The sequence below is a fragment of the Pygocentrus nattereri genome, chromosome 23 (assembly GCF_015220715.1).
Source record: "Pygocentrus nattereri isolate fPygNat1 chromosome 23, fPygNat1.pri, whole genome shotgun sequence".
Classification (NCBI taxonomy): Eukaryota; Metazoa; Chordata; class Actinopteri; order Characiformes; family Serrasalmidae; genus Pygocentrus; species Pygocentrus nattereri.
Genome location: NC_051233.1, coordinates 29016312 through 29129238, shown reverse-complemented (window position 1 = coordinate 29129238; position 112927 = coordinate 29016312). Strand labels below are relative to the sequence as shown.

Genomic DNA, 112927 nt, shown 5'->3' with positions numbered 1-112927 from the left:
CTCTCTCTCTCCCCCTTTAACTCTAACCCTCTTTCTCTCTCTCTCTCTCTCTCTCCCCCTTTAATTCTAACTCTCTCTCTCTCTCCCCCTTTAACTCTAACTCTCTCTCTCTCTCTCCCCCTTTAACTCTAACCCTCTTTCTCTCTCTCTCTCTCTCTCTCCCCCTTTAATTCTAACTCTCTCTCTCTCTCCCCCTTTAACTCTAACCCTCTCTCTCTCTCTCCATCTCTCTCTCTCACACACACACACACACTCTCTCTCTCTTTCTCTCTTTCTCTCTCTCTCTCTCTTTTGCTCACTCTCTGTAACTATAACTCTCTCTCTCTCTTTCTCTCTTTCTCTCTCTCTCTCTGTCTCACTCCCAAACTCTCTCTCTCTAACACACTCGTTCTCCCTCTAACTGACTCACTCTCTTTCTCTGACTCTCTCTAAAACACCTGTCTGAAATTTCCTTGTTCATTGTTCTTTATTTCTTTCTGTTTTTCTTTCTTGTTTTATCAAGGAGGCTGTTTTGGATTGGTTGAAGTGCCTGTGATGGAGGACACTGAACTCAGAAACGCTCTCTCTCTCAGTTATCAGTCACACACCAAGGCTTAATACACACATCCTTTGATGCTTATTAAGATTTTGGTACTGTTTTAAATTTGTTTGTATTTATTTAATATAAGTTCACAACAGTATGGTTTTATGACAAAAATTGTTGGTTTTCATTAAAATAAAATCTTACATGTTTCTCACTCAGTTAAGTTTAAAAGGGCAGAAAGAAAGACCATGATGAGGAGGTTCCTCAGGGCTCTGTTGTGGGACCTTTTTAGTTCGGGTGTTCTGTCCCTAAACCAGAGGCGATGCGTTGTTTTTCTGCCTCAGAATCAGTTGGTCTTAACATGTTGGGTTTCCTGACACCAGAATAACACAGTCTAATATTTATAAAGCATTATTTACCATTTGTTAACATCAATGATGTTTCAAAATGATTTATTCCCATTAATAGTCAATAATACATTCATCCCTCCACAATTTAGGACTCTCACTCTCTCTCAGTTTGGATGGTGTTGTTCCTGCATTCTTGCCAATTTAAACTCAATGCAATAATAAGCAAAGATATTGATCATATCATATCACATCTTCTAAGTCGCTTCTCCTTCTGGGTCGCAGGGGATGCTATCCCAGCTGTCATTGGGTGAAAGGTGCGATACACCCTGGACAGGTCACCAGTCCGTCGCAGGGCAACTGCAACCCAGTGTTTTTTTGTTTTGTTTTCCTTTTTTTGTTTTCTTGAGAACTATATTTTCAGCTTTACTTGTTTGCAACGTTTTTTAAGCTAACAATCTAATCTTCTTTTTTTGTGTGGACTAAATGCTGATAAAGTAAAATAATTCTATATTATTTAAATTAAACCCTAATGTTTTTATGGACCATTAAATGGACTAAATTAAGTCTAAATTAAAGAGATACTTCTAACACACTTACAGTGATCCGAAATTAATCACACACACACACACACACACACACACACACACACACACACACACACACACACACACACACAAACACACACACACAGCTAGGCTGATTTATCATAATGTGCTTTATCTGAAAAGTAAGTCTCTTAGTCCAGGATAAAGAGGGAAAAAAGTGATTTCTCATCAGAGCGAGAGAAACAGAGGAGAGGATGGACAGAACCAGGATGGACAGAACGAGCGATGGATAGGCTTGATGGACCAACCTGATGGACAGAAAACTGCTGGACACAGAGAAGAAGGAGAAAGGATGGATAAACCAGAGGGGCAGCAGCAGAGGAGGAGGTCCACACTGACGCTGGTCCACAACAATGAAGAGAGACCTTACAGAGGAAAGTGACGGGCGATGGGCAGATGGATGGATGGATAGATGAATAGATGGATACCTGACTGATGGGTGGGACAGTCATATGCAACAGTTTTGGCGCCCCTGGTCAAATGATGTCTTTTGCTGATTTTCTAAGTGAAAACAGGGTGCACAGATTTTTGCATATGACTGTATAAATATCAGTCTGAATGCTTAGACGTGTTTTTTGATTATTTAGATGGCAGCGTGGGTAATGGACACCTGCATGGGCTGGTATTGTTTCAGAAAAATCAAAAGTGGTATATTTTGTTTTACCAAAAAAAAAAAATAATAAAATGCAAAACCAACTTCTAAGACTGAATTTTAGAGGTGGACACTAAATAGTGAAAAAAATGACATGTGGTTTTTATGGGAGTGGAAAAAGAGTCACTGGGCTCGAAGACAACTGCACTCAGTGTCGTCTAATCCAGCCATCTAAGGGGCTTCATCAGGTCAAATACATGGACTGGACTTAATCACATCTAGTGTTATTAGAAACAGTCGCTTCCACTGCCTCTTAGCAACATTAGCACTGATTGGGATGTTCCTTTAAAGGGACCAGATCTTGTAAAACGGACTATTTTTCCAAATATACCCAGTTTAAATATGTACTATTCAAGTCCATGCAGCCCATATATGGGAAATTAGTTGCAAAAACAGCCTGTTTTGAGCTTATTGCTTTTTGTGATGTCACAAAACCAACTCTAATACATCCACCCGTTTAGCCCACAGCAGTTTAGCTCCACCAGTTCACACTGAAGTTGTAAAGTGTTTCAACCGCAATTGATTTTTGAGTGAGACACACTACAGGGCAGCCAATCAGAATACAGATCATTTACATACATCAGTCTTAGAGATACAGCCTGTTTCATTCCACAACACAGTGTTATAAGTGGATCTCAAGGTGGGGGACAAGAATAATGCAGGACTCTTTAATCAACTTTTTAATGCTTGATTCCTTTAATGTTTCAAATGCTTACCCGACTCACTTCACGGCTAACTAGGGAGCTCCTGATGAGCCTAATCAGGTGTGATATGGCACTGCTGTGTAGACCTACGGGACTGGAGGCTAGAATCCCCACCAGTGCAATAGAACATATTGCAATATGCTGTTGCTATATTCTAAAATGTAAATAGAAAAAACTGTATTAAATTTATATTATATTATTTTTAATTTATAAAAATATATTTTTGTTTGAGTGTTTTATAAGAAGCCGGTTACCAGCATGGTGAGAGCAAACGTCAGCGAAAGTCAGCGACCACCCATTTGTTATAGAAATTTCAACTTAAACAGGCCATTAAGTGCAATTTATTCATTCATCATCAGTGCAGGAAACATATATTTAATAGAGAATTACTCATAAGGATCGGCAAAACCAAAGAAAATGACAAGAAAACGAGCTCAATTTTATTGTAGTATATAGATAAAACAAGACTCTGAAGGACAAGGTGGACCACTCAAACTGTCCCCACCAGATAAACAGCACACTCCTAAAAACATACTTTCTTTAAAGAAAGTGGTTCCGTTCAGAACCATGAGTTCTGTATAAACTCTTTCATGTTTAAATGGTTCTTTGCATGGTGAATGTATTGTATATGGTTCTATACAGCGCCAAAATGGTTCTTCTATTGTTAGAAGCTTGATATCATAAAAAGTAGAACCCTTTTTGCTGCTATGTTGTAGCATCAAAAACGTCCTATATAGAACCAAATACAACATACACTCCATCAAAAACTAATCACCATGCAACGAACCATTTTAGCTGCAAATAGTTCTATGGTTCTACAGCCTCAACTCAAAAAACAGTTGGGATGCTGTGCAAAAAGTAAATAAAACAGATTGAAAGTCTGAAAATGTGCAAATCTTTCAAACCCAATATTTATTTTAAATAATATAAAGACAACACATCAAATGTTGAAAATGAAACTGTATTTTTGAAGATTTCTGCCCGTTTGGTCTGGACTGCAGGCAGGCCAGTTTAGCCCCCGGACTCTTTTACTACAGAGTCATGCCGTTGTAATATGTGCAGAATTTGGTTTAACATTGTCTTGCTGAAATAAACAAGGCCTACACTGAAAAAGACGGCGTCTGGATGGCAGCATATGTTGGTCTAAAACCTGTATATATCATTCAGCATTAATGGCGCAAGTCACCCATGCTATGTACCCCATACCATCATGAATGCTGGCTTTTGAACTGTGCGCTGATAACAGGCCAGCTGGTCCCACTCGTCTTTAGCCTGGAGGATGTGGCGCCCATGATTTATTAAAAAAAAAAAAATTCATTTTTTTATTCGGTTGATTTCTTGCCTTCAGTTGGGGCTGTAAATGTCAAAACTACCCCAAAAAACTGAAAAAAGCTCCACAATTACGTCGTTCTACATTAAACTTACATTAAAAGGTTTGTAAAGACGTTGCGTGTTTTGCTTGAGATTCTATTGGACTCCTTTAGAGCGCTTGTGTAAAGCTGCCGCAGCTGTTTTGTACTTCTAATATCTGGCTCAAATCTGAATGGACTACAGCTCAGAACAGTGAACACATTAATTACCGAAAGAACTGATATTACATTTTGCTGTGGAGGCTTCTGGGTCATTTTCTGTTAAATGTATTCGGCATAAACAAAAGGCACAGCGCTGTACATGCATCAGAAATGTGTCAAAAGCAACAGGGGAATAAAAAAACAACAAAAAAATCACACGGTTTAAAAGTGCGCTCGGATCGTTTAAGACGCCGGAGAGAGGCCATGTGGATGAGGGAGGGATTTAGGTTGCAGGTCAGCAGAGACCTTGAAAAGGACAGAGGACGTGAGCATGGGCAGGGGAGGGGGGGGGGGGGACGCTGGGAAAGGATATGACATACTGGAAAATGATGTCATCAAGGATGGACTTGAGTTGAAGCTTTTGTTCTGTGCCGTGTGTAACTGATGTAAAGCTTCTCTGATGGGTCTGTATGAACTACAGCTGGGTTTGCATGTTATTCTATCACACCACCAAGAACCGAAGCGAGTCATAGGGCCAGATCTTCATGTGCATATAAAGAACAGCCTACATCAGACACATAAAGCAGATAAGCAGGCACTAAGAACAGTGTCAGTAGTGTGATTCAGTAAGCAAGCGGCAGCGTCGTGTACAGAATCGTTTAGACGAGTTTAGACAAGTACATCTAATGCTGTATTCATGCTTCACCTGTAGTCCACAACCTAGATGCTCACCTGCCCCGCTTTGCGTCCAGTTTAAACTCCTCCTGCTAACATACAAATCTCTACACGGTCAAGCCCAGCCTGTTTAGCCGAGCTCCTGCACTCATACTGCCCTGCCTGTACGCTTAGGTCCTCTGACACAGGTTGTCTATCTGTGCCAAAATTTAGAATGACTGCTGGAGGTGAAGCGACCTAGAGTCTGAGACAGGAGCTCTATAAGTTATTATTATTATTATTATTATTATTATGAATACCAAATAGCTAGAACCGCTGTTGGACTTTTATTAAACATGCATTTATTGGTTTATTGTTGCTTCCATCTGGAAAAGTCTCACATTTTTTGCTCCATACATTCCATAGTAAGAACCTCGATCAAAGTTCTTCTTCTTAATTGTGCCTTAATTCATGATTATATACTTTTAATGTTTAACCAGACATTTTTCTAAGTCATTTTGGGCTGGTTTTTTTTTTTTCAAAAATAGAGATTAAACGTTTTGTTCCGACAGCAGCGATTCATACAGCATTGGTGAGGTCATGTACTGATGTTGGATGATGAGGTCTGGACCTCCAACTCATCCTAAAGTTACCCATCTCTCCAGAGAACACAGTTTCACTGCTCAATACCAGGGGGGCTTTATGCCCCTCTAGCCAAGGCTTGGCATTGTGGCATACGTGGTGACCTTCTGCTCATGTATGGCTGCTCCGGAGTGTCCCATTCTATTGTCTGTACTTGTAATGAATGTTATACAAGTCGTGTGTGCATTTGAACCCCTGTGTCAGCAGTGTGTGCACCTTAATGCTGAATTCACTAATATAAAGGGGTGTCCACAAACTTTTGGACATATAATGTGTGGGATATATTACTGATACCTATAATTACTTGTATGTACTTACTCAGGCATCTGATCAGGATGCCCCCTGGATGCCTCCCGGTGGTGGTTTACCAGGCCTGGGACTGGCTCGAGGTCCCCCGGAATGAGCTGGAGGACGTTGGGGGGTGGGGCAGGCTCATCTGGGATTCTTTACTCTCTCAACTGGAACCCTGTCTGGATTAAGCGGTTAAAGATGAAGTTGATGATGATATAATTATGTCATAGTTGTTGGAGAAAGATAGATATTAAACTTTACCCACACGGTCTATATACGAAAACTAAACTGCAAAAAACATCCTGTTTTGATTTCACCGTTTGTATGATGTCAGAACTCATTTACATACATCAAATTAAAGACAGTAATTAAATCAGCCCGTTAAAAATAAAGCTGTTACAAAGGCTTCCTTGGAGCAATGTCATAGTAGAACCACTTTTGGTTCTCTTAAGAACCTTTCAATCTGATGGTTCCTTAAAAGGTTCTTTAGGGAACCCAAAGGCAGTTATTTTATGGCACCAGGGATGGACAGACCAGGCCGTTAGGGCCAGTGCCAGTTGCTCATTAAGGAATGTTGCTTTTAAACAGTTGGATATATATTTTTTGGCAACCCTTCCTATTATTTAAAAGACTGCTTTGCTGGTTGTTCCTTTCCATTTCAGAATACTCCTAGCCTTAAATTGCCCCAGCTATTTTTGAACATGTTGCAGGCATCAATTTCAAAATGAGTGTATATTTACAAAGAAAACCCAATAAATTTCATAATATAAAAAATCAATTTTCTGTCATACTGATTTAGTTTAAATACACATTGTCTCAACTTTCTTAGGGCCAAGGTTTGTCTGTTTTTCCAGTTGCTGTTGTTTTCTCGTTTCAGGCACAGCATCGGGGCAGACTAGAGGCTGTTTTTGTGTTTTTTTTTAAGTGTGTGATGTTTGTGTGTTTATGTGTTTGTGTGTTTGGTCTGGTCTGTTGATGGAGAAGTTTTCTGGAGGATGATGTAGAGTGGGGGGAGGGGTCGTGTGGAGGGGTAAGGGGGGTGGGGGGGGGGGGTGTAGGTCCATCTGGCAACCACCAGCTATACAGGCACAAGAGCAATTATGGAAGTGGACTATCCTCTAATCCGCAGGCGCGCACACACACACACACACAACTACACACTCTTGCAAATGGGACCCCCCCACTCTGGTCAACATACTGACACACTCAATCTGCAATGCGCGGAGATGAAGAGATGAAATAAACGACAGCAGAACAGAACGGGATGGAAAGGAGAGGAAAAAGAGAGGCAGAAAAAATGAGGGGATGGATGGAGGGTGAGTGAGGTGAGAGAGAGAGAGAGAGAGAGAGAGAGAGAGAGAGAGAGAGGGCCGCGTCATTGCTGGCACACGCTGCCTCAGATAATCCAGATTAGGCGGTCTAAAAAGAACGGGTTTAATCTCCTGCCCAGCCAGTAATACACAGCCCACTGTCAGCACCAATCACTCACACACTCCTAATCCCTGAAGAAACGCACACGCGCCCCACACACACACACACACACACACACACACTGCACCACAACACCCCACTCAAAGACACACGCACACACAAACACTTGTTTTTTATGCTATCAGGGCATGAGGTCATAAATATGTCCCATATTTATATATATATATATATATATAGATAGATAGATATAAAATATCATTATATGCAATAATAATGTCCCGTATGTATAACGTGTCTATATGCAATAACAATTAATCCTATTTGTATCATATATAAATCATGTGTGTAAGTATGTATATGTAGTTATTACATGTCCTATGTTTATCATGTATAAGTATTTATATATAATAATAATGTCCTGTATGTATATAACATATGGGATATTATTATTACCTTATAATAACTACATTAATATTTACATAATTGTAATGTAATAATGATGTTCCATATGTATCATATACGTGTCTGTATGTCATCTCTGCTCATTTTACTCTGCACTGCCGCTTTGTCTATGTGAATTTCCCCGCTGTGGGACTAATAAAGGATTATCTTATCTTATACGTCCATAAATATTTCACATTACACAACTGTTAACATGGGCTGTCGTTTACGGGACGTAGTCACTCAGTTCACTCACTGGAGGGGATCTGCACCACTGCATCCTCAGTTGCAGAGCATTCATGTGATTGTACTACTTATTTTTCTGCTGCAAATCCTATTTTCATGTTGTTTTAGTGTATTTTATTATATATCTTCTATTTCTGTCTATCTATCTATCTATCTATCTATCTATCTATCTATCTATCTGTCTGTCTGTCTGTCTGTCTGTCTGTCTGTCTGTCTGTCTGTCTGCCTGCCTGCCTGTCTGTCTGTCTGTCTGTCTGTCTGTCTGTCTGTCTGTCTGTCTGTCTGTCTGTCTGTCTGTCTGTCTGTCTGTCTGTCTGTCTGTCTGTCTGTCTGTCTGTCTATCTATCTATCTATCTATCTATCTATCTATCTGTCTGTCTGTCTGTCTGTCTGTCTGTCTGTCTGTCTGTCTATCTATCTATCTATCTATCTATCTATCTATCTATCTATCTGTCTGTCTGTCTGTCTGTCTGTATATCTATCTATCTATCTATCTATCTATCTATCTATCTATCTATCTGTCTGTCTGTCTGTCTGTCTGTCTGTCTGTCTGCCTGTCTGTCTGTCTGTCTGTCTGTCTGTATATCTATCTATCTATCTATCTATCTATCTATCTATCTATCTATCTATCTATCTATCTGTCTGTCTGTCTGTCTGTCTGTCTGTATATCTATCTATCTATCTGTCTGTCTGTCTGCCTGCCTGCCTGTCTGTCTGTCTATCTATCTATCTATCTATCTATCTATCTATCTATCTATCTATCTATCTATCTATCTGTCTGTCTGTCTGTCTGTCTGTCTGTCTTCTCTCTGAGTCTGTGTGTGTGGCGTTGATATGTTAATCTGACACGACGCCTCTGACTTTTAAAATATAATTAAATCATTGTTTCCATGTTTTTACATGCTCTTTTCTTTGGGACTCAGTAATGCTACGTCTTTCAAATCTAACAAAAAATCGAACATAGTGCAGCTTCAAGATAAGTACTTAAGACGTTTTATGCCAGCTGTGAGTTTACAGACCCTCACAGGCCCTGCTGAGGGAGGCCTGCCTGCACAGGGCCAACACTGAGGGGCCGGTCATTCGCTGGTGGGTAAAGCTCTCGGGTCCTGTGCGCACAGCCCACTGTGGGCCATTAGTCGAGCTGTAAGATGCGGGAAGCCGGTGGTCCGGGGAATGATGATAAAAATCACACTTCTTCAGCCAATCAGACTGTTTTGTTGTACAAAGAGACAAAATATCCCTTTTGTGTTTAAAAGGAAAACGGAAACAGAGGAAAACTGTGCTAGTGCACAGAGCCGAAATGTGTCAGTGGCACGAGGCCTCTCAAATGGTCAAATGACAACATGACTGACCCCTAGTGGGGACATTTTAACTCTCACACAGGAGCTCCTGCACAAAGCAATTCATTTATTTATTATGGAAATTTGACTTTTTAGCTTTATCTCTAACCACATTACATTCTAGCAGTTGCATCTATTTCCACTGTAAAACGATTCTGTAGTTATTATATTCACTGTAGTTTATAGCAAGTCAGTGAAATTCTCTGTACCTTGAAAAAATCCAAACAGACAGAATAAACGCTGAAGATCTCACTAAATAATGCTGACACATTCTGAGAATTGGTGCTAGAGACCTTGCGAACAGTATGATTATTCCGCACCATGAGAGAAAAACGGACCCACATCACATTTAGTATTCATTTCCAGGTTACGCTGCGAGATTTCAGCTTCGCTCAACTTCTAATTATTGTTTTTTATTTGATTTCTCTCCTTTTTTTTTCTCATTATCACTTACGGCTAAAGCTGAAACTCTGATATTTAAAAATTCTGCATAATTAAATCAAGATAGAGTCAGAATTGTTTGAAGTGGTGGTGAGAGGAGCCAGACGTCTGAAGCATCCATTGGTGGAGAGATACATGCAGAAGCTGTCCCCAGTAAAAAGCTTGTGGTTTTGGATAGTAAATAAAATGGCTCTGTTTGTGTTGTAGACATGGTGACATCTGGTTCCCATCACCACCACTGTACGGAAATATGAGTCTGTACGTTTCTCTATAGTGAACCATTTCACGTCAGACCACTCCGAATGACGCTGTTTAAATCTTAGTAAAGATCATTTTTATTTAAACCCATTTTGGTCATAACTAGGCTGGACCAAGACGATCAGAGTGTAGAAGGCTAACAGCTTATTAACAACACCTTTATAATTCACTTTTCTTCATAAACTCAAAAAAAATTTAAATAAAAAAAGTTAAGTCCAAAGTTAAAACTTTTTTTTCCCATTCAATTTAAATACATAAATCCAATGTGTTATAATTTGTTTCTCCTGTATGTTTAATAGACCTGGATAAATTAAATAAGGTTTAAATTAGAAGTGCTTGTAGGACTCATGCACTTTTTAAAGTCACATTTATGTATTTCTAAAGAGTAAATAGTACATTCAGTATTCAGAGCACAGTTACTCAGACTGTGTAAATGTATTAAATGACAAAATGCGTTAGATTCATAATTTACTGTCGTCCAAACTGTATTAAACAGTATTTGCTGAGGCTCATTAGACCCAGGTAAGCTTTAAAGTCTAATGTGAAGGAAATAAACAGAACTTTATAGACTTCAGCTCAAATTCCCTGCTTTAGAAATTCTGTTCACTCCCAACTGAACTGCTAATGAAAGCAGATGTTTATGTGCACAATGTTCCTGCTGAGGTGCAGCTGTCATGCTAACATGCAGGTTAGCCAGGTAACGCTACCAGTCATTTCACGCCACACTAACATGTCAAAGCCACCTACAATTACAAAAACCAGGAACTGTTGATTTGAACATTAATGGAATACAACTTTATATTCTGGTTCACTTTAAATCACCGCCACCGTTCAAAATGATCCACAAGGAGACAGGAGTGAGTGGAGCTCTGGCACCAGTACAGAAACCCAGACCCCAAGGCATTGTGGCAGCCCCCTACAGTTAGCCCACTTTATCTATCTATCTATCTATCTATCTATCTATCTATCTATCTATCTATCTATCTATCTATCTATCTGTCTGTCTGTCTGTCTGTCTGTCTGTCTGTCTGTCTGTCTGTCTGACTTTTATCTCGAAATATTATGAATTTTCTCTAAATATTGCGATTTTTATTACAACTTTTTTTTCTCTAAATAGTACGACTTTTTTCTCAAAATATTAAGACTTTTTATCTCGAAATATTACGATTTTTTTCTTGAAATAGTGCAACTTTTCCTCGATATATTATGACTTTTATTACCACTTTTATAAAATTTTTTCTTATGACTTTTTTTTCAAAATATTACTTTTATCTCGAAACGTTTGACTTTTTTCTCGAAATATTACGACTTTTCTTAGGATTTATTTTTCGAAATATTACGAATTTTCTCGAAATATTACGAATTTTATTACCACTTTTTTCTCGAAATATTGCGACTTTTTTCTCGAAGTCTATTTTTTACTTTTTTTTTAATTTTATTAATTTTTTAACCGTGGCCCTAAAACGCCTCGTACAATAAACACAATGATGAGAGGACAATCTCTCAAAAGGCGCTGTGGCTTTTGCTCTGAACATTTGCGGCGGTGATGAACAGCGAGCGATTTAGAGGAACCCGAGTCCGCTTGATGCCCATACTGGGGTACTTCACTTCTGGGTTCCATTTGAGACACAGCCTCGCTGACGGTTTGGAACGCGTCCGCAGCACGCTGGCCAATCAGAACGCAGCGTTCTGACGCCGCGCTGTTCGGAACCTTCTGATTTGTCAGAAACACCGAGCGCCGCCGTTGATTGGTTTCCCGTTTAGAACCCGCCCCTGAAATCCGGATGTTTTGGTCGTCTGAGCGCCTCATGGCTCAACCGTCGGAGTGAGATATGCAGTGAAACAGTCGCTTTTCTCCTTCTTTCATATCGTCTACGTGTTTTTTTCATTTGTGTGGCGATGCTGCCCGATATGAAGGGCTCGTGTCCGTTTGCCGAGGACAGCTTTAGCCGCTTTCCCTCGCAGAGTAACATGTACGGGCTCTGCCAGGCCGGAGATCAGGAGCTGCTCGCCGCGACGCTCAAAGGCAAAGTGGTGTGCTTCAGATACCAGGACCTGCAGCAGAAGATCAGACCTGTGGCCAAAGAGGTGCAGTTCACCTACATACCAGGTAACCAAGAGCCAGTCGAGTCACCATCCTGCATAATTAAGCGTTTGGCGTGTAAACAAAGCCATTCAGGCTGGTCTGGTGTGAGATGCTCTGCTGTAGAGACACTGAGTCAGAACTGATCACAGTGGTGATGATAGGAACCAGACGTCTGACCAGTTTACTGCCTCTGAAAGCTGCCTCACTGCAAGCTGCACATCGAGTGGCTGGATGCGTGCTGCCTGATGTCTGTCTCATCGTTTTATTACAGTTTTGTGACAAAGTTTTGGCTTAAAATGTATTTTAATCCGTTCATGGCAGAAGGGCTGCATACAGGGCATTGTAAGGTAAAGTAGTCCCTCCAAGAAAGCTTCTTTTTTCAGACTTATGACTGATCAACATTACATATAAAACTCGGAAGACACGGTTAGGTTCACTGGTGGCTGTGGATAGTAAATAAAACGGCTGTATTTGTGTTGTAGACACGGTGGCCCCTGGTTCCCACCACCACTGTAAAGAAATCAGGCCCTGATTTTTTCTACAGTGACGCAATTCACGTCAAACCGCTTTGAATGACTCTGTTTACATCTCAAGGAGTGAAGTGTTCAGAAATTTCCCCCGGGCGCCATGCATACGGCTGCCCACTGCTCTGGGCAACTGTGCTCACTGCCCCCTAGTGTGTGTGTGTGTATTGACTAGTGTGTATGTGGTGTTTCACTTCACGGATGGGTTAAATGCGGAGGTGGAATTTCCCTGTTTGTGTGATTAACAAAGCATCACTTAACTTGATGCAGAAGTGATATAATTGGTACGTCCACTTTGACCATAAAACGTGGGAGAGAAAATAAATTGTGCTTTAAAACCAAAATATACTTTAGTATGTAGAGTATGTACTTCATGTTCTGGATTCTAGTATTCATGGTCTGGATCAGCGTCTTAGTGCCGGATCGAGTGTGTTGATCCGAACTGCTGCATTGTTATTATTGCATGGCTTCGTGAAAAAACTTGAGCCCTGTGATGTTCAGAGGAATGGGCCTCAGTCACCAACCAGTCTTAAAGGGGAACTCCGTCGATTTGGTGAATGAGGCCCAATACGTTTTTCCAAGAATATATGCTGGTTCTTATAACTGTTCCTTAGAGGGAAGTTGAGGAAGAAATGATGAAAATTCTTGAAGTATTTGGAAAAAAGTTTATTTATATATTTTTTCTTAAGTATGTCATTAAGAACAAAGGCACATTTAGCCTTGTATTCCAGGGTGTATTTGCATATATATGCATGAAATAAATGTCAATTTTGATTTATTGATTTATTTATTTTTGGTAAAAGCCCCTTCAAATGAACAGAACATGTATTTATGATCGTAAACACATCGCTATATGCTTACAATTTACTGCTGAGGGCCAAAAATCTTTGTGTTGTTTTATTAAAATCATTTTTACAGAGCAGGTCACTGAAGTGACGCCGTCTGTTTAAAGTTTATAGCCCAGATTTGTGGAGAAACGGGTCGACTTTCAGTAGAATAAACATTGAGTTCAGCTTCTTTTATTTAAAACGAATTCACCGTCTGTTTGACTGGAGAGAAGAGTTACAGCCTCATATGACGCCCAGCTTCTGAATGGAGCTTATGAAATATCTAAGTTATGAAGAACATGACGCAGTGTCTTTTGGAACCACTGGTGGTCTCTAAAGACATTTTGGTGAAACGCAGTTCTGCATTTTGGTGCAAAGGAGACAAAACGGCCGTTTGCTTTTTCCACACAGTTGATGCTGAGATTGTCTCCATTGATGCGTTCAACAAGTCTCCCCCTAACAGAGGTCTGGTGGTGGGCATCACTTTCATCAAGGTGAGCTTTGGAGGCGTCACGCTGAACATCTTGAGCAAGGAGTGGTTCAAATCAGGACTCTGGCCGAGTTTCTGTCTTTTCTTTAACCTTTACCACGCCCCCCCCCCCCATCTCTCTCTCTCTCTCTCTGTCTATCTCTCTTTCTCTCTCTCTCTCTTTCTCTTTGTCTTTTTCTCTCTCTCTCTCTCTCTCTCTCTCTCTCTCTCTCTCTCTCTCTCTCTCTCTCTATCTCACTCTCTGTCTGTCTCTCTCTGTCTGTATTTCTTTCTTTCTCTTTCTGTTCTCTCTCTCTCTGTCTCTCTCTCTCTCTCTGTCTCTCTCTCTCTCTCTGTCTCTCTCTCGCTCTGTCTATCTCTCTGTCTATCTCTCTCTCTGTCTGTCTCTCTCTCTGTCTGTATTTCTTTCTTTCTCTTTCTGTTCTCTCTCTCTCTCTCTCTCTCTCTCTCTCTCTCTCTCTCTCTCTCTCTCTCTCTCTCTCTCTCTCTCTCTCTCTCTCTCTCTCTGTCACTCTTTCTCTCTGTCTCTCTCTCAGGACTCAGGAGATAAGGCCACTCCGTTTCTGAACATCTACTGTGACTATGAGCCGGGGTCAGAGTTCAATCTGGAGTCCATTGCACGTGAGTCTTGCACATCAGAAATGCTCTGATATGTTGGAGGCAGGAACTGGAGGCTGGGTTTTTATATTTTCATGTTTTTTTTTCTAGTCCACTGATCATGTTAGTGCATTTTGTAGTTCTGTAATTACAGACCAGGTCCAGTGGTCACCAGCTGTCCTCCTGGAGATCTACCTTCCTGTAGGTTACACTCTCAACCCAAATCTAACACCTCCGTCAGCTAAACAAGACCTTCTAAAGACAGTCATTAGATGGATCCGGGGGTCTTTCACAAAGCAGGATATCTGGTTATCCAGGAAAGTTAAGCTCGGTGTTGAGGACTGTCCAGTAGGAATGCCCATCGACTGTTTTCTTATTGGACTTTTAAGTTTGGCTGAGCAGAGAAATCTTGCTTTGTGAAATGCCCCCATGGTGGGCTCGATTAGGGATGGGGATAAAGCCTGAAGGAGGGTAGATCTCTACACTCTTAAAGATGGTTCTTCCAGAGTTCTTTATTAAAGACTAGTTCTGAATAGAACCATGAACACTCAAAGCACCCTTTGCAGGATTAACAGGTTCTTTGCATCACAAAAGTGTTTTGTGGGCTGGAGGTTAGGGAACCGGCCCTGTGACCGGAAGGTTGCCAGTTCGATCCCCAGTGCCGACAGTACTTTGACTGAGGTGTCTTTGAGCAAGACACCTAACCCCCAATTGCTCCCCAGGCGCCGTGGATAGGGCTGCCCACCGCTCCGGGCAAGTGTGCTCACTGCCCCCTAGCGTGTGTGCTCAGTAGTGTGTATGTGTTGTTTCACTTCACGGCGGAGGTTTCACTTCCTCATTGTGGGATTAATAACTATCACTAATAAAAAAGGCTTCTGTATAGCACCAACAAGGGTTCTGCTGTTGTTACAATGTTAAGCTTGTAACGATAGAAGAACTCTTTTTGGTGCTAGTAGTTATGAGGCAAAATGTGTTTCGGCTCTCTAGCGCCCCCTTTTGGCCATTCAGGGTAATATTTGTTGCCTAAACACAAAGTACACCTACCCACATAAGCTTCAAGGTTCTAGCACTTGTGGTCTTTTCTCCACAACATATTTTTCAGGAGAAAAAGATTGATAATAAGAAAAATCTGAGCAGTTCCTGCGTGCTTGGATCCTAATAACATTACATAATACGTCCTAGGATGTAACAAGCGGCTACATTTGCAGAGAACTTTATTATAATCAGTTAGAATTGATTAGTTTATTTACACACTGCTGCTGACTGGGTTACACTTCTGACGCCCATCAAACGAGAGGAATGGTCCACAGCGTTAGGGGATTCAGGTGCTCCTGGTACAGGTGTGTTGTGGCCTGAATTAGAGCAAATACGTGGAGTGTCTCGTGGCCCCTAAGGACTGGTATGGAGTCACGGCAGAGCAGTGATTGAGTGGTTCGGAATAAGAGTAACTGCTGATGTTCTTCACAGAGAGCTGCCTCAACCTGGAGCTGCAGTTCACCCCCTTCCAGCTCTACCACACCGAGTGAGTAAACACTGTAAAATCAAATCTAGACTGTGGATATTTGCAGTTAGAGTATGTATGTAGATCATATACACAACGATGGGGACCTGCATTTTAATAAGTCTGTTCACTCACAAAGAATTACTACACAAATAATAACTCATCTTATAGAATGAAAGCATTTAGAAGTCTGTTTGTTTACATGGACTGCACACTTTATTAATCAAGCTCTGTCATACATTTTCCAGTTGTATGATAGACGTGTGGTGATGGGCATTGGTTTAGTTCGATGTTGAGTGTGATGGAATGGATTGTTGATTTTACTTGGCGCTGTCGGGTAGAGGTGAGCTATATGATGGTATTTTATTATTATCATGATAATATGCATTTCTGAGCGTACCGTATCAACACTGAACAACTGCAAGTTTCTTTATAAGGAAAGTGTAGTTAGACCTGTTTAGCTGGATATAGTGAAATATTGAGTAATAAGTGTTGTATTCATGTGTCACGGTATCATGGTAGAATCATGTATGGTAATGTTTTTGCCCCATGTCATCGACCATCAGCCATCAGTCATGACTAGAACTAGTGAAAGGGTTACTTGGTGCATTTTGCAGTTTAAATTCAAAGCCATATGAATAAATAATTGCATTGTGATATATATTCGCTGCTGTCGGAACCTTTTATCTCCATTTATGTCATTTTTCAGTATTTTCAACACAGCCTAAAACTGCTCCCTAAATAGTGTGCCAACTGTGAAAGTTCTAGCATCTGCAGCCAAATAGTGCGTCATTTATCAAGTGTGGATGTGTCTGAATCCCAAATGACTATTTCTTAGCTGTTTCTTTGCTCTGTTGGGCTGCAGGATCCAGTATTTAAAGTCCTATGCAGTGCACTATGTAGGGAGCAGGGTGCCGTTTGAGATTCAGCCCCAGTGTGAGAAGATGTCACCGCTGGATTGGTGCTAAATAAGACTTGCGGTGGTGATTTGGTGCCCAAAAGTACTTCTAAAGCAAAGGTTTCTGCTTTAAACAGTGCCGTTATCCTATGTTCGTTGTTATACGTCTAAAAGTTAAGAAGTTCATCAAATGACCACAATATTCAGCGATGGGCGACTGAACGTTCTCCTTATTCAGTGATCCATGGTTACTTGGCCGCGATAGGAAATATCCAGTGAGCGGTCAGTTGTGTGGACGGAAATGCCTTGTTGATGTGAGAGGTCAGAGGAGAATGGGCAGACTGGTTCCAGATGATAGAAAGGAAACAGGAACTCAAATAACCAACCAGAATCTCTGAGGAACATTTCCAACACCTTGTTGAATTCTGAAGGCAAAAGAGGGTCCAACCCTTTACTAGCAAGGTGTACCTAATAAAGTGGCGTGTGTGTGTGTGTGCATAAAATAATCTCACACACACTTTTTCCGTGTACTGTTTGTCTGCAGTGACTGTGTTGTGTATGTTTGGTGTGTTTTACAGGTTGCAGTTCGGAGAGGGTCAGAGAGAGACTGTGTTTCTGCTCAGTGGACACGACCAGCGCATTCACCTCTACAAAGAGGTACGAGCCCCATGTGTTCCTACTTTAAAGGAGCATTTTGGCTAAGAATCGAATGTGCACAGTTCTCCATTTGGCCCAGGTGTCATCGATCAACATGTTTAGTGTGTCCAAGTTTTGCTTCTTTACTTTAGCGTTAAAGCTTCTAGGATAACGTGGCTAACGAACACCAAGTCTATAGTAACCTCGTTTTTTGTGGTTCCTCATCGTGTTGATGTGGTTTAGGATTCTGTGATCTGTCATAATGAACTACACTTCACTGTGTAGCTGTGATTAGGGCTGAATTTTGAATCTGACTTTATTTCCAGTGCACCCACATTGCGCATATGGACACTACAGATTACGCCCCAGATTTCTGGATGCAGCTTCAGTGGGTTAAAGTTTTGTGGATTAATTCCTAGAAATTGTTTAGGTGACTATTGACTTCTAGCGTCTGTTAGCAGCGTTAGTGTCGTAGACCTAGTAAAGCCGGATTTGGAGACCGGACGTGGTCTGCCTGATCAGCTACATTTGGGGTCAGAGGAAAATTGTGTAAATTAGATTTTTTAGCCAAGCTTTTCCTGTAACCCATTTAGACTCCCAGCCTCATTACATACTGGGGCTAATTTTTCAGTAACTACCGTGACTCCCATCTCTCTCCCTCACTCTGATTGGTAGAATGCCTCCCTGCACCAGTTTGAGGAGCAGCCAGTGGAGAGGTTCTTCCCTGAACTAAAGGAGTTGCCAAGCAAGTGAGTAAACTGAAAGTGCTCATGAATTTGCTGAAGTCTGAAGGCAAAAGTGTGTGTGTGTGTGTGTGTGTGTGTGTGTGTGTGTGTGTGTGTGTATATAATATAGGGTGAGTCAAAAGTGACAGGACACTGTTTTGTTTCATTTTATTTTTTATTTTATTATTGAATTGTCTGGGGTCATCTCAAACAAATTGTGTATGCTGAGACAATCCGCAACAAACACCTCCTTCAGCACCGCATCGTGAAGGCTTGTGACCATTTCTCCAGAGATTCTCATGCGGGTTCATAACGATTGGATCCTGTGCCTTCAGCTCTGTGGTCAGCACCAGGGACAGCACACTGAACATGTCAGATAGCTGTGCATCACAGGCAACGTTCCCAGTTGTTGCTGCAACTTTCTGTTCTGGACATAACCTAAAAGATAGGCCCCCTCACCCGCTACTTACTGGGGTATTCAAATCTGTCATTTTAAAAGGGTGCCCTGTTTTTTTTGACTCTGTGTGTGTGTGTGTGTGTTTGTGTGTGTGTGTGTGTGTGTGTGTGTGTACATATATATATATATATATATATATATATATATATATATATATATATATATATATATATATATATATATATATATTAGTTTTTAAAGATAAAAATGGATTTTTTTAGTAGGTTAAACACCAGAGTCGTGTCCAAGAAGGTGAATCGGTCATCCTCAGAAAATAAAAGGCAATAAGGCTTTTAGATGAGACTCAGATAATTTGACAACAGCTAGTATTCCAGTTTGCATGACGGCTCATCACCATCATTATTGTGATCATCATTATTATTATTTGAGTGACGGTACTGTGTGCCTGTCTGTTGCAGTGTGCTGTGGCTGGATGTTTTAAGTATTGGTGATGGTCGTCGTCTCACCGCGTTTGGCTGTCAGAACGGTTGTGTTGGACTCGCTCTCGTCAACCAGAGAGGACCTGGTAACACACAACACACACCACATGCTGAATACAGTGGGGTCCAAATGTCTGAGACCACATTGAAAAACTGGGATGTTATTCATTTATTTATGTATTTATTTATTTAAACCTTGAAATAAACAGTTTTAGAATTTGCAGAAAATGTAAACAAAGGAAAAGTTAAGACGAGTAAAATGAAGAAAGAATATTCAAGGTTGTGCCTTATTTCTTGTTCACTATTCAGATGAAGCAAATCTCTGTTCATTTTCTGTTTAAAAAGGTCAGATTTTAGGTTTTTAGTCTCATCTCTTCTACTGAAGCTTGTGTTCAGACGACTCTCAGATGGAGTTGATCTGCACATCAGACTTTTGCACTAACCAGCTTGAGTGCCTGCTGTCGTTAAAGCAAAAGAAGGACAAACACGGCTCTGAGATTCTCGTTCATATTTGGTGAGATTCTCTTTTCCAGCCTAGCTGTTATTATTTCAGTGATGTATTTTGTATCGAAAACAATTAATTAATTTAGAAAGGAAAGTACAAAGAAGCATTTTCACTAGTGGTTTCAGACTTTTGGACCCCGCTGTACAAGCCGTTGATTACCGTTCACAGTGTTTTGTCCAAAATGACTTCAAATTAAATCTTGTTACTTTGATAGTTGAATTTTTTTTCTCTCTTTCCAATAAAGTTACATTTTATCGATTTGGGAATTTGTTCTTACCGTCACTGTATATAAAAACACAGTGACATGGTTCCTGAGAATTTGCAGGTTTATGCTTTCACGTGTTTGTCTCTCAGAGATTCTCCAGAGTTGGCGTTTACAGCAGGACAGTCCGATATCCACAGTGTCCCTCTTCCCTCTGAAGCTGCCGGCCCACAACAGTAACACAGAGGGTGCGAGTTGGTCTTTTGTAAATTTGCCGTGTTTGTTGCGCTTGTGCCACACCTGATCACTGTGTTTGGTCTGCAGGGCTTCATGCGCACGAGGTGTCCGAGGTAACCGAGTATAACCTCTTGGTGACCAGCACAATTGAGATGGCTGTTGTTTACAGGTGAGGGTCATTTTTCTGTTTCTGTGTACAAATAATTTTTTTTCCAGTGTCAGGAAAAAAGCAAAAAACAGGAACGAAAGTTTGCACAGAAGCGTCCAGCGCTAAGTATCACGTCTGTCCGTATTTAATCCATCCACACTTTACTTTTGTGCATCTACTGCCACCTCAATTCCTCCATTCTTCCAAACCTAAAACCAGTTTCAGAAGTTCCCCCAAGAGTCACTGACACTGGGCCTCATTCACCAATCGTTCTTAAGAAGAAATTTCTTCTTAAAACCCACTTAGAGTTTTCATGAAGATTCTGACATTCACCAGTGTTTTCTTATTTGGGATTAGTTCTTGGGTAAGAACAGAATCTACACACGCGACCAGAGGTGTGAAGAGTTATGTGGTTTAAGAACGCATCATGAATGTGACCTGGACTTTTTATTAGGATCTTTCCCAAAAACGAATTTAAGAAAAAAAAACTAAGGACGATATTAGAGGATGAGGCCAAATGTTCACAACACCAACATTCACATAAACAGCTACCCAGACTCACCTTAACTGCCTTCAAGCCGACTTTCTCTTGTGCATCTAAAACGGCCAAAGTAGATATTTCTGAAGAGATTAGACGAGTCTAAATTTAAGGTGGGCTAAGGTAGTTAGGACCCTTATGAGTAGTATGGTCCTTGTCCAGGTGGGGGGTCAAATCTGAGCCTACAGCACGGGGCGCAGGAGTGTTACCTGCTACACTAACCCAGCCACTGAAACAAAGAAGTTCCCCGAGCAGGAATCGAACCTGGGCCGCAGCAATGAGATCGCTGAATCCTGGCCAGTAGACCACCAGGGACAGAAGTTGTTTGGATTGTGAGAGGCGGAAGATGCTAAACCAACTTCTAAGACTGAACTTTGGAGGTGTGGTAAAATATCCCTGCAGATTTCTGTGAGTGGAAGCTGTAATAAAGGTGAAGAGTGGACACACCCAATACTGAAACATGATACTTGGGGCCCAATCCCATTTCTTACTTTTACCCCACTGCTTGTTTTCGAGTGTCTCCTTGCCCCTTGGAACTGAGTTAGTGGTTGAAATCTTCCCCACAAAATGAAACGGCCGTCAAATAGGGGGCAGTCGTGGGCTGGAGTTTAGGGAACCAGCCCTGTGACCAGAAAGGTTTCCGGTTTGATCCCCTCGGCTGACAGTCCATGACTCAAGAGCCCTTGAGCAAGGCACCTAACCACCACTTGCTCCTCGGGCGCCATGGATAGGGCTGCCCACTGCTCCGGGCTAGTGTGCATGTATGTGGGTGTTTCACTGCACGGATGTGTTAAATGCAGGGGTCTAATTCCACAGTGACAAATGGTTCTATATTCCATTCTATAAAAAGAGCATCACTTCATTAACAGCTACTAGCGCTGCTCTGTAGGCGACCCTGTCCGTCTGCAGAGACGGCAGCGGAGGGTGAAGTTCGGCTCCTCACTGCTGGGCTTTAGTTACATTTAGGGCATCATACGCCTTCAAGTGGGGGGGAGGTAATTATTTATTATCACCCACCCCTAATTCTTCAGTGATATGAAGCTGAAGTCAGATATTCAGCAGCTTCTTGTTCAGAATTTCCTGTTCCACCTTAAATGGAGAAGCAGTAACATTCTGGTGCTTCAGGCATCAGAACTGCTGCATCATTTAAGGTGGAACAGGAAATCTAGCTTACTACTGAGGTGTCAGCATAGTACTAGCTTTTTTTCTCAGTGTGTCTCTCCGTTTGGAGGGCCATGTAGCCCTAACACTTTGCCCCACCCCTCTCTCTCAACACAAATCACACCCCACCCCTAGACACGAACGAGCAGAACAGAGGGGTAAGGGCTGAGTGCTAGGGGTGAGGGGTGAAATGGGATTTGGCCTTAATTATTGTGGCTGGTGTGTAACTTCCTGTCAAGCGCTTTCTGCTTTTTTCTTAACGCTGAAAAATGATCAACTTTAATGACGACGAGGTGTTGTGGTCGTTGTGTCTGGACAAATGAAAGGTGGTCTCTTGACTTTTGTCCAGCATTTATAGGTACTTACCATTCACTGCTGTCGGAACAAAACCTTGTGTCTACGTTTTTGTCAGAATTTGAAAATGCCAGCTGACAATGTGTTAACGTGTCATAATTAACAGAACAACTGAAATGTTCCAAAAGTGCGTGGAAAAATATTTAGTTCCATTAACTTCAGTTCAAAGTTAAGAATTTTTTTTCTATAATATACTATAGAATATTAATACACACGCATGCTGTATGTATAAAACATGTTTGGTAACGTGAATATATTAATACATGCAGGTCCTTGTGGATGCACATGTATAATCCCACATCCTAAGCTTGTGTACACCTGTGTGTGTTGTCAGAGATGTGGAGCGGTGTGGTGTCAGCAGGCTGGTGTGTTTATCAGACAGTGACCAGTGTGACGCTGTTGTGTGCGCTTTACTCATTGATCTGGACTTTGATGGACAGCTGGAGGTGTTATTGGGAACGTATGGTCAGGTACACACAAACACCTCATCCCTGAAAAAAGCTTGTAGACTATAGGTTTTCTTTCTTTCCTTTATGAGGTAAAAGATATAAGTCCATATGCTGCTGTGCTCAGTGAGCGTTTTCACAAATGATTTTGTTTTATTCTCACATTTCACGTGACGTCACCCTGTATAGTCGTTGCCATTTTGAGGACCGAATCAGGGAGGGACTGCGCTATGCAGTGCCTTCAATTTGTGAACGATTCACCTGCAAGCTTCACCTTTTATTTCAGTGTTTTCACTCCAGGTTAGGAGCCCCTGCACTGTGTAGTTTAGTGTTTTTCTCTGCTGTTCACACCTCGTTCAGCTCAGGGATTAATTGGCTAATAATCTTGGGTATTTTAACCAGGGATACCACAGTTATGCACTGCAGGGGTTGCAGGACTGGAGCTGGAGCTCTGAACTAATTGCACTAGCAAACATACAAAATCACGTCTGTCAAAACATGACAGTTTTCTCACACACGACATTCAGTCTGATATTTAACGTTCATGTTTCTCCATTCAAATCTCCAGAAACGGAGAATAAAGTTATAGCGGCTGTTTGCAGCTCCTTTAGGGCGGCGACTGTTTATCTCTCGTCTGTTAATTAGCTGATGCCATTACCCTTCTGTGATGACCTCCTCTTTATGCAACAACATGGGATCCTTTATCCACCCTGAAGTGAAGAGCAGGTGGGCTTCTGTGCCTTAAAATGCTTCAGGAGACCCCAGAATAGGCAGAGGGGCTGTGTATGAGATAAATATGTCAGAAAAACCCAAATTTGATAGCTTTCCGCCAGGTTAAGTGGGACCAGGAGTTCAGGGGAAACTGTAGAAGGATCGCAGCCTAACTGGTGCACATGAGCTTCCATGACTTTTTGGTTATATTGGCCTTGATTCCCCCACAGGACCTTCTGTGCTACAAATTTCAGCAGCCAGTTGGAGCAGGAGAGGGACAGTTCTGGTTGATGTGGAGGCGGAGCTTCAGGAGCCCCCTGCTGTCAATCATTTACCTGGACCTCACAGGGGACGGGGTGAAGGAACTGGCCATTCTTACAATAAAAGGACTGCACATATTACAGGTCTGTTCATTCATTCCTTTGTAGAACATGTACACTCTAAAAAAGGATGTGTTAAAGCAAACACATCCTGTTATTTAAGTCGACACATCAGTAGCCACGTTTACATGCAGCCTAAAAATCTCAATCGGAATAGAATACGTCCACGTATACACCTTTATCGGAATAGTCTAGTCCGATTGAGGCCATTCGTAATGCAATTCATATCTGACTGAACAAAGTCTGCAATCCTGTAAATAAGCTGTTAAATAGAATAATATCCATGTAAACGCCTGTATCTGATTACATTCCCTATCGGAAAGTGTAAGTCCGTTCTGCATGTGCATCGCGTCATAGTGAAAATTTATACCGTTCAATACGGCGGAGCAGAAACTCGAAGTTCATGCTCTAAACTTTAAAAGATGTGAGCAGATAATGCTTCAGTATTAATCTATAATCTGAATGTATTCAGATTGTCAACAATCTTTGCACCTATATAGTTAGTGGAGCTGATAAAATGGACAATGACCATAAAAACAAGGAGGTGGTCATGTTATGCCTGATCGGTGTATGCCGCAGTTTTACAGACAACTGCCATCTCCTGCTATAGAGAACAGAAGGTCATCAGTTGTAGCTGGAGCGAGCTCATCAGTTTGGCGTCTGACCCCTAACACTCTCCATGAAAGTTCCACTTTTGGTTTTTGCCTTGTTTTATTTGTAAGTGAGATGTGTGACAGAGTCTTAACATCTCTACAGGGTGTATGGGGACTGTGATGCGCAGCGAGTGATTCCAGGGTTATTTATTCTTCATCTTCCTCCCCACTTTTTTGTTCATGTTCTCTTTCTGGTTCTCTCCACAGCACAGTCTCATGAGTACAGCCGACCTCGTCCTTCAGCGTCTAGCCGACAGAGTGGCCAAACTCTCTGATGCACCCAAAGACCAGCCAATCACAAAACAGGACTGTGAACGGACAACAGCTTCAACCAACGATGGGCAGAACGCTTCAACCTCATAGACTGCAAACAGCTACACTGTATATTTAAACGTATCCAGACTAATGAGCTGCTTCTACTACTTTGAGGTTCATCCATTGCTTTTAATACAGCTTCTATAAAGTGTAACTGCCGTAGAAAAGCACTGATGAATAGAAAGGGATGTTCCAGGGCGGCTGCAGGAGTCGACCACGTAGGTCTACCATACGATCTGTTAGCAAATGGAGACCTGATCTCTGCATGGTTGTGTCAGCTTGATGCTTCGTGCAAGTCAGCTGATTCCTACACTCTCCCTCTGCTGTTAGGAAATGCTAGATGGTACAGGGAATGGACAATATGACTATTTCATCAGTCTTGTAAAATTATATATGCTTTACTGACAGTGTCGTGGATATCAGTACTTAAAGAACACTGAACTACATATTTTATTACAACTGAAGCTTAATTAAACCTCTTTAATTGGACTTAATATCACTGGGCCTCATTAACCAAACATTAAGAAGAAACTTCTTAAAACCCTCTTATGCAGTTTTCACGAAGATGCCAACCTTCACCAGTGTTCTTATTTGGGATTTGTTCTTGGGTCAAAACCGACTCTACCCACACTCAAGAGCAGTTCTGTGGTTTAGGAACCCATCATGAATCTGATGACTTTTTCTTAGGACCTTACTTAAATTTAAGAAAAAATATAGGTAGACTGGTGAATGAGGCCCATTGTGTTCACTGTTTTTGATGGTATGTCTAAAATGTGTCCCTTTTGGTCCATGTTTTGTCTGTTTTCCAGATGTTTAAATTAAAACAAAATATCCTGACGCATATTATTGGTCATGGAAATACCTTTATATGTTCTGATATTTTAGCTATTTTGTCCACCACCTAGGTTCCTAATGCTTCCCATTTAAGAACAGTCTTTGCTCCAAGAACTGACCAACCTTCCTGTTTTTTCTTAAATTTGTCCTCGATAGGTTCTAAGAAAAAGTCTACCTCAGATTCGTGATGTGTTCTTGAACCACAGAACTGTTCTCACCTCGAGTGTGTGTAGAATCTGTTTTCACCCAAGAACAAATCCCAAATAAGAAAACACTTGAATGTCAGGATCTTTGTGAAAACTGTATAAGAAGAAATTTCCTAATAGCACCAGGCCTCATTCACTAAGTCCAATTAAAGAGGTTAAGCTCTATTTGTAATAAAAGAAAACTGAACTGGATATTTTGTTATCCACAATGAGTAAAGCATAGTGACAGTTCATCACAACACAAAACATCCCATTGCCCACTTCTAGTACCATCTAGCATTTATTAACAACAGAACTCAAACTAGTGGACTTATGAACCACTAGTGGTTATTTCACAGAAACTGAGCTGATGAGTCTGTTATTCATACAGAACCACACACGCTCACCTGGATCACACGGTGTTTATTTAAACAGAAACCTGATCACATTTCTTTTGTTCCAGATATTTCAACGTGATATAGAGGGCAGAACAAAACATCTTAAGATTGTAAATAAGAATAAAAAAAGAAACAAAAAAGACAAGTGTAAATTAAAAAGCCGAACACTGTACAAAAACACAGTTATCTTTCTTAAAGGGGGGGGGGTTTATCTGCTGTCCACCTCAGAGGACGCGCTGTGTGGTAGTGGGCTTAGTTGTGGGGGTCAAATGTCAGCCATTGTCAGTTTAGGTTGCTTGTTGGCTCAGTTAGCGTTCTGTGCAGTGGAGAAGCACAGTTTAAGGGTGTATGGGTACGGCCCACCTACAAGAGAAAGCGGGAAAAAATAATTACTAAAAGTAAGAAACAAACAAAACAGCATAAATTGAACATTAGGATTTAAAACCTATTTTATGTGCATTTTAGAAAAATCTGCCCCTAGAATTGTTCAGTGGTGGTGATGGGAACCAGACGTCTGTAGAGTTTAAACGCACCTAAAATCTCCCTCACACACACAGACCACATACATTGGTAAACGTCCTGTTGTCTCAGATATTGCTTTATGGTACTTTTTCTAAGCCAACATCTGACAAAATTGTTAGAGAGGTACAAACAATGCATCATAACAGAAAAAAGAAGTTTTACCATTTTCAATCAAAGAAAAATATTTTTTTTCAACATTCCACATTAAACCCAGAAGACATGCATGTTCACTGGTGGCTGTACTTGTGTTAGAAACATGGTGGGACCCCTGGTTCCCATGACCACCACAGTAAAGAAGCTCTATGTTTCTCTACAATGAAATGTTTCACATCAAACCACTCAATGACTTCTCAACCACTGAAATGTGTAGAAATTCTGAAAAAATGCCTTATGAATCACAATATGCATTTATTCATACAAATACATGCAAAACGTACTTGGGTTTTTCATCTGGTAGTGGTTCATCATCGAGAGAGCTTCCATAGCATCGTTCACCGTCTCCCATTCCAACAGTCCAGACGCACTCCTCTCACCTACAGACCCGCCAACATATGGACACATTGATTTATAACACCGTCCAGTTACCACCAGTTACAAATCTGTTACAGACGACAGGCGCTAAGAAAAGAAATCTAAAGAGCCATCAATAACAGTCTCAGTACTCAGTACATTTTCTGATTTCTGCCTGTTGGAGATCCTTGAAAAGTCAAATAACACTAAGGAAAAACAGAACCGGGTTACTGAGGCTCCATCTCACTGTAAAACACGTACAGGAGAACATGCATCATGCAAATCGACAGTTCATCAAGAAACAACCTAACACTCAGATACTTACTCTTCCCCGTGAAAAGCTTGACGTTGGTGGGGGGCTTTAGTCCAAGCTCGTCACAGATCTGCAGAGGAAGAAGGAAAAGTTGCAAGACAGACGTGAGCAATACTAATCCTGGCCCCTTAGTGAGCGCCTTGAGTGGTGTAGAAAAACTAAACTACAACAAAAAGGGCAAGTGTTTCGTGTGTACCTGGTTGAAAATCTCGGTAGAGCTGTCCGGCTGGCCGTTGAAGAAGTGCAGCACGTTGCTGGGCCGCTGGATGCGGTTCTTGGCCGCCTGCTCCGGGGAGGTGAAGCGGTTGTTCCGGCTGCCGTGGAAATCCTTGAAGCTGCTGCTGCCGTCCTCCAGCTGGTATGACTGGCCCGGTATGATGGCCTGCTGCTTTGACACACTACATGCAGAAGATTAATAAATAAACTGATAAGCAATAAAATGCTTGGTTCGTTATTGTGCTGTTTGGCGTATGATTCGTCCGTTTTCAAAATAATTACAGGGTAACTTGATTACTAATAAAACGGCAGCCCTAGTGTGTAATAACTGGCATGTACCAGATGTTGAGTTTCTGGTTGAACAGCATGGTGTGGTTGAGGTGAGAGATGGCTCTCTCTACCGCATAACAGTCTCCCATCTCCACCATCGCAGCACCGGGTTTGCTCTTCATGAACTTCACCTGCAGAAACAATCCCACAACTTCAGAGTTGACCTCAAAAGGTAAAACTACACATTAGGAAAAAGACGACAGGTCGCCCTTTATACTTTAAATAAATAAATAAATGAATGAATGAATGAACAAACTAGGCTGTCGATGAAAAGTCTTACCATTGAACAATGGACCATTTCTAATATAGGCGCCAACCAGTTTCTACTGAACTGTTAACTACATGTGGTTAAAGAACAGATTATCACAACATAAGTCAGTCAACACTCACCCTCTCTACGTTGCCATAGAGACAAAAAATATTGAAGATCCGGTCAGCGTTGATCTTGTAGGGGTCGAGGCCGTACACCATAATAACAGGAGAGTCTGCCTGAGAGGCATATTCTGGCGGAGGGCCGTGTCCGTACTGCGGACCCCCATAGCGGGGACCCCCACGGCCCCGGCCCATAGGTGGGCCCATGCGTCGTCCCTCATAATGAGGGGGAGGGGGGCCATATGTGTCATCATAGTGACCGTAGCCACTCTGAGGTCCACCTGGAAGTGCAAGACAGATTAATGTTGATGCAAATGCAAAGTAAGTGCCGACTAGGATTACAGAGATTCAACTACAGTTCTCTGGGAAACGATTCAGCCCATCATGAACGCGATGATTTCACCAACAGGGTAGGATTCAGAATGGTCTTTAAAAATGCCCTGAAGCACATGTGATTTTAGGAGGAACTAAATAGAAGAGAAAATACATAATTCTGGCCAAAAAATATATAAATAAATCAAAATAACAGGGCCATAAAATAAACAAGAGAATAAACACAGTGGGAAATTGGTAAAAACTGCACCACTGCCCCCTACTGGGAGCTTCATGAAGTGCTTCACTGGTTTAGTCAATTCAAACTCGTTTGCTCAAACCCCCAACAGCCTATTCACACCACGCATGACTTTCGTTTTTAACGCCTCTGTAGAACGCAGAAAAGTAACCTTGACTGGTTTTTGCCAGTAAAAATCTGAATCTCCAGTTCTTGTGGCATTGAATCATTAATAATAAATATCTAAAAATTCTGTAATTTTTTAAAACACCTAAAAGCCCCAAAAATCTACAAAAAGGACCACGTATGTGTGTGTGTGTGTGTGTGTGTGTGTATATTATATTATATATATATATAAAATGAAAAATGTGTCGTGCTTTGAAAATAAATGTGCATATTAAATCTCTTAGAGTCAGTACCTCTGAAGCTGCATACAATTTTTAAAATATGAAAAAAAAAGGCTATAACAGTCCGTGCGTGTTGTAACTTTCATGTTGAGCTTCTTGCTCGTCATAGTTTTGCTCTGCAGTGAGTAAGACGAGCCGTTCTGCCGTCATTTGTTTGCACTGCAACCAACACGAGCTTTGAGTAATTAGCCTGATTAACAGATCTGTACAAAGGAAACCGCACTGCTCCGATTGAAAACTTTACCCGGCCTCACAGTTTCTGACTCAATGAGCAAGACATTAATATGCATGTGTTCACTTTCAAAATCTGACAATTTCTTTAAAATTAGAATCAAATCTAATGTTTCAAAATGAATGGAGTCAAATTGTCCCCCTCAAACTGACCACACCAAGTACTACACAGAGAAGATCTTGCTATTTCAAAAGAGCCACATCATTTGCCTATTCAGTTAAAGTCAAGCTAAACAGATTCAGGTGGATTTTGTACATGCACAATTAAATATGACGATGCAGGGTAAAATTTCTCAGAAAATTTGGGCCTAAATGACACCATCCAACACGACAGCTGGCTGACAGCAGTGGCTAATGTGCAGTGACCATACGCTGCAGATTCAAGTTCACTGTAGGGGCTTGAGAGTCGTGCAAGTGTATGTGTGTGCGCGACTAACCATATTCTGGCGGGTGGTCCCCGAGCAGGGCTGGCTGCCTCTGGCGCTTGTTTGGGTTAGCATTGGGGTCTAACAGAGAAAACACAGAGGTCAACGCCACGTCGGCAGAGCCAATCGGCTTCAAGGGCAGCACACAGGAACCAATCAGATCCACAGTCTAAAGGCAGCGGTGTGGTGCAATTGTGACTGGCATGCAGGAGAGCCTACGACTTGCATTAGCTGGAAACACTACACAGTGATTGGGGCAACATATGTACACGGCATATAAACAGCACTTACAATGAGCAGACTGAGGCTAGAAAACTAGAGCAATGGATGAAGGTTTAAGCTAATTAACTGTAAACTCACATTCACTGAACCTGTCTCACATTTACATGATCTATTTGGGACACCTGAACACACACACGCCCACGCCCACACAAACACACCTTGAGAATTGTTCCAATTGCCGTCTGAATCAGCATCTGTACAGACACAGGTATACACACACACATCAGACACGCGGAAGAAAGCAAAAGCAACAGAGGGAACAACAAAAAAAAAAAAAGTCTAAATAAAAACTTTGCGCAAATGTTAATGTCTGTCTTAAGTCCAGAATGTAGCAATTAATAAATACCAGATAATAAATTCTAGATTTTTCTAATATAGCGTCTGTAATTTTAAGAACAAGGTGACAACTGTTTTAAGCTCTGCTTAATTAATCAACCATCAGCAAGCAATTATTAATGCCCAGGTAAACAAAAACAAGCTCAGAAATAGTGACGTGTTCATAAAGTCTCTGATCACATTTACAGAAGACATTACACACACGCTCAAAACTGCAAACTTGCGGTTTACATTTAAGTCAGTCAAATCCAAGCTTCTTTACAAACTATATATTCTTGTTTATTAGGGTATTATTAATTGCTTGCTAATGGTTTAGTAATCAATAAGAAGCAGACCTTAAAATGAACTGTCAGGGAAAAAAAAAATCCTTGGCTCCAGTCTATGTAGAGCCAAGTTGCCATCACCATTAATATTTTAAGAATAGGTAATCAATACAAAACACATCTGCAGTACTTTTGTTTAAAGAACAGTGCAAATATTCTCCAAGCCCAACCTGGGTTTGATGAACATTAATGGTAGGGTTTGTAAAACATGCCCAGCCAATAACATTTCAGAGTGGAGCAAACACTGAATTCAGGGCTGAGAAGAAGTTAACGAATGGTCCCAATACTGTTCTACACTTTTTAAATATGTGTTTGACAAGTCAACAACATTTGCATCCTGATCTGATTTTTTGTTGAAAAATCTATGTACTTCTATGCTAGTATAACTTGTCTAAACTATTCTAGTCTAAAAAGCCTGTATTTTCAGGGCAAACACTCTGCTGGTCTGATGAGGACAAGAAATTTACAGTTTTTCTGGACTTGCAATGAGATCATGGATCGATTTTCTACATTTCAGAAAATTCTTGTTGCAAGCCCAGCGCCCATTCAGTAAATTTCAAGCCAAAGTATCTTCAAGTGTACTGGTAATTCCACCAGTTACCATTTCTGTTGTAACCACTGAGTCAGAGAACTAATTAATCCGTCAGGTGAACCGGAACCTTTTTAAGGCTGCAGTCACACTGGCCTGGTATGTTCTTCGCTGGGTTAGAGCAAAGATAGATATTAAAAAAAAATTAATATTGAGAGTAGAGGTGGTCCCGATGCAATAAAATTTGAGGGATCGCATTGTTTGGTAAGTTAAATAATGCAACCGTGAAATTAACTGCTGCCACAAGCATGTTCATGTTCCCACATCCTTAGCAACTGTATTAAATTTCCTTTCTTGCCTTCAATGTGACTGCAGCCTAAGGGTCATGGGCTAGGTATCCCTGACATTTAGGCATCTGAATTATGGCTCCCCAATAAAATAAAGCAAAAATCCCAACGGTGCTTACCACAGACCCTTTTGAAGTGGACTAGCCACCCTCAGCTGGTCATAACTTGCTTTTTGTTAGCACTTTTACCCCAAAATCTTTCTTTGGAGAGGAAAATAAACGAGAATCAGAGTGCACCTTCTAGTAGGTAGAAACAAAATTTGTCTTTATTTAAGGTAATTAAGGCCAGAGCTGAAAGGCCTTATTAGCAGAAGGCAAGCACAGCTGACCAAGACAACCCAAAATGCCGGCCCGCGTTACATCGCAAGCCGAACCCACAAAAGGCTGAAAGGCTCACACTGGCCGAGCAGCTCGTACAAAAGTCAGCACAACTGAGACATTTGAACGGCGGCACTTACTTACAGTGGGTAGAATCGAGAGAATCCAAGGCGTAACCGCTTGACCGAGAGAGAGGCTTTGCCTGCAACCCTTTCCTTCCCAACCCCAAGGTTTGATTTCCAGCCAACAATCATTCTCCTTTGTCTTTTAGTTATTCATCCAAGTGCTTTGAGGCTGGGTGGGTTTCCAGGCACAAACGGAGCTTACCGTTCTGAAGAAGAGGGGCTGCAGACACAGCGCCGATTTTTGAGGACAGACGCCGCTGCAGCAGTCAAGCTAATCCAAACCTGCGTCACACGGAAGGCGTAACAGCAGTGAGAACACGAAACGTCGCGTTCAGAATGAAACAGAGTTAACAAACAGAGGAGGAGGAGGAGGGATGGAGGAAGGAAAGAAAGAGAGACAGAAGCACCTGAGTCCACAAAGTGAGAGAGGTCTTAGGGAGGGATGACGAGGTTCTAGCTACGTGTTTCGGTGCTTGTGTCTCCATGGTAAACCCCAGTGATCCTTTCCATGTGCTGTAATGTAGTGTTGGCCGCAGTGGTGTCCCCGTGATGGTCTGGTGAATTTCACTACTGTGATGGTGGACGTGAGGCTTGATATGTTCTTGTGTTCTCATGACGATGTTCGAGGTTCACGACGTGGCGACTGGACACTTGGTATGTCTGTGCTGTTAGTTCTACGTGAGAGGCCATGACCATAGAGCTACGGTGTGAAATCTCTGCTTCTATGTTGAAGTGACTGGGCAATCTTGGCAATGGTGAGCACTGAACCTCAACTTGTTGTCAAGGTATAATCTGCTTGATATGTAGTCGTGACGATGCCTGCTCGTGGTATTTAATCTGCAGCAATCTTGACGTGACGTGCAGTGACGACCGTGGCTTGGTGTGCTGTCCTGGAAGTATCTGTTCGGCATGTTGTGAAGAAACGTCTAGAAACATCTACTTGGTGTGTTGGCATGGTAATGTGACCTCGGCATGTCGCGGCAACCTCTGTTCATGGTGTTGAAGTCCTGCATGGCAATGTCTGCTCAGAAATGTTCTGTCATGTTCTCATCAGAGTGGAGCAGCGATAGCAAAAGGTAGCCCACGCACCCAAGAAACAAGACATTAGCAGAGAACAGGAAAAACAATGTATGATCCTCCCATATCCTCTGACAACCTGAGTGTCTTTGCATGTCATGCCTGACAGGCTGATTGGCTGGCTTGTGGTGAGGTGAAGGAAAAGTCTTCTGTGATTGGCTGTAATGTATTATCCAAAGAGATAAGACCATCCCCCAAAATATGATGCTAAATCAGTGAGACAGAGGGTAGTTGTCTTGAGGAAAAAGATGCTAGCGAAGAATGTCAGCTGTAGTGAGGTGTTTGTTCCACGTGATCTGACTTTGTATTTTTTGGAAACTGGACATCTTTGCAGCGTTTACGACGTGGGGTCGGTGTACCTCCTTTTGATCGCTCCATGTTGTCTGTGGAGTAGCATTTGACGAGAATGTTCGGTGTATGTCTGTATGCTGAAGAACGTACACTTGCAAAAACTGCTTGGGAATGTGTCTGAGGAGTAAAATTGATGACCGCGTCCTTTCGGTGTATGTCTTTCTGAATAAAGAACAAACTATGTAAAAAAACACTAAAATACACTTGGTAGCTGGGATGTTCCATCTTCGGTACCGGTAATAGGGCTGCACAATTAGGACTAGATAACAATATAGATAGCGGTGACTGAGACCAAAGAATTTTAGAACATGGTCCCGACACATTTTGCAAAAACTGGTTAGCCAGAAGCATACTTCAAACCAAAGCCATGTTTTGAAGCAAAATAACATAATTCTGGCCAAAGCACAGTAATTTGCATTAGTACAGCGCAGTGTACACCACTTGCTGATTGATCCCCCCCCCCCCGTCCCCCATCGTACTCACCACATTATTTGTTCCAAGACGTTCCCCTGACCAAGATCGGTCTTAATCATTCCTCATCTTCCTAACTAAGACTGGTCCAAATCCCTCCATCATTTGTTCTCAGACCTCCACCTGGCTTTATATGCTGCTTTATTTTCTAAAACCTTCTCCTGACTGTGACTAGGCCTAATCTCTGCATTATTTGTTCTTAGAATAGTCCTAATAACCAGGCCATTTGTTCCAAGTCAGGGGAATGTCTGCAACTGGTCCAAATGACTTTATTTTCAAAGATATTCTCCTGATTGTGAATGGTCTTTAGAACTGCTGTATTTTTGAAGAGCGTCCCCTGACTTGTCCTACTCACTGCGCAGTTTGTTTCAACACCATATTCTGACTGCAAATGGTTCTAATCTCTGAATGTTCAATCTACAAAGTCCTAGGCACTACACCATTTGCTCCGAGACATCCCACTGTCTGAGATTGTGTAAAAATACAGCAGTCCGTAAAACCACTCATTTTCCCCACTGGCCTTTTGGTGTTTAGTGTGCGCATCTGCCCAGTTTGTCTACGGAGCACTCGAAGCGTTTAAGATGGATGCCAAAGATGGGAGTCCTGATGTTGAAAACCACAATTGCAGTTAGGTCATTCCTAACAGTGCAGCCCTAACTCAGACAAAGAGATACCTCACCAGATCAAACTGAGCTTAAAACAGTGGTTTTACCATCATCCTGGATGTAGTCCATCAGCCAAGACATGCTTTGTGTGAAGTCTGCTCATTTAGCTTTTGACTGAACCTACATGGTATGCAGTCCAAGTGCTAACAGTGATTATAAGCTTACATTATTACTAGCTAGCCTTGCAACTCCGGTACAAAACTAACAAAGCAAACTACAAACACTAAACATATCTCGGCGAAATGACTACATCTGGGCTACATTTGGCCAAACCCTTGAATTAGGCTGATGTCTGGAATAATGTATGATCTGTAGAAACGGGTACAGGAATTTTTGGTTAGAGAAGTAATGAATATCTATTAATTGGAAATGTAATGTTTATATGACTAGCATCTAACAACATCACCCTAAACCAATGGTCACCAACCTCCTCCTGAAGATCTGCTTTACTGCAGAGTTGAGATCCAACCTGCATCTAAAATGCAGCATCCTTTTTTGCCACTAATGTATCTGAGGCAGCCAATCAGGGTTGGGACGACATCCTGTACATAGGCAAATCTTCAGGACCAGGGTTGGTGACCGTGGTCCTAAACTAAAAACACTACTCTCCTCACCACCCCCAAGTCTCTTTAGAGAACGTTTTGCCCTATAATGGCCTGGAGGCGCCTTTCTACTATGAATGGATTACAAAAAATAGGTTTTGGGCCAAAACCTTCACAAAACTACTGTAAAATAACATCAGATAGTAAGCCTGTCACATATGTTACACCTGTGAGGTAACCTTTAGTCAGTTCCAACAAGTTTCTCTAGTACAGAACACATCCATCCACTCTGAACAACTTTAAGTCTTAACCATTTAATTATACAAAATTATGAAACACTGAATTTGTTTTTAAAACTAGGCCTAATCCTTACATTTGTGAAGACTTTCTCCAGTGCAGGTCTACCGAGTATCTTTATCTATAAAATGGTACCATTACAATGTAAAGAATACTGCACTGCAAAATGCCAAACCTGATAAAATTTACCAAGGACCAGCTAGCATTCCCATGATAGCATCAAGATATGTAGGCCCTGTTAGCTTTAACTTGTTCTGCATATTGGCATTTTAAGATCAAGTATTCCTAATAATCAAATTAACTATATATAGATATACACACACACACACACACACACACACACACACACACACACACACACACACACACACACCACCATGTGCGCTGTAGGTGCAGGGCCATGCTGAGTGACCGTGACAGTGTGCAGGTCAACGCTGAACTCTGCGCTGCTTCACGAGTGAGCCGAGTGCACGAGTGCGACACATGCTTGTGTGTTTTGGCACGAAAAAGGTGACATGCGACTCGGTGGTGAAAAACACCTATAAGAGGGGAAGATGTAGGTGTGCGTATGTATGTGTACCATTTGAACCTCACCACTCTGTGTCTTGTGAGAAGGTCTGTCACGGCCTGCTTTAAAACGAATGTGTGTGCATACATGTTTTAATATGAGGAAAAAAGTTGCGTCGCTGAAGTGACAAGCCTATGGATCTTCACTGCAAAGGAAGCTCAAGAATTCCACAGGATTCCCACTGCAGGAGGCAAGTCCAGGTAAAAATCCCCAAAACCTGATCAGGAAGAAAGGATGTTTGTATGTGTGTGTTTCTGTGGAAGTGAATCGGAGTTACCTTGGCCACTGAGACCAGGATTAGTGTAGTCCCAAGTGTCCTGGTCATTCTTGAACACATTGAGACGAGTTGGCTGGGGGGAGCACAAAAACATGGAGTTAACATTTCAGACAGGACGTGTCGGTGCATATTCCAACATTCCTTTCCCTCAAAGAAGAAAAAAAAAAAAAAAAGTCTAAAAGAGAGGCCTTGTGGGTACAGCAGTTACTGCCTCATTTAAGGTGGAGCAGCATTTGAATAAAAAGCTCATTTCAGCTTCATTTAACGTCTCCTGTGCATCCCACACACCCACCATACACACTGGTGGAATTTGGAAAACATTCCTGTCATTCATGCTGTGGTACCAAGCTGGTCCATGGCTTGTTATAGTCAGCAGTAGCGTTCTTCACACCGTGTGTGCCACATTACACAGTGGCATTACCAAAATCAGGAATACAGACACAGTCTTTAGCACTGACTGCCAAGACTTTGCAGACTTTAGCTCTTAATATAGCTCTAAATTATGTCCACCATTTCCTACTTATTTTCAGGCCCTTTGCATTTATTTATGTAAAGCCCTTGAAACAGTGTTTGTATTTAAAATGTGTTACATAAATAAAAATTGTAACATTTGTAAAAAAATAAATAAATAATTACAAGGTTTTAGTATGACGTTCTGTGAAAACTCTGCTTTGTACAATTTAGCATATTCCTGCTCTCTTATCTTTAACCACCAGAAGTTGACAGTGCTACAACTCTAAGCTGTTCAGGACGGGGCACTCGAGAACTAGGCTGAAATAAGTAGTTACATCTTTTCCACACCATGAAAGCTGCTTACTAACCTTAGCATACTCGATTTTGAGGGTGCAGCAACCAGAGTAGATGTCGGCTCCATTTAGAGATGCTTTAGCTCTTTGAGCACTCTGGACGGAGTCAAACGTGAGCAGGAGTCAAGGACTTTACAGACCAAAAGACAGAAAAATAACAGCCACTCACACACACAATGTCACCGGAGAGCTCAACACACTTAGAGGAGAAAGGCAACTGCTAAATATGTTTCATCAGGAGCCCTAAATACAGACTGCAGGCTGCTCCTTATTGCGACATGTCAAATCATTATTTCTAGTTTGAAGGCTGATTTTTGCTCCCGAGTCATCATTTGCCCTTTTAAACCATCCTTTATGGTCAGAACATGATAAACACTCAGCAAACAGTGGAACATTTCACAGATCTGTTATGGGACTATTCTGCCATCACTTCTACCACATCCACGTCAGAGCATATCACAGTATTCAAACTCCATCCAGCAGACGACTGGATTCCTCCACTCTATCGTAGTCGTTTAAAGGGACCAACTGCAATAGATCTTTGTTTCAGACGTCGCTAAAGTTAATTTGGTGACTCACTTCCCTCCTTGATCGCCACCTCCCTCTGTAATCATGTCGAAAAAGCAGAGCGGTGTCACTTCCCTTACGGTAGAAAACGTCACCAGGGATGTCAATAAATGTGGAAGTATGAGAATCGTCCATTATATCAGATATTTATCAAACATTTCTTATACTTCTATAAATAATATTGCGATAATCTAACCTACGGCTGCCTCTCTCACAAGCTCCCATACATCCACTTATATCTGCCACAGGACCATCAGCAAAGCCCACATATCTCCTGACATTCTGGCGTTTTCAATTAGAAAAAAAAAGCTCATAACAGGCCGAGGCGTTTATATGAGCAGATGAAGCAGATTTAGTTTGTGAAGGATATTCAACCATGGCCTGCACTCCGTTCTTCCTGAAGATCACGATCCTCTGCACTGGGCCGCAGTTATTGCAGATGGTGTACAGCACATCCTGCAGAAAGGAAGTGACATGGCGGTTAGCTCTCAAAACCAAACACTCTTTGCACAACAGCTGGGAGAACTGCGTTACCACAGCGACCGACTGCACTTTCAGTCGAGGTGCAAGAAAAACAGGACAGTGACTAATACGCTGCTGTGATGATGGTGAGGAAACCATAAAAAGGATCATAAAGTGTGTTTATGTGATGTACAAGAGGGAAAATGACAGCCAAGAAAGAAACACTGCAAAAAATCATGAGCATTTGGGGGCTGTGTGTGTGTGTATTTATATATATCCGTTAATGTATCAGCAGAGCTTAGTTATTAAAATAACAGAGCGTATTTTAAATTCTTATATGGTAAGAAGCAGTTCAGGTGGTGCCTTCATTTATACGCGTTTCCTGCATAGCGTTTTTATTTTGTTAATGCAACAACTACTACAAAAGCAGCAGAAAGCCAGAAATGGTTTGCTCTAGATCATTTAACTTTAGGCCTTTTAAAGCTTGACTTTAAACTTTTTATTTGCTTTTTTTTTTTTAACTACTCAAATGAGGTTGAGTCTCGGTAGAGCCCCCCCATTACTGATCTGTTATTTATCCATATAATTACTGATTTGTTAATTCACCCTCGCTGACTGCTAGCAGAGAAATGCACCATGTCTGAATTAGTGTTACCGTGGTGATCGGGTAGATGGGGTTCATGATAGTGAACAGCAGGATGTTGTTGACGCTGGGCGCGTCGCTTGAGTCTCCAGGCCGTGAGATCTTCTGGCTGGTGGAGTAGTTGATGTAGCAGGGTCGCCCCGCGATGTACACCTGGTTATCATTAGCGTACGTCACCGCGTTACACGAGCCACTCATGTCCTCGTACTCCACCAGAGCCTGGCGCTTGTTCGGCATCAGCACCACGTAGCTACAACCGCAAACACACAGACATGTAGTCAACACTACTTTGGGTAGATATGGAGCTCCACCTCTGATATTTGGCCTTTGAACTACCCTGTTTTAGGAAATCGATGAGACCCAATAAATTAGTACAACCAGAAATGCTAGACACAAGAAAGGGAAAATCATACAGCGCTCACATACAAAGTAGCCTTAACTTGAAAGCAAAGACATTTTGAGGGGTTTTTCATGCAAAATCAAACCTGTACAGGTAAAATATCTTTGACAAACTGAAAAGAGCATGACCCAGAAACTTTGAGAATAAGAGAGCAGCTCAATGCTAACGATGAAAGAAAGCTTGTAACCACCAAGCAGAATGACAACTTTTCACATGCTGTGCATCACAAACTGGGAAATCCTCATTTTCTGACATGAACATTAGTATTTCTGACTGATCTATTCACTACAATGTGCTTTACCTGATGGTGCCAAACTCCCGCAGCGCCTCCACCAGGTCAGATTCTGTGATGCCGTCGATCAGCCCCCTCACGTGCACCACCAGAGAAGGCAGGGTCTTATGGGGGTCAACGTACCCCTCCTAAATACAGACACACACAGTCAAAACACACTGCATCCTTACAGCCTTAAAGCCCTACAGTATCTGCAGGGATGGCAGATGTTATGAGACCCATATTACTATCTGTAGACAATTAGATTAAAAAAAAGCGAGATGAGATCAGATGGATGTTAAGTTGTGAATTATGTTAAAATCTGATTATGTATATAGTAGATACTGGGCTGCTACACTAAATGCCCATACTTTATTCATTTGTAACCTACAGATATAAATATATTTCTCTAAAATACTAGTCCACATCTCAGAAAACTTTACGGCTGAAAAATATGGAACATCGATGTTGGCCAGCAACTCCAAGGAGTGTGTTTACAGCACCGTATAACACTATAATCTAAAATTGTCCCACCTGGTTAAAAACACTGCAATCATGTTCTGAAATAATACGACAATCCAGCTATCTAGAATACTTGAGTTCTGTCGTTAAGTACATTACAGAACCGGTAATCATTTACTTCAAGATTTACTTGAAGATTCTCAAACGGTCTTCCTTCGTCCGACTGTGCCGTCCGGTCTTCCTTCGTCCGACTGTGCCGTCCGGTCTTCCTTCGTCCGACTGTGCCGTCCGGTCTTCCTTCGTCCGACTGTGCCGCCCGGTCTTCCTTCGTCCGACTGTGCCGCCCGGTCTTCCTTCGTCCGACTGTGCCGCCCGGTCTTCCTTCGTCCGACTGTGCCGCCCGGTCTTCCTTCGTCCGACTGTGCCGCCCGGTCTTCCTTCGTCCGACTGTGCCGCCCGGTCTTCCTTCGTCCGACTGTGCCGCCCGGTCTTCCTTCGTCCGACTGTGCCGCCCGGTCTTCCTTCGTCCGACTGTGCCGCCCGGTCTTCCTTCGTCCGACTGTGCCGCCCGGTCTTCCTTCGTCCGACTGTGCCGCCCGGTCTTCCTTCGTCCGACTGTGCCGCCCGGTCTTCCTTCGTCCGACTGTGCCGCCCGGTCTTCCTTCGTCCGACTGTGCCGCCCGGTCTTCCTTCGTCCGACTGTGCCGCCCGGTCTTCCTTCGTCCGACTGTGCCGCCCGGTCTTCCTTCGTCCGACTGTGCCGCCCGGTCTTCCTTCGTCCGACTGTGCCGCCCGGTCTTCCTTCGTCCGACTGTGCCGCCCGGTCTTCCTTCGTCCGACTGTGCCGCCCGGTCTTCCTTCGTCCGACTGTGCCGCCCGGTCTTCCTTCGTCCGACTGTGCCGCCCGGTCTTCCTTCGTCCGACTGTGCCGTCCGGTCTTCCTTCGTCCGACTGTGCTGTCCCTTATACCACGAGGGTTTTTATGTATCGAGACCACTCATGATTAATTTTTAGACGACAATCTTCCAGACCGTCTTCACCCTCTAGAACTAAAACAGGCTGTTTCTGTTCAGATGCCTCTAAAACCGATATGTTAATGAGTTTCATTATGACTGGCTGATTGGTACCATGCCCCTTTAAAAAGCAGCTAAAGTGCTGTTGGCTAAACAGAAGGAAGTGTGTAAACGTGCTGGATCCTGTGGTTAAGCGTTAAAAGAGAAACTTTTGGCAGAATTAAAATATTTGGCTAATTATTATAATGTAATACACAGAATGTGAGAAATTTAAAATCACATTTTAACAGGTCCACTTATGTTAATGTAACCTGAACCTGAAAAAACTGATTTCCTCTAAATTCAAGAAACTAAAGAGGACAGACGCACCAATACGACCAACTTCCGTCCATCAAATACAGAAACTTAACACCTAAAGAAGCAAACAGGCTCTGGCGGTCACCAACACCACCGCCTCAGAACGAGCACAATCCGAACAGCTCTGCCTCGACACGAAGCCTCTCGGCGGCATTTTCCGTTCTACCTTAAAAGGGGAGGCAGTAGCTCACGTTCTGGCGCCTGCAGCTAGAGAAGACTGCAGCTGCACCATTTAAGGTGGAACGAAAACATTCTAACAGAAAGCTGGAGAACAGGAACGTTAAGCGCGCGTTTCACACACAGGACAAATAACTACATTTTAACCTGAATACAAACAAAAACGGGGCCGGTATTAAGCAAACGCGCAGCACGGCTGTCTGAGGACAGAACAACACGAAGCTCACCCCAGTTTCTAGTTTCTTACTCGATTTTTCCCCCGTTCCACCTTAAATGGCGCAACAGTACTGCTGAATTTTCTTAGTCGAGATCCCCGTTCCGCCTTAAAACGTGCAGCACTAACAGCCAAATTCTCTCACTCAGACTTTTCCCTCCCGTTCCTTAAACGGTGTAGTTAACAGTCACAACCGCCGCAACATTTAAGGTGGAACGGAAAAAGCTAAGCTAACAAAAATCTCAACGGCACGTCGTCTGAACGAACAATGGCCATTGATTAGCAGCGGACGGCGAAGCTAGCGAGGCTAACGAGCCGGCTGATGCTAATCAACGGACAAAAAAGCGCACCCTGGCTCAAAAACTCATCAAATAAAAGAATAAGAAAATTATAAAAACGACCAAAGAAAGAGGAGAGCGAAAGACAGAAGCTCCGCGTCCCTCACTGCCACACCGGGGGTGAAGAAACCGACAGCCGCGCCGACCGCGAGCCTTTGTTAGGGGGCAGAGCTCCGCCGCGGGCTTTTCGGGCTTAAAAGGCCGAAATGAAGGAGGTCGGGTGTGCGGTGCGTGGTGTAAGTGTACCGTGGCCATTCCGTCGCTGTCTGTTTTCTGTCTTTTGGTCGCTCTGCCGCCCTCGCTGTAGTAGCGCCCTGCTGCTGCAGCCATGTTGTCCCCAGGAAAGCGTTTAAAATGGAAATACGGCAACTCGGAGGAGCCGAACAGCGCGAGGGGAAAACGGGCCGAGGCGCCGGGCTGGGCGGGGCTTGTGCGCACAGACGCCGCCCACTCCAAGCCACGCCCCACCAACGCACAAAAGCCAATACTTTGATCGAGAGTTTCTTGGCATAACGTGCTAACCACATATACACAGGTCAGGCATTACATTATGACCAACTGTCCATTTTATCCGCTCCACTTACTGTACAGCTGCAGTTACGGACTGTAGTCCATCTGTTTCTCTGATACTCCGTTACCCTGTTCTTCAGCGGTCAGGACCCCCATGGACCCTCACAGAGCAGGTACTATTTGGGTGGTGGCTCATTCTCAGCACTGCAGTAACACTGACGTGGTGGTGGTGTGTTAGCGTGTGTGGATCAGACACAGCAGGGCTGCTGTTGGACTGAAAACCATAAATATCCAGCCAGCAGCGTCCTGTGGGCAGCGTCCTGTGGGCAGCGTCCTGTGGGCAGCGTCCTGTGACAATGAAGAAGGACTAGAGGATGACCAACACAAACTGTGCAGCAGCAGATGAGCTCTCGTCTCTGACTTGACATCTACAAGGTGGACAGACAAGGAGTGTCTAATAGAGTGGACAGGGAGTGGACACAGTGTTTAAATACTCCAGCAGCACTGCTGTGTCTGATCAACTCAGACCAGCACAACACACACTAAAACACCACCACCACGTCAGTGTTACTGCGGTGCTGAGAATGATCCACCACCCAAACAGTACCTGCTCTATGAGGGTCCATGGGGGTCCTGACCACTGAAGACCAGGGTAAAAGGGGGTAACAAAGTATCAGAGAAACAGATGGACTACAGTCTGTAACTGTAGAACTACAAAGTGCAGCTATACAGTAAGTGGAGCTGATAAAATGGACAATGAGCACAGAAACAAGCAGGTGGTCAGAATGTTACGCCTGATTGGTGTATTGTTTATAGTGTTAACCCGAACAGTTCGCTCCCATAAAACACCCATTTTTGTACATTTGAATGTATTTTGCATTTTGAAATCACTACACTGTGAAACCTGAAGAGTTGAGTCACCTCAGATGGTTTGAGGAAACCGATGGCCTAAAACGTTTGAAGTAGCTCAAGTAATTTGACCATAAATAATTCTCTGAATTGAAAATGAACAAAACACACGTTTATTGTTGTGTAAACTTAAGTAAAGTGTTAGTTTGAGACGTCATAGCTTTGAGATGATATCTCATTAGTTAGAGATTAGTTATTTTGACATACTGTCTCATTAGTTTGAGGCAAGTTATTCAGACATTATCTCAGTATTTTGAAAGTTGTCATTGAGATATCTCATTATTTTGAGGTGTTGTCACTTTGAGATCTCAGTATATTGAGATAAGTTGTCATTTTGAGATACTATCTCATTAGTTTGAGGCAAGTTATTCAGACATTCTCATTATTTTGAGATAAGTAGTCATCTTGAGATACTATTTCATTAGTTTGCGGTAAGTTATTCAGACACTCTCTCAAGATAAGTTGTCATTTTGAGATACTATCTCATTGGGTTGAGAAGTTATTTTAAGATATGATCACTATATTAGGAAATTTGCATATTTATACATATATATTTAAATGATGTCTTAGCATCTCAAAAATAACAGCACAGCCACCCACTTAAATGCAAAGAAACAGAGGCTGGACTTTTTAAAGTGGTATGAATGGGCTCCACAGCATAGTTACTGCAGTGTTATATTCATGTAGAAAGTCTGTGAGTAGAACTCGGTTACCTTACCAGCCTGTAAACAAGAGGCGAGAAGAGCAGTGACTCCGTATGAAGATGTGCATTTCACTGTGAAGCCAGAGTCCAGAGGCCTCTGACTGCTAGTGGTCTCAGACCCCAAAAGGGGTTCAAATCAGAAGCAGTTCATTTCTCTCACTATACAAAAAGCATGATGGAAAAAGATGAAAGACGACCCATGGGCAAGTCCGAAGGGAATGAGTGGAATAAATGGCCAAAAATATTTTTTAAATAAATGTTAACAATTTATGGAAGAATGTTCCAAGTTAGAAGAATGAAAGTTTACAGTAAACACCATTTAGAAGAAAAATGCTGTCACTACAAAATGGTCAGTTCATTTGCCTGTGCATTACAGTGTTCAATAAAATAGCAAAAAATTTTTAAAAGCTTTACTGGACTAAGAGAGAGGAAAGCGCTGGAAATAAAGACAAAATAAGCAAATAAACTCTTTTAAAACGCAAGTCTCAGACGCTGAAACCTGGGCCCTTCATAAAGACCGCAGGTGCTACAGATCCAGAACGCCAATGAGTTCGTACTCATTGTAATTCCATCTTCTACATGAGCTTTTCCTCTCCTTACATGATCCCAGCACCATTTTACAGATTTGAGGCTTCAACATGCACGTTATACGTACCTACTCGCCTTTTCTACAACTCTCAGGATTATAACGGTGAGTGCATTCACATGCACTTAATAATCCGACACCAGCAAAAAGTCTGATTTAGCCAGTAATCCAATCAACACGTTTACATGCACTTGAGTTATGAGATAACCCTGGATCCACAAGCCAGGCAGTAATTGGATTTTTGCTTTGCAGCCAGCCAATAAACACACAGTAAGCATTACGTAAATATAATGTAAACACAAATTTCATTCAGTTTTTGTTTGAAAAACATTGAACTTTCATAATTTCGAAAATGAAGAATATTCAAATCCTTTATTTCGTGTTTGGTTTCAGCATCTCTCCAGAAGTGTTTCACTGCAATCTTCCGACATCCGTCTATTAGTTTACATGCACTGAGAAATCTGATCACCAAGCCAAAAGCCAGCTATCTTTACTGGATTTCCTAATCAGATTTCTTGGTCGGAGTATAGAGTTTACATGACTATTTGAACAATCTGCTATCTGTAGAAATCCGGTTATGATCAGGCCGATAAAGAGCGCTGGACTTTAGTCGAGCAATCAGAATTCTAAGTGTATGTAAACTCAGTCTGATTTCCATTCGATTTCTTAGTCTGCGCATGCGTGAATCAGACGGCAGCAATGCGTTGAGACGCGCTGAAATCCAACACAAAATAAAGGAATATTCTTCTTCCAGATGATTCATGTTCATATTTTCAAGTCACGCAATATTTTTAAAAAATGAGTTTTACGTTACGTTTGTCACGTCTTCTGTGAGCTTATTGACAGGTTGCAAAGTTGAAATCTGATTACTGTCTGACTCTGTAAGCACAGTTTCCCATTATCTGATCATTCAAGGGCTTGTTCACGTGTTGGTCAGATTACTGACAAAATCAGATTTTCTGCAGTTGTCGTTAAGTGGACATGACTTCAGCGATAGGCTAATCAGACACGACAAGGTTCAAATTCACTACAGGAATTAAGGAGAATCGTAAGCGTCTTAATGCGAGAATCATCAGTTTGGATAAAGAAACAAACGAGTGTGTAAAGATTCACTTTATTAAAAAGATCATTGCCACTTTCATAGGAGGAGGAGAAAAAAAAAAAATACTTCAAGCCCAACTCTGACCAATCATGGCTCATTTTTCTTTTTTTTTTTTATATACGCACAAGACACGGATCCATCACAACACTGCTGACTGTCCCCGTTAGCCACATTCACAGCAGACCAGAAATTAAAAATAACACCTTAAAATTTTTAAGTATAAACTACACATCAGAGAAAACGTGAAACAAAAAGACAGGGGGAGGGGGGGGGGGGGGGGGGGGCAGGGGTCTCAGGAAGATGCACCAAGAAGACGCAGATGTAAAGATTTACATTTGAAACTGAAAACTGGGAAAACGCTGGTCTTTAAAATAGAACAAAAACTCATCATGAAACCAGCACTGGAGATGAACACGAGGCCAGCAGACGGGACTTTACCGTTCCAGAGCTGAGAGAGAAAACAAGCTGTAAAACGGCCTCAGAGGTCAGGAGGAGAGAAACAGAGGACGAAGCGGAGATGTGAAACGTCCACCCCTCGTCAGTCAGCGTCTGGTGTGGGGCTGGCTCTCGGGCTGGCAGACCTAGAACGGCTAAAACACAGAACACACACGGATTGGACTGCATTCTCACTGAAAGAGCAGCTTGACAGCCATGATCAATGCGCCACACTCGTATTATATAATTTAACACCAGCTGCTGTACATAAGCTTCACTACAACTGGGGCAAGATGAAAATGGTGTACATGTGATTTCATTTTTGGGGAGCATTGTGGCTCCGCCCTTCTTCTGTACAGGAAAACAATATCACCCAGAGATTACTAACACAGATTACTGTGTGTTTGGTAGAAAGATGCTGAATGTGCGTGTTTGTGTTTATGCATTTACATGTGTTTTTTTTATTTACTTTATTTATTCAGTAAACTGCCCGATTGACATCATCTTATATTTGCCTCCCTCGTCATGATTTTTGTCTGGCATGTCCTGCTTATTTGTTGACCTTGGATACTATATGGCCTATATACTATATTCTACTATATGGGGGGGTCGATGCAGCAATGTAGCCGTTTGCTGATTGGTTCTTTGTTTACATCACCACCCTGTCGCGCTGTCAAACCTGAAAGCACTCAAATCAAATTTCTAACAAAAGCGCTGCCTAACCAGCTAGAACAGAGTAGCTAGTTAGCGTTAGCTTAGCTAGCATGTTGCCAGCGTTGCTCACCACACAAGATTCAATTTAGACTAATAAAAGCTTTAATGACACAAATTTAGATGAAGATTAAGACCCTTATTAGTCCCACAACGGGGAAACTTCACCTCCACATTTAACCCATCCGTGAAGTGAAACACCACATACACTCTAGTGAGCACACACACACACACACACACTAGGGGGCAGTGAGCACACTTGCCCGGAACGGTGGGCAGCCAAATCCGCAGCGCCCAGGGAGCAGTTGGGGGTTAGGTGTCTTGCTCAAGGACCCCTCAGTCAGGTGCTGTCGGCTCTGGGGATCGAACCAGCGACCTTCCGGTGACGAGGCTGGTTCCCTAACCTCCAGCCCGTGACTGCCCCATGATGACGAGGAAGCGAAGTCGAGTGGCTGATGTCAGAGGGACAGAAAGCTGAAATGATCGCCTCTGGTCTCTCAAGCTTGAGCCTCCTAGCTAAGTTAACGCTAGCCGGCTCTTCAGTCCTGGCTAACTTGGCTAAAGACATCCAAACACCACAGCGCCCCTTCGATTTGACTAACTGAGCTGCTATCACAAGTATACATGATCAAAACGTATAATAGCGAGAGCAAAGTCGATCGTTCTGCGTTGGAGTGACAAAATCGGACCTGTTCTGTTAGAGCTTTAAGCCGTAGCCGGTTAGGCTAAGCTTACACGAGAGCGCGGTGCCTCCCACTGCAGTACAGGCTCAGATCCAGCGAACCGGTAATTAAAAAAAGACCTGTTCAGAGGACAAAGACTCAAATCTGAAAGCAAATTCGAATGACTGGTGTTGAAATATTAATGCAGTTATTCGGCTACAGCTGAACCCACTGCAGTACAGTTTGTTTCAGTACCATACGCTCAAACACCACCCGACTAGAGGATTCACATTTACGGCAATTGGCTGACGCTCTTATCCAGAGCGACTTACAATACAGGTAGGCCATGGTGGTGTTAGGAGTCTTGCCCAAGGACTCTTATTGGTATAGTGTTGGGGGATTGAACCCCAGTCTACAGCGTAGAAGGCAGAGGTGTTACCCACTACACTAACCAACCACCAGGATAAACAAGATGACCGCACGCTGAGAGCCCGAAGCTGGAGCGACAGACAGAATCAAGCGCGTTTGTGGTGGGTGGTGTGTATGTTGCTATTAGCCTGTTAGCACTTAGCCATTTGTTTGTGTAGCTCTCTTTGGTTCAGATTTAGTGGTACAACAGATGGAAACCGAAACCGATCTCAAGTCTGGACCAGCACGGAACAGCCCAGTACGGCCCTCAGAACCATTTGGCTCGATTGTGGAAAGGTGGCCCCCCCATGTCTGTCCAGCCAAACTTTAAGAGATTGCTCTCTATATGAGGGAACTCACCTGTCTCTTTTGCTGCTGGGGGAGCGGGAACGGGAGCGGGACCTGGACGCGCTGCGCGCACTCTGTCTGGAGCCGGAGCGGGAACGAGAGCGGGAACGACTGTTCACATCACAAAAACACAAAATATCAAAACACAGGTAGGTCAGCAGAAACAGTACAGATAGAGTACAAGCGAAAAATACTGACCTTAAGTGTTTAATATCTTTTCACAAAAGCAGCTAATATGGAAATTATTTGAAACTTAAGACAAATTCTCTAGATGAACACTGCTGCAAACGTCAATCAGACACAGTAGGGCTGCACAATATATCATTTGCTTAGTTATTGCAACATTGGCCTCATCAATATACGATTTAAATATAGCACCAAGCCACAGAACGCTTAAGAGCCTCTAATTTTAATCTTTTTTTTTTTTTTTTTTTTAATTATTAAATGTATGCAGTGAGCATTCTGACCAATCACAGTTCCGGTTTGGTTATAAAAAAAAAAACCCACACTTTGTTTTCATATGTGTGTATATGTGTGTATGTATATATAAAAACAATTACATTACCTGCTCCTGCGGACGGGCGTTCTGGACCTCCTAGCAGGGCTTCTGGACCTGCGCGCGGGGGAACGATCCCGCCGGACTGGCGACCTGGATCTGGACCGGCCCGCGGATGGTGACCTAACACAATACGGATGATTGTAAATGGACTATAAGCTTTTGAAATGTGCCGTATGGACTGAACACATAATTAGCTTCTACATCAAGATGCAGCTAAAGGGATCAGCTGGGACAGTGACCATCAGCTATGTCCAGTGCCTTATTGATCTACGAGATTAACCGACATTCAGCCCTCTGTAATCAGGTCCACTTTCAATTAGCATTTTCTCAGGACAACTCACCTGCTCCTTCGCCTGGAGTAGGATGGGGAACGGTATCTCCTACAAAGTGGACATGAAAGGTACATTAGCAATTTAACACCCTGAATCTGACCTGCATCATTCTATTCAAAATACATCACACACAGCATTAGTTTCAGGTTTTTGTTGGGCAGCAGAGTTTGTGTAATATGTATATGATGGGTTGATCTGTACTTACCGCTCATTGCTACGGCTGCGAGAGTAGCGGCGACCACGGGACCTGGACCGAGACCTGGAGATGGAAAGCATTACTTTAACAATATCGCCTGTTGCTGAATTTTACAAAAAGACCTTGAAAGATGGTAAGAGAGCTTTAACAGTGGCTACACCTTTTTTTTTTGCTTACCAATGGTTCAATTAGTCGCACTAGAATAATACATGAACACGTAACTAACACAGTTCAACTGTCAGTCTAACTAAGGTCTTAGTTGAGCTAGCCTTAAACCTGATTAGAAATTCAGTCCAGACTATTTCAGATTGGTTCAGAGATGTACATTTTTATAATCACGCTATTGTCAGGCACACAGAGCTTCTGCCACCTTTCCTGCATCATTACAAAAAAGATAAAGATCAAAAATCCTGAGTATAAAGCAGTGTCGTCATTTGACCCTGGACATCACTGAAATGTGGTTTTACCTGCTGCGCCGGCTGCCTCTCTTGTTGTAGCGGTAGCAGTCGTAGGCGTAGTGGCCACATTCTCCACACTGGTAGCAACGGTCATTTGGATCGAACTGTCTGCGGCTCGGCCGACCAAAGCGAGACTTCCGGGACATTCCGTTCGACATTTCAACGCGGATGCGGGTCCCGCAGAGCACCCTGGGAAACGGCAAAACAGGTTAACAGGGCTAAACTGGTTGTGCTTTGTTAAGGCCATATGTGTTAGCATGCTAAACTAAGTAGACTAGGGCCCAATAGCATTTCTTATTTTTACCCCATTTCTTATTTTTCTCCTATGAAACGGCACCGACAAATACTAAAAATAATAAAAAGAGCAGGACTTCATTAACGGCTACTAGCGCTGCTCTGTAGGCGGCTCCGTCCGTCTGCAATGACCGCAGCGGAGGGTGAAGTTCAGCTCCTCACTGCTGGGCTTCAAATGGGGGGCAATTATTCATCATCGCCCACCCCTAATTCTTCAGTGATATGAAGCTGAAGTCAGATATTCTCCAGCTTCTCGATCAAATTTTCTCGTTCAACCTTAAATGAAGCAGCAGTTACATTCTGGCGCCTCAGCCATCAGAACTGCAGCACCATTTAAGGTGGAACGGAACACTCAGCAAACTTTACTAGCAATTTTTATACCTGTTCTGAAGAAAAGCACCGAAACGCATTGAAACAACAGTAAACTAGAAAATATTTATTTGTGGGTTTCCTTGGTCAAGTAAACAGCCATCTCGCCATTTTTTCTTTTTATCACAACGCTCTGGTTGGAGCCTCTGAAAATCTGTCTGTTTGGAGGTCCATGTAGTCCTAACACTTTGTCCTACCTCTCTCTCGGAGGGGTAAGGGCTAAGTAACAGGGGAAGGGGCCTGAATGAACAAGGGGCCAATCCGGTCATGCCATACAGTACATATTCACAATCTCTGGACCTTCATTCAAGGCTGTACTTTTAAATCAACACAAACACCACAGGCTTTAACATCATTCAATAAACCAGCTTCATCATAAGTTTGTACCCTAGGGTTGTTCTCCACCCTTTATTTTATTTATTTTTAAACAAAATCTACTTCTGAGCGACAACGTATATGGCCTTCCAGCACTCACCCTTACAGAGCTGAGCTCCCTGAAGAGGTCAGGGGGGGTCAAATGTGCACCATGGCAAAGGTAGGCAGATAGAACTCAAGCTGACTCACTTTCCATCCATCCCCTTCACGGCGTCCTCGGCGTCTCTGGAATCCTCGAACTCCACAAAGGCGAAACCTGGCGGGTTGCGCGCCACCCAAACACTTCGCAGCGGCCCGTAGTAGCTGAACGCCCTCTCCAACTCACCCTTTGCTGCGCCATTTCCCAGGTCCCCCACGTAGACCTTGCAGTCGACCGTACTCCGTGACGAGTAAGACATCCCTAATCTGAAACCTGAAAGGGTATTAAATTATGGCAACCATACAGTGCAAACTCAAGATACTTTGACCAAGTTAAATGAAAGTTTCAGGTTAAGGCAAAGCACTACATTCAAACTATATCATTTTAAAATCCCCAAAAATTGCATTATTCCATAGGCTGGGTGCACATAGGCTACGTTAACACAGTGGGTTCAAGTAGCCCAAATCTGATTTTCTCACCAAATTAAATTTTTTTTATTGTCTGTTCACATTATCACTTAAATGTGGTCTATATGCAATATTGGTCTGAACAGTCCAGCTCCTAAACAGACCCAAATGCGCAAAAGAACGACGCTTCTCATGGCTCATCCAGAGGTAAACAATCATAACTGCCAACACCAGTTGCTCCCGGAGCTTTCAGTTTCATCTGATGTTCTGAAGTTCTGATGAAGTGCTGACAGCTCGGCTCATCGCCCAGAATGTGCTCGATTTGTCATAAGAGAGGCACGTTATTTGGCTAGGGTCACTTCTTTGGTTCAAGTCCTCGGATTCTTTAAACCTTCTTTGACGCCGCTACCCCGGCCTCCTTTGGCTGCGTTCGGCCACTTCTTTCGAAATCTCCGAACACGGAGCGACTGCGAAAGTCTTTTCTTTTTAGTACAGAAACATCAGCCTAAATGTTTTTCGGAGGATTTCACCTCAAACCACTCTGAATGGTTGTGTTTACATCTTAACAACTTAAAGAGGGGCTCCACCACCTCTTCAAAAATTCCCAAATAATTCAGTCCTTGAGATGTAGTCAGTCATTCTGAGTGGTCTGATGCGAAGAGGTTCCTTTCAGAAAAACTAAGGTCTGGAACGAGAACATGAACACAAATAACCCCGCTCGGGCAACGCAGAGCAAACGCCTGGCCCTTCCGTACAAACTCACCGCACGATCTTACATGGCTGTGGTGGTTAGAACACTCGGTACTGAAGGGGTGATGGAGTACAAACCGGAGAGGGATCTAACGTTATTCCAACAGCCTCAACAGCTAAACGTGGGCAGTAGAGGAGAGTGAGCTGCTTCTCCTCAACTCTTGGATTGGAAATACGATAATTAGTCAGATGTTAAGCCATCTTTGCGTGAGACTCAACTGCTCATCTGCTGTGGCAGTTGAGAAAACATGCTGGCAGCACAAGACCACTTGGTCAGGCTTGGCTGTGTCAGCGCGCCTTACTGTAATGCTCTGAATGCGGCTTGCGTTTGCGTCGCATTACAAAACGCGTAGTGACACATTTTTGAACGCAACTATGCGTGAAACCCCGTCTGTTTCTTGGGCTTGAGGCATCCACGTTCACAACCTTGCGTGAAGTAGATTTCAGGCCTTAGACACAAATGTCTTCACAGTGAAGGTGATGGAAACCAGGGGTCATCGTGCCTACAACACAAATATAAACATTTAATTTACCACCCCAAACCAGCAGTGAGACTGCAGGTGTCTGAGCCTGTAGTGTGTGATGTTGTTAAAACTGAGGTAAATCTGAAGAGAGACATTTTTCTTATTTTGTGGGCTATTTTGCCTTAAACGCCCTGCAAGTATCCCTTAGAACATCACAGGTTCACAACCCAAAGCCATCACCCTCACTAAAGCCATCATAAAATTAAGTTTCAGACATTAAGCAGCATAAATATAGCCATGTAACTGCCAACTACCTGGGAGGGAGCATTTAGAGCCACTACACTCATCAGACGCCTGGTTACCATCACCATTGTGAACATTTATGAATCCGTAGGTTTCTCTAGGGAGGAGTATTTCACACCCAACCACTGAACTAGTTTTAATATCTCATTGGAGAATTTAGAAAAGGCGGTGGACTTCCCCTTCGAGTCGATTCTACCAACGACTGGGCGAAATCAGCCCAGCTAGCTTAGCAAGCAAGCTAGGATACAAACAACTAGCATCACAGCGGCAGGGCGGCCTTTAGAAAGCGAACCTCTCAAACCAAAACCGAGCATAAGAAGGAAGATAAAACCTCAGAAGAGAAGAGAGACGATCTTTCACCAACAGCCCCTGCAGAACTGAGAACCGCGAGCTGCCCGTTGCTACGCAGTCAGCGCGGTATCGAGGCGAACAACGGAGCTAAAGCGAAGGCCGCAGGCTAACAGGCTAACAGGCGCTGGTTATCCGCCAGTTTCTGACTCGAAACAACCAACTTGTATGATCCACCTTAAAAGGCGCAGCAGGGCCCAGGAACTAACCCAGCTGTGTAACTTTTACATGTACCACAATGTAACGAACTACCGCACAATTTAAGGTGGGACGGAAAATCCGACTGCAAAGCTAACTTTAGCCTCATCGCGCGATCAGCTGCTTTGTTCCAACAAGTCGGTGGCGAAACTGAACAGAACCGGCCACGGTTAACGGTACAACCTTCAAACTAAACCCACAAACGCTGGAAGCGCAGATTAAATCCCCTCAGCCCGGCGGCTCTGCGTTTAAACCCCGCCCGAGCCTCCGACGCGCTCTCCCCGCTGCACACGACACCGACGCTGCACGGCCTCTGGAGCTCGGCGGCCAGCTTCGTGCTCGAATCTCCCCGTTCCACCTTAAATGGCGCAGCAGGTACACTCTGGCGCCCAAAGCGTTATGGTAAGCGCTGCACCATTTAAGGTGGAACGGGAAAATTTCGAGCACGAAGCGACTTTAGCCTCGCCGCTCTAACGCGATTAGGGAGCCACGGCGAGGCCGAGAAGCGCAGCGCGCTTACAAAAAACCCCGTCCGGCGCGAAACGGACCGGACAGTTAAACACCGAACAGCACCAACCGGCACCGAAGCGCCGCTGCCGCCGCACGCGACCCGGTTTTTTCGGTTTTCTCACCGTTTCTTCGCCTCGAATCGCCGCACGCGCTCTGCTCACGGAAATGCACGCGGAGAGAAGCGCGCTGCTGTCGGGTTCGGAAGGGGCGGGGCTTCGCCGACGGAGCGCTCTGATTGGTTGGCGCAGTCAGGAAGGCGCGATTTTTACTTTCTGTTTTCTTGGTTGTTGTCGACACTCTTCGATCCATCGATTATCGAACATCGATCTATCGATTATCGAACATCAAACTATCGATCAGCGATCTGTCGCAGCTGTTTGCTTGTAAACTTAAGGTTTTTTTATTTGGGCTTTTATCACAGCTGTTTTTTTTTAAATAATTATTTATTTATCTAGTTATTTTTTAATACAGACTTTTATCGCAGTTGTTTTGACTCTGCAATTGTCGTTATTTTAAGGTTGACGTTTCATTTCAGATTTTTTTTTAAACGCAGACTTTTACTGCAGTTGTTTAGTTGTAGACTTTCATTGTTCTGATTAATTATTTTGTCGATTTTTTTTCCCAGCATGAATTAATGTTTTTCGTTTTGAATTTTCAATTCATGGAAAAGGTTTCAGCAAAATGCAAACACTGAACAAAAAGAGGAAGCCAGAAAAGCCTATTTACAAAAAAAAAACCCAAAAAACATGTTATTAAAGGTGAATTCCAGTGCATTGTAAAGTTTTATGCCTTATTTTACTATCCAGACTTCTTTTCATAATTTTGGATATAAACAAAGTGAATCGGAGTGGTCTATTCTTTACTGATGGTTGTGCAATGTGTTTTGGCTTTTGAAATGAGTTGATATCACAGTGTAAAGGATACTAATGCTAATGGTGACCGATGGCTGATTCTAAATGCAGTAGATGGTTTCCTTACAGAAAACTAGGAGTTTCTATTAGAAAACATTACCATTACCATTACATTAACATTAACATTACCATTGTAAAAAAGCAAAACTATTAGGTTTTAATCCTAATGGTTTCTATTGGTCTTGTTTTCAGCAAAGGAGAAACTTAATACCCCAAAATACAAACACTTTTTTAAAATATCAAACAGCTGCATGCAGGTTGTTGTAAGACAATTTTGTACCCAAACAACACATTTTTTTTGGATGTAATACTATTTTACCATTATAACAATTACATATAAAACATGTAGGGAAAAGTAATAAATTAATATCATTTAAAACCCAAAAAAGGAGAGAGAATGACAAAACATCAACAACAAAACTCTAATAAAAGTCTACATTTAAAATATAAGTCCACATAAAACATTGTCTCAGGCATTAGACACTGAGTCTAGAACCTTTACTTTCTGTGTGGGAGATTTTACAGTCATTAAACTCTTCTGACGTCTGGTTCCTTTCAGCACCACTGTGAACTCAGCAGCAGAGCATTTCACACCAAACTACTCCGAATGACTTTTTACATGTCAAGCGACCGAAATAAAGATATATATTTTGAAAAATCAGTGAAAATTGTGGTATTTTATGGAGATTTTTTGATGCCACAAGCATGATTCACCTTTAGGCCTAACCCAGTTGTAAATGTGCAGATGGTACACAGGACTCACTCATTCACATCATGCATCACTGTCGTTTATGAATTTATTATGAAACATCTGTCAAGTCGTTCATTTTAAATGAAATGAAAAGTACAGTCAGGATTTTCATCTTGGCTGTCTGAATTACCTGAATATGCCTGTGGATATGACAGCTGTAAGAAGAGACAAGCTCACTTCTGTGAATGTTTTTACTCAGTAGATCCATTAATGTCGGCACATTTACAGTGATACATTCATTTAATCAAATAAATATTATAATTATACCACATCAGGAGTGTCAATAATGGAATAAATAATCATTTTTTGAGTCTTCGTGTCACGAGTCCTCAGTGACGGCAGCAGTGTCCAGATTTAAACGTCACATGAACGAAATGTCTGGTGGTTCCTGTGGAGACGCGTACGGCCAACCGTGTCCAGGTACAGCAGGCTATAAAACAGTGGGTGTGAGTGTCCGTATGGATGGGGTAAAGGATTAGAGTCAAAGTTCAGAACTGACAGTTCATCACCCCACAGTTTCACTGAGGAAAGCAGACACACTTTGCCTGAAAGCTCCTCCTTCTCTCTAATCACTGTGTGCTAAACTTCATGTCCATAATTTCCACCATAGAACCTTACAGACACACTGTCACATGCAAAAGTTTGAACAGGACTGGTCAAATAGCATGTTTTGTTGATTTAATGAGCATAAACAACTTAAATATGGCATTTTTTCAGCACACAATTCACATTTATTTTATATTTAGTTTTGCATATGGGAAAAAAAACATAATACATAATGTGCCATAACTTTTGCACAGGCCATGTTATGTTTTCTTTTTTTATTTGGCCAATAAAGAGTAATTGTGCAGTAAAGTGTGCACATGTATGTTCTCTGTAGAGGGTGTGTTAACTTATTTGCACTCAGAAAATCAACAAAACAATGAATAGGACTGGGGGCGCTTAAACTTTTACACACAATGTAGTGTAAAACGTTTCACAAACATTAACACTGATTATATTCTTCTTCTTTCGGTTTTTGTATTTATGTGTTAGTACACTGGGTTAGTGTGAGTGCAAGCATGACGTGACGATTCAAGAGGATGTACAGTATGTGTGAATATAATGTATATATAATACAGGTGCACTGGGGCTCTAATGTTAATTGTTTTGGCCTTTGCATTACTGATACTGCTGAAGGCTGCAATATGCAAATGAGCCCTCTAATCAGTCAGAGATAGTGTGCTAGAGTGTTGTGAGCATCCTGACCAATCACAGCGCCAGATGACTCAAACAATGCAGGCCATTGTTTAATCACAGCATGGGTTTGTTGATGTGTTTCTACTATATTGCAAGCCATATTGTGGTATGTAGCAATGTAATGATAATAATACTATATCATACTAAATAATACTACACCAAATTCAGAAAATGGGTGCGTGTTATGTGGCTTGGTATTTCCTCAATGTTATTTCTTAGGTTTATTTCGCGAATGACTCTTATTGTAAAGGTGGAACTAACCTTTCCAGGGGCTGATGGCTTAAAGGCAGGACGTTACACATAAGGAATGTGACGCTGAGGCTTAGAAAGCTCAGTTAGCATCACATTCCTTATGTAAGGTAAGCTGTGGCCACATACAGCAGTGAATAAAAAGCCCAAAGTTTATGCAGCAACAGCAGAAAACTTTACAATACTTTTCATTTCTATACTAGTAATTTACTAGTAATTATAAATATGCTCTGTCCATGTTGTTCAGGTCTGAATGTGTGCATATGATACACTGTTAGAAATAAAGGTACCATGCAGGCACCTGATTCGTTCATCAAGGTACAAATAGTGTAAAGGTTCCCTCAAAGGTACAACAGTGGTTTTAAGGTCCAATTGTGTACCTTAAATATTTCCCAGTGGAAAAGTAGACATTTGTATTTTTTTAAAACAGAGGCATTTAATAAAAAGCCTGGCGATGAGAAGGTGTGTGTGGAGTCAATACATCTTCGAAAATATCTTTTCAGTGGATTCTGGTTCAGACTAAAGGTACTGAGATGTACCCCTGAGGGTCCCACCACAGTGACAAGAAGGGTACTGCCCCAGTGACAGCGTCGTGTTGTCGTGATCATTCCGCCAGCGGAATGGAAAATGACTCACATATTTTCAATACAAGTAATCAGAAATACTTGTTATAACTCTGTTGATGGCTTAACTAAGATACTGTTGTCTCTCTGCTCTGTGTTGAGCTGCTAGCGAGCAATGGGGTGGGATAAGGGGAGGAGGAAGAAGCATAACTGTAGATTTCTTCATATGAATCAATTGTGTACAACAGCCGCAATAATAAATATCATTTAAACCCAATAAAAACACTTTTGTAAATGTTGCTTTCGTGCTCACAAAGAAGGAAACCCAGATCGAAATATATTCCATCAGTGTTACTGAGGAACGAATCTGAGAGGCCTTCATAACAGGTCTAATAAAAAAAAGGAGTTAATGTGGTCCATCAACCAAAAATCATTTTGGGTCAATATAAAGCAAGACAGTGTTTAAGCACATCAAGTATCCATCAGGGTGTTTGAATATGCTGTAAGATATAAAGGTATACAGTTTGCTAAGTGATACAACACAATTGCCGTGTAATCATACTATGGCGCTTCATCCAGATGTAGATACTGTAACTGTGATAACAGATTAAAACATACTGGTGAATCCTTGAGGTTATATAGGAAATGATTATCCTGCATTATTTTGAAAATTATTTACATGCGATGGATCACGTAAATGCCTTAATTCATAAAAACACCCAAAGCAAAACTGTGATTGGTCTAGATGTTCACAGTTTTTACAAAACACTGTTCTGACTGATTCCAGGGCTCAGCTTAATATGCAATATCAGCACTGCAGCCCTGAAATATCAGCACTGCCAATAGAACCACAACAATGAACACATGCCATACTGTGTAGCCCTAATATAAGTGTGTTTCCTCAGAAGCCTGTGATGTGACAGTACGCCTCCAGGCTGGAGAAGGTGATGTAGAGCAACCACAGGCCGAAGTAGAGCATGGTGGTCAGAATCTTCAGGGCTTTGGGCCCGCCCAGTTCTCCGCCCACTGAGGGCCGTCGTCGTAGCATCAGAATGCCCATGTTGAAGAAGGCACAGATGGTGAAGAGTGTGACTGAGAAGGCCAGCGAGCCGGGATCCACCTTAAACGCCTTACCTTTGAACTGCCAGTACACGGCTGAGATGGACCAGGCCACTCCGATCCCCAAGAAGACGTTAACGGCATTGCTACCGGTTACGTTCCCCACCGAAGCGTCTGCGTACTGATCCTGAACCGCAGCCACTTTACTCGCGAAGGTGTCTGAGAGAGAAAAGGAGGTGAAGAAGGAAAAGATTGTGGGAAAAGAGAGAGATGTAGGCCGAGGGAGGAATAAAGAGAGGGTATGGAAGCAAGGTGGATGACGTGAGAGAAGGACATAGGAAAAGAACAAAGGAAAGAAAGAAATAAAAAAGGAGAGAAATTAGTTTATAATTAGTTTTTTTTTCTCTCCAGCAAAGAGACAATTAAACAAAAAGTCACATTTATTTTCTCATTACCCCAAATATGCAGCTAACAATTAAAGAAAGATTTGGTTTCGCAACTCAGATGATCATCAACCAGAGAATCTGGAGGCGTTTCGCTGGTCAGTGTTTCCAAGAAGCACTTTGGCAGGAAGGGGCTGTTTGACCAACATGCAAAATAATCAACTGCAGATGTTTTTACATGATGTGTACAGGCAGGTGAGTGTCAACAATGTGCTAGAACAGAAATAAGATTTCCCCCCTAATTTAGTCATATATACCACCAGCGCCAGGAGGGCTAAATCCAGCACAGGCTTTCTCCGAGACCTGCGGTGAAGCGCCACCACGTTTTTTGAACTGCCGCTAACACAACATTATTGGACAGCTGAACACACTTGGAAAAAAATGCCATCCGCCGGTTCTGTTACGTCTGCTGACAGATGCCTGTGCGGGCTAGCATCATGCTGAGTGACGGGGGGGGTGGGGGGGGGGGGGGGGGGTGGGATCCCATGCTACCCACCAAGATGGCTGTAGCGTCACCAGAGATCCAATCTCCTGATAACAGGGCCAATGCTTGGATGGTTGCGCCACTCAAGACCCAGCTAGAACTTTTGAACAAGAACTTTTAACATATTGTCCGTTGTCCTTTCATTATTCCAAAATGGAAAGTGGCCTGTTTTTTAGTTGCACAGCAAAATTCCACAAAAAAGAAACACGTGTCATAAACACAAATGAAAAAATGGTGTCTAAGGCTTCGTTTACACAGCAGGTAGAAGTGGCCCAAATCCGATCTTTTTCCTCATATGTGACTAGATGTGTCATTTGTGTGGCTGTGTGAACGGCAAAAACCGCATTGAATCTGACATTTTCAATTCCGAATTGAGACGCTATAAAGCTGCACTTCTATATATTTTATTGTACTTCACTGTGTATTGTAGCTTATTGTATTGTATTGTACTGTATCTTATTGTTATTGTATTGCATTGAATGGCACAGAGTTCTGCGTTCAACTCTGTTTCCTTTTCTCTTGGTGTCTGCAGTGACATCTTGTTTCTAGCAGTATCTGAGCTCAGGACTGTCTTTCTCTCTAAGCTATTGGTAACTAGCAAAGATACTTTCTCTAGATTGACAAAGCACTTCTTGTAAGTTGCTCTGGATAAGAGCGTCTGCTAAAGGCTGTAAATGTAAATGTAAATGTAAATGCTTCCATATGCGGTACTGAAATCCGATCCGTATCCGATCTGCGGCAATGCGATTCAGTCTGAACAGCCAGATTGGAATTCATGCGACTTTTTTACGTCGGTCCAACTCCTCATTCCTCATAATTTCACACTGTTGAGACTCAGAAACATTTAGGCTGATGTTTCTGTACCAAAACATTAGAGGAGACTCATCGCAGCCGCTCCGCGTCTGAAGAGGTTTCGAACGAGCCGTGAACAGATCACATTTAAAAGACAATGTGAACAGCCGAACAGAAAAATCGGATTTGGTGAGAAAATCAGATTCGGGCCGCTTTTATCTGCTGTGTAAACGTAGCCTAATTATTTTTAAACCCCACCAATTAGCATCAACCTAACTGCATTCCTAATTCATCGAACACTTGTTTTGAAGTAGTTTAGTAATCTTATTGATTTGCTTATATGGTGGCAACACTGTATGACACACTGTTATTAATAAACATGGACTAAAGTACAAGTTTGAAGCAGGTCAGTATTGGTGGGGTATAAACGTCCCCCACCTTCTTTAAAACTAAAGAAACAAACTTCAAAAACCAAACATGTCTTAGTTCATTTTTGGCCAATCTATTGCTTTAATCCCCACCGTCACAGACTCAAACCCGCACCTGGTATAGAGGTTCCCAGAGCGACGAACACCACGGCTGTGACGGTGTCTTTGAGGCCGACGGTGCAGCCGAAGTGCGAAGCCAGGTCCCCGATGACGGCCGTGAGGAAACCGATGACCAGGATGGACACGACGAAACACGCCCAGCCGTTCCAGTACTCCGTCGGAGGAACGAACGCGAACAGCACCTTCCAGAACACCGTCATGACGTGCATGAAGTAATCACAGCAGGACGGCTGCCGGGGCTCCGCACCCTCCTCCTCATCCTCCTCTCCTGAGACAAAAAGTGCGTTTATATGATAAATGATCATTTAATTCACTTTGAGCTGCAACCAGTATGAAAACTGCTCTATAAATAGTTATAACTACTGTTTTTATTATTATTATTATTATTATTATGTATATAGTTTGTATGTAAACATAAGTATATATTTAAACTGAACACTGCCCACAGTAAACAACAAAATGACTGAAACAGCCACATAAACAAACATGCAAAACACATGTTTACCTGCACTGACAGTCACAGCTTCAATGAACTGCTCTTTCCACGAGTGTGTGCCAATCACTTCAGCCAGGTTTCTGTCCTTTATCAGCCGATCTACAGTGTTCTACTCACACACACACACACACACACACACACACACATTAGTGTTGAGTGTTCACTCTGATTTGATTGACTCACTTTGATAGATGCATCATTTATCACAAATTAAAGTGAATTTCATTCGACAAAGAAGATTCCGAGCACCGACAGATGACTGAAAGAAAACACACCCCCACAGCCTGAAGAGATCTGGAGAATTAACAGGTCAGGGAGAAACTGAATGGAGGGATGAATGAAAGACATCAGCAGTGCATCCTGTCATTAAAACCAGAAAGAATGAAAGAAGAGTGACAGGTCAATCAGCACTTCTCACACCACTACACTCTCAAAAACAATGTGTTCGTTAACAACACAGTTTCAGTGTTATTGTTTTATTTAGTGGTAGTGTTTTAGTTCTGGTCCAGCTTCTTTAGTTTTTCTGCTGCTAAATAATCACACCTGATACTAATTTGCTTTAACTACCAGACACTGTAGCTGGTTGTCCAACATTAAAGCAACACTATGTAAGATTTGGGGTTTTGGAGACCTCTCTGGTGGAAATGTGTAACTGCACGCAACTTGTGGAAGAACGTTTAGAGTTGTTGGCTGTACTTTGGGGCCCCACAAGCAGATGAATCTCACTCTTACTAGTACATTTAAAAAAGGATTTGAAGAGAACTCAGTCAGAACTTGGTAAAGGACGTGTCTTCTGGTAAAGGACGTGTGAGTAAATTATCTATGATTGTCATCATCATCTTCAATAGTACAATGTTGATTTATCAAACCCCCCCCGTTTATTTCGAGTTTCACAGCGAGTTGCACAGGCAAAACGTATTTCAGTGTGTTCTTTTTTCTCTATACTCAGATATGCTACTTATTTCAGTTTTCACCAGAAGTTTTACACAGTGGTGCTTTAACTCCTTAAAATCAGCTTTGACTGATTAGAACAATGTTAAAAGCAAAAGCAGAGCTCTGACTGTTGGAGGAAACATTCAAACAAAAACCTGATGCGGCACGTTGAGTGAGCATAACTGTAATTTTACTATGAAATAACTTTAATTATTATTTAATTTAATTTGACCGATAATCGGTCAAATCTGCCTTTGTGGATTCATTACAGGAACAGCAGTGACCTAGAATTAAGAAATGAATGAAATTATTAAACAAATCCATTAAAAACACAGATTTAACAGCTTTATCAGCACTGCATTTGCAGTTGCCTTCAGCAGGAAGGACCATGCTATCATAGTAAGAGTCCCAAATAGTTCTACACTTAAATGTAAATTTACTGTATTTCACTAAACACCACAATAATGTAAATAATGTAAACACTTTGCATATTAAACTATATTTTTATACTACTATTGCTATTAATACCATCTTACTACTACTACTACTACTATTAAAAATAATTACATGTATTATTATTATTATTATTATTATTATTATTATTATTGCTAACTGTAGTAGTAGTCCGTGGTAATAAGACTTCTATATTACCATTACTGTTAATGCTATACTAATACTACTCAATATTTTATTGAGTAGTATTAGTATATAATACTACTCTATTATTATTATTATTATTATTATTATTATTATTATTAGCTGTAATAATAATTTGTGGTACCAGAGAAACTGCTAATAAACACTGCACAAAATGCGCTTAAATGCGTGTATATGATGTTTAGTTGAGATTCATGATTGAAGAAACTTATGGGATACTCATTTCTCAGCATTTTTAACCAGTCCCCCTTGAAGAAGACCACCTGGCTGGAGGCCCCCAGATAATTGTAATAATAATAATGAGGTAAAAACCCCTATGTTAAAACATCAAACCTGACCAGAACAACACGGCATATCTCCGACAGGGACCCCATCACTAACATATATATGAGTTTATAGCAACAGAGAATGTTCTGTCTTTAAAGCGATAGTTCATGTGGTTCGCACTTTGTTTATCAGTGAAGTAAAAAAGCCTCCACCACTTGCGATCTACATTAGCCTTGTAATGGCTTTAAGTTCAAAACTAAAGTAGCAAAACTCGGACCCCAAACACGTCTTGGCTGACTGACTCTACCTGGGCTGAGGAAGAGTTTTGGCCAAACTATCACTTTAATCACCAGATCACATCTGTTTTGAGAGTGTATAAAGGACTCTGATTGGTTGGTGCTTTAATCTGACAGTCCAATCACAATGTGTTGCAGAAGCAGGCGTGACTTTAACGCATCCAATCAAACAGAGTGATATGAAGATCTGACCAATCCATGAACACTTCTCGTGCTGAGGGGCGGAGCCTCCTGTACCGTATCTAACGTGCCATTGGGTGCCATTCCCTGACGGATCTACAGGAGAGGATGACGAGGTTTTGTTAGCACAACAAACATTCAGATGACAATGATGCACTCGCACACACGCACACACACATACACACACACACACACACACACACACGCACACACATATACACCCACACCCACACACACACTACACACTCACACACGCACACATATACACACACACACACACACACACACACCCACACAACACACTCTCACACACACACTACACACTCTCACACACACACACACGCACACACACACACACACGCACACACATATACACCCACACACACACACACACACACTACACACTCACACACGCACACACATACACACACACACACACACACACACACACACACACACACTACACACACACACACACACTACACACTCACACACACACACGCACACACACACAAAACACACATACACACAATATCTCTCTCTCTCTACAGTGGTATTACAGGGTGGTTGCGACTCCAGACTTCACTATAAGACACGAGTCATATCTGTGTGTGTTTGTACCTTAAAGGCCATGCTCTCCTCTATAATGACCTCCAGCCTGCTGTTCTCGCCCAGTACAGGCTTCCCCATCTCAGCTATTCTCCTTGCCTCCTCTTGCTCAGGAGGAGAAGCACCTGAGAGAGAAAGAGATTGATTACAGCACTACAACATACCAAAGATATAACTCTGAAAACAACATGCAGTTCTTATTAATCTTGTCATTATTATTGTGTGTTATGTGGGGGCTAAAATAGGCACTAAAGGCTAAAATGAATAGTGTAGTCTGAGCGAGGAAGTGAGTGAAGTTAGTTCATCAGGACAAGTTAGTGATCGTCTTACCCTGATTCAACAGCAAATCTGCAGCAAAACACAAAGCAAGCAATAAAGCATTGAATCAATTAACCAATGAGTTGATTAATTAATCAGCCAATCATTAAGCACTTAGAGTCCAGATTATACATACATTACATACACAAACACAAGCACATACACAAATACACAAGCACACACAAACACAAACACACAAATACATAGAAACACACCTACGTGCACACACACACACACACACACACACACAAACACATATACACATAAGCACACGTGCAAACACGTCCACACCAAACACATACAAACACACACACACACAGACACAAACACACACACACACACACACACAGACACACACAAAATACAATTAAAAAAAACAAATACTAGCAGCATGAAAATGTACTTCACTGTCAAAAAATTATTTTATAATTATGTCATAAAAACAAAATCAAAACTCAAATTTCTGACACAACAAGAAAAAAACCAAAGTAGCATTAGAAGGAAAACTAGTATTAGAAAATGTTAAGATTCTTTAAGTAAAAAGAAGTAAACACAACACAAGCTTTCCTTCTGACGACTTTCTCATGTAGATCATGTTGTGTAAGCAGCACAACAGAACGGTCACCATTACTCCTGTAAAGTCCAGGTCAACCCTCCTGCAGCTCCTCTGCTGTCATACGGGGGCTTTGCTTTGCCTTTCTGCTCAGCATGTGAGCAGCTCTGCTTTGGCTTTGTTCCCCTTAACTGCCATTTCTTACTGACAGTCCAGAGAGTGGAAAGGGCTTTAATAGCTTTTTAGCATTTTTCAGATCCTCGACCAGCTCATGGTTGTTCAATGTTAGGACAGAATTTGAAGAGTCAGAGAATTTATTGACATCAGCTGATAATTCCGGATGAAAATTAAGGCTCAAAGAGTTAATTAAGTTCTAGGTTCTGCAACTGGAGGGGGGGGGTCTGTAATTGTTTTGCACATTGCCCAGTTACTGTTTGATTTTTATCTTTTTATTATTAATGAAATGTAAAGTAACTGTTCCATGGCCGGAGTCCAAGACAGTACAATTGGTCTGCGATGCTATCCAGCTCAGGCATCTGTTAGCTAATGTCTCGGCACATTCAGGTTTCCAATGACTTTGCGTGAGCAACAGTTCAAAAAGTTTTGGTGAGGAAGAGGCCTGTGTTCGCCTCTGCCGTCTTAGCACTGGTGGTTTTGTGTCATTGGAGTCGTAATTAGTGGGTGGAGCTGGATACGACGAAATTGGGGAGAAATTGGGGAAAAATTCCAAAAAGCAAAAAAGGAATTGTGCATTACCCACATGTAGTGGGTAACACCTCTGCTTTCTGCACTGTAGACTGGGGTTCAATCCCTCGCCTGGTTAAGCACCCTATGCTATACCAATAAGAGTCCTTGGGCAAGACTCCCAACACCACCTTCGCCTACCTGTATAAAAATGCTCAAATTGTAAGTCGCTCTGAATAAAAGTGTCTGCCAAATGCCATAAATGTAAATGCTGCAGATGTCGTGTTTGCTCCTTTTCACTTCAAAAAAGTACGTCATTTGGCCAGAGGGGTACAAACTTCGGCAGACCACAGAACCACAAACACACATGGATGTGCACGTGTGAAGCACGTTTGCAGTTCAGTTGTGCAGCGTTTTTTTCTGCTGAAACTCGAGACAGGAGGCAGATAAGTGTGTGAGCTGGCTGAGTGAAAGGTTGCAACATGAAACTCTCAACAAATTAAATCTCACTCACACACTCGTCCATCAGGAGATTTCAGTCTCTCTCCCTTACCACACACACACACACACACACACACACACACACAGACCTGAAATTCCTCTCTTGAGCCACCTTGGGTCTTCTAGAACTATGTAGAAGTTTTCCTTTTTCTCGTATTCCTGGATGTTGATGATGTGCACCTGTAACGTCTTACTGCACACACACACACAGACACACAGACACACACACACACACACACACACACACACACACACAAACAGAGGCAAGTGCTTATTTCCTTGGAGCGTAACCCCTGAAATATTAACTGAGACCCTGCCACTTAAATCACATCACAGCTGAACCTGCATCAATACTTAACAACACAGACAGTGAATAATTTAAACACACACAAACACACGTGCACACACACACACACACACACACACATGGGCATGCTAATACTGTAATTGTTCACATTGCCAATTAATATTAGTAAAGCTGTGGCGCAGAATGAGGCTAAAACATTTCCTTTAGAGCTTCTCCACAGAGCAGACGTATGCAATGCCAGACTGGCCAGTATTTGTCCAGAAACCCACCATGGCCTCACTGGGGTAAAGAACCTGCCAACCTGCTGCACCTGGAGCCTGCAAGAAGCTTGAGAGGTTTTGGATGGATGTTTTTACCTTATTTGGGTGTAATATAAATCCCTGCCCACTGCTAACAATATTTGGGGTCCCCTCTACTCCAGGCCTGAGGTGGCTGACGTAATTATCTTTGCTCTCCTCTTGGCCAAGAGGATTCTTTCCAGGTGGAAATCTGCCACCCAAACTCACATGCTCCTGAGATTTGAGCTCTCAGAAGATTATATTCACCCTGAGAGGAACTGAAGACATGTTTGACTGCGTCTGGCAACCATTTATGACCTATTTTAAGCAACACATCCAATTTAACCCTTAAAATCTCAGACTTATGAAATACTTAGGCTTATTATTCAGTAATTACAGGCACTCGCCTTGTCTTGGTGAGTCACACATGCATGACATGTACCATACTACACAGACCAGACAGCACATAGACTATTAACAAGTACTGAGCAAAGGAAAAAGTCAAATTAAATACATTAAATAGAATAAAGCATAATAGTAAAAAAAAAAACAGCCAATGTGAAAGGAGCTTAGGAAATATACATGTTAGATTTGTACATATGCAGATATGAATGTCTGTATGTATGCAGGTCAAATATACTGAATATTACAGAGAATATAAACATTTGTGAAAAACATTTAAGGGGTTAATTTGCTATATTGTTACTTTTTTTAAAACTTTTTTAAGCTGGGGAAAAGGCAGAAACTAGCATTGAAGGGGGGGCCTCAGGGATTGGGGAGGGAGGGGTAAATAGTAAAAAATAAAGCTATCAGGGCATTTAATGGTATTTAATTAAAGTTCAATAGTCTAACTTGCATCATGATTGAGTGCCATATACTGTTTACTGGGGTAGCCTAGTAGTTATATCAACATCTTATACAGTCAACAACTGAATATCTGATCAAATAAAGTCCAGTTCAGTAACATTTCAACAACATTTATTGTCAGTTTTGTCTTTTTGGAGCACGACGTGAAATAATCTGACTCACTTTCTTCACCGACTGCTGTGTCTCGCCTCGTCCCTCCCCGTAAAGCACAGATCTGATTGGGTGAGTAGCATCATGTGTGATATTTACAATCCATACGATTGGTCTGCGAGTCTCCTGGGCCACTAAATCAGTTCCCATTAAAATACTAGCAGCCTGTCGGTATTAAATAATTCTCCATAGTTTATCAGTTATAGGTCCAGGTCCACATAGGATAGCATCTAGGTGTGGACTCGGACCGCTTTCCGCCTACTAGTGACCTCTGTATTAGGGCAATGTTGAGAAAATTGCCACAAAATGGCCACAAATGATCTCACAAAGGACACCTCACACACTGGCCTAACTTTACCTTAGCAACCACATGGAATACTATAGCAATAGCCAAGCTACACCTTAGCAACGACCAGGAATACCCTAGCAATGGCCAAGCAATACATCAGCAACCACCTCGCATACCACAGCCAAGCAAAACCTTAGACCACACCTTAGCAAACACCGGGGATATTACAGCAATAAGCCAAGAAAAAGGTTTGCAACCACCTGGGAGACAATAGCAATAGCTAGCAACACCTTAGCATCCCCCTAGGATTCCATAGCAATAGCAAAGCAACACCTAAGCATCCATCAGGGATAACCTAGCAATGGCCAAGCAACGTGTTAACAACCACTACATGGGATACCAGAACAACAGCCAGAGCAACACATTAACAACCACCTGGGATACAACTGCAATAGCCAAGCAATACATCAGCAACTACCTGGGATACCACAGCAATAGCCAAGCAAAACCTTAGACCACCTGGGATACCACAGCAATAGCCAAGCAAAACCTTAGACCACCTGGGATACCACAGCAATAGCCAAGCAAACACCGTAGCTTCAAAATGTCATAGGATCAGCTTTGTCGAGCCAACTTAAAGCTCACCAATGAACTTTCACATTCTAGCTTATTTAAAGCCATTTTCTGACACAGATATGATTCTGATGTCATTGTACATCCCCAAAACACACCGTGTGCAGGTCTACCAGCTTAAACAGCATAACCATCTTCAACTGCTCAAGCTCTTTTTTTCAGCGGGGAAGTTCTGGCAGTCATACATGACTTAGTGAATCAAAGCTGAGCACATTATAAAAACAGTAAAGGGAACAGGATGTTATGGTTTCTAATGTATTGTAATGGCTCCATTACTGAGAGAAAGTTTATCAAGGCTGCTGCTTTCACTGCTTGCATCTTTAATGGGAAGAAGATCTGTCACACCCTAGACGCTACACCATCAATAAAACACACACACACTGAACAAACTCTCTCACTCACTTTCTTTCACTGTCCATTACACATACAGGATAGACCTCTACGCACTTACACAAATGTGTATTATATTATAATTGTTGTCATTTTAACTGAACCTGACAGATAAAATCTTAGACAATGTAGAAACATAAGCAGGTGATAGTCTTACATAAAGATAAATCACTAAATCAACCTAGAACACAAAGATAAATCACTAAATCAACCTAGAACACAAAGATAAGTCACTAAATCAGCCTAGAACACAAGGAGAAATCACTAAATCAGCCTAAAACACAAAGATATGTCACTATATCAATCTAAAAAGCAAGCTAAATTAATATATAAGCTTAAAATGCAAAAGGCAAATAACTAAGTTGGTCCAAAAGACAAAGATAACTCAATAAATTGGACTAAAATGCAAAGATGTATCACTAAATTGGCCCCAGAATGCAAAGATAAATCACTAAATCAGAATAGAACACAACCATAAATCACTAAATCAGCCTAAAACACAAAGAGAAATTATTAAAGCAGCCTAAATGTGAAGATATATCACTAAATAAATTTTAAAAAGCAAGATAAATCACAATATGAACCTAAAATGCAAAAGACAAGTCAATAAATCTGCCCAAAACACAAAGATAAATAACTAAACTAGCCTAAGCACAAATATATATCACCAAATCACTCTGAATAGCAACATAAATCATTGAATGAACCTAAAATGTAAAAGGTACATCACTAAATTGGTCCAAAACACAAAGATGACTCACAAAATTGGCCAAAAATGCCAAAAATGAGCCTAGTTCAATGTCTTGAAGAATGCAACAGCTGATTCCTTCAGTTTTCTCTGAAATGAAGAACGTATTTCTCATCCATGTTTGAAAAATCTTAATGTGACAGCTTTTATTGATGTGACAGCAGTGAAACGCAGGCCTTCTCAGCTGTATCTTTCGCTTTGAGACACAGCTACTATAAGAGAATGGCTAGACTTCTTCTCCCTCACCGTTCAGTGAGTAAAAGCAGCTCTACATAATTTACTGACGCAGCAACTGCACAAAGGTTTAGCTTTTACTGGATTCACAAACTGAACATGTGTGTGTTTGTGTTTGTTTACCAGGTCTGTTCGTTAGTGAACTCCAGTTCTCCTTGCGTGTGTTCATAGTCGACCCCCTGCCGCGCTGACCCGTCCTCAGTGTGGTACGGCACCGTGACGGTCCCGCGGACGCCCGAGTTCCGGTTCACAGGAATCTCCACTACACCTGAACTCTCGGCCACCCGCAGCTTCCGCTGTCCGAATGAGAAGATTCCTGCATGATCATCGTCCAGGATCGTGACTGTGGTAACCAGAGGATCTACCAATCGGGCGGAATCTGTGCTGGTCCCGCCTTCCTCTCGCAGGTTTGAAAGACGGACAAGGAAATGCTCGTCCTCTTCAAAAACCTCATCGTCTATTATTCCCACCTACAATAAATGCAGAGGTCATCAACATAAAGTATATGCCTGATTTAGTGTCCACAAATGCCCAGACGGGAATGCTTTCAGCTACTTTAATGTGCACATACTGGTGACACAGGTTTTCGGTTGATCCTACACAGCTTTTACAGTGGGGAAAAAAAAGTATTTAGTCAGTCCCCAATTGTGCAAGTTCTCCCACTTAAAAAGATGAGAGAGACCTGTAATTGACATCATAGGTAGACCTCAACTATGAGAGACAAAATGAGGAAAATCACATTGTCTGATTTTTAAAGAATTTATTTGCAAATAATGGTGGAAAATAATTATTTGGTCAATAACAAAAGTTAATCTCAATCTGGGTCAATATGGTCTTCACCATGGTCTTGTGACTGTTTAAGGCTGTGGGCAGGTGACTTTTATACAGATAACGAGGTCAAACAGGTGCCATTAATACAGGTAATGAACAAAGAAGCCTCTTAAAGAAGAAGTTACAGGTGTGTGGCAGCCAGAAGTCTTGCTTGTTTGTAGGTGACCAAATACTTATTTTCCACCATTATTTGCAAATAAATTCTTTAAAAATCAGACAATGTGATTTTCCTCATTTTGTCTCTCATAGTTGAGGTCTACCTATGATGTCAATTACAGGCCTCTCTCATCTTTTTAAGTGGGAGAACTTGCACAATTGGTGACTGACTAAATACTTTTTTCCCCACTGTATAATCACCATAGAGCGGTATTGACCAATAGAACGCGAAACAGCCGCATTAGAGCTTTAATCAGGCCTCATTAGAGCTTTAATTGGGCCAACAGAATTCTGTTCAAACAGGACCCAGCCCGAAGTACAACAATACTGTATCACTAGAGAAGGGACAAACACTTTTATTTTACACACAACAGTATAAAATAATATGCTACTGTAAAATAATCAGTTGTCCAAATGTTTTATTTTATCCAAAGTTATTTTTCATCCAAAAAATTTTGTGTCACTATTAGAAAAAATGATTGTTCTTTTATTCTCTTTCATGTGCTGTACAATCTATGATAAGTGCAAAAACAGAAATGATTGTAGGTAAAGGGTCTGCATCATGGAAAAACAAATTCCCCTCACTTTTTTGAAGTAAAGGATATTATTAACATTATATGCAAATATTCTTAAGTTTCAATGTCCACTCTCTCCATAATGTCTATAACTACTATTCTACCCAACAAGTTGTGGTACCACAGTAAGAAAAACAATTTAAAAACAATTTACTTTACATATATGTTTACAAGGATTATGCTATAGTCTATTTAAACCCATTAATTGCGATTGTAAACCTAAAAATAATATAATAATAATAAAATAGTCCTTTTTTTTACCATTTTACCATTTTTTGGGTATTATTTCAATTTTACTTCATGCTTGATTTTTTTTCCAAGTGAGGTTGAAATATTTTAAAATATTTTAGTAGTTTTTGTATTTAATTAGATTTTTTAAATAAGAATGCATTTTAAATTACAGAAGAATATTAGCTTTTAACGTTTATTTTAATTTTTAAATAAGAATTTTTAAGAGTTTTAGCCACACCCCTCCATTTTAGAGCATAAAAGTGAGACTGCGTCCCTGTCCCTCATGGCCACATGATGAGCAGGTGAGCAGGTGAGCACTGTTTTGAAGTAAATGTGTACCAAAGTCTGAAAATCAGTGAAAAAGTGTTTTGTGTTTTAATGAAAAGTATTATGATTTTATGTATGTGTATTATGCACAGCTGTTCAGAGCTGCATTCACTAGCCACGTTCCGGCTACCATTTTTTAAAATTCTGTTCAAAATTAGCTAAAATTGTCACCACCGAAACAGTCACTACTGAAACATTTGGCAAAGTTTAGGTAGTGTAATTATTTTTTGATAGTGACAAAATTAAAAAAAAAATGAAATATTTTAATAAAATAAACATTATTAAGGCGCAGAGTCAATCAAAGCAACATGATTTCAGTCTAAAGTCGGTTAAAAGTCTGACTATGAACTAATCAGCATAATCCATTTATGAACACATTAAATATGTATTATTTTTATTTAACTACAGGTCAAAGTGGAATTACAAATCACTGCATTCGGTTTTTGTGTTTCGTTTTCTGCCTCAACTTTTATCAACATTGTGTAATAACAATAAACACACACGACTGATGCATCATCCCACCTTTATCTCCTTCCTTGTGTCTCCAGGCTGAAACACCAGCGTCCCCTCGCAGTATTCATAATCCGCTCCGGAGCTGGCTGACCCGTTCTCTGTCCTGTAATCCACGTGGAATGTTTTGGAGCCGCAGCCCCCCTGCAGGGTAACCCACAGGCTGACCTCTCCACAGCTCTCTGTGCACTGGTACTGCGGTTGTTCGAAGGCCACGTGAGCACAGGTGGCCAGGTCGTCCTGCTGGCCGCTGGTGGATGCTCTTTTGGCCTGTTCGGCTGCTGCATGTTTCTTTAACACGTTTCCAGCGCCGATCATCATGCGCGTGGCCTGAACTCGATAAAACGCCCGGCTCTTCCGCTGCTTCTGCAGGGTGGAGTAACTGGCCATCTCGATCAACTGGTCCAGGTCTTTGTCTGGATGTTTCTGCCGCAGCTCTCGTAGCATCTGGATCACCTGCAGTAGCACATGCAGAATTTCAACGTTTCAATGACATCGAACTAGGATCTAACATTTCAACAGCATCTAAACAATGTTTCCGTACCATCTAACATTTCAGCAATGTGTCTACAACATCTCATCAGTAAGTTAACCATGTTTCAATAATGTTTAAGAAAGGTCCAAGTCGTAGCTAACATTCCAGCAACATTTAAACAACGTTTCTACAGCATCTAAAATTTGAGCAATGTTTAAGTTCTTCTAATCAACATCTTAGTCATTCAGTAATGTCTCAGAAACATCTAACTAATGTCGAGCTTAAGCTAAGATGTTTATATAAGGTTCAGGTGTTTATATAAGATCTAATTGGGTAAACCAATTACAATTCATGCAAGCCTCCATGAAATTTTTCGCCATTTCAACATAACCGATGGAATGATTTGTAACTATTGAGTTCAATCTAAAAAGCTGATGTGGTAACAAGCAAAAAAATTGCTTGTTGAGGTTCAGACGGGTGATAAAATCATAGAAAATGGTCAATCTAAAGATTTTGCTGATACAGACTGCTCCATGCTTGAAGTTTTGAGCTGTGATGGAAGCATGTTATAGCTTTGAATCCACAATTAATTAATGTCAGAAATTCAATGTAACCAATTTAAATATAATTTAAAATGTTGGAAATGAAATTGGAAATGAATTCCATTTTCTAAATTTTTCGGTAAAACAAATTCTAAAATAAAAAAAAAATTCAATTGTTACTTGTAGGAATTATGTTCTAGCTTGTAGAAAAACTTTATGGCTTTTCCCAGTTTATTTTAATGAAAGGATTAAAATGAAAGTAAAAACTGAAATTCGAAAAGTTTAAATTTTCTTTTTTGTTAGGGAGATTTTAGCTATTTAAGTTTAGATTTAATTCATACAGCTTATGCTTCATGGGTAACAGAGGAATTTGTTCACCACAAATAGCTATTAGGGGGCATTTCTTTATGTAAATGAGCCATACACAAGCAGAATAGTGTAGGATTTATCATTACAAATTGTGAAGTCGCGTCTTATGCACGAGTACCCTCAGTAGTCCACAACAAAATGGTCAAAAATTGTTCAATTTATATCCCAGCTGGAAGGCAGGATACACCCTGGACAGGTCACCAGTCCATCGCAGGGCCAGTTTGACACATTAATATAGAATTCAGTGTGTGTACTCATACAGGCATATACAGAGTATTTTACAACAGCTTTGAATGCAATTAGAAGCAATTAAAACTATAACTGTATATTTTATACTAAGCCATAGGAGGCTGTGCATTACCACAGTTAAGGGATGTTGTTAGGCATTATGTCAAAATGCAAATTGATAAAATACCAATATTTAGTGATCATTTTAATTCATAATTACTATTAATAACCACGATAAACAGTTATTCAGCCAAGCGATGCTATTCGTTTACATACTCATTTTTGTACTGGTAAACCTCCAGTGCTTACCTCCTCTCTGTCCTGCTCAGGTTCATTTCCGGCCTCGACGTTCACGATGTTTGTGGTGGAGTTGCTGGTGGAGCTGTTGGGGTTGCCATGGTATTTTCCTTCCATAATGATATCGATGCCTTTTGGTGCCAGTTCACCCTCTGTCTCCACGATAATGCCGTTGCGTTTTTTGGCACGGTAACTGCGGTGCAGGTATTTGTAGAAGAGAAGACGGCGGTCAGCGATCCATGCCATCAGAACACACACGGGGAAGAACATCAGAGTGACCAGAGCCTCCCACACCTACAACACACATACAGACACTACGAGTGTCATGATACACATCGTAATATGATTTTTTTAAGGGGGTTGCAGGACGAAATGCACTGTAAGTTTAATATAGTTAAATTTTCCGCTGTAAACTGCGATAACACGAATGGTTTCTATACTTCTAGAATTTTATTTAACAATCCATGATATTCTTAAAAGTGATAACCATGAACATAAAAAACCCCCACTGCGCAGATCTCAGAGCTGGAACAAACTGTTTTGATTAGCCTTGGATGGTTAATTAGCTAAGCTGTTTGAAATGGCGAGGTACAATAATGTTGGGCAAAGAGTGGACGGATCAAACGGTGACGTGAGGATTAGATGCCTATACTTATACCTCGGATATGCTAACCTATACTTATACCTCAGATATGCTAACATACGCTAATACGACAGATATGCTAACCTATACTTATACCTCAGATATGCTAACATATGCTAATACCTCAGATATGCTAACCTATACTAATACCTCAGATATGCTAACCTATACTTATACCTCAGATATGCTAACATATGCTAATACCTCAGATATGCTAACATACGCTAATACCTCAGATATGCTAACCTATACTAATACCTCAGATATGCTAACCAATACTTATACCTCAGATATGCTAACATACGCTAATACCACAGATATGCTAACCTATACTAATACCTCAGATATGCTAACCTATACTAATACCGCAGATATGCTAACCTATGGTAATACCGCAGATATGCTAACCTATGGTAATACCTCAGATATGCTAACCTATGCTAATACCGTAGATATGCTAACACATCACCCAAATGTGTCATTACCTGATCAAAGTGAACAGGTGAAGCTAAGGCTAGCCAGCCTCTAATTCCAATTTTCCTTTCCACCTTAAATGGAGCAGCATGTTAGTGCTGCTCCATTTAAGGTGGAACAGAAAATTTTGATATGAAGCTAGCTAGATATGATGTAGGATGCCAACTTCAGCTTCGTAAACACTCTACTTCTCCCCACAGAATTCGGTGTGGAGCAAAACAAATGATTCGATCCGTAGGGATGCTGATAGCTACTGATTTGCACTTCTTTTCGGTTGTGAAGTCCACCTCTATTCAGTTGAGCCACATTAGAAAATACCCTCCCAAATTCCTTTTAATCCAGAAGGAAAGAGTCACAAGATCAGACTGACCCACTCACCTGTACAACACCGGGCGAAATAACAGCGAGGATGAGGTAGAGCCAGATGTAGGCGAAGATGCTCCAGGAGGCGGTGATGAAGAACACTCTGAGGTGTTTGATCTTCCTCACCTCACCATCAGGAATCACCCACACGCAGATTCCAATGATGACGAACATGTTGAAGGCGGCGCTGCCCACGATGGTGCCTGGACCCAATTCACCTGACTCAAATCCATGACCACATACCTGTACAGGTAGACACACCTTCAATATCACAGCCAAACACCTGCCCACATAGTAGAACAGCAGAAACAGAGGGGGAGCATTCTGGAACAGAGTGAATAGAGAGAATGGAGGTGACCAGTGTGAATAGAAGGAGAATATTCTTGAACAGTGCAAATAGAAGGAAGAACATTTTTGGACGGTGTAAACGGAGAGGAGAACATTCTGGAACAGTATGAATCACAGGAGAACATTCTAGAACAAAATAAATGGAGAAAAGATTCTAGAGTAGTATACATCAAGGGAAGAACATTACAGAATAGTTTAAATGGAGGGAAGAACAATAAGAACAGTTAGATATAGGGAGAACATTCTAGAACAGTAAGAGTGTAGAAAGAACATTCTAGAATACAATGAATGACAGGGAGAACATTCTTGCACAGTATGACTCATGTGATAACCGTCTAGAACAGTATGACTCATGGGAGAACATTCTAGAACAATGCAAATGGAGGGAAGAACACTAGAAAAGCAAAAATTGAGGGAAGAACATTCTAAAACAGTATGATCGGATGCAAAACATTCCAGAATAGTACACAAGGTAGGAAGAACATTTTAGGACAGTGTGAATGGAGGGAGAACATTCTAAAACTGTGAACAAAGGTAAAACATTCTAAAAGACGCTAACAGAGGGAAGAACATTCTAGAATAGTTTAAATGGAGGGAAGAATAATCTAGAACAGTAAGATGGAGGGTCAACATTCTATGAATGGAGGGAAGAACATTCTAGAACTGTGTGAGTGGATATAAGAACATTCTACAACACTACGAAAGGGGAGTACATTCCAGAACAGTGTGAACCATGGGAGAACATTCTAGAACAGTGTAACTGGAGGAAAGAACATTCTAAAACAGTATGGCAAAACATTCTAGAATAATATACAGGGAGGGAAGAATATTCCAGACCAGTGTGAATGGAGGGAGAACATTCTAAGAACAGACGTAACATATTCTAAAAGATTCGAATAGAGGAAAGAACATTCTAGAATAGTTTAAATGGAGGGAAGAATAATCTAGAACAGTAAGATGGAGGGTGAATATTCTAGAACGGTGTGAATGTAGAAAGAACATTCTAGAGCAGTGTGAATGGAGAGAAGAACATTCTACAACACAATGAAAAGGGAGGACTTTCTGGAACAGTGTGAATGGTGGAGAACATTCTAGAACAGCGCAAGTAGAGGGAGAACAGTCATCTGCATGTCCCAAACTAATCTACTTGAACCCATGTCAGCTAAAAGATCCAAATCCAATTCTTCTGATATTTTAACTCATCGCATGCTATTCACACCACTGTTGTAGCGATAATAGACCTTAATGGACATGATCTTTGACCAGCAGCAGTTGTTACATTTCCAGAAAGGGCTCTACATTTTCTATTTCTGCATAATTCACTTTTTGTTTTAAACTAAATTATTCAGAGTGGTCTGATATGAAATGACTCAGATTTGATGGTAATGATGGTAAAGTAGTGGTAAATTAGAAAAAATAAGTAATAAATAAAAATAGTTATTTGGGGTCACCCTGTATGTCCCTCTCTTCCATGGGGAGATAAAAAAGAATTTAGGCCAAAAACTGTAATCCTATAACTCTGCCTCAGTGATGTTCTTCTGTGAGGAAGCTTTTAGGGCTACTCACTTTAGATGTCTTGCCACCACCACTGTAAACAGTTCTGACTCGATTCTTAAGAACAATATTTAGGACCCTGTATTTAAGGATGTGGGACACTCATAAGAGTATCCACACACCTTTAGGTTTAGGATCACAGTAATGTATAGTAGAGGGCTGCAGACCACTAAAGAGCATAGAAGGGGTAATATAACCATAGTACAGGACTTTGGAGGTAGAAGAGGGCATTGGCACAACAGCAGCATGGCTTAGGAGAGACATTAAAAGGCAGAAGAAATAGAGGAATAGAGCCCAGCTGTGAAGAGAAGAGTCCAGTCACAGACTGTAGAGGGCAGCAGAACTCAGCAGAGTGCAGTAGAACACAGAACATGGGCAGCATAGTACAGAAAACAGGCTGTAGAGGACAGAAGGGGCAGTAGCAAATAGCGGAGGCCAACAGAGAATTCAAATTCCTGTAAAATGGAAAAAGCCTTGTGAGCAATTATTCAAAGTAGATACTAAAAGGCTTCTGAGGTTAACAAGTATCTACAAACAGTTGGAACGTTTTGTTTCCTAACCCCTCTCCAATTTTCCGAGGGTAGAAAGAGTAAATGATTGGTAGGAAAGTGGCTGGAGATGCACAGATTGTACCATTTTCCATTAAAACAGATTCAGTCAAGCTGGTTGGGCTTTAACTGGTTCTGACACAAAGCAAACAAAATCTTTCCATGATAGTCTATTATGTGGAAAAAACTCCTCAAAGGCCTGATCTGAAGACCCACTGAACTGAAGTTCTACAAAAACACCAACAGTCTAATGTTGGCAGCCTGACTTATAATTTTCCAGAAAATAAAAACATTAAATAAAAAATCTATGAACACTGTGCACTGGGAAAGCATTCCAGACCACTGATAAGAGGCGGTGGGCTATTCCAGAAGAGTATGACTGTGGAGAACCCTCTAGAACAGTGTGAACAGGGTACAACATCGTAGAATAGTGGGCATGAAGAGAGAGCATTCTAGAACAGTGTGAATGAGGCAGAACACCACAGAATACTGGGGATGGAGAGAGCATTCTAGAACAGTGTGAATGGGGCAGGAGCCCGGGTGCACCTGGGCCTACCCACATTGTTCACAGGCCCACCCATAAAAACAGCAAAAAATGCTGTCACTGTAAAATAGCCAATCAGATTATTTTGCTTTCTGCCAAGCTTTATTTTCTCAACCCTCCAATCACTGCACAGCAACCGCTGCTATCCACCATTGCCTCAAGCCTTTAATTCATTATCAGTGTACCAGTATTTGAAATCGAAGCTTTAGCTGTGGTTAAAAGACGTAACTGCAGGCATTTAAAAGTGTGATTCTGTCACAAAGAGTTTGTCGTTTCTACCATCCAAAGATGAAAATAACCTCAGTTATCTCGGTTAACACAGTTTTCTGTCATTATCAGCTTTACTAGGACTACTGCAAGCTAACATTACTACAGTGAATCAAAAGTAAGATACAAATGGACCATAAATATTTTTAAGCCTGCTGTGATAATATGTTTTTGACTTCAATGATTAGGTTTAGGTCTTTGCACATCTCAGCTGAAGTCATGTTGTTTTTGGGCTTTCCTGCTGTGGCAGTAACGTTATGCTTTATACTAGGATGGTTAGCTTTGGGATTTGAAGCTTGCTGTGTTGCTTTTCCTTGTCTTTGTGCATCTCAGCGGTTTGATATTGTAACTTTATGTTAGTAATGTTGTGTTTACGAGAATTTACTATTCTGATTGTTTGCCAGAATATGGTGATATTGCCATACGGTGGAAGCACTGAAATAGGTAGGGTGATGACCAGAGGCAGTTCTCGAGAATTTTCCCCAGGGTGGCGGGGAGTTTCAACAGGGTGTCAATATGAACATGTGACGTGGGGGGTTGGGGTAGTTTCAATATGCAAGTGGAGGGTGTCAGTTCCGCTGTTTAACAATGTTGCTAGCTAAGGGAAAGTGTGAGCAGTGGGCTTGGGGAGTTGTTTCTCATTCTCACAATAAGAATGTGTGAGGGGGGCACTGCAGGGAGGATGAAAAGTAAAGTGCGGGGTTGGAGGGTTGTTCTGTCGTCAGCAAATAACTTTCTTCTTAAAGCCGCAAACACCCACCCCACAGCAAGGGGGGAAGCCAATGCCCTGGCAGAAATTGATGTCTGGGCTGCCCAATCAGATTTTAGGGTAGGTCTTGGCCACCCCAGCCTCCCTTTTAGAACTGCCTATGTTGATGACTGCATGGCTATCAAGAATCGACCTGATGTGTAGTGACATGGGGGACTTTGAAAGCTGATTGGCCAAACTGCCCTACCCTCTTTGTGTATTTCTGCCTACACGACTGAAATGGAACACAACTTTGTAGAACAGTATGAATAGGTGCTAATCTCTGCAGAGCTGTAACCTGGAAGGAACCCAGTTTGACACAGCTGATGCTACAGCCAGATTCAGTTAGGGCCTGTGAATTGGTTCAAATGATTGTTTGAAAAGAACCAGTTTAAAGGAGTTGATTCATTCACAGATACAGAGAGAGAGAGAGAGAGAGAGAGAGAGAATTCAGTTGATCATTGTCAGGTGGAAAGTAGCCTCTGGATAAACTGCTTCTTTTCAACACCTCTGAGAAGGACATAGGCTTCTCTTGTTTGACATGATAGAGCTCATCTCATGTTAATGAGTAGGTGGATCTCCAGCTTAATGAGACTTTAGAAAGTTCTCAGAGTGCAAAGGGTGCATTAATGTATTTTCTGTGTTAGTCTCTTAATAGAGACCACACCATAACAATCATGGTAAGAGTGCTACCAATGTAGTGAATGTGTGAGGAAGACGCTCTGAGGATAAGGATTCAAAAAGGGTGAAAACGAATAGATCCATGATCCGGCCACAAATAACCCTTTCAGTACCAACTGTGGCGAGGCTAGACAAGCTTTACAGAGCATTGGCAAAATCCCATTCATACCAAAGAGAATGGAAGCATTCATCTTGAAAAAAAAAAGCTCCTACACTTTACTCATTTTTAACTTTCCTAATTGTTCTTTTTCTTTAGCTATCTGCTCACATGGCTATGACACTATAAGTCGACTGCTGGCCTCATTAACTCGCTCTAGACCGGACGTCACTTTGAAAATCTAAACCAAAAATCGACAGCAGAAACGTTTGTTGATGATGTTTTAATACCAACATAATCAATAATATCAAATAAATGCTATGCTACCAAGCAGGATTATGTTCTAAATCAGAGATGTCCAAATATTTTTCCAGGCCAGCATGGACCCTATCAACATTCCTGAAGGCCAGTCATTCTTTGCCAAAATACTGTTCATAAAGAATTTTAAATATTCTATATTCAATATATAAATAAAAACATATAAAATTAACAAGTAATATTTATTGTAAAAACTACTAAACTGGGCCCTGACAAGCCCCGCCTCCCTTAGTTACTGTTGCTATGTTTATCAAAATTTTAGATCAGACCAATGTGTAGCATCTATAGCGTTTGTGCTAACAGAAGTTCTGTTGTTGTTGTGCCACATGCCTACTCTTTATTATTAGTCCTGCATTGGCTGTGATTGGCTGAGAGGTGTGTCAGTTATTATTTAGCAACTGTCAGTCAGTTTTAACAATAGACAGTTTATGGGAAAACCCCACAAGGACAGTATTACAAGAGCATGGACGTGAGTATGTGTGCGTGACTTTTCTGTGAGTGACAGTATCTCACTAGAAGAAGACGTAGATGACCCGGCTGGAGCGGTCAGTGCGTGTGCATGTGTGACTGACAGTATCTCAGGTGCAGATGACCTCAGGGGCATAAAGTGCGTATGTGTTTGTACCTCTATGACTGACAGCAGTATCTCAGGGGCCGAGGAGCCGAGGGCCATCAATGTGAGATTGGAGACGGTTTCGTTCCAAATCCGCACCGTCACCACCGTCTTCTCTCCGTTCGCACCCGTAACGGTCACCTGTTTTTCCTACAACACACAAACAAAGGTATAAGCAGAAGCTCGGAAAATGACTGTTACTAACAAAGAGCTTTAAATGAATGTTACAAGCACGAGCGGGCGCAACTCTAAGTCAGGGGAGCCTAATCCTGGTGCTCCAACCTGGACAGCTCAGTTCCAACACACCTGATCTAAGTGTAGGCCCTATCATTGAGCAATTGCTAGTTTGATTGCTGGTGCTGCCACAGCCATCCATAAGTCCAACTGAGCACAACTGTTGTTCTCTCTGGGTCAGTGGGACGGCCTTGCCTCACATCACTCAGTTCAATGTTAGCCAGTGCAAGTGTCTGTCAGCTGATGTAACAGAATTAGCAGTTAGCGTACTTTTCCAAGCATGCAGAGTTGTCTAGTGACACTGTGTTAGCGGCCGTTTGAATCACATGCTAGCCTTCACCCTCCTAGCGCTGGTAGTATCATGTGATTAGGTGATTCGGTGGAGATCTACCTAACTGGACACAGACATTAAAAAACTGTCGACGAAATTTTGAAGAAAATGGAAAAAAAATTAAACAAACAAACAAAAAATAAATAAATAATGAAGCACATGAGATGCTAATGTTAGAGAGCCAGTATTCCATAAAATGATTCATTTTTGATGCTACTTTTTTAAACAAAAGTTAGAATTTTTTTTTTTAAAACATTTTTGTTCTTAGTAAAAACAAGTCCTCTATAGTGAACACACTTCTGCACATTTTAATGCACAATTACTGTTTATTTGGGGGGGAAAGCATAAAATATGGTCTGTGCAAAAGTTATGGCACACTTTATATTCTGTGTGGTCTCTGTATAGGGTCTGTTAACTTATTTTAACTTAAAAAATAAACATTTTTTTTGCATATCGCTGTTGTTGGAACAAAACATTGTATCTCCAAAATCATAACTTTACAGGAAAAGGAAAAAAACATACTCTTCTTTTAAGTCAACGGAACCAGAGTTTTTTCCCCAGTAGTTTTGGGTCATTTTTGATGGTCCATTTATCATGAAATTTCCAAAATTTGAAATTATGTCAAAAAATGAAAAATGGAAATGGAAATTGGAGATGAGGGGTTTGGTCCCGACAGCAGCGATATGACTGTAGATAGAAAGAAGGCTGAAGGTCTAATTTCACTCCACTACCTGTGAGGTGATGACCTCGATGGCGGCCATGAAGCGGTCAGCGATGATGGAGACGCCCAGGAAGAGGTAGAGCAGAGACAGGAAGTAGATGATGGCCCTGGCGACCTGCTCGCCCAGCGGGGGGTTTTGGGGCCGCCAGACAGGAAGCAGAATCCCGGGATTGCACTCCACCTTCTCGCTGCAGCTGCTGTTCTTACCACACACGCTTACCCGCACACAGAGCAGGAGAACGAGGAGGACAGGGGCGAGTGGAGGAGGCGCCATGACCACAGAGAGAGAGAGGAGAGAGAGGGGAAGAGAGAAAGAGAGAAAGAGAAAGTCTCCTCCTAGAGAGAGAGAGAGAGAGAGAGAGAGAGAGAGAGAGAGAGAGAGAGATTACAGTAGTTAAGAGTTTAGAAGTCATTTCTGTTGTTCTGCTTTTAATCTAATTACACAGTTAAATCATCGCAGAGTCACGTGACGAAGTACGTTCAGCTTCCAGCATTCGATTCATTTATTTTCATCAAGAAAACAGAATTTTTCCATTTTATTTGTAGTGTAAATATGTAACTGCACACATTCTATATTGATCATATTGGTCAGATTAATGGAACATGTACTGTATTTGGCTCTATTTAGAACCTTTTTGAAAATGGTAATTGGGGCACACACGCTAAGAGTTTGGGGGCCCACCTTCCTGCCGGCTCTCACGGCCATCGTCGGGGCCCAGGGGACGAGTGCATGCCTCAGTTCTATATAACACCTAAAAGGGTTCTTTGACTGTCACAAGTTTGACATAGTAACAATACCAGAACCCTTTTTGGTGCTACACAGAACCGTATATTAAACATTCTCTCTCTCTCTCTCTCTCTCTCTCTCTCTCTCTCTCTATGTCTCTCTCCATATCTATCTCACTCTCATTTCTCTCTCACTGTCTTTTCTCTCTCCTTGTTTGTCTGTAGTTTCTCTCTCTCTCCCTTTCCCTCTCTCCATGTCCATCTTGCTCTCACTATGTCTCTTTTCTCTCTCTGTGTCTCTCCATTCATGTCTGTCTGTCTGTCTCTTGTTTCTCTCGCTCTTTCTCTTTGTCTCTCTTTTCACTGGAGTCCCAAAGCATTAAAAAGGCTTTGTAACTCTTTCCAGACTGATATATTTCAATGTCTCATCTCTTCTGGAATTTCTGATGATTACATTATTACATTATTTTTAGATTAAAGGTTTTATTTATTATGTGATGTTTACATTTAACACAGGGCTGGCAGTAATCAAGTCTGGGTCTGCCTAGTTTAATTGATCCCAGCTATTGACTAAATTTGTCAATTGGGTAAATAAAGAGGTAATTACTTTTTCAAACAAGGCCAGTTGGTTTTGGATGTGTTTTCTTCTCAATAAATGAAATTATTTATTTAAAAACCGCATATGTCTCTCGCTCTGATCTAATATTAGCTCCCCAACTTTGCACTGAAGCTTGAAGGTATTGTCTCTGTGTGTGTATGTTTGGTGTGTGGTGTGTGTGTGTGTGTGTGTGTGTGTGTGTGTGTGTGTGTGTGTGTGTGTGTGTGTGTGTGTGTGTGTGTGTGTGTGTGTGTGTGTGTGGTAGAGATTGACAGAGGGATCGTGAGTTGAACACTGTGGCTCATATTTCACTTTCCAAGCTCTGCTATGGTTACCTGCACTGTAACACTAAACCACCTGCAAAAATAACTCAACACACACGGACAAACAGGAATACACACATACACACACACAGAAACCCACACAAAGCATTCTTCAACTCCTCTGTCAAGAACAACCTCTGTATCAACAAAGAAGATAAGAATCAAGTTCACATGACTCATGAACCAATGAACAACTGAATCTTTGAATCACTGAATTGTGAGGTATGTTGAAACAAACAGTTCAATAGAATTGGCTCAGTGAACTGAATTGAATTTCCTGTCACTACCCCCACAATCCCCCACCCACCCCCATACACATAGAGCATTACTTTACCCACAAACAGACTCATATCATTCTCACACACATTGATACAGCATTGTTTTAAAGTGGTGGTCTTCAAGGACCTCCAGACGGTTCACATTTGTGCTGTATTCCAGGCTGTGGCCCATCAGAAACTTACTCTAATCCCAAAAGTATAAACTGTATATAAACTGTATTTTTTTTAAAATGAAAGTAGCAAAGTATAGGCCTAGTCCAGGAGTCACAACCCAAATGTTAAGAAAAGCCTGTTTGTCCTTTCAAAAGAAATTAAACTTTTTTAAACATTTTATGTCCATTTTACCATCTTGGCTGTAAATATATCTCAGTATGTGCTAATTTACTAGTATAGGCTAACAAATATAATATAAACTAAAATCCAGTCTTACTTTGCTTTGCTTTAGGCTTTAGCTCAGCTCAGCTAAAGATGCTTTTCTCACATCTCAGGCAGGAAACTTGTCCAAAAGTGTTGTAGGTTTTTGTAAAATGTCTCTCATTGTTCAATTTTTTTGCTTCACATTCTCCAGATTCTTGTCTGTATTTTCCCGTTCCACCTTAAATGGTGCCTGAGGTGCCATAAGGTAATTGCTGCAAAATTTAAGGTGGAACGGAACAATTTGAACAAGAAGATGGCGAACGAGAAACTGACTTCAGCTTCATGACTTTTTAGTGTTTGGCAGTTTCTCACTGTAGATTAAACATATCAGGAAAAAAGCTGGAGTGCTTATAAATGCAAATAAGTCTGTTCATCTCCAAATTATTGGTGTTCATCTTAAATCTTGCTCCTTGCTGTTTAGCTACTAGAAGATAAGATTATTGTCTGCGTTGCTATAGTGACCAGCAGTCTGTGCGCCAACTTTGAGGGTTAAAGGGTGAATTAGCAGCTCTACATTAACTCCAGCGGTTAATACCATTTATTGTTAAACTGCGTTGAACGATCAGCAGAGCTTTATTTTACTGTAAAGGAGGATTATTTTATTTTTACCTCCAAATCTAATTCAGCTGTGGAGCCACAACAGAGCAGTAAAAAGCTGCATGTTCCCGACTGCTCGACTAGCATAATGTTACAAAACAAACTTGCATATTGCTTTGCCTTTCTAGCTTTTGTCCCACCACATACAGTCCTATGCAAAAATTTTGGCACACCTAGCCAAGTGACTTGTTTTGTTGGTTTTCTAAGTGAAAATAAGTGAACACGTTTTCCACAGAGAACACACCTCTGCACATTTTGATGCACAATTACTGTTTATTTGAAAGTGTTCCCCTTTAGAGTCTTGGTTCCTCTCAAGGTTTCCTCCTCTTGCTCTTAGGCAGCTTTTCCTGCCGCTGTTGCCCTTGGCGACAGCTATTCGGGGCTCAGACCTGGATTTCTGCAAAGCTGCTATGTGACAACACCCATCATAAAAACCGTCACATAAATAAATCTTGAATTAAGCTGAATTTGTAGGTTGGAAAACATGGTGGGACCATCTGGGGGGTCCTGTGGACCACTTTGAGAATCATTGCTTTGGAGTGGGGCCAATCCTGGGCCTGGAGATCTACCACAAGAGTTCTGCACACATCACTCTAATGTTCAGACGCTCCTAAAAGCCTTCATGATTTGGATCAGGGTGTGAGAATGAGGGTAGGACCAGTGCTGGATGCCCTTGATTTGGATGCATAACAATAACAGAAAACCTTCCTGAGCTGTATATTTTAATCTGGTTAAGATTTAAGTGCAATTGAAGGGTTTATCAGGAGCACCAGACAGTGTGTCGGCAGAAAGCAGCAGGTGTGCATTAGGGGGTCTGTCTGTTCAGTGTGAATGCACAGCTTTCGGTGAGTATCAGATATGTGTGTGTGAGTGTGAGAGTCTCAGGTTACCGTAGTGATGGTGTCTCTGTCCGTCAGTGTTGGTGATAAGTGATTGGTCAGATTGGTTTACACACCAGGCCCTGACAACTTAGGGGGAGTTAACACCTTTTACCGGTTAATATTACATACACGCACACACACACACACACACACACACACACACACACACACACACACAAGATACAGAAAAAGTGGGAAGGTTACATGAGGAAAGTGTGCGCACAAGAGAAATGAATTCACAGATATGAGTGAGAGAGGGATGTGCGGAAGGAAAGACAGCTGAGAAATGAGAAGAAAAGAGATGATTTGAAGCAAAAAAATATTTTAATATATTTATCTTACTCCCATTTATCAACACTAGCTACGTTTACATGCAGCCTGATAATCTGTTAATAGTCCGACTAATAGCTCAATTGGAATAGAATATGTCCATATATACACCTCAATTGGAATAAAATATATACACCCCATATATACACCTCAATTGGAATAAAATAAAATATTCCAATTGAAGCCATTCAGAATACAATTTCTATCTCACTGAACGAGGTCTGTAATCCTGTAAATAATCAGTTAAATAGAAGAATGATATCAGTGTAAATGCCTGTATCCGATTACATTCCCAATCGGAAAGTTTAAGTCCGTTCTCCATGTGCGTCGCATCATAGTGAAAATTTCGACATGGCAGAGCATAAACTGGCCTGCTGAGGAAGCAAAGTTTATGCACCGATCTTTAAAGACAGATGGCGGTGGGACAGATGTCCAGCTTATGTGTCTCAGAACAAGACGTCTTCCTCTCGCCCTTCTTTAATGAGGACATATGAAGGACGTTTTCCTGAGTCTGACATCATTTTAAGGCAATTAAAAACACAAGCACCGCTCACTGCTGCTCATCTCACTCTGACAGGACTCATGTGATGCTCGCTGTCATGGTAACATCTACACTAATAGGTACTCTTGGTATGCATGTAATTTTGGATCAGATTACTCATAGTGTGCACGTAAACAGAGATTTTCATCATATTGTTGAGTAGAGTGTGATATAAACACCTCATTATTAATCTAGAATTGGAATGTATTCAACCAGATTGAAAAACATATTTGTATGTAAACACAGTTTGGCACTAACTTGGCTGCCAATATTACTGAGAGACAAAAAAAGAGACATTATTTTCAAATGTGACTGGAAAAAGTTAACGCTCCATTCTTTAAAGTAAATAAACAACCAAATTATTTTATTAAAAGTGCTTTAAACTGGCCTTTCCAAAACTGTAGGTTTTATGTTACACTCATCAAAGTCTCTCAAAAGTAGATTTTGCCTAAATAATGATTTGATGGTTTTCTTTTCCAAACTTTTTGCTCTGAATTGTTGCATTACTAAAGCTACTTATTACTTTGTTCACATTGTGGCTTCTTAGTTTGATCTACTGCACAGAACTAAGAGGACTCGCTCACCACCAGTTCAAGTCATGCTGTTCTCGATTGAGCAGGAAGCTCTCAGTAAATTTAAACAGGCACCAGAACATCTGAAGTTTAGCTCATCTGCATCTTATAATCACTTATTATGATGTCTTGTTTTCACACAATAATGATGTATCATGTCAAAATAATGATACATGTTTGTAGAAAGTAATAACTTGTTTTTTAGTTGACCTACTAAATCAAAATTTGAGAAAGAAAATACATTATTTCAGTCTAATAGTTACCATTTGAACCAAAATCAGACGATAAAAGACATTTTGGCTGCATCCCAAATCACACACTTGTACACTTTCCATGCTACACTAATAAATGCACTTCTAATGCAGGGTGCACTACTCTGTGCCGTTTGAGACACAGCCTTTTTCTTCTACGTGGCAGAATCAGGCTTCCATGGAAACAGCATGTGAGTAATACACACGGTTATAATGCACTGTTCACATGTAAATTATGAAGGTGCGCCTGTGCTTATTTGCATAGACGTTTTTGATAGACAAGCCACAAAATTAGCCGCCTTCACCACCGCAAAGTGTCAGTAGTCTGTCAGCGATTAACGCCTGTTTTAGTAAATCTGCCCCTTAAACTCCCTCAGACTTTAATTAAAAGCTTATTCAAACAAGCAACAGACGCATCAAAAGAATGTACTTGTGTGCAAAGCATGGACTGGTCAATACCATGTAAGTGTCATGTGGTCTAGTCAGGACATCATTCTTATGCAGGGACAGAGAACGCGTCTGCAGGCTGACCACACAGACAGACAGACATGTCTGCTGTAACTGAGCCCAGCACTCCGTGTCCTGCTGTCTCCGGTGAGCAGCCATCGCTCATGTGCGCATGCGCTCACAGAGATCTGCTATCAGTATCTCTGCTCTACAATCTCACCTGCAATCTCTCTTTGTCTCTTTCTCCGTACAGGCACCTGGCTAATGTTGCACAAGAATGGCACAAAATAATGAAAGACTATTAGATGCAGATTAATAATTGCCTGCATTGAGTTGGCCTGGACGCACTCTGAATGTTCTCCACAAGGGGCAGCTATTAATACTTCTTCAGGCATCACTGAAAGAGAGGAAACCCACACTCGCAGAGTCTTTATGAATGTTTTTTTTATCATTACAAACTGCATGCAAATGAAATAAAATGTGTTTACTATTACAAATTGTGTGCATACTAAGTAAATGTATAAATGTGTATATGAAGCAAAACTCATATTTCTGTGCTTTTATACCATGTTGTTTTTTTTATACAAAGTATTTTCAATGCTTTCCTTTTTGTTCTTTTTCAGTAAAGTATCACACTTATTTATATTATTTGGGCTAAAAAAAAACACAGAGCAGCACTGATACACACTAACCTCCTCCTGCCTCTCCTCCTGCCGCACTAGTGTTACTAGTACGTTTTGCAACAACCTGTTTACAGTCATCATTTTTTAGCTTTTAAGCACCTAAGTGTCTCTGTAGAACTACAAAGTGCAGCTATATAATAAGTGGAGCTGATAAAATGGACAATGAGCGTAGAAATAAGGCGGTGTTTTTAATGAAGTGGCTGGTTGACAGGTAATAAAAAGCTTCACGAAATTAAGTCGTAAGTCTTGAGTCTGAGGTGAGTCGCGAGTCAGTCAAATGCAACTCAAGTCTGAGACACTAGCTTGACTCCACCTCTCTGACATCCAACCATCCAACTTTGATACCATGCAGTTGATGCAGTAACTATACAGTGGTTGTTGTTCTTTGTTGTCTCTGTATAACTGATCTAAATCTGTCTGTTCTACTTTACCCATCATAAACCCAGAAAAGCATGTAGTGATGTAATATTTTATTAGAATGACATCACATATTGACCATCACTAACTTCTGGCATGCATCATAACTATAACTGATGCACCAATTTGCTGTTTAGTCTTTCCCCTTATCTAACACACCTGATTGAAGAGATGCTTCAATAATGCATTACCAGGTTGAATGAAGTGTGTTAGTCCATTGAAAACACATAACACAAGACCACAGTCCAGGACTGGAACTGGGCCTATTCGTTAACTCCCGTTCATTCATGCCATGCAGTGGCGCAGGTCATTGCGCTCCTTGTTTTCTGCTAATTTGTTTAATGTGGTTGTGAAGGGAGGTCTCCGCAGTTAGCTCTGTTTTCTGGGCTGTGTAGACAGAAACCCACTCACACATACTGATCTTAAAAGCCAAAAGTAGAGGCTGGTATTAGTAGCCATTACAGTTGACTGGAAGTCGAGGCTGTATTGATTGTTTGAAGTGATCATTTGGCAAAAAATCAAATTCAAATACAACTTTTCCCATAGCTCATCACTCAATCTGTACACATTCTTCAACCTGGAGCTACGAGACTAATGTAGCTAACAAGTACAATCATAGGTATACAAGGATTACTAAGGAATATAATAATTTACCCAGCTGAAAAGCCTTAACCATCGTTGTAAATACATAACTACTACATTAAGTTATGATTCCCTAAATGAAATAAGCTGAATATAAAACCAGAGTTAAAACAATCACATCAACGGGTTCTGTGAGCTTCACCAACCACACGACCGTATCTGCACATAAACATCACGCAAACAATATGCATCACACTAACACGAGTGTGAATCGCTGCGTTCCCTCTGTTTTATAATCCTGAGTGCAATATTCTTGAAATAGTGTAATTTTGGACAGTATCTTTCTTAAACTGCTGCTCTGTAATGGTACTCAATGCTGTCCAGCTGCGATGCTGACCACCCCAAAATGGTGACGACGTCGATGTGCCTGGACCCAACGCGAGTATCTAGGTATGTAAGAGTATACTCCACAAATTAGCACCACCTTCGTTAACTCACTTTTTGGTTCAATTACTGATCTAAACGCCAAGTAAGGTACTCTAGTGGGAAAAACCTATGAGCGGATGTTACCTACAGTTTTTCTAAACATTTCTGAGCATTACACATGAGGAAAAACCAAACCCCTCCTCCCACCACTCAATTTGCTATGAAGTAATGATCAATGTAGCCAGGTTTTCTTGAAAATGCTAGATTCCTTAAACCAACATTTCCAGTTATTAGGGTCATCTGCTGTCACAAAAGGTACATACCAGTACTACAAATGTGGCCATCTTCATTATTTGAATGCAAGAATTGGACAATTCCTTCAATCTTTAATATCAGAGAGAACAGATATCAATTAATGACTCTTGACAAACCCATTAAACTCTATCGCTGGTTTCATAGATTTGGATTAGGTTTAAGATTAATCCAGCCCTAATCTTTTTACAAAATGATTAATTTCCTTAAAATATTATATCAGTACTGTTTTGATTGTAATATATACTGTATTGCTGTCATTACTATTAGCCTAACTCTCTATAAGCTTTCTGTCACTTGAGAAATATTGCTGAAGTTCAGCCTTTTCGATCTCAGAGTGATGCAGAGAAACTTGTTCACACATTTGTTAGAAGCAGAGTTGATCACTGTAATGGTCTTCTCACTGGACTTCCTAAGAAAACAATGCATCCTTTACAACTCGTACAAAATGTGGTAGCAGCATCCTAACAAAAACAAAACCACATCACTCCCACTTTAAAAGAGCTGCACTGGCTATGTGTATCGTTCAGGACAGATTTGAAAGTTCTGCTACTTGTTTTTAAGGCTCTAAAATGACTTTAAAGCAGTGCTTACATCACAAAGTGTCTGTCTGTTTATGATCTTGGATCTGCAGATAGTGGCCTTCTGCAAACACCTTCTGTAAACAACTGAAAACATTGAGAGACTCGTTCAGTTAATCTGCCACCTTTTATTAGACAGTCAAGCTCAGTGCTCACTTCTAAAAAGCATCTGAAAACATATCTCATTAATCGAGCGTTTAATTTCTTATATCGTCACTGCCCAATGAAAAACAAACACTCTTACCTTTCAATGTAAGTCAATGTAAAGAGATTTTGTTCCAGGTGCTTTTAGAGCATTTCTATTGGTCCACTCATCATGACATTTTTTACACAATTTAAAGCAGCTGGTGTTGCAATGACATAGAAAACTAAAAATCAACAAAAATGGAGATACGTGGTTTTTATTGGACAGCGATGACATGATTCTAAACTTATACTTACAATTTCTTGTATTACTGTCAAGCTTTATCACCTGTCTGTAAAGCACTTTGAGCTGCCACTGGCATAAAAGTGATTATAAGTAAAAATTATCATTATTATTATACTATTATTATATTGTTCCAGTGTTCATATGCTACATGTACTCATTCTGACAAACTGCAGTTCACTACAGGAAGTGTAGGGGGTGATGTGACTTCTTCGGTTTCATTGCATCTTAAATGAAGAAACTGCCAGGCACACTGACAGAACCTAAATGATAAATTATAGTTAGATTAATCCATTCATTGTAAGTTCCAGCTCTACTATATTGTAAGAGCAGTTCTTCACTACTACCTATTTATTATAATAACATAACGTCGCTTTCATATACTCGAATACTGTTTGGGATCAAATTTTGCTACACAAATTTACATTTATAGCATTTGGCTGACGCTCTTATCCAGAGCGACTTACAATTTGATTATTTTTACATAGGTAGGCCAAGGCGGTGTTAGGAGTCTTGCCCAAGGACTCTTATTGGTATAGTGTAGGGTGTTTGCCCAGGTGGGGATTGAGTCTCAGTCTACAGTGTAGAAGGCAGAGGTGTTAACCACTACACTATCCCAACCACAACAAATAAAATTGTATTAAAGTTAAACATTTTCCCTTCAGAAGTACAGCTAATATCTCAGAGGTGTATGGCTTTGTTACAACAAAGGCAACATATTGGGTTTTATTTGGAAGTGTTTTGGTGCTAAAGTAATCTGAACTGTATTATTAGCATTTTTCTGCTACTATGTATAAAAGAAACCCGAAATTGATTCTGTGCTCTAATTTGGTGTTTCAGTTCATTTCAGACTATTGAGGCTGTTTCAGCCTTGACTTGTATTTGAGAAATCGGGCTAATGTTACTTAAAGCATCTGGTTAATTGGAGCTTGCTAATGTTAGACACGCTTGGCTCAGAATCAGCGGTGTCAGACTGCAGGCCTGGACAGCCACATCGAGCCACACAAAGTGTTTTCACTGCTCTAGCACTGTGGTTTCAACTCATCGGCTCATTATCAAGACTTTCATGAGGCAAGTCAGGTGTTAGAGCAGATAAACACTTCTGCGGTGCAGAGGAAAGCGCAGAATCAGCAATGAAGAATGGGGTCTGTAAGATACATAAATGAATAGTTTGGAGAAAAATTTCATCTTTTCAATTTCCTTTTTGCCTCAAATGTAGTTGACCAACCAGGCTGCGTTTGTTGTCTGAAATTTGCTTCTTTAGTTTAGCTATGAGGCTACTGTAGCTTACAAGCAGTGGAAGCGTAGTTAGCATCCAGTTAGCATGGTCCAAACTGCATTAAAATCATCACTCTTACCACAAATCACATTGAGTTGTTAAGTAATCTCTAACAGACCTTCTTTTATTTATAACACTGTATGATAAACTGTTATCTGCAATCATTCAATCAGAGGGCCAAAGATTCACTCTTTTTTCCACTCACACGACCACATCATCTGCACCATCAGTCGCTTCCAATTGAGCTCCCAAATTGAAAAATCACTCCAGATTGTTAAAATTTGACGCAAGGGGCAAATTGCAGGTAAAATCAGGCCAAGAATCATGTAGTGTACGCCCAGCCTTAACAGCATAAGTAAACATATTTGAGGCTACTTAACATCTGCTTGTAATAATGTAACATTACTAGTTAGTTACCTGACCATCAGGTCAGCACTTTGTGCAGGCCACTGGAGTTTCTTCACACCCAGTCATGCTGAAGAGGAAACAATCTTTCCCAAACTGCTGCCATAATGTTGGGATCATATAACTTTTTATATCTTTGTATGCTGTAGCATAAACATCATCCTTCATAGGACCTAAAGGGCCCAAACCCTTTACAGTTCCAGCCCATTATCCCTCCTCACCCAAACTTTACTATGCATTCCGGAAGTTTATGCATGGTTTGCATGGTCCACCCCTTCGTAACTGAGCTGTTGTTGCTCCTAAATGCTTCCAATTCACAATAACTGCACTTAGAGTTGACCAGGGCAGATCTAGCAGGGCAGATATTTCATGAACTGACTTGAGACAATGGTGGTATACTACGCCATGTTTAAAGTCACTGAGCCTTTCAGTTCAGCCCATGCCGAAGTTTAGCTATGGAGATTGTGAGTGTTCACATACTTATGTCCATGTAATGTACATTAGCCTTGCTGCTCCAGTCCAGTGCAGAGCTAAATATATCTTGGCTAACTGACTAAATGAAGGTTTTAAAAAATAAGTTTTTCACACTGAGCAACCATCCAGAAAATACTCTTTTTTTGCCTGATATGCAAACATACTTGCCTTTTCATTGCCTCCTCCATAGCCTCACTTCACCTGTACAACTATCTATCCATGCAATAGTACAACCTAAGTTATTCTGGGATCAGGCTACAGCAGGTATCTGCTGATTAGGATGGCATTGTGCCATTGAGAAAGTACAGAGAAGAGAAGAGAGAAGAGAGAGAGAAAATATGAGAAAAACAAGAAAAAAGAGCAAATGCACATAGAAAGGAGAGAAAGATGTCGGCAAAAAGGAGACAAAATACAGACAGCCAGACAAAACAAAAAGCCAACTAGACAAACAAACCCACCAGACAGATACTGAGACCAATACAGCTGAACGGATGCGCATACACACACACACACAAATTAAGCTGGTCAGACGGAGGGAGCTCAGGTCCTGTGGTGTGAGTTACACCTGCCACTTTCTCTGACCATTGCGATACGGTCACTCTAGAAGGAGCCACAGTCTCAACTTCAACTGCCTTTCGCCGCAACACGGACATTATACAATATTCAGCACGGCAGCAAGACAATGAAGCTACACACATGCACACACACAGATACACACACATTCTCAAACACAAATCATCTGACAGACGCACATTTATATTTTATACGCAGAGTCTATTGGAAGGTGACACCTGCAAAACTTTGTAAATGGCATAATTGGAAGGGTAAACAGGTAAACAGGCCAGTTGGCTGCCCTGTAACTCTTAGTGTACAAACAGCTACTCTTTCACAAAGAGTAGCAAATGCTTTCGGTTACATTTCATACCAGTGCCATCAGGGGAAACGGAATACAGGTAACAGGATTAGGTATTTAACATATGAAAAACTTGTAAGCAATATTCAGTAACAATACTCAGGTACAACTGACAAACCGCAAGCACTTCTCACTGTTAGTTACCAAGTAAGCAACTGCATTAGTGATAATCGTTGCATTCTCGTGTCTCAGTTAGCTTGATTTCATTGTGCAACAGGGTTAGTTCACTTAGTTTATAGGCGGTTTGGCCAATTAATCTAATACGAGGAAAATTAGCTCACGATACGTGCTGAGGACTGAACTCGTCCCATGGATGGAAGGTGTCTCTTACATTGACAGTGAATTCACTCTCTAGAACGCAACCATGCTGTGTAGATTTTAGCTGCAATATGTGTTCATGACAGAATAACATAAATGAGAGCACAGCTAAGTAAAGTTTACTTAGTTACTTTCCGCAGTAGACCACTAGAGCTTGCAGTGTGCTTCAGTGAAGGCTTTTATTCGAGGAGTAAAAGTCATGTGTGGATATTGTGTATATTCAAAATACTGTTCTTGTTCTTTGTTCTTCAGAAATAATCTTTGTCACCATGTTTCAGCATGCTGTATACTTTAAAAACTCTGCTAAGTTAGCTAAAAGCAAAGATATAGGCTTTTTTTTTTTATTTTGAAATATTAGACAATATTAAACTAATTTAAATTAATCCTACTCCAACAGATCTTTTGGAAATGAATTTGTCTAGCACCAAGACCCTAGAGCTGGGCGATATGACAATATTTAGCGTTATTGCAATAAATTACATCACAATAACTCACAGTACGCTCTTCTGATCATATCATGGATATCATCAGCACTTAAAAACACTGACCAACTGTTTGCAAGTAGTCCTGTGTAATTGGATTTACTGGATCACAGCGAAATGTTGAACATAAATAACTGTATTCATACGTTTTGATAGTACTTTTTAATTGTGGCCCTTCTTTATCGAATGTCAGAAAAAATAAATACTGTGACATCCTGCATTGTCAAATCTTACTTTTAAGTATCATAGGACTTAATAATTTGGGGATAATATCTTAATGTAATACTTAATACTTTCTGTAAAGTAAGGTCCAGCCTTGTTGTTTAGACCAGACTATCCACTTTTGTCTGGCTTGAGGCTTGAATGCTGCCAGTTACTACCAGTTAGTTCTGGTTCTGGTACTGTAACTCATTTATAGTCAATTCCAAAGTTCCCCATTTATAAAAAATCTGTACCACATTGTTAAAAATATGGGCTTAATTAACATTTTAGCTCTTGCAATCTGAAAATTGCACTCTGTCAAACTTTTTTGCCACGTCACCCATCCTACACCACACCTTGATTTAACTTGAGATGTGTCTGTTACCAAAAAAAGTGTGTCCTGATCTCAAATCAGATTCCTCACTGTTTATACGCCATTTAATCACCAGGTGCTGATCCAGAAACAGACCTTCTAAACTAAGACTGAATCCATGCCCTGTCGTTACAATTCTACTGTGGTCATCATTGTCATTTTCACTTATAGGAAGGTTTGAGCTGAAATGCTTTGCGGAGACAGGCCCGGACTATGAGACAGGGAGAAGCTCCCCATCACTACTAAGAGCAGAAAGAGGAGCAGGAAGCTGTTTGTAATCTTAAATCTTTTGGAGTGTCAGTAACTCGTAGGACTCCATTGGCCTTAATGCGGACAGGTTGAATTACTTTAGTTTGGGTGTCGGAGAGGAAACATTTACTGCTTAGTCCTGACTAGTTGTACTTGTATTAGTTCCAAACAAGTAATATGGAAAAAGGAGAATATGAACAGAACATAGAGAGACCTGATGGGACTGAACTGAATTGACGTGATGTTCGTATATAAGCGTCAAAAAACAAGGAGAAACTAAACAGTGTCCAGTATAAAAGGCTGCACTGATTAAACATTGAGAGTTTACATGTATCACTTTGTACTACTTGCATTGTAGGGACACACTGTCTGTTGTGGGAAGATGAATAAGCGGACAGATTTCCTTAATGGGTCGGCGTTGCCAGGCCTGGTTCAGCAAGCTATCTGGTTATTTGGTAGATCCCTACCTTTTTAGGAGGTTAGAGTTTTTTTATGGAATCACAGCAGGTTACATGAATCCTGTGGAGCCTCACAATGGCAGCAAAAACAAAAACAAAACGCAGTGTTGGGCATGTCAGCGCTGTCAACATGTTTTTTCCAATCAAGCCTGTATAATTACAATATTATGCATATATTAATGAGAGCACAGGTTAATGTAAACCCACCAAACAATGCAGCATTTCCCTGTAAATCATGCATTCACATCTGACAAGCACTACATTTACCTTAGCAAAGATGACAAAGTAAAATCTGATGGCTAAAATGTACATAAAGACAGAAAAAGCAGCAAACATAAAAACTCAAATCATCAAGTACCCTAGCTAAAGCATACTGCCACAGCTCATTTATATTTTACCTTTGATGACAGAGCAATTTTGGTGGTTGACATTTTATATTTGGCTTTGAAAATGGGCATCATTAACTGTGCCAAAGTCTCACTTTTACACATCCCTCAGACACATCTTTTGAATATATGGAGGTTCAACTTCAAAGTGCACTCACAGGAACTCTAGCTTACCACAACTGAAAGCTTGACTGAGGTAATGATAAATAGTGGAATTGTTGCTAAGCAGTGATGGGACCAGAAAATGAAGCAGACATTTAGGAAAGATGGAGAGTGTCAGGATTATAATGGACTATATCCCAAATTTTTTTGTGAATTTCCCACAACTGTTTAAAGTTTCTCACAATAACTCACAGGGTCTCCCTAGTGGCTCGGACCCATGGTCAAGCTCCCATAAAACCCAGGCCTGGACCTTGCGCTGCAATCCCACCTCACTTCCCCTCCAGCGTTTTTATATGTCCCACTCTTGATTTACTGCCGGCCCTGGGTCTTAATAATTCATTGGTATTATTAAACTGAATTATGGAATATGAATTGACAGTATAATCCCAGTGTACAGTTTCACATGGCAAATTCTGTTTGAAGCAGTATCATCTAGAGTGGTGATTGTTGAACTGGTCGTCAAGGACCCCCAGACCATCCATATTTTTGCTGCATCCCTACATATTGCTATGTGTTGCAAGGTAAGTCGGAGCAAACATCTGGAGCATCTGAGGTCCCTGATGACCAGTTTGAGAACCACTGTGATCAGTTTCAACACAAAGAACATCATGGTTACAAATATGAAAAACATGTCTCCTAGCCAGTCAAAGAGAATGAGAACATTTATAACTTGTAGTGTACAAGTTAACACATTAATAGCACAATAAATCATTAACATCAGACATTTTTTGCTAGTTTGATCCTTCAGACCTAGTTTCACTCTGATGTTCAGCTGCTGGTGCACTGTAGGTTATGACAGACTGTCACTGCAGCCCAAATACAACTTTCAAGTTCCATTCATGGCTCTCTTGATAAAACGTTATTTCCATCTACTGCAACAAATTTGTTTTTGAGTGAAACGCAGCCACTGCTGCACAGTGGAAAATGGAAATATTGAAATAATGAAACTAATAAATACATTCTGGTAAAGCCTGTTCACTCATATAGGCATGACAAAATGGACTGCTTTAAGTAGGTAAAACAAATGGAATTAATTGCGGTTAACAACGCAAAATACACTAAATTGCCAAAAGTATTTGCTCGTCTGCCTTCACACACATATGAAATTGAGTGAGAGCCCGTTCTTAATCCATAGGGTCTAATATGATGTCGGCCCACCCTTTGCAGCTAGGCTTTCCACAAGGTTTAGGAGTGTGTTTATGGGAATTTTTGACCGTTCTTCCAGAAGCGCATTTGTGAGGTCAGACGCTGATGTTGGACGAGAAGGCCTGGCTCACAGTCTCCACTCTAATTCATCCCAAAGGTGTTCTATAAGGTTGAGGTTAGGATTCTGTGCAGGCCAGTCAAGTTCTTCCACACCAAACTTGCTCATCCATGTCTTTATGGATCTCACTTGGTGCACTGGTGCGCAGTCATGTTGGAACAGGAAGGGGCCGTCCCCAAACTGTTCCCACAAAGTTGGGAGCATGAAATTGTCCAAAATCTCTTGGTCTGCTGTAGCATTAAGAGGTCCTTTCACTGGAACTAAGGTCGATCCCAACTCCTGAAAAACAGCCCCACACCATAATCCCCCATCCACCAAACTTTACACTTGGCACAATGCAAAGTCCCGTTCTTCTGACAACCGGCAAACCCAGACTCGTCCATTAGATTTCCGGATGGAGAAGCGTGATTCGTCACTCCAGAGAACACATCTCAACTGCTCTAGAGTCCAGTGGTGGCGTTTTACACCACTGCATCCAACGCTTTGCATTGGTGATGTAAGGCTTGGATGCAGCTGCTCGGTCATGGAAACCCATTTCATGAAGCTCTCTACGCTGTTCTTGAGCTCATCTGAAGGCCACATGAAGTTTGGAGGGTCTGTAGTGATTGACTCTGCAGAAAGTTGGTGACCTCTGCGCACTATGCCCCTCAGCATCTGCTCAACCTGCTCTGTTATATTATGTGGCCTACCACTTTGTGGCTGAGCTGCTGTTGTTCCTAATCGCTTCTACTGTTATGATACCACTGACAGTTGGCTGTGGAATATTTAGTAGTGAGGAAACTTCATGACTGGACTTGTTGCACAGGTGGCGTCCGATCACGGTACCACACTGGAATTCACTGAGCTCCTGAGAGCGACCCATTCTTTCACTAATGTTTGTAGAAGCAGTCTGCAGGCCTAGGAGCTTGGCTTTATACACCTGTGGCCATGGAAGTGACTGGAACACCTGAATTCAATGATTTGGATGGGTGAGTGAATACTCTCGGAAATATAGTGTAATAAGATTCACCGCGATTCATCCAGTTATAAAACAAAAAACTTCCTTTTCTTTAAAAGGAACTGATGAAAGACAAGACAAATAAGAGGCACGTGTCATAAAACAAGAATTCTGGGTAGAACCAGCCCTAGTTTTACACTACTTATATTATTTAAGACTGCCAGTTGAAGAAGTGTGAAAATGGAGAACTTATAGTCATCAGTCAAATGTATAAAATCATATTGCATTTTATCAGTTATCTATTATCAGTTAGCCCCCACAGCATTTTAATATCTGTTAAGATGTACCCTGTGGTGGTCCTTGATGGAAAGCAGTATCTTGCAAAAAGAAAAAAAAACAGTATTACTGCAGTCTTGTGGGTTTTAGTGTGGGCCTGGGCACTGAACCAACTGCATGATGGACAGGAGTCACACAACTTCACTTTCACCGGTTGAAATTAAATGTAGGTCCAGCTGAAGCAAGCAAACAGTTCAACAACAACCATGTGGTAATGATGGCAGAGAGCTCACAAAGTGATTCAGCTGCAGAGAAAGTGATCCGCACTCTGAGCAATATAAAAAGCCCTGCTTGGAAGCACTATGTAAGCTACAATTAGCTTACCATTCCAGCACCAGCAGCCTGAGGACACATCTCGAAAACATGCACCCACATGAGCGCGACCTCCATGGAGTTCTGTTATGTAAGAAGTTACATCTCTCTCCGTATTGGTTTGCCCTCTTACGGACATAACGAGCAAAAATAGACACTGAATTGTGCTTTTATATTTTGAAGGAATGATCAAATGTCATTTTTGCCCAACTTTGACAGCGCAAATGAGTTTCTGCGGGTCAATAAGTGTCTAATCTACTCAAAACCTTGGATGCCTCCATGTTATTTGCACCTAAGTCTTTAAACTCAAAGCACTGAAGTAAAATGTGCACCAGCCCTAATGGCTACAACGGATCAATACAAGCTTTCAGGCTTCCAAGTACAACGTCAAACATTGATCTCCAAGAGCTTTCCTGATGCACTCCTGAGAGTGAGTGCGGATCAGAGGGATGTTGCACATAAAATCATTAGACACAATTACGGAATTGATCTCTGTGAGAGTTTATGGATACAGCTCCATACACAGCATTTAGGACGGTCAAATCTAAACGGTGTACACCACAGTAACAAAAGGACTACAGTCCAATCTAATGACATTTACTTCTTTATTCGGGATCATGTGTCTGACAAATAAGTCTATAACTCTACTGTAAAGCTTTGGTTTCTTGGAGAAGGATCAAGTCTAATCTTGGGCTGAACTTCTTCCACAATTATCCCAAATTTAGTTTGCTTCTTTAGTTTTATACTGGAGCTATGAGGCCAACATAGCCAACAGAAACACCTCATCACCCCTACATCACACACTCACCTCAAACCTTGTTGACTTGCTCAGTATCTGATGAGGGTTCTGGCACTGCATGACACACCGTTACGTCTAAACATCGACAAAACAGTAGCAGCCAGCTTAAAGCTTGAATCTGCCCATACTTATCTCGATGCTACGGCTAAATGATGCATATACATTTCCATAAATGTGTTAAAAACAAACTAAAAAGGAAACTTCAGACAGCAAACATGCCTTGGCTGGATGATCACAGTTGGAGTAAGGATGGACAACAGACAGCGAGCATATATCGGCCTGCTTGCTCGATAAGGTCACCACCCCGCTGACTGTTTGCCACTGCTTTTTCCCCCTTGGACCATCCAGATTACTGTCCTGCATACAAGCTCTAACTAGTTTTTATTCTCCTCCAACAGATTTTAAATGCGCACTTTTATTTTAGAAAATAAACTGAGACAAATATAACAAACCACTGAAAAAATAATGACTAGGCCTGATAAAAACATTTGAATAGAAACATTTTTTGCGCTAGATTAAAATGATTCACTAAACGAATTTACAAGTTATAACTAAAGAAAAGAAGGAAGGAAAAGTCAGTAAATCGGACTGTGGGTGGAAAATGGAATTTTGTCTACTTCTCTGCTGAACCACTAGTGGGCTGCCCAATCAGTGAGCCTACAGTGGCCCACGGTCCTCTTGCTTTTAGAGAAATTGTGTAATTTAATTAATGTAGGCCTTTTTCACATTTCCAGACAAATGGCATAGTCTTGTGTGTGCTGCTGTGTCCCTCAGCGCCACAGCTCCATACCAAAAACAGCCACACTTGAGATTTCAAAAATTCAAAAAAAGCACATGTTTAGGTCAAAGTAGATCCAGTCAATCCGAAGGGTAGAGGGTCCTAATTTTAAAGCGCATGCCAGCGTTCATGTCTGCAGCCATCGCTTAGCCAAGATTGACGTTTGTGAGACTTCTTTTCCAAAGTTTCCTTTGGAATAGCTTTAATAAGCCCAAGATGCCTTCTATATTGTGTGTAAATTTCATGATGAATAAACCAAAAGAAATGATCCCAAAATGACTTGAAAAAATCTGGTTCCATTGATTTACATTAAAAGTAAAGAATGTTTTTTCCTTCTCCTGTAAAGTTACAGTTTTTGTTCCGGCAACACGTACGTGATACACACAGATATTCACACATCCCTTTGACCGTCTTCACACTTGTCCTGAAGACTTGAGTCCGTACTCAGGACTGAATCTGGTCTTGTTTTGGAGAGGGGCTCATTATCTGCTTTGCTTTCGAGCACAAGAAGCCCATCTAAACCATGGATCAACTGCGCAGATCCATACGTCACTCTTCTGTGTGCAGGTCTTTTCTTTTTCTTTTTATTATTTGTCATTGGAGTGCTGTTCTGCGGATAGCAGTGAATGATGTGGCAGAAATTTTGGGGTGGCATCTGGGGTGGCCAATCAATTTAAAGAGAGCACCCCTTTTGAACTACATGTAGGAAGATGGGCTCCTTGATTACCACTGCAATGTCAGCTCTGGCCACTGAGAGAACTATTTCAACATGTCTTTCATAGCTGACATCAGAACTGAGTGCACCGACAAATCATTGCAGGCTTAAAAGGCACATTAAAAGCACAATGTTTGATTTTTCAACATCTTTATTCTAAATTTTTCTATTGTTGTCAGTCACTGAAGCACAATTTGACTGTCTGTTTAAATTTGAGCCATATTAAATGACATCAGCCAACGTTATCATCTATAAGAATTTTCAGCTCCTTAAAATTTCATGTAGTCCATGCCTGTGTGGAGTCACAGAGACGTAGAGTGCAACTCAGTTCCTCCTCCAGACAGACACCAAAACACTTCACAGGATCAAAACAGCCACCAATGCAAATAAGACAACAACCCACTCAGATCCATTATTACTGTTATTACTACAGGACCAATGAGTCTGAGAGAGAGAGAGAAAGAGAGAGAGAGAGAGAGAGAGAGAGAGAGAGAGAGAGAGAGAGAGAGAAGAGAGACACAGAGAGATAGAAAGAGATAGAAGAAAAAGAGAAATAAAGTGGGAGAAAGGAAGGAAAACAGGGAGACAAAAAGTTGAGAGAGAAAGTAAGAGAAGGGATAGAAGAATGAGAGAGATCAAGAAAGAGACACCCACACAAAGAGAAAAAAGAGTGAGAAGAGAGAAAATAAGAAAGAAAGAAAGAAAGAAAGAAAGAAAGAAAGAAAGAAAGAGAGACCTTTACTTTGTTAAGTCTGTGTCCTTGTTAAGTCTCAGATGTACCAAGACCTTTTGTGTACTAATGAGTTTCAGTTGGTCAGTCAGGGGGGGTTCAGTCTGGTGTGTGTGTGTGTGTGTGTGTGTGTGTGTGTGTGTGTGTGTGTGTGTGTGTGTGTGTGTGTGGTATACAGTAGACCCCCACAGCTCGCTGATGTGCCGTTAGAGCCGAACACACACTGAGTTTTATGTTCCAGTGTGGGCTGTTACAGATCTGATACCTTACAGTCTCACCAACTCACAACACAGAGGATTAACTGCACTGTGTGTGTGTGTGTGTGTGTGTGTGTGTGTGTGTGTGTGTGTGTGTGTTGAGTGAGTAAAGTGTGGAGTTTGTAAGAGAGACATACAGAGATAAATGTTGCGCATTGAAACTACATTTGCATTTACGTGAGACTAAGAATGAACACTCTGTATTGGAGACAGGGAGAGAGAGAGAGAGAGTGAGGGAGAAGAGAGAGAGAATGAGGAAGGAGAGAGAGAGGGAGAGAGAGTGAGAAGAGAGAGAGTGAGAGAAGAGAGAGAGAATGAGGAAGGAGAGAGAGAGGGAGAGAGAGTGAGAAGAGAGAGAGTGAGAGAAGAGAGAGAGTGAGGGAAGAGAGAGAGAGAGAGAGAGAAGGAGAGAGAGAGAGGGGGAGGGAAAGAGAGAGTGAGGGAGGGGGAGGAGAGAGAGGGAGGGAGAGAGAGTGAGTGAGGAGAGAGAGTGTGAAGGAGGAGAGAGAGGGAGGGAAAGAGAGAAAGAGAGGGGAGGGAAAGAGAGAGAAAGAGAGAGGGAAGAGAGAGAGGGGGAGGGAGAGAGAGTGAGTGAGGGAGGGGGAGGAGAGAGAGGGAGGGAAAGAGAAAGAGAGTGAGGAGAGAGAACGTGAAGGAGGAGAGAGGGAGAGAGAGGGAGCGAGAAGAGAGAGAGCGTGAGGGAGGGAGAGAGAGAGAGAGAGAGTGAGTGAGGAGAGAGAGGGAGGGAGGAGTCGGCAGATGAAGTAAACGAATATGAAGCAGGGGTGAGGCAAAACGTCTGCTGGTGCCTGCTGGTGGAGCTAACACACTGATAAAGACTAACGAGTTACCTTCCAGCTCACACACAGCACAGCATGACTATAATAACATGCCAACGATCAATCACTCTTAAAAATATGCCCCTTCAAAGGTTCTTTAGTAAAAAAAAAAGTTCTATATAGAACCATGAACACTCTCAGAACATTTTGCATGATTAGTGGGTTCTTTACATTATGAAAAGGTTCTTCAGATTGATGGAGAATGTGTTGTAGATAGTTCTATACAGAACCCTTTTCAAAAAGATTCTATATAGAACCAAAAAGAGTTCTTCTATTGTAACAAACTTGACATCATAACAAAAGAAGAAGCCTTTTTGGTGCTATACAGAACCTTATATAGAACCATGTACAGCACATTCTCAATCAATATGAAAAAAAAACTTTCATGATGCAAAGAACTTTAGAAGCATTTTCTGTGCTAAAGACCCTCAAAGAAAAATCTTTTTTAAGAGGAACTTCTTCATAAATAGTGTCAGTGTTGGTTTTGACCCTGCATGCTCCACCAGATTCAGCTCGGATTCTAAACTCTTAAGAACATCAACTCTCAGTTTATTCTTAGCAGCGAGAAATGCTGAAACTGACATTCAGTAACTTTTACACAGTGTGGAACATGAACTGTGACCGAATTCATCTCTTCAAGTATCGCAGTAAGAACACTTTCACAGGCTTAGTGAGTTATTGAGGGTTTTACTGTTTGGGGAAAGCTCCGCCCTCAAGCTGAAATGCGAATTTTGATTGGTTCTGATTTTGACTTGTGTATGGAGTTTAATCAGTGTCACCAGAACCTGAACCTGATTTGTGACGCTGAACCTGAATTTGTGACGCTGAACCTGAATTCCTGATGCTTTTTATTGTATTGTATTTATTGATTTATTGGTTTCTCGTACAGATATGAGCTGATGCTTGATTTCTTATAATAAGTGATTTGATTACATCTACATTTGTTTGCTCTTCCTGAGTACCCTGGATGTTTCCCTGAGTCTCCAGACCTGAATTTTACAACCTAAATCTCCAAACCTGAAATTTACAACCTGAATCTCCAGACCTGAATTTTACAACCTGAATCTCCAGACCTGAATTTTACAACCTGAATCTCCAGACCTGAATTTTACAACCTCAATTTCCAGACCAGAATTTTACAACCTGAGACTGCACAACTGAATTTTACAACCTGAATCTCCACAACTGAATTTTACAACTTGAATCTCCAGACCTGAATTTTACTACGTGAGTCTCCACACCTGAATTTTACAACCTGAATCTCCAGACCTGAATTTTACAACCTGAGTCTTCACACCTGAATTTTACAACCTGAGTCTCCACACCTGAATTTTACAACTTGGATTTCTCAACCTGAATTTCTCAACCTGGAAAAAAAAATCAGGAAGTCAGGTTCAGGGTCACATATTCAGGTTCAGCATCATAAATTAAGGTTCAGAATCATGAATTCAGGTTCAGGTTCTGGCGACACTGATTTAACTTCATACACAAGTCAAAATCAGAACGAGTCAAAATTTGCATTTCAGCTTGGGGGCGGGGCTGTGCAATTTAAAGAGCAAGGAGATTATTTACAATGTACGCTTCTTTAACTCAATCAAAATGTTGGTGAGGCATCACCCCAGTACTTTAATAAGTGGTGGACGGTGGGATTCCTAACAACCACCTACAAGACCTGGTAGACCACCAAAAAAATAATAAAAATCGTCAACTGTGAGAAGACAACTCGGCACCATTGATCTGAAAGGATGTGTAGCTGATAAAGAAGCCCTCACTGAGAAAATGAGACAGACACATCAAACAAAGAACCTGAACAATGGACTGACCACCCCAGAGTCCAGACCTCATTGTCACTGAATGTTTTTGGGATTATTTGGATTGGAGAAGCAAACCATGTAAAGCCAGCACCTGCTAGAAACACCAGCATAGACCAGCATGGCTGGTCACCAGCAAAACCAGCATATGCTGTGTTTTGATGCTGGTATGCTGGCCAACCAGTGTGACCATGCTGGGTGACCAGCTAAACCAACTGCTAAGACTGAACGTCATTAAGCAGTATCTCCTAGTAAAGTTTAGCAAGATTTTAAAATGTATTATAAGATTCTTACAAGAATTCCTTTACGACTACTATGAATATTTTAATGAGGGATGTATCCTCCAAACCTTGAACCCGAGTTGAACTCCATCTCCAGATGTACAGAAGTTGGCCTCATGCTGGCACAGAGATGGTCACACTTGTACAGTTTGTCATTAAAGGATGCCAAGCGATGTAACAAAATATTCAGTTGCTTTTTTTTCCATTTCGAAAGACAACACCTTTTCAGCTGCATGAGATTACTGGATTACTGGATTACTGTTTAATCAGCTCCACTGGGACTAGACAGAGACTTTGACCACACGGCTGTGACTCTGATGTTCCAGTGCAAAACGAAACGCTGCAGCAATGTGTGACGGAATCTGCCGATGCTAATTTTACACTAGCTGGTTAATCAAGCCATACACACTGAATCACAACCAAGTTTAGCGCAACGAGGGAAAATGCAACAGATCTTGTTCTGACTGAGATGAAATTTGGTCTAGTTATGCTCAGGATCGTCATCTAACAGTCCCGACTTTTATGATTGCATACAATTGTCATACCTTTATTCCCAATCAATTTAGGATTTTATAAAACAAAAACAGTGGTCATATTTGACCAAAACACTGGCTTTAATGCAATAACTCAGTAAAAATGTACGTTTTTAGCCAAAACTTGATAAATGTGAGCGTTTTTGTTGGTTCCTGATGCTTTTGTCATGCGTTTTGGCTTTTTTAATAGGCTAATATCAGATTGTAAAGGATCTTAATGCATTAATAGCTAACACCAATAGCTAATTCTAAATGCTTCTGATGGTTTCCTAATGGGGTCTCAAGGTGTTCTACAGGAAACTAGTGGTCTCAGGTGGAAACCATTAGCCCCATTAGAAAGCAAAACCATTCAATTTTAAACCTGGTGGGTGATAAAGGATATCATTTTCAGCAGGATGTCTTCAGAGAACACATGGACCATTTGAGATATAGATATTAATACCCTGCTGAAAAAATGATAGACACCATTAGAAGTGTGTTTTGGTTACTGATGGTGTCCAATAGCCAGTTATGTTTTTTTGTGTTTTCCTGATGGGCTGAAATCACACTGTAAATGGCCCTAATGATTTAAAAGGTTTGCTGAGACTGATTATAGACACATCTGGTGGTTTCCTAATGGCATCTACAGGAAACTGGTAGTATCTAATGGTAAACCCATTCCCATTAGATTAAACAAGTTCCATTAGAAAGCAAAAACAAATTTTTGTTCTTAATTGTTCTAATGGTCTTTTTCCAGCAGGGTGGGTTACACGACCCGCTGGAAAAGCCTGCACTGGCCAGCACAGATGGTCACCAACCTCCTGTGGCCATGGCTTAGTAAGGCATGGGAATGAGATAATGAAATTTTGGCCACAACTTAGTAAGGCATGGGAATGAGATTCTAATGTATAGCCACAACTTACCAAGTTGTAGCCATGACTTAATTATCTTATTCCCAAGCTTTACTAAACCATGACCACACATTAGGATCTCATTCCTACGGAGCCCTGCTGGTGACATATTTTATAAATAAAAATAATGCATGGCCACGCTTTATTAACGCATGGGAACAAGATCCTAATGCGTGTGATCGACCTAGTAAGGCATGGAAATGAGATTGCGGCTTACTACCTTGTGGCCGTGCGTTAGGATCTGGTTCCCATGTGTAAAAATAAAGCGTGGCCATGCATTATTTTTATTTATACAGGGTTTCACCAGTGGGGCTCTGTACTTTCCCATGCCTTACTAAGTCATGACCTTGCATTAGTATCTCATTCCCACGTGTTAATATGGAGTGGCTTCGCGTTAGGATCTCATTCCCACGTGTTAATATGGCGTGGCCACGCGTTAGGATCACACTCCCACGCCTCACTAAGTCGTGACCACACATTGTTTTTATTTATATGAGATGTCACCAGTAGGGCTGTAAGGTCTGGTCGACCAGCATGACCATACTGGGTGACCAGCTAAACCAGCGCTGAGTTCACGCTGGTCTGCTGGTTTTTTCAGCAGGGGGGGCTACATGGGAATCCCGCGCGCGCTGGCATGCACAGTCCTCTCACAAAGCGGGCTATTAGAAACCGAGGCAGCGCGCGGAGGGGACAGGGACACTTCACTTTCAGCAGCTGCTAAATAATAAAGAGACACCGAGCACGCGCCATTAACATCTCCCCGCGCGCCGAGACAGCCCGGGTCAACAGGAGCACGGTGGGCGCACGAGCGCGAAACCCGCTAAGCGTGTATTAAAGAGCCTAAACACCGCCAGCGATCAGCGCGCGCGCGCGTTCTCAGCGCGCATCGGTCTGGATGTAAACGCCGCGTAAGAACCGCCAGCTGTTTACATGCTGACAGATGCACGCGCGCCTGGGCACGAGACAGAAGAAGCCGTGATAAAGTTTCCCGCTTTCAGTGAAACTCACCTGGTTTTCTACAGCAGGTGTGCCGGCGGTGGCGCGCGCATCACGGGGAGCAGAAGCCGGAGGAGTTTTTTGGTCCCAAGGCCGCTCCAGCACAGCCTGACCATCAGCCTGCCCAGCAAAGCCTGACCATCAGCCTGACCAGCACAGCTTGACCATCAGCCTGACCATCAGCCTGCCCAGCACAACCTGCCCAGCACAGCCTGGCCAGTACAGCCTCACCAGCAGCCTGCCCAGTACAGCCTCACCTTCAGCCTGCCTGGGTGTGAGTACCTCTCTCTCTCTCTCTCTCTCTCTCTCTCTCTCTCTCTCTCTCTCTCTCTCTCTCTCTCTCTCTCTCTCTCTCTCTCTCTCTCTCCTTCCTTCTGTCTTCTGTCAGAGCAGCATCCCATCCAGAACAAGCAGCGCCGCACGCACTGCGCAACAGCGACCCCCAGCGGCGACTATGAACGTTGTGCTGAAGCAGGCTTGACCACAGGCAGCCGTGCAAACTTAGCACTACTGCATCAGCTCAATTTAAATTCCTGCGTAGTGCACTATGTAGGGAGCAGGGAGCTGTTTGAGATCCAGCCCCAGAAGAGTGTAAACTTTGTTCTGTGTTCTGCTTTAGTGTATAGTTTGTACTGTGTTCTGCTTTACAGTGTAAACTTTGTACTGTGTTCTGCTTTAGAGTATACTTTGTACTGTGTTCTGCTTTACAGTGTAAACTTTGTACTGTGTTCTGCTTTACAGTGTATACTTTGTACTGTGTTCTGCTTTACAGTGTAAACTTTGTACTGTGTTCTGCTTTACAGTGTATACTTTGTACTGTGTTCTGCTTTACAGTGTACACTTTGTACTGTGTTCTGCTTTAGTGTAAACTTTGTACTGTGTTCTACTTTACAGTGTAAACTTTGTTCTGTGTTCTGCTTTACAGTGTAAACTTTGTACTGTGTTCTGCTTTACAGTGTATACTTTGTACTGTGTTCTGCTTTACAGTGTAAACTTTGTACTGTGTTCTGCTTTACAGTGTATACTTTGTACTGTGTTCTGCTTTAGTGTAAACTTTGTACTGTGTTCTACTTTACAGTGTAAATTTTGTTCTGTGTTCTGCTTTACAGTGTAATCTTTGTACTGTGTTCTGATTTAGTGTAAACTTTGTACTGTGTTCTACTTTACAGTGTAAACTTTGTTCTGTGTTCTGCTTTACAGTGTAAACTTTGTACTGTGTTCTGCTTTAGAGTATACTTTGTACTGTGTTCTGCTTTACAGTGTAAACTTTGTACTGTGTTCTGCTTTAGTGCAAACTTTGTACTGTGTTCTACTTTACAGTGTGGTTTACTTTACAGTGTAAACTTTGTTCTGTTTTCTGCTTTAGTGTATAGTTTGTACTGTGTTATGCTTTATAGTGTATACTTTGTACTGTGTTCTGCTTTACAGTGTAAACTTTGTACTGTGTTCTGCTTTACAGTGTATACTTTGTACTGTGTTCTGCTTTAGTGTAAACTTTGTACTGTGTTCTACTTTACAGTGTAAATTTTGTTCTGTGTTCTGCTTTACAGTGTAATCTTTGGACTGTGTTCTGCTTTAGTGTAAACTTTGTACTGTGTTCTACTTTACAGTGTAAACTTTGTTCTGTGTTCTGCTTTACAGTGTAAACTTTGTACTGTGTTCTGCTTTAGAGTATACTTTGTACTGTGTTCTGCTTTACAGTGTAAACTTTGTACTGTGTTCTGCTTTAGTGCAAACTTTGTACTGTGTTCTACTTTACAGTGTGGTTTACTTTACAGTGTAAACTTTGTTCTGTTTTCTGCTTTAGTGTATACTTTGTACTGTGTTCTGCTTTACAGTGTAAACTTTGTACTGTGTTCTGCTTTAGTGTAAACTTTGTACTGTGTTCTACTTTACAGTGTAAACTTTGTTCTGTGTTCTGCTTTACAGTGTAAACTTTGTACTGTGTTCTGCTTTAGAGTATACTTTGTACTGTGTTCTGCTTTACAGTGTAAACTTTGTACTGTGTTCTGCTTTAGTGCAAACTTTGCACTGTGTTCTACTTTACAGTGTGGTTTACTTTACAGTGTAAACTTTGTTCTGTTTTCTGCTTAGTGTACAGTTTGTACTGTGTTATGCTTTACAGTGTATACTTTGTACTGTGTTCTGCTTTACAGTGTAAACTTTGTACTGTGTTCTACTTTACAGTGTAACCTTTGTACTGTGTTCTACTTTGTAAATTTTCTTTTGAGTGCAGTTCTACTTAATAGCTTTCTACTGTGTATAGCAGACATAAACCGCAATAATGATGACAGACATACTGGACAGTTTAATATTAGTGTGTTGGCTATTAATGCTCTTCTCTTTTTTCAAGCCCTCTAATTATTCAATTCTCTTTTCTAAGCTGCACCCTTCGTTTTC

The 112927-nt window shown here is 41.4% G+C and overlaps 4 protein-coding genes across 13 annotated transcripts; 1 reads left to right on the top strand and 3 right to left on the bottom strand.

The window, feature by feature from the left end:
• Positions 1–11868: 11868 nt before the first annotated feature.
• On the top strand, positions 11869–27295 carry kptn (kaptin (actin binding protein)). Its single transcript, XM_017713885.2, has 12 exons — positions 11869–12199; positions 13938–14020; positions 14553–14637; positions 16081–16135; positions 17591–17669; positions 18324–18397; positions 19250–19356; positions 20130–20225; positions 20302–20383; positions 22750–22885; positions 23803–23976; positions 24813–27295. The coding sequence occupies exons 1-12, from the start codon at positions 11989–11991 to the stop codon at positions 24966–24968; spliced, it is 1338 nt and encodes a 445-aa protein (XP_017569374.1). The 5' UTR covers positions 11869–11988; the 3' UTR covers positions 24969–27295.
• Positions 26346–42844, bottom strand: hnrnpl (heterogeneous nuclear ribonucleoprotein L). Of its 4 annotated transcripts, none has more exons than XM_017713882.2 (14): positions 42677–42844; positions 39900–40018; positions 39211–39448; positions 38464–38549; positions 37542–37638; positions 36721–36793; positions 30654–30689; positions 30226–30294; positions 28619–28881; positions 28238–28359; positions 27879–28080; positions 27695–27752; positions 27297–27404; positions 26346–26700 (listed from the first exon to the last, which is right to left on the bottom strand). In XM_017713882.2, the coding sequence occupies exons 1-14, from the start codon at positions 42758–42760 to the stop codon at positions 26642–26644; spliced, it is 1614 nt and encodes a 537-aa protein (XP_017569371.1). In that variant the 5' UTR covers positions 42761–42844; the 3' UTR covers positions 26346–26641. The 4 variants fall into 4 exon arrangements, with proteins under 4 accessions (XP_017569371.1, XP_017569372.1, XP_037389069.1 ...); XM_017713883.2 differs by having other exon boundaries at positions 27297–27392; positions 42677–42760; XM_037533172.1 differs by lacking the exon at positions 42677–42844 and adding an exon at positions 40522–41304.
• A 3788-nt stretch (positions 42845–46632) lies between these two features.
• Positions 46633–54736, bottom strand: srsf7a (serine and arginine rich splicing factor 7a). Of its 3 annotated transcripts, none has more exons than XM_017713887.2 (8): positions 54629–54736; positions 51577–51799; positions 50359–50538; positions 49901–49954; positions 49705–49743; positions 49370–49483; positions 48817–48915; positions 46633–46830 (listed from the first exon to the last, which is right to left on the bottom strand). In XM_017713887.2, the coding sequence occupies exons 2-8, from the start codon at positions 51783–51785 to the stop codon at positions 46779–46781; spliced, it is 747 nt and encodes a 248-aa protein (XP_017569376.1). In that variant the 5' UTR covers positions 51786–51799; positions 54629–54736; the 3' UTR covers positions 46633–46778. The 3 variants fall into 3 exon arrangements, with proteins under 3 accessions (XP_017569376.1, XP_017569377.1, XP_017569375.1); XM_017713888.2 differs by lacking the exon at positions 54629–54736 and adding an exon at positions 54180–54437; XM_017713886.2 differs by lacking the exon at positions 54629–54736 and adding an exon at positions 52098–53674.
• A 3394-nt stretch (positions 54737–58130) lies between these two features.
• On the bottom strand, positions 58131–110759 carry slc8a2a (solute carrier family 8 member 2a). Of its 5 annotated transcripts, none has more exons than XM_017713890.2 (14): positions 110540–110759; positions 83971–84296; positions 82687–82824; positions 76972–77199; positions 75489–75770; positions 73578–74021; positions 71059–71405; positions 67129–67232; positions 65314–65331; positions 64996–65108; positions 64387–64470; positions 62051–62150; positions 61541–61813; positions 58131–59497 (listed from the first exon to the last, which is right to left on the bottom strand). In XM_017713890.2, exons 2-14 carry the CDS (start codon positions 84232–84234, stop codon positions 59121–59123), a joined length of 2772 nt encoding a protein of 923 aa, XP_017569379.1. In that variant the 5' UTR covers positions 84235–84296; positions 110540–110759; the 3' UTR covers positions 58131–59120. The 5 variants fall into 5 exon arrangements, with proteins under 5 accessions (XP_017569379.1, XP_017569381.1, XP_017569382.1 ...); XM_017713892.2 differs by having other exon boundaries at positions 64432–64470; XM_017713893.2 differs by lacking the exon at positions 64387–64470.
• Positions 110760–112927: the final 2168 nt, after the last annotated feature.

What these genes read in the sequence shown, in the direction of transcription:
- kptn (XM_017713885.2), top strand. Translation starts at nt 11,989, where the DNA reads ATGCTGCCCGATATGAAGGGCTCGTGTCCGTTTGCCGAGGACAGCTTT. An exon ending in GCATTCACCTCTACAAAGAG is followed by an intron (nt 17,670 to 18,323) that starts GTACGAGCCCCA and finishes TCTGATTGGTAG; the next exon opens with AATGCCTCCCTGCACCAGTT. An exon ending in CGTCAACCAGAGAGGACCTG is followed by an intron (nt 19,357 to 20,129) that starts GTAACACACAAC and finishes TTTGTCTCTCAG; the next exon opens with AGATTCTCCAGAGTTGGCGT.
- hnrnpl (XM_017713882.2), bottom strand. Translation starts at nt 42,760, where the DNA reads ATGGCTGCAGCAGCAGGGCGCTACTACAGCGAGGGCGGCAGAGCGACC. An exon ending in GGAGTGCAGGCCATGGTTGA is followed by an intron (nt 37,639 to 38,463) that starts ATATCCTTCACA and finishes ACTCCTGCTCAC; the next exon opens with GTTTGACTCCGTCCAGAGTG. An exon ending in TCAAAATCGAGTATGCTAAG is followed by an intron (nt 36,794 to 37,541) that starts GTTAGTAAGCAG and finishes TGCTCCCCCCAG; the next exon opens with CCAACTCGTCTCAATGTGTT.
- srsf7a (XM_017713886.2), bottom strand. Translation starts at nt 52,152, where the DNA reads ATGATTGTTTACCTCTGGATGAGCCATGAGAAGCGTCGTTCTTTTGCG. An exon ending in GTGAAGGGGATGGATGGAAA is followed by an intron (nt 50,539 to 51,576) that starts GTGAGTCAGCTT and finishes GCCGTTTCCCAG; the next exon opens with GGTGCTCTGCGGGACCCGCA. An exon ending in AGAGGCAGCCGGCGCAGCAG is followed by an intron (nt 49,955 to 50,358) that starts GTAAAACCACAT and finishes TTCCATCTCCAG; the next exon opens with GTCTCGGTCCAGGTCCCGTG.
- slc8a2a (XM_017713890.2), bottom strand. Translation starts at nt 84,234, where the DNA reads ATGGCGCCTCCTCCACTCGCCCCTGTCCTCCTCGTTCTCCTGCTCTGT. An exon ending in TTTCGCCCGGTGTTGTACAG is followed by an intron (nt 75,771 to 76,971) that starts GTGAGTGGGTCA and finishes TGTGTGTTGTAG; the next exon opens with GTGTGGGAGGCTCTGGTCAC. An exon ending in TCTGGGAACCTCTATACCAG is followed by an intron (nt 59,498 to 61,540) that starts GTGCGGGTTTGA and finishes TTTCTCTCTCAG; the next exon opens with ACACCTTCGCGAGTAAAGTG.